The 144,179-nt window shown below is 38.7% G+C and overlaps 2 protein-coding genes, 1 non-coding gene and 1 pseudogene across 6 annotated transcripts; 2 read left to right on the forward strand and 2 right to left on the reverse strand.

Moving 5' to 3' along the window:
- Positions 1–9,432: 9,432 nt before the first annotated feature.
- MAGED1 (MAGE family member D1) lies at positions 9,433–109,934 on the forward strand. Of its 4 annotated transcripts, none has more exons than XM_054471233.2 (13): positions 9,434–9,498; positions 101,889–101,969; positions 102,674–103,381; positions 104,033–104,701; positions 104,833–104,896; positions 105,120–105,199; positions 105,368–105,459; positions 105,680–105,759; positions 105,851–105,893; positions 106,147–106,209; positions 107,762–107,876; positions 109,133–109,518; positions 109,726–109,934. In XM_054471233.2, the coding sequence occupies exons 2-12, from the start codon at positions 101,925–101,927 to the stop codon at positions 109,508–109,510; spliced, it is 2,337 nt and encodes a 778-aa protein (XP_054327208.1). In that variant the 5' UTR covers positions 9,434–9,498; positions 101,889–101,924; the 3' UTR covers positions 109,511–109,518; positions 109,726–109,934. The 4 variants fall into 4 exon arrangements, with proteins under 4 accessions (XP_063516076.1, XP_054327208.1, XP_054327209.1 ...); XM_054471234.2 differs by lacking the exon at positions 9,434–9,498 and adding an exon at positions 101,219–101,373; XM_063660006.1 differs by having other exon boundaries at positions 9,433–9,498; positions 109,133–109,934.
- Positions 77,659–77,760, reverse strand: LOC129025526 (U6 spliceosomal RNA). The gene has a single exon (XR_008497276.1). It is a non-coding gene; the product is annotated as a U6 spliceosomal RNA (small nuclear RNA).
- Positions 109,935–130,536: 20,602 nt separating the features above from the next.
- On the reverse strand, positions 130,537–131,132 carry LOC129024079 (importin-7-like; annotated as a pseudogene).
- Positions 131,133–131,431: 299 nt separating this feature from the next.
- On the forward strand, positions 131,432–132,511 carry LOC129024080 (cytochrome b-c1 complex subunit 9-like). Its single transcript, XM_054471051.2, has 2 exons — positions 131,432–131,435; positions 132,274–132,511. Exons 1-2 carry the CDS (start codon positions 131,432–131,434, stop codon positions 132,480–132,482), a joined length of 213 nt encoding a protein of 70 aa, XP_054327026.1. The 3' UTR covers positions 132,483–132,511.
- The last annotated feature ends 11,668 nt before the right edge of the window (positions 132,512–144,179 follow it).

A 144,179-nucleotide genomic window follows, 5' to 3' on the forward strand; every position in this document is an offset into this window, starting at 1 on the left:
TGTGATTATAATGTGCATTGGTGTAGCTTTCTTCATTTTTCCTGTTCTTGGGATTCATTTATCTTTTTAGTTCTGTAGATTTATAGTTTTCATCAAATTTGGAAATTTTCAGTTATTATTGCTTTAATTTTTTTCTATCTCCTCCCACTCTCTCTTTTAGAGACTACAACGACCCATCTATTAGTCAGCTGAAGTTGTCCCACTTTTCACTGATGGTCTTTTAATTTCTTAGAATTCATTTCGTCCCTGTGTTTTATTTTGGATAGTTTACATTGCTATGCCATCATGTACACTACAATGTTCTTCTGCATATCTAATCTGCCATTAATTTCCATCATCATGTTTTTCATCTTAAAAATTTTAGTTTTCACTTCCAGAATATCTATTTTGGTCTTTTTCATATCTTCCATGTCTCTACGTAACTTTTTGAACATATGGAACATAGTTATAATGTCTACTTAAATGTCCTTGTCTGCCAATTCTAACGTCTCTATTAGCCGTGGCTCAATTTCAATTGTTTGCTTTTTCTCCTCAATATAGCTCGTATTTCTATGTTTTTTTTTCATTGTTCATAATTTTTAATTGGATATTAGCTAGACATTGTAGAGTGTACCTTGTTTGGTGCTGTTTCTGTAGTTACATAAATATTCTTAACATCGTTCTGAAACATAGTTAAGGTATTTAGTTTGACCCTTTTGGTTCATACTTTTAAATTTTGTTACAGGACTGAAATGGTGTTCATTTTAGGCCTAATTATTCTCCACTACCGAAGCTATCCTTCTGTGCACTCTACCCAATGCTCCATGAATTTTGAGGTTATCTAGTGTAGCTGGTGAGAACACCATTATTTTTGCCCCTTCATTCACCGCAGACACTGTTAGGTCTAATCTTTTTGGGTGATTCTCTATCTGGTCTTGGGTACTTTCCTCACGTGCATGCTCTCATCAGTCCTCAGTTGAATTTTGGAGGAAAATCTCTGTAGATATCTAGCTATCTACAGCTATCTCCTCTCTGATCTTTTCTCCTGCAAAGTCTATTCACCTCAGTCTTCCTGGATGCTCAGCTCCATCTTCCTGATGTACCATACCCCAGAAAATATTTCAAGGCAAAAATTGGGACGATCTTTGAGCTCACCTCATTTCCCCCACCCCCATCATTCAGGGCTCACTATCCTTCATTTCTGGATTTCTGGATCTCCAATGTCTTGGAAACTGTTTCCTATAGCTGAAACATATTTTGGTTATTTCAGTTATAAGGGTAAATCTGATACTTCTTATTCCATGTTGTCCATAACAGAACAATAAATAATTTTTTAATTGAGGTATTTTATATGCAATAATATGTACTACTCATGTGTGTATAGCTCAATTATTTCTGTATCCGTGCAATCACCATCTGGATCAAGATATTAACATTTTCAAGCACCCCTAGCAGGCTACCTCACTACTCTGTCTTATTGAAAGCTATCTTATTCTTTTGTTTTGATCTTGAGGAAACTTATGCTAGAATCAGGACAAATCTGAGTAATTTTACTGCTGCCACCCCTACTGTCAATCTCCATCTTCCAGAAGTAGTCCCGTTTCAGAGATTCATTTTTTTTCCCAACAGATGGTCATTACAGAGTGAGTATTTTTGTCCAAGAATATTGGGCCTAAGTATTTAGATGTTCCCAGTTTAACATTGAAACCCACCCTGATCTCACTGTTACCAGTTTATTATTCACATAGAATACCAATAGATGCTACAGAAAGTAAGTGATGCTAATGGAATTATGATTATGACTCAGATCATGAAAAGCAGCATGGTGCTGTGGAAAAACTAATGGCTTACTTCCTCTTTTCCCTCTTTCCTGCCTAGACAAGAAATCAAAAACTTTATTTTAAAATCAGCGCCATTTCTTCCTGAATTTCTGATAGAATTGTTACTCCTATATAGCTCTGTTCCCCCTTCCAGATTTTTGTAGTATTATTTGTATACATATCATATCCATATATATTACAAACCCAATAATACTTTATTATGATTATTACTGTACATACTCTCGGGCCTTGTAAAGAAGCTGAGAGATGAAAGGCCAGCAACTATATATTTATGGTGTTTGTCACATTAACCTTTTAATTTATCATTTCTGATTCCTATTTGTTAATGTGAATTTGAATTGCCACCTGTGTCTTTACTCCAATAAGCTTTGCTCCCACCCACCTCCCATGTGATGTTATTGAAAATTATATTGTATTTACGAATGTTATAGTCCCAACAATAAAATTGTATGCATTTTTATATAATTGTTGTTAAATGAGTTAAGAGAACAGAGAAAAAATATAGATTTACATAGCCATTTTTATTATTATATAGTTTCCTTTACCAGTATTTACTTTGTGTGTGTGGATTCTGTGTGCTCTGTGCTTTTAGGCTGAAGAAGTTTCTTTATTACATTTATTGTTAGATTTATCTACCAGCAATAAGTGTTTACAATTTTTAAATCTGTGAATGTATTTATTTTGCCTTCATGTAAGTTTTTTATTTTTAATCATTATTTTTTTGAGACAGGGTCTCACTCTGTCACCCAGGCCATAGTGCAGTGGTACAATCACAGCTCACTGCAGCCTTCACCTCCCAGGCTCAAACAATCCTCCTGCCTCAGCATTCTGAGTAACTGGGACCACAGGCATGTGCCACTGAATTAGCCACTGGCTAATTTTTAAGTTTTTCATAGACATGGGGTCTCCCTATGTTGCCCAGGCTGGTCTCAAACTCCTGGGCTTAAGCGGTCCTCCTGCTTTGGCCTCCCAAAATGTTAGGATTACAGTCATGAACCACCGTGGACAGCTGTCTTCGTTTTAAAAGCTAGTTTTGCTGAATGTAAGATTCTATGCTGACATTCTTTTTCTTTCAGCACTTTGAATACGTCATCCCACTATCTTGTGGCCTCCATTATTTCTAAAGAGAAGTCAGTTGGTAATATTAGTGGGGCTCCGTTGCAGGTGATGAGTTGTTTTTCTCTTCTTCCTTTCAATATTATCTCTGTCTTTGGCTTTCAGTGTTTTTCTGTGTATGGTTCTTGCGTTTATCATACTTGAAGTTTACTGAACTTATTGGATATACAGATTAATTTTTAAAATCACATTTTGTAATTTTATCAGTCATTATTTCTTTGAATACTTTTTTCCTGCTCCCTTTTCTCTCCTCTCTCCTTATTGTACATCTGTTATGTGTATATTTGTGGGCTTAATGGTGTGCTGCCTTTTTCTGGGGCTCTGTTCATTTTTCTTCATTTCTTCTTCTCTCTGTGCCTCAGACTGGTGAATCTTAATTGATTTATCTTCAAGTTTGTTGATTCTTCCTTCTGCCTGCTCAGGTCTGTTATTGAGCTCCTCCCATGAATTTTTCACTTACACTTTTCAACTCCAAAATTTTAATTTTTCTGTTTTATAATTTCTATATCTTTACTAATATTCTGTATTTGTCAACATACCTCCTTTCCTTCTTTAATTGTGGTTTCCCATGGTTCTTTGTATGTATGCATAAAGGCTGATTAAACATTTTTTCTGTTATATCTGACATCTAGGCCATCTCACTGGCAATTTCTGTTGCCTCCTTCTAATTCCTGTGCATGGGTCAGACACTTGTGTTTGTTTGCCTGTCTCATCATTTTTTTGTATAACATATTGTCTTTTTTCATGATCTGTTACGCTGTCTGCCTCTGTTAGTATCATTCCCTGCTATTAGGCTCCCCTAATTGCTGGCTGATTTGCTCTATTGTTTTGGATAACACCCTTGGGCATAAATTACTCAACAGTCTGATCCATTAAATTTGACCCTTTTGCAGGAATAGTTTTTGAAGCCAAACTGAAGTTCCTTCTGACTCTAGGAGGACTCTTGTTAGCTGTCTCTTTCTCTGATCTTCCCTGGAAAACTAGCTGGCTTGTGGTTTATTTTGCTTCTCTCATGGATCTACCAGACTGTTCTCAATGCTTACCACTAAAAACTTCATTGTTTTTGAGATTGTGCTTGTGCTTGAACTTACCACACTCTGTTCCAAATAAATTCAGTTTTATTGCAGAGAGCTTTGAAGCTCTCTTCTTATGGCCAGTCTCCCTCCTGGGCAAAATCACTGCACCACTGCTCTGGGGCTTGGAGTGGAAATAGTGGACTGCTTCTCTCAGAGTGAAAGCTCTACTTTATGAGTTGAGCACTGGGTAGAGGCAGCACCCTCTGATCTTCTTGGCTTGTCTCTGCCACTGTGGGACCTGCACTCTATGAACAAACTTGAACGAGGGATATTAAAACCCCAGTATTTTTGGCCTGCCATTCCTGACATAGAGTTTCCACCCTATAAATGGTGGCTAGGTAGAGGAAGGGCACCCTGGGCCTCTCAGCTGCACTCACTTTGAATTTAGACTCTGCAACATAAAGCTGGAGGGGATGAAAAACACTAATACTGGTGGCCTGCTCACCCCAGGGAGAAATAATAGCCCTTGACCAGGAGACTGGGGAAGAGGAGGCTATATTTTCTTGGCCATACCCACCCAAATGGTAGCTTTAATCACGCTGATTTTGATGCGGGAGGGATTGAGTAGGTCATGGCTCAAGTGCCACAGACTTTCACTGTTCTTACTGACATTTATATTTTTTGAATAAATGTTTCTTCATTTGTTCTATGCCTTTAGAGAAATTTTCTGAGACTTTATATGGTTGTTTTAAAAATAATTTTTAGCAGTTATGGTTGTTTCCCTGTGCGGATGGTCTGTAGAACACCTGATACTTCCTTTCTGGAAGTCTGTGTTTTTATTCATACAAAAGCTGAGATTAATGGATATCTTCAAATTAAGGAGAGTGAAACTCAGTAAGAAATCAGTAAAAGGGAAGGCAAAACAAAAAGATGCAGAACAAATAAATTTAGGTTATTTGCATTAGCTGCTCATATCAGTAGGGAAAAAATAGATTCAGTCAAAATATGTTTTTGGAAAAAGAAAGTAAACCACCCGGAAGAAAAAAATATAAAATGAGATTTTCCCTCATACCTCATCTAGAATAAATTCCTAATGGATCAAATATTTAAATTCAAACATTGATACACTAGAAGTAACAGGAGAGCTGTTAATAATCTTGGAGGAGAAAAAGGTTTTCTAACTATGCTGACAAGAAATTCACATCAGTAGCCTAAAAGTAAAAAGATAGAAAGGTATATCATGAAAGCACTAATCAAAAGAAAGATAGAGGGCCAGGTGCAGTGGCTCATGTCTGCAATCCCAGCACTTTAGGAGGCTGAGGAGGGCCAATAGCTTGAGCCCAGGAGTTTGAGACCAGCCTGGCAACATGCCAAACCCCTGTCTCTACAAAAAATACACAAATTAGCTGGGCATCGTGGCACACACCTGTGGTCCCAGCTACTCAGGAAACTGAGGCTGGAGGATCACTTGAGCCTGAGTTTGAGGCTGCAGTGAGCTGTGATTGCAACACTGCACTCCAGTCTGGGCAACAAGGTAAGACCCTGTCTTCAGAAAAAAAAAGAAAAGAAAAGAAAGCTGGAGTGGTTATCATTAATATCAGGCAAATTATACTCCAGAGCAAAGGTAATTCCCAGGAATAAAGAAGGGCATTATATAATAATAAAAAGGTTCCATTCACCAAGAAGACATAACCTTCCTACATGTGCATACACTAACAAAAGAGTTTCAAAATACGAGGAGACTTCAAAAAGTTTGTGGGAAAATATAATTAAAAGATAAAAATAAAAACTATAAACTTTATTTCTCAACATTAGCTCCATCAAGTTCAAAACACTTTTGTAAGCAATGATTCCAGCCATTTAGTCCATATCTAAAGAACTGAAGGGCCTGGAAATTTAACCACGTTAATGCAGGTTTTTTTGTTTTTTTTTTACATTATTAATTGAAGAAAAACAAGCACCTTTTAAAGATTTTTTAAGATTAGGAAACAAAAAGAAGACTGAAAGAGCCAAATCGGGACTGCATGGTGGATGCCTAATGATTTCCCATCGAAACTCTCTCAAAATTGCTTTTGTTTGATTAGAGGACTGAACAGGAGAACTGTTTAGGTGAAGCTTTTCTGGGTGTTTTTCTGCTTAAGCTTTGGCTAACCTCCTCAAAACACTCTCATAATAAACAGATGTTATTTTTCTTTAGCCCTCCAGAAAGTCAACAAGCAAAATGCCTCAAGCATACCAAAAAACTGTTTCCTTGACCTTTGCTCTTGACCAGTCTACTTTTCCTTTGACTAGACCACTGCCACCTCTTTGTAGCCATTACTGTGATTGTGCTTTGTTTTCAGGATCTTACTGGTAAAGCCACGTTTCATTTTCTGTTATAATTCTTCAAAGAAAGGCTTCAGGATCTTGATCCCTCTTGTTTAAAATTTCCATTGAAAGCTCTCCTCTTTATCTGCTGCTGATCTGGGCGCAATGGTTTTGGCACCCATTGAGTGGATAGTTAGCTCAACTTTATTTTTTCAGTCAGAATTCAGTAAACTGAACCAGTTGAGATGTGTATGGTGTTGGCTATTGTTTCTGCTGTTAATCATCAGTTCTATTCAATTAGGGCACAAACAAGTTGAATCTCTTCCTCACAAATTTACGTGGATAGTCTGCTGCTGTGAGCTTCATCTTCAACATTGTCTCATTCCTTCTTTTTTTTTTTTTTTTTTTTGAGACAGGGTCTCACTCTGTCACCTGACACCCTGGCACTGCACAGGGTGGAGTGCAGTTTTCGTGATTATGTCTCACTGCAGCCTCGATCTCCCTGGCTCAAGTGATCCTCCCACCTCAGCCTCCTGTGTAGCTGGGATTAGAGGTGCACACCAACACACCTGGCTAGTTTTAAAATGTTTGTAGAGATGGCATCTCGCTATGTTGCCTAGGCTAGTCTCAAACTTCTAGGCTCAAGCAATCTTCCCTCCTTGGCCTATCAAAGTGCTGGGATTATAGATGTGAGCCACCACACCCGACCTTCATCCCTTCTTAAAACAGGTTATCCATTTGTAAACTGCTGATTTCTTTTTTTAAATTTTCTTTTCTTTTTTCTTTCTTTCTTTCTTTTTTTTTGTTGAGAGTCTTTCTCTGTTGCTCAGGCTGGAGTGCAGTGGCACAATCTTGGCTCACTGCACCCTCTGCCTCCTGGGTTCAAGTGATTCTTGTGCCTCAGCCTCCTGAGTAGCTGAGATTACATGTGTGCACCTGTAATCCCAGCACTTTGGGAGGCCAAGTCAGGAAGATCACTTGAGGCTTGGAGTTTGAGAACAGCCTGGCCAATACGGTAAAACCCCATCTCTACTAAAACTACAAAAAAATATATAAACGGCTGATTTCTTTGGGCATTGTCTCTATAAACTTTTCATAAAACATCAATGATTTCACCATGCATCCACCCAGCTTCACCATAAATATGATGTTTTTCTTGTTTCAATTGTAGCGGAGTTCATGTTGCTCTCACAGGTGCTCTGTTCAAACTGATGTCCTATCCTTCTTAGCGCTTCAAGCTAGATCCTGTTCAGACATGTTAGCATTTATTTTGGTGCAAAAGATTGTTGAAATCCAGGCATAGTTTTTGTTATAATATGTATTTCCATGAACAGTTTGAAGACCCCTCATATATAAAGCAAAATCTCAGAGGCTGAAAGAAGAAATAGATAAATTCACAAATATAATTAGGGACATCAACACTCCTCTCTCAATAATTAATATAATATTTTACATAGCAAATAACCAAGGATACAGAATAACTGAATATTATCAATTATCTCTAGCTGATATTTATAGAGCATTTCACTCAACAACAGGAGAATACATATTCACATTCTTTTCAAGTGTACATGGAACATTCACCAAATTGACCATATCTTCAGTCATAAGACAAAATTTAACAAATGTAAAAGAACTTAAATCATACATTGTAAGTTTGCTGATCATAATGGAATTAAAAAAACAATAGTGGAAAATAACAGGAAAATCTCCAAATACTTGGAAATTAAACATGCATTTCTAAAGAACCCATGGGTCAAAGAGGAAGTACACGCTGGAGACAGTGGCTCATGCCTGTAATCCCGGCACTTTGGGAGGCTGAGGCAGGAGAACTGCTTGAGCCCAAGAGTTCAAGACCAGCCTAGGTAACAAAGCAAGACCCCGTCTCTACAAAAAATAAAAAAAGATTAGCTGGACATGGTGGTGTGCTTCTGTAGTCTAGCTACTCAGGAGACTGAAGCAGGAGAATCACTTGAGCTTAGGAGTTTGAGGTTATAGTGAACTATTATCACGCCACTGCACTCCAGCCTGGACAACAGAGTGAAACCCTGTCTCAAAAAAAAAAAAAAAAAAAAAAAAGAGGAACTACAAAGGTAAATTAGAGACCATTTTGCACTAAATTAGAATCAATATACAAAAATATCAAAATACAAAATATAAAGATTGGTGGGACGCAGCTAAAGCAGTGCTTAGTGGGAAACGTGAGTCAAATTGTTGAAATAAATTGTAAAAGTACCAGCAAAACTACGGACCTTATTGCTAGTTTCCTTCTTTGCTCTGACCACGTTTTGATCATTTATTCATTTAACAAACATTGATCAACACATATTTTATGCTAGGCTCTTAAGTGTTTAAATGTCATCTTTAGCTCTAAGCTGTGGGATCCTAGTGTAGTGTCTCTGGGTGTAGCATAGTATTTGGGACATGGTAGGTGTTCAGTATATACTTGTGGACTGACTAAAAATAACCACAAGAGTTCCTCCCCTGTGGTGAGAATTGTGGCACAGATTTGGGGGCCAGAAGAACTTTCTGGAGGTAGTGGCAATAAATAATTCAGTTCTAAACTTGTTCTGAAAGTATTTAACCAGAGTACGGATTTTTATTATTGAAACGTTCTTTTCAGTTTTCATTTTCTTCCTTTTCTTGGGGAGTATGTGAAATAATGCAAGAATGCTTTCTAAATGAGTCCACCTTTATTCTTTGGACATTTGAATACGATATGTAACTGGATACGATTTCAAAGCAAAAATGATTTAGATTTAAGATTTTTTTTAAAAGCTTGAAATTGAAGTGTACCGCTAATACAAATGAACTTTTTAAAAGTGGTGTGCCAGAAAACAGTAAATCAGTTTGGTAAATACGTAACTGTAGACATCCAAGGCAGAGAAAATGAGGCCTGAGTTAAGGGACTAAGATGAAGGGAGATATTTCTAAGGGGAATCAACAAGGAGAGGTGGCGAATTGTACATGAGGGATTTGGCAGAGATACTGCAGCTCCTGGCACGACTAGAATTAGGATTTGTAAAAAGTGATTCTCTCTCTCTGCCAGTTTACATCACAATGTAGGTGTTGATCTAGGGAGGGAGTCAATGAGATAGAGCATTGCAGAGCTTGCTAGAGAGGCACAGGAAGTTGCCTGAAGTGAAGGAGGGGGTGGCGGCTGCAGAAGCTAAAGCTTCCGCCAAACAAAAGAGGACAGCACTTCCGGTCACGCCATCGTTGCTGCCTTCTTCATCAAGGTGAGTGTAAAGAAGGGGACTTGGTAATTCTCACAAATCCCCATACACTCCAGGGAAACCTCCTTTTGTGCCTCAACGTGGGGTGGAAAGGAGAATTCATCCCTGCGTACGTTGTATGAAGGATGCTTCCGGCGCCTGATCGCCTCACTATCTCCTCCCTTCTCCTCCGGAGATGGGGGGCCCGCTCCTGCCTCACCTCCTGACTCTGGTGGTCCCTTTAACCGCTTGACTCCCGGTCATGCTTCACCTCTCCTCTTTATCCCGGATCCTCTTCTCTGGTCTGAGCCAGGGTCATTCCCTCTACCACAGGTCACTCCTACCTCTTACCTCTCACCTCCGCCTTCTGCCCCCATCCTTTTAACCTGCGACTCTTTGCGAGCCCCTTCCTACACTCTGTTTTACTCCACCTGCTGGCGTTTGGTCTTTCCTGTTCCTCTCCCGCGGAGACCAGTAAATTACGTACTTTGCAACAGTAGGTGTGACTTCAAGGTCAAGGCCTTTTTTTTTTTTTTTGGTTCTTTTAAAGTATAAGCAAAGAAGCAGAAACCTTAGAGCCCTAAGAGACATAGGCACTTGTCCAGATGACGTTCTTTTATTTTTTTAACTCTAAACAAAATTACACATTGTTTAGATACTATTGCACAGGTTTCAGTCTTCTACACATTGCATTTATTTTTTTATGTTGCCATAGAATTGAATCTTCAAATTTTGGGGGGCAAACATAGTGGATTATACCTATAACCTGGTTTCAGCTTCAGCGTAAGCTTTCCCATCCCCTGTAAAATTTCTCTTAGCGGTGAAATGGTTGATAGGAATGGCATCAAATCACAAATTTATTACTTTATATGAGTTGAGTTTATTACGCAATTTCTTTTCTGGTCTCTGATAGCAACATTAAACAGCAAGCTGACATTTTTCAGACAAAGACTTTTTCTCAGAGCTTTGCAAGTATTACATAATCTATTTGTTGCAATGTGAAATGTACTTTTCTATTACATTTGTTACCATGTCAAATTTATCTTGTGAGAACATTAGTTATTAAATAATAATCACAATACCGAAATGATCATTAAATTTATGCTGAGAATCAGAGTTTTCCAGGCTCTATCAGGATCTAACGAGGAATTTAACCAAAGTTCTCTTTGAACAAGCAGTGGACTCCTTCCTGTGTGCTATGCTTGCCAAAATAAGGGGTGATTATCTTTTCTAGGCCATGTATCGTTTTTATTTAAGAATAAACAATGAGGCAGAGCTTTTGTGACACCAGAACACTTAGGAAAGAGTATTGCTGATGTCTCTTTATACTCTATTCAAATCATTATTACACAACATTTAAATATTATCACACTTGTTTCAACCCACTGTGCATCCATCCATTCATTCAATAATTTTTTATTGAATAATTTTTATTTGCCAGACAGTGTTCTCAGCACTGGAGATACAACAGTGGATAACAAAAACAAAGCCTTTTAAACTATAGCTGGGAGACAGACAATAACTTAATATATAAACAATATATATTGGCAAGTGGCACTGGTGTTAAAATAAATGAACAAAACAAAAAAAAATGAAGAAATAAAAAAGAAAAAACAAAAAAATAAATATGTAATAGGTTGTAATGTGGAGGGGCTCTACTATTTTAGATAGGATGGGCAGGAAGGCTTCACTGGCAAGGTGATATTTGAGCAGGAACCTGAAGGAAGTGAGGGCACACACTATGCAGATATTAATGGGAAAACAGGATTTATGTCATAGTCTTTGCATTCGTTCGCTGTTTCCTAACTCGCCCCCACCTTCCCATTCCCCTAGTGGTCACTTTTCTGCATAGCATTAATTCAGCGCTCTGCATACTCAAATAACCTGATCCATTCACATTAATTTCTCATATTCTCTTCCTCCTGGCTGGCTTCTTGCTACCATTTAGGTGACTTGTCAGCCTCTTTAGGAAGACATATCACTATCTCCATACCCACCTCATCCTCAGTTTGTTGATTGCTGGTGCATTGTGTGCTATCCTACAGGATATTTGATTATCTCTCTCGCTGCTCTTACCACTGTGTGTTCATAATATGTTGTCCATAAATATTTGGTATGGTAAAGTGAAATGAATTCTGTGCTTGTTTATAAAAGATAAAACTTTTAAATATGGTTTCCCCCTAATGTTCAAAACTATTCTCTAAGGTCAGTATTATCATTGTCATTTTACTAATGCTAAAACCAAGACTAGGAGGTTTGTAGTAACTTGCTAAACTGTGGTACAGTTTATGGAGTTAAGGTTTTTCAGACACTCAGTCCTGGTCTGGTTCTCTCTATCTCTGTTTCTTAATGAGAAATAAAAAATATACAGAATATTTTATTATTTTATAAGACAATCTGGGTATAGAAATTTTATTTTTTGTGCTTCTTTCACAACTTAGATCATATCAGGTGCTTGAATTCCTCCCTAATTATAAATATTAAGCTCTGAGAGGCATGAATAATGCCTCTTTTTACCAGAATATTTTTAAATAAAAAATTAAACAAGCAGAAGTTGAAAGAAGAGTACAACGAAAACTTTTATATTCTGGACCTAGATTCAACAACTGTTAACCTTTGCCATATTAGCTCACTCTCTCTATTACTCACTCTCTTTCTCTATGCATCCATCCATCCATCCATCCATCTGTCCGTCCATCCATTTATCCATCCATCCATCTATTTTTTGATCTATTTTGGCTGAACCATTTGACGCTTGCAGGCATTATTTTAAGTAAATGTAAATACATGCAGAAAAGTGCACATTATCCTAAGTGTACAGCTCAAAGCATTTTCTTTTCTTTTTTTTGATGGAGTCTTGCTCTGTCCCCCAGGCTGGAGTGCAGTGGTGAAATCTTGGCTCACTGCAACCTCTGCCTCCTGGGTTCCAACGATTTTCCTGCCTCAGGCTCTCGAGTAGCTGGGATTACAGGCACATGCCACCACGCCCAGCTAACTTTTTTACTTTTGGTAGAGACGGGGTTTCACCATGTTGGCCAAGCTGATCTCGAACTCCTGACTTCGTGATCCACCCGCCTGGGCCTCCCAAAGTGCTGGGATTACAGGCGTGAGCCACCGCGCCCTGCCAGCTCAAAGCATTTTCACAAAGTGAACTCAGCTGTGTAACCAGCATCAAGATCGGGAAATTTTTAAAGACCCTAAATGTATCCCTTATTTGTTACTATTCCAAATTAACCACAATCCTGGCCTCTGTCATTGTATAATAATAATTTTGTCTGTTTTTAAACTTTAAAAAGTAACACAGTTTGTGTTAATTTTTTGGCTTGAGGATTTGTTTTTGAGATTTTTTCATTGCTATTCCATTGTGTGAATGTACCACAATGTAGTTACCCTTTTATTGTAGATGACATCTTTGTTGTTTCCATTTTCAGCTTGCAAATAGTATTGTGAGCATTCTAGTACATGTCTTTTGGTGAAATATTCACACATTTCTGTTGGACATATACCTAAGAGTAGAATTGCTGAATCACAGGTTATGTATATGATTAATTTTAGTAAATACTGCCAGCCAGCTTTCCAAGGTGATTGTATGAGAACACTCCTAACATAATTTTTTTTTTTTTTTTTTTTGAGACAAAGTCTTGCTCTATCACCCAGGTTGGAGTGCAGTGGCGTGATCTCAGCTCACTGCAACCTTCGCCTCCTGGGTTCAAGTGATTCTCCTGCCTCAGCCTCCCGAGTAGCTGGGATTACAGGTGACCGCCACTACGCCCAGCTAATTTTTTGTATTTTTAGTAGAGATGGGGTTTCACCATGTTGGCCAGGCTGGTCTCAAACTCCTGACCTTGTGATTCTCCAGCCTCCGCCTCCCAAAGTGCTGGGATTACAGGCCTGAGCCACTGCACCTGGCCAGAAATTTTTCAGAGTGGAAGTTGCTCTAGAATATTGCCAACACTTGCCTTTGTCTTGGTAGCTATTCTAATGGTTATGAATGGTATCTCACTGTGGTTTTATTTCACATTTCTCTGTTGATGGACCTTTCCATAAGTTTGTTAGTCTTTTGGATATTTTTTATGAGGTGCCTGTTCAAATCCTTTGAGTACTTTTTCTCCTGGGCTAACTTTTTTTATTGATTTATAGGAGCTCTTTCTATATTAAGGATGTGAATGCTTTGTCAGTATTACAAATCTCAGTGGCTTGTATCTTCAGTCTGTTCATGGTGTCTTTTGATGAACTGAATATCTGAATTCTAATATCATTCCGTTCATTATTTTTTTTCATTTAGGGTTAGTGCTCCTTTGTACTGATTAGGAAACTTTTATATTTCCCAAGGTCATGAAGATAGTTTCCTAGGCTGTGTTATTGTTTAACCTTTCATATTTATATTTATAATCTGTAATTGATTTTTGTGTATATTGTCAGTATGGGTATGTGTAAAGGCCCTTTTTTTGTTGTTGAAGTGGACATTCAGTCAACCCCAAACCACTTATTGAAAAGATCATTCTTTCCCTTTTGTAGTGCCATCCTTTTCATTAACTCAAATATATAAATCAATAATTTGATTTAGTTCTGAATTCTGTTCAGTTTGGTTTGTCTATCCTTGTATGAATACCACTGTCTTAATTAATGTAACTTTACAACATATCTTATGTATGGTTATGTGAGTCTTACACTTTTGTTCTTTTTCTTCGATAATGCCTTCGTTATTCCTGGTCTTTTTCCATATACGTTTTAGAGCTAGTCAATTTCCACAAACATTCTTCTTGGCATTCTGATTGAGATACCATCTAACAGATCAGTTTAGGGAGCAGATATCATGGCACATCACCCTTAAATATCTCAGCATTCATCTCCTAATATTAGCATTACTTTGTAGTAACTAATTACCATTATCTCACTAAGGAAAATTAATGATTCCCTAATATCAACAAATACCTAATCTTTTCAAATTTATTTTCCTCAGTAAGCCTTTGTAAGCTGGTATTTAAAACTATCATCCAACCTAGATTAATGTATTGTTAAGTTTTTGGGGATTTTATTGGTGTTATTTTCTCTCCTTTGTCGAACTTGTGAATATTTATATATTTAGTACTTTTCAATCCATTGCAGTCGTTATTTCTTCTGTTGTTCCAACTGTCCAATCATGGCAAGTGGGAGCCCATTCACATTCACATTGGCTTCTGTGTCTTTTCTCTTTTGTTACATACATTTTCAAATATATTCAAAGTAGAAAATAGTAAAATAGGCTGTGCATGGTGACTCACCCCTGTAATCCCAGCACTTTGGGAGGCCGAGGTGGGAGGACCACTTGAGCCCAGGAGTTTTAGACCAGCCTGGGCAACAAAGTGAGACCCCATCTCCACAAAAAATTTAAAAATTAGCTGGACATGGTGGCACGTGCCTGTAGTCCCAGCTACTTGGGAGGCTGAAGGGGGAGGATCGCTTGAGCTGGGGAGTTTGAGGCTGAAGACAGCTGTGATTGCACAGTGCACTCCAGCCTGGGCGACAGAGTGAGACCCTGCCTTAGAAAAAAAAGTAGTAAAATAAACATGCATGTATCCATTCCCCAGCTTCAATAATTAACAACATTTTGCCAAAACTGGCAAGTTTTGTTTTATCTATTCTTCTCACCCATTTTTTTCCACATCCCAGATATGTCATTACACAGGTAAATAACTCAGTATATATCTCTAATTCATAGGTGCATTAAGTAACCACCACGTCATTATTATACTTAGTAAGATAAATAATAATTTCTTTCTTTTTTCTTTTTTTTGAGACGGAGTCTTGCTCTGTGCCTGGTGAATTTTCTTAAAGTTATAGTTATACAGTAGCTTTATTAAGTCAGTATCCAAACAAGAACCATTTATTGCCAATGGATGTTTTTCTCTTAAGTCTTATAAAGCCCTTGCATAGTCCCCTTTTTATTTTATTTTATTTTATTTTATTTTATTTTATTTTATTTTATTTTTTTTGAGACGGAGTCTCGCTCTGTCGCCCAGGCTAGAGTGCAGTGGCGCGATCTCTGCTCACTGCAAGCTCCGCCTGCCGGGTTCACGCCATTCTCCTGCCTCTGACTCCCAAGTAGCTGGGACTACAGGCGCCTGCCACCACACCCGGCTAATTTTTTGTATTTTTAGTAGAGACGAGGTTTCACTGTGTTAGCCAGGATGGTCTCAACCTCCTGACCTTGTGATCCGCCCGCCTCGGCCTCCCAAAGTGCTGGGATTAATTACAGGTGTGAGCCACCGCGCCCGGCCCCTTAGTGTCCTTTTTGAAAGATCGTTGATTAATTCAAGAAACTATGTCATTAGTTCTATAGACTGTCATATCTGGATTTAGATGATTGCTTCCTTGAGGTGGCATTTATTTTGTTTTCTCATCCTCGTGTTTCCTATTTACTGACATTTAGAGCTAGAGGCTTGATTAGATTCAATTTTGATTATTTTTTAAGAGAAAGACTCATTTTAGGCAGTGCTGTTTACTTTCTATTGTATTTTATCATGTCTAATTTTATCTTTTTTTTAATTGATGCTGGGATTGATTTGTCATTTCAGGGTGTCGTCAGGCTGATCTCTCCATTGTAGCTTTTCCCACAAACCTTTCTTCTGTTGGTTTTAGCAGCCATTGATGATAATTGCCTAGATTCATTATTTCTGTAGAGGTTGAAAAATGGTGATATTTAATTCTTTCAATCTTTCTGCATTATTAACTGGAATTATTTTATAAAGAAGACTTTTTCCTTATCAGCTATTTTTTGTCCTGAAGTATATTTCATACTAATCAAGATAAATGATGCTGCCGCTGCTGCTTTTTTTCATTTATCAGTGTTCATAGTAACGAGTTGGTTTCTTAGCAACCGCCACTGTTTTCTTTAATATCATTAGGAATTCATGGATTTTTATGTATTTTAAGTGTATCAACCCACTGTGATCATTTTTTAATGCTTAAACAGTGTCATCTTATAAATTAGGAGCCCCTTCTGTTTAATTTCTATGTTTTTTTTCACATTATCTCATTAGTCCTTGTTGGCATCCTTGCTTTTTGGCGTAAGCTATTTTAGGCTCATCATGTACACTCCCTGCCCCACCCTTGGAATTAGCCATTTTATGAGGAGCTATGTAATTTTTCAGTGAACCCTGGTATTTAGAAACTAAGATGGGAATACTCAAGGGATTATTATTTTAAAAGTCATGCTACCTGATCTTTTGTTGTGCTCTTTTCCCTGCTATTGTGAATACATTGGAATGACTCTTGCAGCATTTTATTGAAAATTCACTAAACATGGCTTTCATTTGTTTATGTAGTCATTCATCCAGCAAAAATTTATAGAATGCTTACTATCATGTATCTGGTCTTATGCTGGGCACAGGGAGTATGAGGGTAAACCTGACTGGTCTCCTGTCCTTGGAGAAGACTCATTCTAGTGTGGATATGAGCAAATAGGCAGTGTCTAAAGAGCAGTGAACAGTACTGTGTTCATACTCTTTAGACATTGAGCATACTATGGGCATAGGCAAATGGGGTGACAGGCTGTAGGAGCACAGAGAGGTCATCCCAAAATGCTTTGGAAAGGGAAGATAATGCTTGATACTGGATGAGTAAATGAGGTATGAAGGTAGAAGAGTAATGAAGAGTGTTCCAGTCAGCAAAATGGAAGAAGTAGGGGGGAATCTTGATATAGTCAAGGAAAGGCATATATGTAGTTGGTTATGATGGGAACATACTTGTGTAAGTTTTTCAGTTTTCAGAAGATTGACAAAATAGTCTATTTACTACAGACATGAAGATGTAAAATGTTGTATGTATGTGTTGTTGATTTTTATTTTAAATCTGATAATGAAATAATCCAAATTCTAATTAAAATTAGTATTTAATGTACTTCTTGGACCTGACCATATTTTTTAGTTATTTCATTAATATTAAAGCATAGTTACAGTTAGGAGATGTCTATTTCATGTTTTAGTTCACTGCTTCTTTATTTTTTACTATTATTTTGCTTTATACGTGTTAAGAATCTGAATTTTCAAGATATGACATTAAAAATAGTGGCATGTTTATTGGGGCTGTTCATCTTCCTTCATCCTTTGGCTGCTATTTGTGTCAACCTGTTTAATACCATAATTACAGCCCCTTACATACTCACAAGGCAAAGTTGTTCCAGAAAACATGTCATCTCTATTACCAGTTGGACATTATACTATACCTGTTACATTTTACAGCATGTTGCACCTGAGGCTATCCATCTGACAGATACTGCATGAATAGTATGTTAAACACAGGTTTGTGGTTTACCGGAGTGCTATGGTTTACCAGTTGGGAATTTTGGGACCGTGAGTGTGGGAGAATCACTAGGCTTAGGAGGGAACCACATCTCATATGTGGCCAGGAGGTGAAGGGGTGTTCTATAAATCATTGAAGAATGTGGGGAAGCTTATTTTTTAAGAAGGGGGATTCTAGAGGTCACAAAGAAAAGATTCCAGGTGGGAAGGAGAGCAGTGAAACAGTAGATTAAAGGGGAAGTGGGAGTAGATTACTACTTTTCATTCTCTTTATTTGTCTTCTTTATTATAAGAATAATATGTTCCCAGAGTCCTGAAAGGCAAGAAGTATGAGTGAACAAGCGGGGAGTCAGAGAAGGTGAGAAAGGAAAACATACACTGTCTGAGAACGTCAGATGTGAAACAGTAGATTAAAGGGGAAGTGGGAGTAGATTACTACTTTTCATTCTCTTTATTTATCTTCTTTATTATAAGAATAATATGTTCCCAGAGTCCTGAAAGGCAAGAAGTATGAGTGAACAAGCAGGGAGTCAGAGAAGGTGAGAAAGGAAAACATACACTGTCTGAGAACGTCAGATGTGATAGGAGAGCAGTAGGGGGAAGACAGATTGCAAGACTTAGGATGGATTGATAAGTCTTAGAAAAGACAGATCATTAATTAATTAATCAGTCAGTTAACTAAAAACATACTGATGACTAGCTGGATAATGAGAACATGTAATTGACTTAAACATGTTTTCAACTGAGTGAGGTAGACATAGACATTGCAACAGCGGTGCTATGCTAGAGGAGAGACCAAGGTGTGGTGCTGGCAGTAGAGACATAGAGGAAGGACCTCTAACCTATCTTAAGGGCTCAGAGAAGGCTTCCTAGAAGAGACCATGTTAAGAACTGAATTTTGGCCAAAAAAAAGCTGTGAGTGGGACCAGAGAGCAAGTGGTCATTGGTAATTTAGATGATGTAAAGTAGCTGACTGGGTATGCCATTTAGCCTTGAGCTTGAAAGTACCTAAAGTAATGGGCAATTTAGAGGTTACTCTGTGGTCTAGTAAAGCTAAGGAAAAGGGGCAAATGGAAAGGAATAGTTTTATAAATGGTGTCCCCATTCTCCCAGCCCATGGCAGCCACTAATATACCCTCTGTCTCTCTGAGTTTCCCTATTCTGGACATTTCATGTAATTAGAGTCTTGTAATATGTGGCCTTTTGTATCTCACTTCTTCCACTTAGCATAGCGTTTTCAAAGTTTGTCCATATTATAGCATGTCTCAGTATTTCCATTCCTTTTTTATGGCTGAAAGATATTCCATTGTATGAATATACCACCTTTTATGTATTCATTCATCAGATTGTAGATGGACAGATGAGTTGTTTCTACTTTTCGGCTATTATGAATAATGCTGCTGTGAACTTTTGGTATACGTTTTTGTGCAAACATATGTTCTAATTTCTCTGGGGTATATGCCTAGGAGTGAAATTGATAGTAACTCTATATTTAACTCTTTGAAGAACTGCCAAACTCTTTTCCAAAATGGGTCTGCCACTTAAATTCCCACCAGGAATGTATAAGGTTCCAATTTCTCCACATCCTTGCTAACACTTGTTGTTTTCCTTTTTTTTTTTTAAATTACAACCATCTTAGTGAGTATATATAACAAAGAATCTCACTTAATTTTTAAAATATAATATTTAACTGCTGACATCTTTTTTTTTTTTTTTTTTTTTGAGACAGACTTTCACTCTTGTTGCCCAGGCTGGAGTGCAATGGTGCCATCTCGGCTCACCACAGCCTCCACCTCCTGGGTTCAACCGATTCTCCTGCCTTAGCCTCCTGAGTAGCTGGGATTACAGGCATGTGCTACCATGCCTGGCTAATTTTGTATTTTTAATAGAGACGGGGTTTCTCCATGTTGGTCAGGCTGGTCTCGAACTCCCAACCTCAGGTGATCCACCCGCCTCTGCCTCCCAAAGTGCTGGGATTACAGGTGTGAGCCACCATGTTCTGCTAACTGCTGACATCTTTTAAGCCTCACCTCTCCCTCTTCATTTTCTGCTCCACAACTGTGCAAGTTGATTAGAAAGCATGAGTGCTTCCTCCTTTGGAGCTAGCAAGAGATTCAAATCACGCAAGTGTCTTCCTGAATTTAAGAACCCTCACTCCTGCCTCATCCTTTAACCACAGTAAAAACTCAATTTAGTTTCCTTTCCTTGCTTTTTCTAACCTGCTTAGGAGACTTGCCTTGCTGTCCCCAGAAGTGCATCATTTATGTAAGTAAGTAGTAAACATTTTCATACCCTCTTTGTGTGTGAGGTGTTATCAGTCTGAACATTGGAATCAAAATTTGGGTAGGGTCCCTCCTTCTTCTGCAGGATGGCAAGAACAACTGGCACAGTGAGCTTGGTGCTCAGATAATGACAGCCATCATGGGGGGAAGGGAGTATCTTTCCTTAATTGCTTTGGCTCACTAATTGGTTCTGATGGCAAGCATAAACATTGAGCCTGCAAGGGTAGCTAGTTTTTTAGTTGTGCTGTGCTGTGTTGTATTCTTGACTCCTGTAGAACCTCTCTTATAGATTTAGCTAACTTGGAAGTTTAGGTAATTTCATGGACATTTAGGAACAGTAGTATGGGATCCTTAAAGTAGCCCTGGATCATGTGTCTCAGCCCAGACCTATTTGTGTGTCTTAACGTAAAGCTGTGACTGATGCTAGGCTCAGGAGGAAAACCATGTCTATGACTAGCTGGTTTTGTGTCTCAATTAGGCTCTGACCTTGACAGCTGACTGCCCATTGGGTGGTCGCTTTTGAGAGCAGTCATCAGGGAGTGAAAAAAAGAGAGAGAAAAGAGAAAAGAAACAGCTATTATGTGGCTTGCTGGGGTCTGGACTCCGAAGCACGAATGACTCACTAGGACCTTTAAATACCTCCGTTGTTATTGCTGTTGCTGCTGCTGCTGCCGCTGCCACTGCTGCTACTGCCGCCGCTGCCGCCGCCGCTGCCGCCGCCGCTGCCGCTGCCGCCACCACCACCTGTGCTTCTGTTGCAACAAAGATCCTCATCTTCAGGATTATAGGGAAAAACATTAGTGGCACCCCTGTAGCATGGAGAAAGGGGTAATTCAAACCCATAAAGCTCCTAGTCCTTTAATCTTATATGACCACCATTGCCTTTGGGGAGGCCCCTTACAATGACAGTGCTGATTTGAGACTTTCTGCAGGAAGACATTTATAAATATGAGCAGGGTAGGGACCCCCCATAAATATATCCAGAAACAACAGCAACAAAAAAAGGAAGTACAGTCATGTACAGCATTATGATGTTTTGGTCAATGACAGATCACATATGAGGACGGTGGTCTCCTAAGACTATAATGGAGCCGAAAAATTCCTGTCATCTAGTGATGTCATAGCTGTTGTAACATTGTAGTGCAACGCATTACTCATGTATTTATGGTGATGTTGGTGTAAAGAAGCCTGTAGTACCAGTCATATAAAACTAGAACAAGTACCATTATATATGGTACATAATACTTGATAAAAAAATAGCTAGGCGTGGTGGCTTATGCCTGTAATCCCAGCACTTTGGGAGGCCGAGGCAGGCAGATCACTTGAGGTCAGGAGTTTGAGACCAGTCTGGCCAACAGGGTGAAAACTTCTCTCTTAAAAAAAAAAAAAAAAAATTAGCTGGGCGTGATGATGCACGCCTGTAGTCCCAGGTACTCTGGAGGCTGAGGCATGAGAATCGCTTGAACCTGGGGGGCAGAGCTTGCAGTGAGCCAAGATTGTGCCACTGCGCTCCAGCCTGGGTGACAGAGTGAGACCCTGTCAAAAAAAAAAAAAAGATGAAAAACAACCACGTTTATGTATTTACTATACCATAATTTTTATCAGTGTTTTAGAATGTAGTCTACCTATTAAAAAAAAAAGTTAACTATAAAAGAGCCACAGGCAGGTCCTTCAGGAGGTATTCCAGAAGAAGGCATTGTTATAGGAGATGACAGCTCCATGTGTGTTATTGCCCCTGAAGAACTTCCGATGGGACAAGATGTGGAGGTGGAAGACAGTGTTATTGGTGATCCTGACTGTGTAGGGTTAGGCTAATTTGTGTGTATCTTAGTTTTTAAGAAATAAAAAATTTTAAACAAATAAGCTTATAGAATAATAATATAAAGAAAGAAAGTATTTCTGTATAGCTGTATATATATATATTTTTTTTTTAGATGGAGTTTTGCTTTTGTTGCCCAGGTTGGAGTGCAATGGTGCAATCTCGGCTCACTGTAACCTCCGCCTCCCGAGTTCAAGCGATTCTCCTGCCTCAGCCTCCGGAGTTCTGGGATTATAGGCGTGTGCCACCATGCCCGGCTAATTTTGTATTTTTAGTAGAGACGGGGTTTCTCCATGTTGGTCAGGCTGGTGTCGAATTCCTGACCTCAGGTGATCTGCGCATCTCGGCCTCCCAAAGTGCTGGGATTACAGATGTGAGCCACTGTGCCCGGCCATGTGTTTGTGTTTTAAAAGCTAAGCATCATTACAAAGGAGTCAAAAAGCTTTACAAAATTTAAAAAAGTTTATAAGTAAAAAGTTATAGAAAGCTAAGCTTAATTTATTATTGAAAGAAATGTTTAAAAAATGATTTTAGTGTAGCCTAAGTGTACTAAAGTGCACATTAGTGTACAGTAATGTCCTAGGCGTTCACATTCACTCACCACTCATTCACTGACCCACTCAGAACAACTTCCAGTCCTGCAAGCTTTATTCATGGTAAGTGCCCAATAGAAGTGTACCATATTTTGTCTTTTTTTTTTTTTGAGATGGAGTTTGACTCTTGTAGCCCAGGCTGGAATGCAATGGTGCGATCTCTGCTCACTGCAACCTCCTCCTCCCGGGTTCAAGTGATTTCTCCTGCCTCGCCCTCCCGAGTAGCTGGGATTACAGATGCCTGCTACCATGCCCGGCTAATTTTTGTATTTTTATTATTTTATTTATTTATTTATTTATTTATTTATTTTTAGACGGAGTCTCGCACTCTCGGCACTCTCGCCCAGGCTGGAGTGCAGTGGGGCAATCTCGGCTCACTGCAAGCTCCGCCTCCCGGGTTCATGCCATTCTCCTGCCTCAGCCTCCCCAGTAGCTGGGATTACAGGCACCCGCCACCACGTCTGGCTAATTTTTTGTATTTTTAGTAGAGATGGGGTTTCACTGTGTTAGCCAGGATGGTCTCGATCTCCTGACCTTGTGATCCGCCCGCCTCGGCCTTCCAAAGTGCTGGGATTACAGGCGTGAGCCACCGCGCCCAGCAATTTTTGTATTTTTAATAGAGGTGGGGTTTCACCATGTTGGCCAGGCTGGTCTCGAACTCTTGGCCTCAAGTGATCTGCCTGCCTGGGCCTCCCAAAGTGCTGGGATTACAAGCGTGAGCCACCGCGCCTGGCCATATTTTTGTCTTTTTTTTTTTTTTTTTACTGTACCTTTTCTATGTTTAGATAGGTTTAGATACACAGATACAAAAATACACAGATACACAAATTGTGTTAAAATTGCCTACAGTATTCAGTACAGTAACCTGCTATACTGGTGTGTAGTCTAGGAGCAATAGTCCATACCATATAACACAGGTGTGTAGTAGTGTATACCATCTAGGTTTGTGTAAGTACAGTCTGTGATATTCGCACAACAGTGATGAAATCACCTAATGACACATGGCATTTCTCAGAATGTATCTCCATTGCTAAGTGACATGATTGTAAAAGAAAGAAAAAAAACAGATATGAGCGGCCGAGGAAACAAACAGAAACGGAGATCCACAATTTGACCCAATTAGAATCCAGAATTTATGGAAAAATTTTACTAAAAGAGCAAAAAGATAAAAGGGTGCTGATTGGTGTTGAAATGCAGTGGGTGGCAAAACTTCATGACCTTAATTAATACTGGGGCTCAAATTGGTTATTATGTCAGGATCCCACTATATTTAATCAAGGTGCCTCCTGTAATCTAAGGGGAGTTCCTGAACAGGAAAGAGATAAACAAGTATACCTCACATTAACTATCAGAACTATTGCCTTGCCTGAATTCCTCACATTTGTACCATTCATTGCCTTAAAATATCCCATAGTGGGTATGAGCACTCTGATCCAATGAGTGATAAAATTAAGTATTTGGCACATGTGAATCCGTTTGACAACGTGAGATCCCAAGGACTATACCCCCAGTTAAAATAGGTTAATACAGCCTGCTGTAAATTAGAATAAGTCTACAAATATGGAAACCCATGATATAAGGCCTATTTGGTGAAAGGGTGATTATCCCCATGTCTTCTCCATTAACAACCCACTTTGGCATGTTCTTAAACTTCAAATGAATGGCACCTAATGGTGGATTAGGTTGCAGTGAGCAGAGATCGCACTTAATGTGTGGTCCCACACATTAAGGTCCCCATACCCAATATTGTTGACATTACTGACTCCATCCAGTCTGTGACTGGTAAATATTTTGCTATTATAGATTTGGCTAATATGTTCTATTCACTGCCTATTTCAACAGGCTTTCAGCCTCAGTTTGCCTTCACCTCTGAAGGGACACAATAAACATGTACCTGGCTACTCATGGGATACCTCCACAGCTTTGCCATTGTACGCTATCTTTGCTGGCAAGATCTTAACTGTACCGAGCTTTTTCTAGATGTACAGGTGTGACGTTACATTGATGACATCCTTCCCTGAGGAGATTTATTTGACACACTCATTCAGGAAATACAGATACTCACAAAATTGCTCATAAAATGGGATGGCCGTTGTGCCACACGTAGTGCAAGGCCCTACCACTTTTCAATACCTACACATTATTTGCTAAACTGAAGACCATTCTGTCTCTGACACTGTCAGAAAAGCAGCTATTGACCCTGTCAGCACCCACAACTTCTTTTAGGCTCATTTGTGTTCTGGAGACAAAACATTCCTCTTTTACAAATTTTATTGAAGCCCATTTACACTATTTCTTACAAATCAGTTCATCTTGAATGGGGATCCCCTCCAACAAGAGGCTCTAGAATCTGTCAAAATTGCAGTATGACACTAACGACAATTAGTCACTAATGACAATTCATTAGTGACCCCAGATGTGCTTCACCATAGAGGTTTTAGCAACTTCCTCATTTCTCCCTCTGGACCATCCATCATTGCCATAAGTTGCCAAGGGTTTCTGATGCAAGAAACTGTCATCCTTGGACCTGTTTTATACACCATTGGAGTGACAATTGGTAGCTGCATAGTGGACTGTCTTAGAAATAGAGGCTATCACAATCCCTCAGCCTGTGACCCTCCATATCCAGCTGCCTATTGTGCCTTGGGTCATGGAAGCCATGGCACTACAAGCTGGGCATGGCTACTGAGGCCTCTTTGCTACAAGATGGAGAAAAACCTGGGTCTTCTGTCATATACCACTTGGAGGAAGGGGTAGCCTCCCGTCTTTAGTTCCTTGCTAAATACCATGGTGTTGGGGGACCCATCACCCCTCTCCCAGACCCTGTGGCTACCTGCAGAGCTCCTTGAGATCAAATGGAGTGAAAAACAATGGTTTGTACAATTTATGGATGACACCACAAGCATTGTATACAATGGAGTTTGCTGGAGAGCTTATGCTTTTCATCCTTTAACTGCGATGCTTCTGATAAGGACAGGAACACAGGTTTCAGTACAGTTGGCCAAACTGCAGGCATTCACCTTAGCACTGTATGCCCTAGCCAACAATTGGCCCCATCTGCACATTTTTACAGACTCTTGAGCCACTGCCTAAGGTTGCCCCTTTTGGGGAAAGAACTCTGAGAATCTCTAACCTCACAGATACCCAAAATGTAAATCAAGTTAACACATTTATCTTCACATAGTGAAAGTCAAACATAAGGTCTCACCAAGAGACTCCTTATTTTCCTTCAGAATTTGAGGCATCATTGATAGTGACGAAGGCACTCATTTCATTTCTTAGAATATACAGTGCTGGGCTTAATGAAGGAATTCAACAAAACATTTACTTTCCTTACAGACTTCATTCTGCAGGACTTACAGAGCACCATACTGGCTTCATTAAACAAATGTATATTTGATTAAATGAACATGGCACATTTCAGTCATTAGACAAACATCAGGGGTGAATTGTAAGATTCTGACTCTATTTTTTCAAGTTTGCTGACATTTTTTTAAGCTTCACCTTCTTCCCCTCTGCCCCACATCGGGGCAAATTGATAAGAAGCTCTGGTTGCTCCCTCCTTGGGGGTCAGGAAAAGATTCAAACCATGGAAGCTCTGTCATGTGCATAGGAAGCCTTACACTTGGCCCTAACCACAACGAAAACCCAAGCTTGTCTCCTTTCCTTGTTCTGTCAAGCTGTTTCTTACCTGCTTGGGAAGCCTGACCTTCTCCACCAAGAAAATCTTCATTTAGGTAAGTATTAAACTTTCTTGTACCCTCTTGGTGTGTGTAACCAGTCTCAACGTCTAACCTAAGTTTGGGATGGGGGTCCCTTCTTCCTCTTCACAGTGTCAAGTAGTACCTGATTGAGGTTCTTATTTGCATTTCCCTAATGACTAATGATGTTGAACGTATTTCCATGTCCTTATTGGCCATTTGTATATCTTCTTTAGAGAAATATCTATTCAAGCCCCTTCTTTTTAAATTACATTATTTATATTTTTAATTGTTTAGTTATATGACTTTTTATGTATTGTGGGTATTAGGTCCCTAACAGATATATGATTTTCAATTGTTGTCTTCCATTTTATGGGTTGTCTTTTCACTTTCTTGATAGTGTCTTTTGAGTACAAAAGTTTTTCATTTTAATGAAGTCCAAGCTGTCTAGTTTTTCTTTTATAGCTTGTGCTTTTGTGTCTTATATAAAAATTGTTACCTAATCAAGTTCACAGTGATTTACACCTATGCTTTCTTCTGTGAGTTTTATAATTTTAGCTTCTACATGTAAGTCTTTGATCTCTTTTGAGTTTATTTTTGTATGTAGTGTGAGATAGGGGTCCAGTTTCATTTGCATATAGATATCCAGTTGTCCTGGCACCATTGTTTAAGAGACTATACTTGGCACTCTTGTCAAAAGTCAATTGACCATAAATATAAGGGTTTATATCTACACTCTCAATTCTGTTCATCAGTCTATATGTCTACAATTATTCTAGTACCATAGAATCTTAGTAACTGAAGCCCTGTAGTAAGTTTTGATATTGGGAAATATGGCTCCTCCAACTTTGTTCCACGTTTTCAAAATTGTTTTGACCATTTTGAGTTACTTCCGTTTTAGTATTAATTTTAGGGTCAGCTTGTCTGTTTCTGCACAGAAGGTATTTAGAGTTTTAATAGGAATTTCACTGAATCTATAGATCAGTTTGGAGAGTATTGCCATCTTAACAATATTAAATCTTACAATTAATGAAACCAAGTGTTTTCCCATTTTTAAAGGTCTTAAATTTCTTTCAGCAATGTTTTGTAGTTTTCAGTGTACAAGTTGTGGTCCCACACATTAAGGTCCCCATACCCAATATTGTTGACAAGTCTTTCACCTCCTTGGCTAAATTTATTCCTAAGTGTTGAATTTTTCTTTTATGCTACTGTAAATGGACTTTTCTTTTTTAAGTTTTATTTTATGTTTAATTGACACACAATAATTCTATTTATTTATGGGGTACAGTGTGATGTTTCAATAGATGTATACATTGTGCAGTGATCAAATCAGGGTATTTAGCATATTATCACCTCAAACATTTATCATTTCCTTGTGGTAAGAACACTCAAAATCCTTCAACTAGTTATTTTGAAATGTATAACACAATATTGTTAATTATAGTTATAGTCATTCTACTGTTCAATAGAACAACAGAACTTATTGCTCCTATTTAACTGTAATTTTGTACCCTTTAACTAGTCTTTCTGCCTCTCTTCCACCCCACTTTTTCCCCTTTACTCTCCTCAGCCTCTGGTAACCACTATTCTAATCTGTACTTCTATGAGATCAGCTTTTTTAAGATTCCACGAATGAGTGAGATCATGTGCTATTTGTCTTTTTGTGCCTGGCTTATTTCACTTAGACTTGTTTTCTTAATTTTATTTTTGGATTTTTCATTGCAAGGTAGAACTACAATTGATTTTTGTTTATGATATTGTAACCTGCAGCTGTGCTGAACTCATTTATAAGTTCTAGTAGTTTTTAGTGGATTCCTTAGAATTTTTACATTCAAGATCATGCCATCCACAAACAGAGATAGTTGTACTTCTTCCTTTATAACTTCAGTGCCTTTCACTGCGTTTTCTTTTAAAATTGCCCTTGTTAGAATCTTCAGTACATTGTTGAAGTGGAGAGAGTAGACATCCTTGTCTTTTTCCTGATTTTAGAGAGAAAACTTTTGATCATCAATTATTTATTGATATCATTATTATTATTAGAGATAGGGTCTCCCTCTGTCACCCAGGCTGGAGTACAGTGGTGCAATCTCTGCTCACTGCAGCCTCGACCTCCCGGGTTCAAGTGATCCTCCTGCCTCAGCCCTCCAAGTAGCTGAGACTACAGGTACATGCCACCTTGCCAGATAGTTTTTGTATTTTTTGTAGAGACTGGGTTTCGCCATGTTGCCCAGGCTGGTCTCGAACACCTGGACTCAAGCAGCCCGCCCGCCTTGGCCTCCCAAAGTGCTAGCATTACAGGCATGAGCCACTGTGCCTGGGCCTGATCTTTAATTATTAAGTATGGTGTTTCTGTGAATTTTTCCTAGATGCCATTATCAGGTTGAAGAAATTTCCTTCTGTTCCTAGTTTAAGGGTTTTTTTATGAAAAGTTATTGGGCTTAATCAAAGGCTTTTTCTATATCCATTGAGACGGTCATGTGGTTTTCATTTTTTATGCTGTTAGTATAGTGTATTACAGTGCTTTTCATATATTTATCCAGCTTTTTATTTCTGGAATAGATCTCAGTCATGGTGTGGAGTTCTTTTTATATGTGTCAGAATTTGGTTTGCTAGTATTTTGTTGAGGATTATTGTGTTTATATTCATAAGGGATATTGGTCTGTAGGTTTCTTTTCTTGTAATACCTCTGTCTGGTTTTGCTGTCAGAACAATACTGGCCTCACAGAATAAGTTAGGAAGTGTTCCCTTGTCTTCCCTCCTTTCAAGGAGTTTGTGTAGAATTTAGCAGTGAAGCCGTCTTGGCCTTGGCTTTTACTTGTGGGTAGTGTTTTGATTACTAATTCAATCTCTTCACTTGTTATAGGTCTCTTTATCTTATCTATTTCTTCCTAAGTCAGATTCAGTAGTTTTTGTTCTTCTAGGAGTTTGTTTTATTTAAGTTAATCTGATTTTTTGCCATACACTTATTTATAGCATTTTTTTGTAAGATTGGAAGTGATATTCCCTCTTTCATTTCTTATTCTAGTAATTTGAGTCTTCTATCCTTTTTCTTGGTCATTCTGGTGAAGGGTTTGTCAATTTTGTTGATCTTTTGGAAGTACCAACTTTTATTTTCATTGATGGCTCTCTATTATTTTTCGATTCTCTATGTCATTTATTTACTCCTTAGTCTTTGTATTGTTTCCTTCCTTCCTTCTGTTTGCTTTGAGTTTAGTTTTCTTTTTATAGTTAATTAAGATGAAAAGCTAGGGTCATTGTTTTAGATCTTTTTTGTTTTTCATATATTTATCCAGCTTTTTATTTCTAGAATAGATCTCAGTCATGGTGTGGAGTTCTTTTTATACGTGTCTGAATTTGGTTTGCTAGTATTTTGTTGAGGATTATTGTGTTTATATTCATAAGGGATATTGTAATATAGTTATTACAACTATAAATTTTCATCAATAAAGAATACTGCTTTCACTGCATCTCATATGTTTTGGTAGGTTGTGTTTAAGTTTTCATTAATTTCAAAGAACTCTCTCATTTCCTATGTAGTTTCTTATTTGACCTTTGGCTTATTTAGAGGTGTGTTGTTTAATTTCTATTTTTGAATTACTTTACAAAATATCTTTCTGTTACTGATTTCTAATTTAATTCCATTGTGGTTGGTGAAGATACTTCTTATTATTTCAGTCCGTTTTATGGAGACTTGTTTTATGATCTAACATGGTCTATCTTCCATGAGAATATTTAATATGCACTTGAGAGGAATGTGTATTCGTCTGTTACTGGGTTAAGTGTTCTATAGTGTCTATTAGGTGCAGTCTTCTTTTTCCTTGTTGATCTCCTGTCTGATTGTTTTTATCTATTATTGAAAGTGGGATATTGAGGCAGCCAGAATATGTTGTTGAATTGTTCATTTCTCTCTTCAGTTCTGTCAGTTTTTGGAATCTGTTGGTAGATGAATGTAAGTTTATCATAGTTATATTTTTGTGATGGATTGGCAGCTTAAAGATTGCAAAATGTTATTCTTTGTCTGTTTTACTAATATTTGTTTTAAAGTCTATTTTGTCTGCTATTAGTATAACCAACTCCTACTCTTTTTTGGGTAATGTTTATATGGTATCTCTTTTTCCATTCTTTTACTTTAAACTTATTTGTGCCTTTGAATCTAAAATCATTCTCTTGAAGATAATGTATAGTTGGGCCATACCTTTTTTTGTCGATTTAACTAGTCTCTGTCTTTATTGGAGAGTCCAATCCATTCACATTTAGTGCAGTTACACTTCAGGTAGAATTTACATGTGTGTTTTGTTATCTGTCCTCCCTATGTCTTATGTCACTTTTGTTTTTCTGTTCTTACATCACTGCTTTCATTTGTCTTAAATATTTTCCACTGTGCCATTTCAATTCCCTTATTGTTTCTTTTGCTATATATTTTGGTATTTTTTTTTTGGTTCATTCTTTAGAGATTACCATTATATCTTAATTGATGAGAATCTAGTTCAGATTTATATGAACTTACTGTCATAGAATACAAAAGCTTTGCTTCTTTGATAGCACTGTAACCTTCTTTATGTTGTTAGTGTCACAAATTATGTCTTTTTGCACTGTGTGTCCATCAACGTAGATTTATAATTATTGTGGTAGTCATGTTTTAAGTCAGACTGGAAAACACAGGAATTGCAAATTTTAAAAAAACAACAACTATATTTATACTGTTTTTAATATTTACCTATGTAGTTACCTTTACCAGTGTACTTTATTTCATCTTATGATTTCACATTACTATCTAGTGTCCTTTCCTTTCAGACTGAAGGACTTCCTTTAGTATTGCTCATAGGGCATCTGCCAGCTACTTGATATCTCTTTCAGTTTTGTTTATCTGATAATGTCCCATTTTCTCCTTCACTTTTGAAGGATAGTTTTACTTCCTTTATTAGATATAGAATTCTTGATTGCAGTTTTTTTTCTTTCTGTAACTTGAGTATGTCTTCCCACTGCTTTTTGGCCATGGCTTCTGAGGAGAAGTTAACTGTTAAACTTCTGTTTTCTTGTTTGTGAAGAGTTGTTTTTCTCTTGTTGCTCTTTGGGATTTTCTCCTTGTTTTTGGCTTTCAGTATTTTTATTATGATGTGCCTATGTGTATATACTTCTCATTTTTCCTACTTGGTGTTTGCTTTTTAGAATGTGTATGTAAACATTTTTTCATCAAATTTGTGATGCTTTCAGCTGTAATTTGTTCAAATATCTTCTTCCTCTTTTCTATTTTCTTCTCTGATTCCCATTATATGTATTTTGGTTGCTAGATGATTTCTTACAAGTTTCTGAGGTTGTGTTTATATTGTCTCCGTGTGTGTGTGTGTGTCTGTATATATATATATATACACGTATATACACATATATACACACGTATATACACGTATATACACACGTATATACACGTATATACACACGTTTATACACACGTATATACACACGTATATACACACGTATATATACACACAGACACACACAGTCTCAGAAACCTCTGTGTGTGTGTGTGTGTGTGTGTGTGTGTAAAATTTCTGTTCCTCAGACTGGATAATCTGAATTGGACTATCTTCAACCTTGCTGATTATTTTTTTCTATCAGTGTAAATCTGCTCTTGAGCCCCTCTAATGAATTTTTCATATCTGTTACTTTATATTTGTAGGAGGCTTGAGGGATTTAGGGGCTTATCAGAGAAAGACATATGACTATGAGGTGGCAGTATCACACACAAGCTTTATTGGGAGATGTGTTGACAGGCTTGCATGTTGGGGAAGTCTCTCACAGTAGGAGCCTGTCCAGAGGCCATGGCTTGGGAGTTACTACTCTGAAGGGGAAGAGGCCATGGAATTTCCAGAGACGGAGATTGTAGAGGGGATTTGACTTACATGTTTAGGTGATGGCTACTCAGCAGCACGGTGGGGAGTCTCTGGGTCAGAGAGAGCTCTAAAGGGCAACAATGTGTCAAAAGACAAAATTACAACAAATTTAGTTTAAAGATCTCACTTGGCCGTATTTGTGATTCTAGAATCAGGCAACACTATTCCACAAAATAGAATACTTGTTCAAATGAGCTGAGAGCAGAAGAGGTTGACTTCGTAGAGGAGAAGGGCTGAAGAAGCAAAGAACAAAGTGTATTTATTCTATGCGTAACCACTAAAGTATCTACTCAGTAGCTTAGCCATCATCGGATAAAGATTTCCTTAAATGCCTGGGACCAATAAATTGCATCATCTTTAACAAAGGGATCTGTATACATCTTGCGGCATGCAACACTTAGCCAGGCAGTTTACAACCATACATTAGCCTTCACTTCCTGATTGCAAAGAGCCGAAAAGTCAGTTAGAAGTGAGAGTTTATGGCCTTCTCAGGTGTTTCCTGAGCATGCACACAGCCCTATACATGCAGATGGTCTTCTATATTCCCTAGAAAATATCAGAACTCTTCAAATCCCCTATTGATAGCTTATTCCTCAGTTTTTCCTTTCATTCTTTTTATTTAGTTTATTGTTTGCTCCAATTTGTGGAGGGGCTTTTAGTATGGGTTTTGCACTGAATCAAACATAAACCTTTTAAGTAGCGTCTTCTGGGGAACCAACAGACAGGACAAATAATGACAGTTCTTTAGAACTGAAGCTTTGGGAGTTGATGCCACTGCTAAACAGCTGAGCCAGCTAATGTAGTTCTTTGACAGCACAGAAATGTAGGGAGAAATGAGCAGCCCCTGGCTGAAATGCCACAGACTCTCCTTGTTCTTACTTAGTTCTGTAGATTTTGTTGCCGTTGATCAATCCCCAGAGACTTTAGGTGATTGGCTTTGCTTGTTTTGACCAGTTTTATTAGATGTCTCTTTGGGGAGGAGATTTCACTGAGTTCCTCACATAGCCATTCCAGAATTCCCATAAGTTTGGTGTTGTATCTAAAACCTCATTGCTAAAGCCTAAGGTCATGCAAGTTTTCTGTTTTCTTCTAGAAGTTTTATAATTTTCTGTTTTGTATTTAGATTTGTGATCCATTTTGAATTAATTTTCATGTGAAGTGTGAGGTTTGTGTCATAATTTTATTTTGCACATGGATTCCAGTTGTTTCAGCACCATTTATTTTGGCAAAGATTGTCCTTCGCCATTGAATTACCTTTATGCTTATGTAAAAAAAATCAGTTGACTAAATGAAGTAACCTGATTAAAAAATAAGCAAAAGACCTGAACAAAGACACCTCACCAAAGAAAATATACAGATGATATATAAGCATGTGCAAAGATGCTCAACAGCATATGTTATTAGGAAATTGTAAGTTAAAAAAGATACCACTACACATTTATTAGAATGTTCCAAATCCAAAACACTAACAACATCAAATAATGGTGGAAAGATGAAGCAACAGGAGCTCTCGTTCTTTCTTGGTGGGAATACAAAATGGTATAGCCACTTTGGAAAACAGTTTGAGTTTCTTGCAAAACTAAATGTGGTCTTACCATATGATCCAGCAATTGCGTTCCTTGGTATTTACTCAAATGGGTTGAAAACTTATGTCTACACAAACCTCTGCACATAAATGTTTATAGTAGCTTTATTCCTAATTGCCAAAATTTAGAAACAATCAAGATGTCCTTTAGTAGGTGAATGGATAAATTGTAGTGCATCCAGACGATGGAGTTTAGTGCCAAAAAAGGGCTATGAAAAGCCTTTTCAAGCCATGAAAAGATATGGTGGAATCATACGTGCATATTACTGAGTTTTAAAATAAGCCAATCTGAAAAGGCTGCATATCCCAGCTACTCGGAGGCTGAGGTGGGAGGATAGCTTTAGCCTGGGAGGCAGAGGTTGCAGTAAGCTGAGATTGCACAGCACCCCAGCCTGGACAACAGAGCGAGTCCCTGTCTCAAAAAAACAAAGCAAAAAAAAAAAAAAAAAAAAGAAAGAAAAGGCTACATACTGTATGATTCCAAGTATTTGACATTCTGGAAAAGGCAAAACTATGGAGACAGGAAAAAGATCAGTGGCTTCCAGGGTTTGGGGGTTGGGAATGGATGAATAGACGGAGCACATGGGATTTTTAGGGCAGTGAATCTACTCTGTATGGTACTATAATAGTGGATACATGTTTATACATTTGTGAAAACCTACAGAATGTACAACACCAAGGGTAAACCCCAATGTAAACTATGAACTTTAGGTGAGAATGATATGTCAATATAGGTTCATCAACTATAACAAATATACATACCCTTCTGGTGGGAGATTTTCATAGTGAGGGTGGTTGTGCATCTATGAGAGCAGAGAGTATGTGAGGAATCTCTACCTTGGACTCAGTTTTTATGTGAACCTAAAGCTTATCTAAAAACTAAAGTCAATTTTTTAAAAGTCAACTGAAAAAAAAAATGCTTCTGTCTCCCACACCTTGCCCCAATCCTCAGGCAATAATAAATGGTTTTGCAGTATCAAAAAAAATCTGTGATTGTATTTGTGTGGATCTATTTATGGCCTCCCTATACTGTTCTGTTGATCTGTGTGTCATTTCTTTTGCTAATACTATGGCACCTTGATTATTATAGACTTATGCTGCGTCTTGAAATCAGATAACATGAGTCCTCTAACTTGGTTTTCCTTTTTCAGAGTTGTGATAGCTGTTAGGTCATTTGCCTTTGCATGTATATTTTTTAGATTCAGTTTGGCTATGTCTACAAAATGCTTGCTAAAATTTTGATTGTAATTGTGTTTATATGGCTTTAATTGAGCATTTTATCTCCTCTCTTTGCATATCATTTATACTTGTTTTTCTTAACTTTTTAGTAGTTACCCTAGTTTGCACAGTACACATTTTTAATCTAAATCTTTCAAATACTATTGTATTGCTTCCTGTGTAGTGTAGGTACCTTATAAGAGTTATCCCCCGTTTCTCCCTTGCTTTCTTTTTGACATTGCTGTCACCCCTTTCACTTACTTATATGCTACAGGCATTTCATACATTGTAATGTTTTTACTTTATACACAGTTACCTCCTAGATTGATTAAGAAAAATAAAAAGTTTTATATAACTTATATTTATTTTTCTCTGACTTTCTTTATGAAGATTCAAGTTTCTAACATTTTATTTATTTATTTATTTATTTTTTGTGCCTGGAGAACTTCTTTTGACATTTCTTGCAGGACATGTCAACTTATGGTATCCAGCAGTTTCTCTACCATGTAAACAAATCATAAGTGCTAGATCTTCCTGTCTCTCCAAATGTTCAAGTGGTGATTTCCCATGTGGCCTCAGTTCTCTGATGATTTTTAAAAAGTTATTGATTTTCATTTTGTCTAGCTTTTCTGTCTTGTAAGGGCAGGAGTGACATCTTCCCAGTTCTTTACAATTTGGAGCTACAATTAGAGGTGCTCACGTATGTATTTTTAAATTTTTCTTGTGGATATGTTACCAAAACAGTAAAAAGAAAACAGGTGAAATTAATTTTAATAAAGTATTTTATTAAACCCAAACATGTTTAATAAACCCAAACCCAAACATGTTTAATAAACCCAAACATGTAAAAAATAACATTTTAACATGTAATCTGTATAAAAATACTTAAGAGCTATTCTACATTAAAAAAAATACTCTTCTAAATATCATATGGATTTTTTCTACTTGTATCACATCTCACTTTGAACTATTGTATTTCACGTTATCAGTAACCCAATGTGGTTTGTGGCTATTGCATTGGGCAGCACAGGTCCAAAGAGAATATGTAGAAAGAGAAGGAAGGAGAGTTGAGGATGAACTTTTGGGGATACAAACAGTTAGGTATTAAGCAGAGGAAGAGAGGCCTAAAGACAGAGAAAGAAAAGTCAGAGAAAAATTGAAGACAGCAAAAGTATAACTGAAACAAAGGGAAGAATATGTTTGAAGGAAAAGTAAGTATTCAAATAGTGTCAAATGTGGCGAGGAGCTCAGGGTAGATATGGACTAGATATGGGAATTGACAAATGGAAAAGAATAGAGAATACAGAAATAGACCTGTGTGTGTGTGTGTGTGTGTGTGTGTGTGTGTGTGTATGTGAAATTAGTAAATGAAAGAGGTATCAACATAAATTAATAGAGCAGAATATATCATTCAATACATGGTGATGGGACAATTGATTATCCATATAGAAAAAAATAAAATACCAACACCAAAAACAAAACATTAATTTTTTATAGATTATAAACCCAATTATGAAAAGCAAAACTTTAATTTTTTTAATAAAAAATTAGGGGACTATTTTTATTATCTCAGGGAAGGGAAGGGTTGTTGAAACAGAATGTATAAAGAATGCCTATAAATCAATGATAAGCCATCCAATCTGAAAAATGAGCAAAGTTATGAACAGGTAATTTATAAAAAAGGAAATACAGAAGTCCAATAAATACATTAAAATGTGGTGAATTGCACTAATAACAAGGGACTGAAAATCAAAATAATGAAATGTCACTTTTAACATATCAGGTAAAAATTTTATTGTTTGACAATGCCTGGTATTGGCATGGTTGTAGGGAAACAGTAGTCTTCATATATGTTTGATGTGGGTGGAAAGAAATACAATCACTTTCAAATGAAATTAATTGTCAAGGATCTAGTAAAATTGTAGATGGGCATTTCTCTCTGTCGCAACATTTCCAATTCCAGGAGACATGGAAGAAAACATTGCAGTATTACGTGATATTGTGAAAAACTGGAAATAAACTAAATTCCCCAACTGTTCCAAATTAGTAGGGGAATGATCAGTAACTCATCAGTCATCATCTATTCATACAGTGCAATTTAATATGGCAGTGAAAATGAAGAAATCACCAGTATGTATCAGTGTCATCTTAAAAACATAATGCTGATTGAGAAAAGTGAGTTACAGAAAAATCACATAATATGATACCATTTATATAAATTTAAAACATACAAAAATACTATATATTGTTCATAGATACAAGTGTGTTTGAAAATGTATGTATAAAGAAGGAATTGAAATGATGCACACCATATCAAATTTGGTTGCCTCTGGGGAGAGGAAAGGATAATGGCTGGGGGTGGGTTTAAAGAGTACTTCATCTTTATCTAGAATGTTTAGTTTATTTCATAAAATAGATGAAGCAAGTGTGACTACATTTTTTAAAATGTTAGCAATTGTTAATTCTGGGTGGATATTCTATATTATTCTATATTTTTGAGATATTTCCAAAATAACACCAATACCAATTAAAGTTTATAGGAGATGAGGAAAGAGGGGGAAAAAAAAAGGTAGTACCTGGAGAAAGATGCAGAAATCTGGAGGATAAATTACTTTCAAGGTGGTAAAAACTCAAATAGATTTAACTACTGGTGGGAAGGAGCCTAAGGAGTGGGAGTGGTTCAAAGTACAGGTTTAAGGAGAGATGATTAAAGTACCAGGACCCAGCTTGTGAGGAGTGAAGCACAGCCATTTTCCCCAACTGATCTATCATGTATTTGTCACCTAAGGCAAAAAATGTATTTCTTAACTGATGCAGCTATTTGTAAATAATGTTTCATATGCTGTCTCCTTTGTGTTTTATTTATTTATTTATTTATTTATTTATTTATTTATTTATTTACTGAGACAGTCTCACTCTGTCACCAGGCTGGAGTGCAGTGGCACGATCTCGGCTCACTACAACCTCTGCTTCCCTGGTTCAAGCAATTCTCCTGCCTCAGCTTCCCGCGTAGCTGGGACTCTCACAGGCGCGTGCCACCACACCCAGCTAATTTTTGTATTTTTAGTAGAGACGGGGTTTCACCATGTTGGCCAGGGTCTTGATCTCTTGACCTCATGATCCACCTGCCTTGGCCTCCCAAAGTGCTGGGATTACAGGCGTGAGCCACTGCGCCTGGCCTTCTTTGTGTTTTATATATGATAGCTACATATCAAGCAACTGTTATTCCCAATCTTGACTTGAAAAAGTAACAAAATATTCCTAACAAAGTTACACTGAGATGCAAGTACAGTGTTTTCTGATATAGCTCTTGCAAAAAATATTGGCAATAAATGTATTTAAAAATAATTTTAGGCTGGAGGCAGTGGCTTAAGCCTATAATCCCAGCACTTGGGGAGGCCAAGGCGGGTGGATTACCTGAGCCCAGGAGTTCAAGACCAGCCTGGGCAACACAGGGAGCCCCCATCTCTACAAAAAAATAAAAGAATTAGCCAGGCATGGTGGTGTGCACCTGTGGTCCTAGCTAGTAAGGAGGCTGAGGTGGGAGGATCGCTTGAGCCCAGGAAGTCAAGGCTGCAGTGAGCTGTGATCTCACCACTGGACTCCAGCCTGGGCGACAGAGTTGCTGCTTCAAAAATTAAATTAAATTATAAATAAATAAATAAATAATAATTTTAATGATTAAGAAAATTTCAGGAATTAGTAAGTTCCCAATGTTGTTTGGGCATTGGAAGCAATGTACTATGAGTCTTTAAATTTTCCAAATACAGAGTTTCCAAAAGATAAATGGACATCCTCACTGGGCTCTATGGGTAACTTCCTTTTCATCTTCTTCCACTTTGCAGGCTAAACAGGCACTCTGCACTTCTTTCCTTTTTAAAGAAATTATTTTTATTTCTAATTATTATGGCTATATAATAGTTGTGTATATTTATGGCACACATGGGATGTTTTGATACAAGCATATAATATGTAATGATGAAGTTAGTGTTTATCATTTGTGTTAGGAACATTCCAATTCCACTCTGTTAATTATTTTATTTTTATTTTTTTATTATTATTTTTTTGAAAGAAGATCTCACTCTGTCACCCAGGCTGGAGTGCAGTGGTGTGCAGGCGGTTCACTGCAGCTCCGCCTTCCGGGCTCAGGTTCCTCCCACCTCAGCCTCCTGAGTAGCTGGGACTATAGGCGTGCATCACCACACCTGGCTAATTTTTGTATTTTTAGTAGGGATGGGGTTTCACCATGTTGCCCAGGCTGGTCTCGAACTCCTATGCTCAAGGGATCCGCCCACCTTGGCCTCCCAAAGTCCTGGGATTACAGGCGTGAGCCACTGCGCTCGATCTCCTTTAGTTATTTTTAAATATGCGATAAATTATTGTTAACTATAGTCACCCTATTGTGCTACTGAATACTAGATCTTATTCATTCTATCTAACTGTATTTTTGTACCCATTAACCACTCCCACTTTATCTCTCCCTCTCTGCTACTCTTAGCCTCTGGTAGCCATCATTCTACTCTCTCCATGAGTTCAGTTTTTTTTTTTAGCTTCCACATATGAGTGAAAACATGTGATATTTGTCTTTTTGACTCCACTTCTTTTTTCCCATCCAGGCTCCATGGAGGGGAAAGAGAAGGGAAAAGGTAGACAAGAAAGATTGGAAACTTGGTCTTGACCCTGCTACTCACGAGCCTTAATGTGTCTTCTTACCTCTGCTTTTCCTCACCTGCCAAAACTTCTGCAGCCCTACTTCTGAATGCCTCCCCACCTTCACTCTTCAGGAATTACTAGGAAGTTCTACTCATACTGGGAGCCAAATGGGATATCAAGGAGATAGGTAGGAGAATCAGCAGTACTACCAGGGATATAGCACTGGAAGATAGGTTCTTAGCATCTCAGTGTTAGCCCCCTTTTATTAATTCCTCATAAAAGCACATTGTTTTACTAGTGGTCTTTATCTATAATAGTATTGGAAAATTTCAGCACCAACATAGGTCAAGCAATCTTATGTAGTCCAACGTAAGTACCTAACTACCATTTATGGCATTTTCTTTTTTTAAATGGAAAACAGTTTTGTAATGCAATTTTCTTGTAAATGGCAGTTTGGGGCTACATTTAATTCGTGAAAGTTAGTAAGAAAGTAGAAGAAGAATAAAAGTTTGAGTTGACAAATCCCATATGTGAATCCTTTGAAATGTTTATTAAACTAAAGCATTATATTGTGGTTAGATTTCAGGAGGTAAAAAGTGGTAGAAATTACTTTATTTAGTTTTTTTTTTTTCTACAGGAATAAGATAGTGGAATTGCTCTCTGATACCCTAAGTCAACCAGTCTCTCCCACCCCACACACATACATTTAGTTTTTTTCTATATTTCTCAAATGTGAGGTACCTTTAATTTCTTAAAAAATCTTAGTAAGTGTGCTGTTACTGAATCAATTTTTTTAATATTAAATACTACAGGGTTTCATCTGTCATTACTTTTTGTGCTAACCATTTTGTAACTTTTATCTGAATATTTCAATATTTGTAACTAAATTATGTTTGAAGATTCTTAATCTATATAGGAGAAAACTTGTTTTATTACATTTCATTTATTAGTGTTACTCCAATTAGTAAAGTGTCTACTTTTTCTCTGTGGTTGTCAGAAGCTGGAGAACACCAAGTAATTTAAGATTTATTTGATTTGAGACTTTACCATCATCAAGATATTTAAAGATATTTAACTAAGGACACTATATGTGTTAAAAGCTGACTTCCACTTTATAAAATTACAAAATATTAAAATATGCAGAAAAGTGTAAATAATAAAACAATGAACACTTTTGCATTTATTGCCTAACTCAATACATTTAGAAAATCGCAATGCAATTGAAGCCCCCTGTATGAACCCCCAATCACATCCTACTCCTTTCCCTCTACATGTTGCCATTGTCTTCAATTCAGTATTTATCATTCCTCTGCATTTCTTTTGATTTTCCTACTTATATAAATATCACTTGAAATATATGAAATTATTTTGCTTTTTTGAACATTATTTATATGGTAGAAATGTATGCATTCTTCTACAAACTTGCTTTTTTATTGTTCATCATGGTATTTGTAAGACTCACTGATGAATGCAAAACTCATGCATCTATTTATAATCCTGTATAAAATCATAATTAAAAGTCTCACTCCATTTTTTAATGTTTGACTGCTGACAGCTTTGAAGTCTTATCTCTCCCTCTTCTCCCTCTGTCCCACATCTGGGCAAGATAAGAAAGCCATGATGCTGCGTTCTTTACCACCAGTGTAAAGTTCAAACCACAGGTGAGAATCCTAACCCCAGCCCCACCCCCAACCACCATAAAAACCCAAGCCAATCTTCTGTCCTTGCTCTATGAAGCCATTTTTGGATGTGTCTGAGAGCCACCCCTGCTCTCTGCAGAAAGCCTCATTATGTGAGTAATCAGCTTTTTTATGAATATTGGTGTGTGTTTGTTTGGTATCATTGGTGTTGACATTCAAACCAAATTTTGAACTGGAGTCCATCCTGTCCTTGTGGAGTATTCAAAAAATTATTTCAGTGTTCTTTTGTTAATGGATATTAGGTTGTTTCCTTTTTTTATAGTTGAAAACAATGTTTCTATGGATACTTTTTGTTTTTTCTTATTGATTTGTAGAAGTTACATTTATATTCTGGATATGGATTCCTTGTTAGTGTTGCAAATATCTGCTCTCAGTCCGTAGTTAGTCTTTTTACCTTAATGGTTTCTTTTGTAGTACAGAGGTGATGAATTTTGATATAAATTTTGATCAAATATACCAGTCTTTTTATTTATGATTGATCTTTGTATCTTTAAGAAATATTTCTCTGATTTGGAGACTATAAAAATGCTCTTCTAAATGTTCTAAAACCTTTAAAGTTGATTTTTCCCATTTAGGACTTTGATCTATTTATTTTTTGTTGTATAAATTATTTCTTTTCTTGTAATGTCTGTCTGGTTTTCGTATCAGGATCATGCTGGCCTCATGGAATGAGTTAGGAAGTATTTGCTATTCTTGAATTTCTGGAAAAGTTTGTGTAGAACTGGTATTATTTCTTTTTTAAATGTTGGTAGAATTTGCTAGCGAAGTCATCTGACTCTTTAAAATTTCCTTGTGGGAAGGTTATACAGATGCTCCTTGATTTACAATGGGGTTAAATCCTGATAAAGCTGTTTAAGTTGAAAATACTGTAAGTTGAAAGTGCATTTAATACACTTATCCTAGCAAACATTGTAGCTTAGCTTAGCCTACCTTAAACATGCTTAGAACACTTAATATTAGCCTACAGTTCGGCAAAATCATCTAACACGGAGCTTCTTTTATAATAAAGTGTTGAATATCTCATGTAATTTATTGAATACTGTGCTGAAAGTGAAAAGCAGAATGGTTGTATTGGTACTCAAAGTATATTTTTTATGGAATGTATATTGCTTTTGTGCCATCGTAAAGTTGAAAGATCGTAAGTTGAACCATCATAAGTTGGGAATTGTCTGTACTACTAATTTAGTTTCTTTGTTCCTTTGTTATTAATGTGTCTTTTTGTTTTTCCTGGATTGTTTCCAGAGTTTTAAAAAAAATCTCTTAATCACATTGATTGTGATGAGCCTTGTAGTTTCCTTCATGTTTCTTTTGCACCAAATTTGTTGATATTTTTTGATTTGGAGGTTAAAATTATCGCTAAAATAATGGCAAAACCCACAATTAATAGTAATATTTGAAGAAACAGTGGCTAAGAATTTTAGCTGCCTTCCTCTCCCGGGACTCTGAGCTTCATCTCCTTACCTCAGGGGATCCAGGGGATCTGCCAGGTGAAAAGTATTAATACTTCTCTCATCTTCTTTGGGGACTTTAATTACCTGTGTGTTAAGTTGCTTGCCGTTGTTCAACAGTCCACTGATATTCTTCATACTTCAAAAAAATTCTTTTCTGTTTCATTTTGGATGATTTTTATTTCCATTTTTTCAAATTCTTTAATCTTTCCTTTTCCATAGTTTAATATGTCATTTATCCAATTTGGCGTATTTTTAAGCTCAGATATTATTATTTACATCTCTAAAATTTTAATTTGGGTGTCTTTGTTACAGTTTTCCATGCCTCTACTTAACTTTGTAAATGGATAGATTATGTCATAACTTTTTTAATGTCCTTGTCTGGTAACTCTAACATCTGCATCAATTCTTGGTTGGTTTCAATTTATTGATTTTTTTTTTATTTGTAATCTCAAGCTTCTTTGCATTGCTGGTGGTTTGTTTACATTCAAGCCTTGTGGATTTTACGTTGTTGGATGCTAGATATTTTTATATAACTAAAAATTTCTTGAGCTTTATTCTGGAATGTGATAAAACTACATGGAAACAGTTTGATCCTTTTATGTCTTGCTTTTAAGATTGATTAGGTGGAACCAGGGTGGTGCTCAGTCTACAGAAAATTATTCCTTGCTGGCTGTTGGTAACAGGTGCTGTTCCTGTCTCAGTGTAAGTGATGAAAACTGTTCTTTCTAGTGATTTCAAATGGTTCTTTCCCCTGCCTTGGGTAGTTGCCTCTATATACACTAACGTATACTCTTTTTTTTTTGAGACGAAGTCTTGCTCTGTCTCCCAGGCTGGAGTGCAGTGGCGCGATCTCGGCTCACTGCAACCTCTGCCTCCCGGGTTTTACGCCATTCTCCTGCCTCAGCCTCCCGAGTAGCTGGGACTACAGTCATGCGCCACCTACGCCCGGCTAATTTTTTTTGTATTTTTAGTACAGATGGGGTTTCACCGTGTTAGCCAGGATGGTCTCGAACTCCTGACCTTGTGATCCGCCCGTCTCAGCCTCCCAAAGTGCTGGGATTACAGGCGTGAGCCACCGCGCCTGGCAATGTATACTCTGTTGAATACTCAGTGGAGCCTTTGCAGATCTCAGGAGTTATTTTTCTGCACTGTTTCCCCATGCTGCTAACTATTACCTGCAGATTTTAGCTGCTTTCTTCTCACTGGACTCTGAGCTTTGTCTCCTTACCTCAGGGGATCTGCCAGGTTCTGTCTCAGTTATTACCCTTGCCTGTGGCATGATCTGAAAATTCTCTCAGGGAAGTATGCTGGGGCATTTATAGGGTCACCTTGTTTCTTTACCATTTCTCAAGGATTATTGGCCCTCACTACCTGATATCTATTGTTCTGAAAATAATTTACTTTTTAATTTTTCAACAAGTTGGGTAAATGGTCCCTGTTATTCCATCTTGCCCAGAAGTGCAAGTTCAGCTGAGAGTTTAAAAAATGTTAAGATTCTCATAAGTTTTTTATGTAGGGAATCTTATCAACTCTAAATATTAACAATTTCCTTTATTCATTTCTAATCCTTACTCTCTTCTGCTTTCTCCTTTTCCTCCTTCCTGTTACTTCCTCTCACACCTCTGGATAGGGCCTTCAGTATAATGAATTAAAGGGATGATAGCAGTGATTCCTGACTCCCATTATTAAAGGGGGAACACACTTCTAATGTCATTATTTGTTTTTTACAATGAAGCCTTTGTGCTCTTCTTTCACATCAGTTTACAAGTGCTGTTTGACAAGAATTTCCTGTAAGCCCTTAAGTTATTGAGTAACAGTTTAGTGCTTAAGTTAACTGTCAAACAACATTTATTGTATGCCATCTTTCAAAGTACTTACCTATATTAATGCATGAGAGGCCCAAAACAAACATAAGAGGTAGGTACTGTTATTATCCTCACTTTACATATGAGAGACGGTGAGGTTAAATACATTTCCTAAGGTTGCACATAATAAATGGTGAAGCTGAGATTCGAGTCTAAGAAACCTGGCACTAGAGCCCAGGCTTCTTCTGCACTGTACTTCTCTGCTCTTAACTAATATGAGAGTATTAAATGCAATTGTCAGTTGGTTCATTTAAATGACCACAAAGACATTTCTAGCACTTAGTGTTCACATTTCAATTATTTATGCCAGCCAAGTAACCACTATCAACAAAAGTTACAAACAGTAGGTATTTCACTATAGGAAAAGATGGGAGTAAAATTGTAGCCCTCTTAGCAGGTTGGTTTTGAGGAATTTAACTTACTAGATTCAAGTTACGTGATTCCTGCTATCCCATGAGTTTTGTTGGCTGCAGGCCAGGGATTGGCTGTTTACTACTTTCTGCTGTCTCAGTGCTGTAATACCCTGGCCTAATGGCTCTAATTAACTCCATATATTTGTTCCAGAAAGATGCAGAGGTTCTGTATAGTTAAGAATCAATAAAATACGAATTGTTGCCTAGGAAACCTCATGTACTCTTAGTGTCAGTAATTAACTTTTTTTCTGGAGAAGTTTAAGAAACAGGCCCAAGCCATTCAATAGCCATTTGTGAAGCTGATATTTAAAGAAATGTAGATGCTGCATTAGAATCTTTAGGCATCTACACCAAGAATGCAGTGATTCCATCACAAAAATTTCTTTTCTTTCCTATTGGCAGATTATAGGAATAAAGTATTTCTGATTTAACTAACTCAGGTACCAGGGAATATTTGGGCAAATTAGTACATCTCTTGTTTTGTTTTTTAAAATTTTTTCATAAAATCCAGATCCTGCACAATAATAAATCTCTTAATTTATTAGTAGCTGCTTTCTAAAAAGGATTTATGAACATAACTTTCTGCTTTACTAATAAAGAGCTGAAGCAGACTTAGGACCGATGAGAAGAATGTAAACTAAAAATCACGTCTTTATGAAAATAGGAATTTCTTCCTAAGATCTGGGTGAGGTTTCTCAGTGGCATACATTGACCTCAGTGGTCAGGATACAAAACTCACACAGACGATAAAGCTGACGAAGTGGAGGAAATTGGCTTGCAAACACTTGGAGAAATCACTTCAAAGTAAAACCACTTTCAAATTGCTTTTTTTTTCTGACTATGGAATAGTGATTAACATGTTTCAGCAAAAGTCTGCACAACAATACACTAGATATAAATTTTAAAAGACAAATAGTATCACAGAGCGACACTTAGGGAGAGATCTATTTCTGTAGAGTATAAGTGGCTTAAGAACCTAAACGTGGATATTTTAAAATTAAAAAAATCAAACCTCTTCCACTTTGGAGATTGTTTATGTGAAGGTTTCTTATGGCCATTCCTCTGCCAGAGCTCTCTAGGAGAGCAGAGTGTTTCTTAATTTTATTCCAGTCAGATTCACTACTATTCGAACATTTATCCCAAATATTTATACTCTCAATACTTAAATTTATCTCAATCTATCAAGTCTCACTGCTTCTCCTTTTCTTTTTATTCTCCACATATTTAAAGTTACTAGTGTGTCCACATTAGCAGAATTCCTTGTATCCAGGAAGATGTGTCTTCTGTGTACTAAAAAGCAAAATCCTCCTGTCCTATGTGTACAGAAATGGATCCAGGCAGAAACCTTTGAGTAGTCAACTGCATGAGCAGCTTCAGATCCATGACAAGTCCTTCCCTTCCTGTTCCATACCTGCTCTTTTGTTCTAAGAGAAAACTGTTTTATAAGAAAATATGTATGCTTCTGTCTCTATTGTTATATAAAATTCAGCCTTCCTCCATTTCTGCCAGAAAAAAATATGTTCTTTAAGCTTGCATTTTTTTCTATAATCTTACTTAATAAAATTTTAGAACTTAGCCTTAAAAATTCAGGGCTCATAATTGACAAAATGAGTCTTCATGCCTTTAGCTGCAAAGGGATACATGCTATCTTGTATTATAAAACCAATTCAACGAATCTTATTTGATATAGAAAGCAATATGTCTGCAAATATTTTTATCTGGTTTTCTTTTGCTGCATGGAGATTTGTGTGAATATACAGAACTGTTACCAATCTGTGGTCTTATTGGTTAATAGAAATCTGTCCTTCAGATTTTTCATGTCAACAAATGGAGTCCTGTAAGACAATGGTTCCCAAAATGTGGTCCAGGGAGCCCTGGGTGTCCATGTGACCCTTTCAAGGCCTTCTCAAGACTGAAACTATTTTCAGTAATGCTAAGATATTTGCTTTCTAAATTTCATTATCTTGCAGTGATACAGTGGATTTTAAAAAGAGACTGTATGTTGCGAGATGTCATAACAGATTGGGTGAGGAATCAGATATGAGAATTTAGTTGTCAGCTATTAAGTCAAACATTAAAGAGATTTGCAGAAATGTAAATCAGTGCCACTCTTCCCACTATTTGTTTTATTTGGAAAATACAGTTATTCTTCATAAGATAGGTAATTTATATTAACATGTAATGAGTTTTGTTATTATTTAAAAACAAGTGAATAAATATTTAAATTTCTAATACACCAAATATGGATAGATAGAACCCACATAAACCAAAGCCTTTTGGGGTCCTCAAAAAAATTTTTTTGGAGTATAAAAGGCTCTGGAAAACAAGAAGTTTGAGAACCGCTGCTCAAGATTCCAAAGACTTTTTTTTAAATTTTATTATTATTATATTTTAAGTTTTAGGCTACATGTGCACAACGTGCAGGTTTGTTACATATGTATACATGTGCCATGTTGGTGTGCTGCACCCATTAACTCATCATTTAGCATTAGGTATATCTCCTAATGCTATCCCTCCCCCCTCCTCCCACCCCACAACGGTCCCCGGTGTGTGATGTTCCCCTTCCTGTGTCCATGTGTTCTCATTGTTCAATTCCCACCTATGAGTGAGAACATACGGTGTTTGGTTTTTTGTCCTTGTGATAGTTTGCTGAGAATAATGGTTTCCAGTTTCATCCATGTCCCTACAAAGGACATGAACTCATCATTTTTTATGGCTGCATAGTATTCCATGGTGTGTATGTGCCACATTCTCTTAATCCAATTTATTGTTGTTGGACATTTGGGTTGGTTCCAAGTCTTTGCTATTGTGAATAGTGCCGCAATAAACATAGATGTGCGTGTGTCTTTATAGCAGCATGATTTATAATCCTTTGAGTATATACCCAGTAATGGGATGGCTGGGTCAAATGGTATTTCTAGTTCTAGATCCCTGAGGAATCACCACACTGACATCCACAATGGTTGAACTAGTTTCCAGTCCCACCAACAGTGTAAAAGTGTTCCTATTTCTCCACATCCTCTCCAGCACCTGTTGTTTCCTGACTTTTTAATGATCGACATTCTAACTGCTGTGAGATGGTATCTCATTGTGGTTTTGATTTGCATTTCTCTGATGGCCAGTGATGATGAGCATTTTTTCATGTGTTTCTTGGCTGCATAAATGTCTTCTTTTGAGAAGTGTCTGTTCATATCCTTCGCCCACTTGTTGATGGGGTTGTTTGTTTTTTTCTTGTAAATTTGTTTGAGTTCATTGTAGATTCTGGATATTAGCCCTTTGTCAGATGAGTAGATTGCAAAAATTTTCTCCCATTCTGTAGGTTGCCTGTTCACTCTGATGGTAGTTTCTTTTGCTGTGCAGAAGCTCTTGAGTTTAATTAGACCCCATTTGTCAATTTTGGCTTTTGTTGCCATTGCTTTTGGTGTTTTAGACATGAAGTCCTTGCCCATGCCTGTGTCCTGAGTGGTATTGCCTAAGTTTTCTTCTAGGGTTTTTATGATTTTAGGTCTAACATGTAAGTCTTTAATCCATCTTAAATTAATTTTTGTATAAGGTGTAAGGAAGGGATCCAGTTTCAGCTTTCTACATATGGCTAGCCAGTTTTCCCAGCACCATTTATTAAATAGGGAATCCTTTCCCCATTTCTTGTTTTTCTCAGGTTTGTCAAAGATCAGATAGTTGTAGATATGTGGCATTATTTCTTAGGGCTCTGTTCTGTTCCATTGATTTATATCTCTGTTTTGGTACCAGTACCATGCTGTTTTGTTTACTGTAGCCTTGTAGTATAGTTTGAAGTCAGGTAGCATGATGCCTCCAGCTTTGTTCTTTTGGCTTAGGATCGACTTGGCAATGCGGGCTCTTTTTTGGTTCCATATGAACTTTAAAGTAGTTTTTTCCAATTCTGTGAAGAAAGTCAAGATTCCAAAGACTTTAGAAACTGTTGCCATGTCCTCTGAAAAAAACTTCAGAAGAAAAACCTATAGTTCTCATTGGTTGTCTTAATTGATGATTTGTTACCCTAGTAATAATGTTGTAATGAACTTACATGTATTCTCAAACAGTGCAGATACTTTTGGTGTTTTCTTCTCTACCTCATTCATGGAGGAGCAAATAAAAACTTACAAGCTTGTTAGTTTTGTAATATATTTGAAGAGCCTTTGTTTATTTAGTTTACCACTGTACTATGTGACACATTAATAGAAGAGTTTCTGGTTTGTTGGTGAGATAGTCGGTTTTTAGTAGTAGGAAAAGCTTTATTTTCAACATTGTGATTTGGGGACTTTGTTGTTTGAATGCTTTGGTTTGCTCCACTTTCTCATGTCTTCTTTCTCACCTTCTATATGTAGTATACTTGCTATAGCTTTAAGTTCCAATTGCATATCTTCTTTATGTAAAGTGATATAATCTTGAGTCCTGCTAAGTTAGGTGGGCCAAGGGAGAAAAGGCAATGAGCAGAGGCCCCAAAATGTTAATGGTGTTCCTATGAGATGAGGTCAGGCTATCAGAAGCTCATACAGCTGTAGGCACTTTAAAGACATCACTTCTCTTTATTCTTAGTGGATTTTATATTTTGAGTATGATTTGACATTCTTTTAATGTGCCAACAATATTAGATACCACTTTATTAATTAATTATTTATATGATGGGGTATCACTCTGACACCCAGGCTGGAGTGCAGTGGAGTGGTCTTGGCTCACTGCATCCTCCACCTCTGAGGCTCAAGTGATCCTCCCACCTCAACTCCCTGAGTAGCTGGGACCACAGGTGCGTACCACCATGGCTGGCTAATTTTTTTTTTTTTATATTTGGTAAAAATGAGGTTTCACCATGTTGCCCAGGCTGGTCTCTAACTCCTGAGTTCAAGTGATCCACTCGCCTCAGCCTCCCAGAGTGCTGGGATTATAGGCACGAGCCACTACACCCAGCTAGGTGTCACGTTATTAAACTGCTTGAAGTAATAACTTCTGGCCTTATAAAGAGTTTTTATAAGTCTCCTTTTGAGGGCTTTATTTTCTTGGAGAAGGCTTTGTTGACAATGTTTGTTGTCAGTTGAACACATTAACTGTTGCTTCTCCTCTCTTAGACATGAGCCAGGGTGTGACTTCTCATTCTGCCCCTTTCCAGGTTCCCAGATTGTTTCTGTGGTAAGCTCAATAATGGTCCCCTAAAGATGTTCACATTCTGAACCCCAGAACTTGTCAGTATGTTAATTTACATGTTACAAGGGACTTGCAGATATGATTAAGACTTTGAAATGAGAGGATTATCCTGGATTATTAGGATGGGCCCAATGTGATACAAGGGTCCTTATAAGATGGAGACAGGGGAATTAGAGTTATAGAGAGAAGATGTGAGACTGACAAGTAGTCAGAGAGGAGAGAAGATGCTATCTTGATGGCTTTGAAGATGGAGGAAGGGACCGTGATCCCAGGAATGTAAACAGCCTCTAGAAAATGGAAAGGACCAGTAAATAGCATCTCACCTAGAGCCTCCAGAAGAAATGAACCTCACTAACAGCTTAATTTTAAACCAGGGAAGTAAATTTTTAGACTTTTTACCTCCAGAATTATAAGATAATAAGTTCATATTGTTTTAGCTACTAAGTTTGTGGTAATTTTTTTATAGCAGCAGTAAGAAACCAATACAGATTTTGGTACCTGGAAGTAGAGTGCTGCTGTACCAAGCACCTAAAAATGTGGAAGTGGCTTTGGAATTGGGTAATGGTTGAGAATTGAAAAATTTTGAGAATACGTGGAAGAATTTTGAGAATGATTGAGGATGGAGAATTTTGAGAAGTGTGATAGAAAAAGCCACATTTCTTTGAATTCTTTGAATTGTTAGTAGAAACATAGATGTTAAACATTCTAATAGTGAGGGCCCAGAAGGAAGTGAGGCACATATCAGAGAAAACCTGTATTATCCTAAAGAAAATCTATATTAGCTTGTTAAAAATACAGATATTAATAAAGCTTCATGTGAAGGCAGATATGTAGACTTTAAAGGTATTGCTGGTGACAGCACAGAAGGAAATGAGGAACATTTTATTGCTCCTCTCTTAGATGTGAGCCAGCACGTGACTTCTCTCTCTGCGGCTTTCCAGGTTCCCAAATTGTTTCTGTGGTAAGTTGAATAATGGCCCCCTAAAGATGTTCACATTCTAATCCCCAGAACTGGAGAAAAGAAGATCCTTACTATATAGTGGCAGAAAGCTTAGCTGAATGTGACTTACAGGTTTGTAGTAAGCAGACATTGTAAGCAATAAGCTTGGATATTTAGCTGAGATTTCCAAGCAAAGTGTTAAAAGTATGGCTAGTTTCTTCTTGATGCTCATTAAAATGTGACAAGAATGAGAGAAATTGAAGGAAGAACTGTTAAGCAAAAATGAACTAGGACTTGATAGTTTGGGAAATTCTCAGCCTATCCAGACTGCAAATGACGTTAAAATTTGGAGATTCACAGTCAGGAAAGCTTACTATGGAGAGAAAGCCAAAGCAGGCAGTGCGGCATCTCTGCAGCATCTTCTCTTCTCTCTGATCTCAGCCACACACAAAGGTGTGACTGGACAGCCTTTTGCTACTGCCTTGGAAGAGGGCTTTGTGAAGCGATTAGGTATGCATCTCATAAATCCTCTAAGCCAGGAATAGAGATGGAATTATCCAGGATAGATATCTGGAGGAAGTCCTTGTCTAATGGAGTGAATACTGAGACATACACAAGAGACCCACAAGGCATTTTAGAACGTTGTAACAGCAGAAACACTACCAGCTTGGACTAAAAGGGACAGAGAGAGAATGGAATGAAAGAAGGCTGTTGGACTTCTAAAATTCTACAGTCAGAAGACAGGCTGATAAAAATATTTAGCAGTAGGCTGGGCGTGGTGGCACATGCCTGTAATCCCAGCGCTTTGGGAGGTTGAGGCGGGAGGATCACGAGGTCAAGAGATCGAGACCATCCTGGCCAACACAGTGAAACCCCATCTCTACCAAAAATACAAAAATTAGTTGGGCATGGTGGCGCATGCCTGTAGTCCCAGCTACTCAGGAGGCTGAGGCAGGAGAATCGCTTGAATGCAGGAGAATCGCTTGAACCCAGGAGGCGGAGGTTGCAGTGAGCCAAGATCGAGCCACTGCACTCCAGCCTGGCGACAGAGTGAGACTCTGTCTCAAAAACAAACAACAAAACAAAACAAAACAAACAAAAAATTTAGCTGTAAATACATGCTACCTTTTATGAAAAAGAATGACTCTGAAGGTGGAATGAGCCTAGGTCCAGAGGGTAGACCCTTGAGCCACAGAGGATATTTTTAGGCCTTTAGCCTAATGGAGTATGACTGGTTAGATTTTAAAATTGCTTGGGACTGGTAGCTCTTTTTTTCTCTTTCATTTTTCTCCCCATTTTGGATGGGAATGCCTGTAACTATCAAACTATGCCTGTTTCACCTTTGTATTTTGGGAGCAGATAATTCGTTTTGCAGTTTAACAGTTCCATCCATGGAGGTGAATTTTGCCCCAGGATCCTTTATATCTAGAGCCTCACCCATACCTAAATGAGATGACTTATATGATGAGATTTGAGACTTTTGAGCTGATGAGACTTACACGAGATTTTGGACTTGATCCCGTAATGGGTTGAGACTTTTCATATCTTGGTATGAAATGAATGTATTTTCTATGTGGATCTGATGTGAATGTTTTGTTTTGTTTTGTTTTGGAGACAGGGTCTCACTCTGTCACCCAGGCTGGAGTGCAGTGGTGTGACCATGGCTCACTGCAGCCTCTATCTCCCAAGTTCAGGTGATCTTCCCATCTCAGCCTCCCAAGTAGCTGGGACTACAGGTGCATACCACCACGCCCGGGTAATTTTTGTACTTTTTGTAGAGATGGGTTTTTGTCATGTTGCCCAGGCTGGTCTTGAATTCCTGAGCTCAAGTGATCCACACACCTCGGCCTCCCAAAGCGCTGGGATTACAGGCATGGGCCACCGTGCCCGGCCCGATGTGAATCTTTGGGGGCCAGAGAGTGGACTATCATAGGCTGAATAATGGCCTCCAAAGATGTCCATATTCTAATCCCTGAAACTTGTGAATATATGACCTTACACGATGAAAAGAGACTTTGCAGATATGATTAAGTTAAGGATAGATATTAAGGTGGGGAGATTATCCTGTATTACCCAATGTAGTCGCAAAGTTCCTTATAAGGGAGGCAGGAGATTTGGAGTCAGAAAGGGAAGATACAAGGTTGGAAGCAGAGATCAGAGAGAAGAGAAGATGCTGCAGTGCCTGCTTTGAAGATGGAAGATGGAGCCATGAGCCAAGGAATGTAGGTAGACTGTGGAAGCTAGAAACTGCAGGGAACTGGATTTTCCCCAAAAGCCTCCAAAAGTAATGATCCATATTGACACCTTAATTTTAGCCCAGTGAAACAGATTTTGCATTTCTGACTATATTAGTTCATTCTCGCACTGGTATAGAGAAATGCCTGAGACTGGGTAATTTACAAAGAAAAGAGGTTTGATTGGCTCACAGTTCTGCAGGCTGTACAGGAAACATAGCAGCTTCTGCTTCTGGGGAGGCCTCAGAAAACTTACAATCATGGCAGAAGGCATGTCTTACATGGCCGGAGCAGGTGGAATAGAGAGAGGGGGAAGGTACTATACACTTTTAAAACAACCAGATCTTGTGATAACTCATTCACTCATTATCACAAGAACAGCACCAAGTGAATGGTGCTAAACCATTCATGAGAACTCCACTCTATGATCCAACCACCTCCCATCAGGCCCCACCTCCAACATTGGGGATTATAATTGAATATGAGATTTAGGTGGGAACAGAGATCCAAACCTTATCAGTGACTTTCACAACTATAAGGAAATACATTTGTATTCTTTTAAGCAACTAAGTTTGTCATAATTTGTTATAGCAGCAACAGGAGGATTACAACTTCTTAAAACAAACAAATAGGTATCTGTTTAAAATGTTCATTATCAAATACATCAAACCTATAGAAAAGAATCAGAAAATAACAGTCAGGGATTCACTATCCAGATTAAAATAAAGTTAACATTTTACCACACCTTATTTCAATGTCTTGTTAAAAAGAAATAAAGTGTACAAATACACCTTCAGCTCACTCTCATCCCATTTCCCTTGTTTCCTCTGTAAAAGTAACCATTATTCTGAGATTGGTATGTATCCTTTTGGGTCACGTTTTTGGACATATACCCCTAAAATACATATAGTATTGTTTTCTATGTTCTAAAATATTGTATAAATGCTATCATACTGTACCTATTATTTAACTCCTTATTCATCAACATGTTTTTAGATTTATTGAGTTCATTTTTAACTGCTATATAGTATTGTTGCAGAATTTTGCTCCTTAGTTCAGCTAGAACTGGGTTCTTATCACAAGACCAGGAAGGATTAGGAACATGGATACATTGAAGGGTGAGGGGAATGGAATTTGTTGGGTGAAAAGGAAAAAAAAAAAATCAGCAAGGGGATCCTGCCAGCAGCAGGCTGCCCATCTCACAGACTGAATGCCAGGCCACTACACAGGAACCGAAGATGAAGAGGCCAGGCTCCTCCCCACTGCAAAGAGTGAACTTCCCATGGCTCCACCCCATTCTCCCAGTGGGCAAACTAGTCGGAGATTCTCAGGGGGACCCTCCGCCTATCTCTTTCTCCTGCATTTATCAGTATTACATTTTGTGGTGTTTATCTTTCCATTCCTGATATGTCATATACCAAATATGGACATTTACTTGTTGCCAGTTTTTTCAATATTACAATGCTGAAATGAGCATTCTTGTACAAATTTCCTGTGTACATGTGCAAGATTTTCTCTAGAATAGATATCTAGAAGAAGAATTACTGTATGTAAGTTATGTACATCTTCAGTTAGCTAGATGTTGAAAAATTGTGGCTGTGACACTTTAATTTCAATTTGTCTCCCTATATTTTCAGCACTTTGTATTGTTGGACTTTTAAATTTTTGTCAGTATTATGGGTGTGAAATGGTATCTAACTTTAATGTCTTAGATAAACTAGGGGGATTTGACATCTTTTCATATATTGACTGGCCATTCTTTTTTCCTCTTCTATGATTTGCCACTTTACATCCTCTTCCTATTGTTGTGTTGGGTCTTTTTTATATACCTGCAAGGGTATATAAACTGCATATTGTTGTTATATATTTATATACAATGGATATTTATGTTGATTTTACAGTTTATAATATCTTCTAGTCTGCGGCCTGTCTTTTCCATCTGCTTATTGTGTATTTTAACCAAGACCATCCTCAGGCTTGATGATTTCCTAGAAGGATTCACAGAACTTACAAAAGCTGTTATACTCACGGTTACAATTTATTAGGATGTGTGATGGTGCATGTGAAGTGTTGTCAGCCAGGGAAGCATACCTGAACCTTGGTGTCCCGGGCTTTTAAAATTGGGAATCAGTCACATAAGAATGCAGCACTTGCATGACTAGCCTTAGTTACTGAGACTACAGCCTCCCCCTCACCCATAAAGCACAAAAACAGGCACTTACTACAAATCACAGCATTTGCACAAACTATCTGATCATAATGGTACTGTATGGCCCAAGGCCTCAGGCATATGAAAACAACGTGAAGCAGAATATGCCAGTGGCTGAGAACTCATCTCCCAAGAATTGGGCAAGGGCCAGCCACTCCTGGAGACAGGACTTCCCTGAGAATTTGCAGGGTTTGGGGGTTTTTGAGTTAACCCTTTCCTGCACATGAAGCATATATTTTAATAGTCACATTTATCTTCCTTTTCCTTCATGTTGTACTTTTTCTGTTTTTTATTTCTTTTTTTTCTCTTTTTTTTTCTTGCTTCCAGTGGGATTAAGATCTTTCCTGTTTTTTTTTCATCTCGTTTAAGGAATTCTTCCTTACCTTGATGTCATAAAGATATTCTACTATAAATTCTCATGTAAAATTTTATAGTTTCCTTTTCACAATTTAGCTCTGTGGTCCACTTGGAATTTCTTTTTGTAGAAAAGAAATTCTATTAGAAGAATGTAGGGATGTAAGCATCTTGCTTAATTTTTTTCTGAATGATTAATGAGTGGTTCCAGGACTATTAATTATTCTGTTCTTTCTCCACAGATTTATAATGTTATCTCAGTCACATACCAATTTCCTATATATATGTGTGTCTGCTTCTAGGCTTACTATTCCGTTCCATTGGTTCATTTGTCTATTTCCGTAGCTTTATGATGCATCTTAATATTTGGTAGGGAAAGGCCTCTTTCTCATTCCTCTCCCTCAAAAATATGTTCTTTTCATATGAGTTTAAGGTCAACTTACTTTAGATCTTAAGGTCTGTAAGAAACATTGAGATTTGATTAGAGCTGCATTTTATTTATAGATTAGAGACAGAACTGGCATCTTTACAAAAGTGAAGGTGGTTCATCTCTCCCTTTATATAGGTATTTTTCATTATTTTGAGAAAGTTTTATAAGTTTTTTTATAAGTGTCTAATTCATAGTTTGCTAGATATATTTTTGTGTGCCTATTGCTCTCATGATATATTTTTGTGTGCCTATTGCTCTCATGAATATTTCTAAATTACATTTTGTTATTGGGTGTGCCAGGTGTATAGGAATGCTTGATTCTGGTATATTGTTGTTAAATCCATCCACCTTGCTGACCTCTCTCTCTAAGTCCAATTATTTGTTTATATATTTTGCTAGGGTTTTATATAAATATTATATAAAACATACTTAAAATTACATGAACCATAACTATAGAGCTAAATGAAATGTCACAAAGTGTTTTTGGTTTATTTATGTAATTTGTGAATAATTTTTTTCCCTTTTCCTTATACCTCCAGAATTTGATGTCTTTCTATGTAAAATAAAATAGAATTTCTTCTCTGAAATAATCTCTTTTTTTTTTTTTTTTTTTTTTTTAGACAGAGTCTTGCTCTGTCGCCCAGGCTGGAGTGCAGTGGCACAATCTCGGCTCACTGCAACCTCTGCCTCCCAGGTTCAAGCAATTCCCCTGCCTAGCTGGGACTACAGGCGCGCGACACCACGCCTATTTAATTTTTTGTATTTTTAGTAGAGATGGGGTTTTGCCATGTTGGCCAGGCTGGTCTCAAACTCCTGACCTCAAGTGATCCGCCCACCTCGACCTCCCAAAGTGCTGGGATTACAGACGTGGGGCACTGCGCCTGGCCTGAAACAATTTTATTTAAGCACCTGAGGAGGCTCACACTCTAGTGAGCTGTGTTGGATGTGTCAATGCTTTTCAACTTATCAAAGAAAGGAAATTACCACTATTTGGAAATTCCAACAGAACTTAACAAAAGGGCCTACAGAGTGGTGATTTCAGTTAGTTGACCACAGTCCAGGATTTGGTTCTGAGCATTTGTGAAATGTTGAAACAAGACTTGGTGGTAAACAAATACAAATTAATTTACTGAGACTAACATAGATACAGGTACAGAGAGAAAAACACACACATCATACTAATGTATTATTTCCACTGGTCAACACACTCAGGCCTTGTATACAGGGCATGTCAGTTTCAGTATTGAGGTACATGGGAAGTCAAACTAAGAAAACAAAATGCTGGCTGGGCGCAGTGGTTCACACCTTTAATACCAGCACTTTGGGAGGCCAAGGCAGGCGCATCACCTGAGGTCAGGAGTTTGAGACCAGCCTGGCCAACATGGTGAAACCCTGTCTCTACTAAAAATACAAAAAATTAGCCAGGCATGGTGGCAGGGGCCTGTAATCCCAGCTACTCGGGAGGCTGAGGTAGGAGAATTGCTTGAACCTGGGAGGTGGAGGTTGCAGTGAGCTGAGATGGTGCCATTGCACTCCAGCCTGGGCGACAAGAGTGAAACTCCGTCTCAAAAACAAACAAACAAAAAAAAGAGAAAGCAAAATTCTGTTTACTGTGACCTAGCACTAAAGCGAAGGAAAGTAAGGAATCCTGTAAACGTGGAATCCTTTGTATTAAGGAATATATTCAGTTACTCTGCCTTCTCTTTATCACACCCCAAGCAGTTTGAGAGGCAGCAAGATGCAGTGGAAAAGTACTGGGTTCAATAACTGATTGACAGGGATTTAAATCCTAGCTCTTTGTGGATGAACCTTAGGCAAGTTACTGCACTTAACTTCTCAGAGTTTCCATTTTCTCACTGGTGAAATAGAAATCATGACATTGTTAATTTAAAAGAAATACAGCATCTCAAAGTAATTATTATAGAGTAAATCCAGCAGAATCACAGGCTTGCATTTGCTTATCCAGGCCTGTGAGTAAAGAAGAAAGTGCCAGTCAATGATTATGCCTAATTTGCCGGAATAAATCATAGTACCCGTCTGTTTCCAAGTACAAGTAGTCCCCGCTTATCCTCCAGGGATACATTCCAAGACCTTCAGTGGATGCCTGAAACTGTTGACAGTACTGAACCCTATACACATACTGTTTTTTTCCTATACATAATGTACCTGTAAATTAGGTACAGTGAACAACAATAACTAATAATGAAATAGAAAGATTATAACAATAGACTGTAATAACAGTTATGGTAATGTGGTCTCTTTCTCTCTTTTCTCTCAAAATATCTTATTGCACCATACTCACCTTCTTGTGATGATGAGAGATGATAACCTAGCCAGCTACTAGATGACTCATAGGCAGGGAGCATCTGTAGCACAGATACGCTAGACAAAGGGAGGATTCATGGCCCAGGTGGTACAGCCAGAGATTTCATCATGCTATTCAGGACAGTGTGCAATTTAAAATGTATGAATTGTTTATTTCTGGAATTTTCCATTTAATATTTTTGGGCTGTAGTTTACTGCAGGTAACCGAAACTGCAGAAAGTGAAACCACGGATAAAGGAGTACTGCTGTATAGAGATGACAACTACAACTTTCCACCAGATGTATTAGTTTCCTATTACTGCTGTAGTAAATTATGACAAACAGTAGTTTAAACCACACACTTTTAATGTTACAATTCTGGAGGTTAGTGGTCCTAAAATCAGGGTGTTGGCAGGGCTACCCTTCCCTTAGGGACCCTTAGAAAAGAATCTGTCTTCTTGCTTTTTCCAGTTTCTAAAGGCCACCCACCTTCCTTGGCTCCTGCTCCCTTTCTCCATCTTCAGATATAACAGCAAAGCATCTTCAGCTCTCTGACTCTGACCTGCTCCCGTTGCCATCTCTTCTCTGACTCTGATCCTCCTGCCTCCTTATAAGGATCCCAGTAATTACATTGGGCTCACCAAGATAATCCAGGATAATCTCTTCATCTCAGAATCTTAGTCACGTCTGCAAAGCCCATTTGCCATGTAAGGTAACATCTTCACAAGGGTTGGGATTTGAACATCTTGGGAGGACCATTATTCTGCCTACCACACCAGGTTAATGAATTACCAAGTAAAATACCTAATTAGAATTACACATCTCTCTTGTAGGTTATTTTCCCTGAAACAGGCATTAATTTCTAAAGTTGTAGGAGTCTTATAAAATGGCTTTATTTAGACAATACTTCCAAGGAAAGATTTGTATTAACAGAGAATAGAACTAGTTGGTAACAGCTACAAATATTCTCAAATCACCATATTGCCAAGGGGAACAAGATTTACATGATTGTTACAGTTCTCAATTTAACTCCTTTTTAAATTCAGATTATTTGAAATTATTGTGCAGCAAAATGGTTTCCACGCCTCCACAGCAGCAGGGGAGCGGGCACAGAGCCTTCATATCTTTCCGAGTTTCCTTTTGTTAATTCTGAAGATTTGCATTTGTAAAGCTAGGCTCTGGAATTTCTTAGCTAGTTTTAAATAAAAAACATGTCTGGGGCCTAGTTATGCTGGCAGAAATGGAGAAAAAGCTGAAAGGATTTTATTACCAATGAAATTCTATATTTTGTGCCTTGTAAAGTAGTTGTGAAGATTTAATGTGACCACTAACAAGCCCTAAGTACTGCTTGATGAACGAGAGCAGTTTGAGTCTCTTACCTTCTTTTTTGTACTTTTCACCCTTTTGTATCTTCCTGCTGAGCTCAGATAATTTCGTCTTACCTGTCTTTAAATTTAAATTCTCTACTTAATCTGCTGATTAAAGCTATCCCTTGAGTTTTTAATTTTGAGTATTGTATTTTTTTTCTAAATGTTTGATTAGGTTCAATTATGGTCTGCCATTTGTTATGGCTTCCTGTTGCTTGGTAAGATCTTCAAGTTTATTATTTATCTCTTTATGCATAGTAAACATAATTGTCTTATAGTTTGTGTTTGATAATCCTATTGTTTAAAGTCTTTTTGTGAACATTTCTGTTGTCAGCTGATCCTGCTGATTTGCTTCTTTATCTAATTCAAGGCTCAAGGTTCCCAGGGCAAGTTATGTGATCCAAATCTGAGCTGCAAAACTGGCCTACTTCCATTCACCCTCCCCTTTAGGGGGTAGCCCTTTGAAGTCCCAGCTTATTGTTGCGAATGTCTCCTCTTAGTTTTCCTACTTAATGTAGCTCTGGGTTTTAATCTCTTATCTCTTTTGCCTTTCAAGGCAGCCAAAATGAAAGCTGAAATTTTTGGAATAGACAAATGCCCAGGACAGAAGTTGCTTCACTGCTGTATTTATCTCGAGGTTCCCCATTTCCCAGGAATGTTGCCCTAGTGTTTCCATACTGCCATTTTATTGTTTTTAAGTAGGTGTTACTACTTTTCTTTCATCAAGATTTTTAAAATTTGTTTTCAACCTGAGGATTGGTCCAAATAATGTGGCGGGCAATCATCAGAACTAGAAACATTTCTTATAACTCCTTGCTACATTTTCTTTAAGATTAGATTTAGGCTCAGAACTTCATTATCTTTTGGATGTTGTTTCTTCTGTTTTATAGAGGACACATCTGACGCTCAGAAAAGTGCAAATACTTGCTCAAGGTCACATAGCAAGTAAGTGGTAATATTGGGCTTTGAACCCCGCTCTGTCCAACTCTGAAACGTACACTGTGTCAATTTTTGTTCCTGGGTTCTGGGACTTCTTTCTTTTAGGAAGCAGGTAAATGACTCGTGATTTTCTTCCTTGAGTTTTCTCTCTCAAGGTCAAGACCCATCTATCTCCCTGTCTCTTGGAAGCACACACAGTTCTATGCTTTTTTCACAAGATCCTTGTCCTGTTTCTAAGACGTCCTGATAAATAAGTATCCCTTTCTACCACCCACCCTGTACCTTTCAGAACTGAATTCAGGGACATTCAGTATCCAACTGTAACCATAAAGTTTGATGTCGTTTTCAACTGCAGTATTTTCCTGAAAAGACCTAGATGAATTCCCTGCTGAATTTGGAAAGAGCTAAGGACAAAGGGACCCAGGAAGCAATCCTTTTAGATGAAAGGAGGAAGGAGAATGATACAAGTAGGGGTTAGAGAACTTACAGTTTAGTTGTATAGTGGTGGCATAGTTGAAGATTTTGGATTGGTGAATGCCCACAAGGCACCTTGTCATGGTGACAAATACAGGAGCTTTGGAGCCAGACCCACTTCAGCTGAATATCAATTCACCTACATATTAACTCTAAAATGTTGAGCAAGTCAGCTTCCCTCTCTTGACCATCAGTTTCTTCATCTACAAACTTGGAATAATAGTGGCAAACTTTAGAGGTTTCCATGTGAAATACCAATGATGTATTTCAGTGAAGTGTTTGTGTTTGGTGCATGCTTACTAAATGGTTGTGGTAGTTATTATTATTGTTGTCCCCTCTCAAACTTTTCATCTGGTGGGTGCCCTAAGACCAGGCAGGAGAGTTCGTTTTTCATTTGTGTGTATGCCCAGTTACTCCTCTCTCCTCTATTGCATCACCTTCTTCAGTCTCCTGAAGATCTCTTACCCTCTACATTCTTCCCCATCCTTGCTTTCCTCTCCTAGTTCTACACAGTCAACACCTCCTTTGTTCAGATAATCTTCCCATTTCCCTACTCAATTTAATCTCTTTTCATTGCCTCTGCATTGCCCTCCAGATAAACCAGTCATGCTCATATCACTTTGTTTCTTCATGTCCCTCTCTCCCTGATTTGGGAGGCCACCCCAAAGTGAGACATATCACTGGGTCTCAGCAGGCCTTAATTTCTCAACTGATTCTCTGTCAGCTTCTTTTCATCAAGTAAAAATTATGTTTTTCTGTGTATTATTTTTTAAGCTGTTTGCTTATGGATATCTTCCTTTTTTACATATTTTACATTATAAAAGTAGAGACATGCTCATTTTGAAGATTTTAGAGAACAACAAAACTTTATTAGGAAGGAAATAAAAGTGACCCACAGTTTTATTAACTAGAGATAAATACTGTTCAGTAATTGATATATTTCTTTTCAGTATATACAGTTTTGTATCATTTGCTAGGACTGTGTACCACAGTCTGGGTGGCTTAAACAATAGAAATTTATTTTTTCCCAATTCTGGAGGCTACATGTCTGAGATCAAGGTGCTGGCAGGGTTGGTTTCTTCTCAGGCCTCTCTCCTTGGCATGTAGGTGGCCGTCTTCTCCTTCCTGTGTCCTCACATGGTTTTCCTTCTCTGTGTGTCTCTGTCTTTATCTCCTCTTCTTTTTATTTTATTTTTGCAATTCTCCTGCCTCAGTCTCCTGAGTAGCTGGGATTACAGGTGCCCACCACTGTGCCTGGCTAATTTTTGTGTTTTTAGTAGAGACAGGTTTTCACCATGTTAGCCAGGCTGGTCTCGAACTCCTGACCTCAAATGATCTGCCCACCTCGGCCTCCCAAAGTGCTGGGATTACAGGCATGAGCCACTGCACCGGGCTTATCTCCTTTTCTTATAAGGACACCAGGCATGTTTGATTAGAACTCTAATGATGTCATTTTAATTTAACTACCTAACTAGACACTAATGATGTCATTTTTAATTTAACTACCTTTTTAAAGATCTCGTCTCCAATATAGTCACGTTCTGAGGTACTAGGGGTTGGGACTTCACCGTATGAATTTTGAGGGGACACAATTCAGCCCATAACACCTGCTTTCTTCTCTAAAAGTTATCTTTTAAGAATTCCCACTTGTCGATAACAATTCTTTGACAATAGTTCTGATGACTACATAATATCCCATCATTAAAATATACCACAATTTACTTAATCAATTTCATATTCTTGGACCTTTTGGGTGTTTTCATTTTTTCACTAATATAAATGCTTCCATAAGTAGTTTTGTACATGGATGTTTGGATATCTGACTATTTTCTTGGAATAGATTGCTTGAAGAGTGATTATTGGGTCAAAAGGTATGACTATTCTCTGGTTTTTAATTACATACTGCAAAATTGTTTTCCAGAAAGTTGTACTAATTTACATTCACACCAGGAAGGAGAATAGTCAGTCAGGCATTCATACAAGCTGCTGGTGGGAATGAGAAAGGAAAAATAAACTCTCATGGTTGTTTTACTTTACATTAATTGATGACTAACAAAATGGAATATTTCATGTATTTATTAATCTGTTTGCATTTCCTTTTTTGTGAACTGTTACTCATGTTCTTTGCCCATTTATGTATGTGAGTCTGTCATTTTAGATGACAAGATTATGATTTAGAGTGAGTTCTACTCTAAAGAGGGAAATTTCAGAAAAAGCCAAATTCCAAAGAATGTTATGGATCCAGAATCCAAGGACTATTGGTCTGAGTCTCTTCTTTGGAGAAGACTTGGCATGTGATGACATATAGGTAAAGGGATGGCTGCAGGAAAGCTTGGCAGGGAAGAGTTGAACGTATTCCTTATGCAGGAAAATTTGTTACAGGCACAGTACTGCCACTTATACGACTGAAGAGAAAGGCTGTGAGTGAATTAACTGAGGAAAGGCAAGCTAGATGTGTATTATATATGGGAATCTTCTAGGAAAAAAAGCACAGAGATATGATTCACATGACCATAACTCTTGCAAAGGTTTTAGAATTTGTGAGACACTGGGGAGGTTCTGATGGGGAAAAGTCTTATGTATGTGATTAACGTCAAAAAGTCCTTTGTCAGTGTTCAAGGGTACCTCAGAGTACTCATGGTAAAGAGAAACCCTATGAATGCTGTGAATGTAGTGAATATAAAGAAATTTTTAATCATGATGCCAGTCTTACTTGCCATCTGAGGACTCACACCTGAGAATTCATTGATTTGTTATGGCCATAAGAATGTGGAAAGGTCTTGAGGCAGGACGTGATTCTCTTTCAACACCAGAAATTTCATAGGGTAGAAAAACTTTCCCAGTGCTGGACAAATTGCAGTGGGTGATGAAGCTTTTTGAATCATGCAAAAGTTTATACTGGACAGAAACCCTATGAGTGTACTGACTGTGGGAAAGGCTTCAGGACAAACTCAGGCTTTTTTTTTTTTTTAACATGAGAGAATTCATAGTGGAGAACAACCCTATGCTCATAATGCATGTGGAAAGGCTTTCAGATCCAGCTCAGACTTTATTAAACATGAGAGAATTCATAGTGGAAAGTAACCTTATGCAATGATGAATGTGGGAAAGGGTATCTGGAGATAACAGACCTTCAAAAACATTAGAAAATTTATAGCGGAGATGGAAAGAGATCCTTTCAGTGTAATGAATATGGAAATGTTTTTAATCTAGAGCTCAAATTTTATTTGTCATCAAAGAAAATCTTTTACAATGAATATACAAAAACCTCCAAACAGAAATCACTCCTTGTTCGTCATCTGCAGATTCATAGTGGACAGACGCTCTGTACCTGTAATGAATAAGCCTTCAATTAGAGGCTAAGTCTTATTCATCATCAGAATATTCATAAAGGCATCACCTTCTATGTATGTAAAAAATTATGGGTATGCTTTCAGCAGGATATCAGCCTTATTTGATATCAGCAAGTCCATAGTGAGTTTGCTTAAATGCAGTGAATGTGGAAAGGCCTTCAATCTGAAGTTTAATCTTACTCAGCGTCAGAAAATACAGAGTGGCAGGAATCTTATTAATGTAATGCGTGTGGGAAAGTCTTTATGAGAAAATCAGGTCTTGGTAAAAATGAAAAAAGATTCTTTGTAAAAGTTAGTTAAAATAGTTACTACATTATTACACGCCTGCCAGTGTGCCAAGGACTACAAGAACTTTACATAGCTTCTTTAATCATTTTTTTACAATAATCATACAATGTGGAAATCCTCATTGTTGTTTTACACACACATGAAGAAACCAAAGAAATGAGGTGGAAAAACTTCCCCAAGATCACATACTTGTCACTGGAAGAGCCAGGGTTTGAGTCCTAGAGAGTTTAATTGTTCTGGGTTTATAGCGGCAATATGTAAATCTTCAAGGATGTGTTAGTCTTTATTCATCATTAAGAAATTCCTTCAGAAATCAGGATTCACTCTTCAGTGAGTATTGGGAGCCTTCAGTCAGTTTTGGAATTAGAGACTGTACATTGGGTTCTATCAAATTTAGTAAGGACTATAAAGGCTTTATCATATTTATATTATCCCTTTGAATAGGGATTACTTCCAATCTTGAAAGATTTCATTAATAACAAAATTCTGTTCTCAAATGCTCACCCTAACCACTTTCTGTGGTGTAGACAACATGGAGTGGGATGGAAAGCACAGGCTCTGGGACTGGCCAGGATAGCTTCACCATCGGGAACAAGGTAGTTACCCAGTTCTTAAAAAGATTGAGTAGGAATGGAGAGGACAGATGTGGTGAGAGCTTCAGGAAGAGAGCCAGGTCGTTCTAGGAATTATAACCAAACAAGCCAAAATAAAGTAGAATTCAGCCTATAAAGAAGTGGAGAAGCTAGGGTATGTGGCATGATTTTCTCCCCAGATGGATTTAGCTATAGATTGCTTGTGTATCACCCAGTATTCAGAGGAACTTGAATTTGAAATTGCTTCAGAAATATGCAGTACTCTAGCACTGAGTCAAAAATAAGCGTGACTTTCAGAAACTCAAGGTGTAAGAAATATTAATAAATTGATTTTCTACCTTCTCACTTCAAGGAGGCAGTGTGCTACACCAGAAAGTATTCAGGATCTACCTTCAGGTATAACTGGGTTTATTTGCCAGCTTAACCACCTTCTAGCTGTGTGACTTTAGTTATATTAATAAATCTCTTTGAGTCTCACCTTGCTAATTTTTTTTTTTAGGTCAGGATATAATACTGTACCAAGTTGTAAGGATTCTAGATAAAGGGTATAAAGTATCTAGTACGGCGCCTGGCATGTAGTACATACCTAACAAATATGTTATTAAAATATATTATTGTTGGTTCTGCAAGGATCTTAACACTCTATAATAGACCTCTCCTACCCCAGTTGGGGAATGAATGTGTTACACTTGTGTTGTGATAGTATTAATCACTTTAGATTATGGGGCTTCTGCTGGCTCATATGGTACCTTTGTGTGAATTGTAAAATAATACCTCTTCCTCAAAAGACTTTCTTACCACTTGCTAGAAAATTGTCATAATAAACACAGATATCTTTGATGGTCATAATGTGAATGGTATTCTGCAGAATCATGCGGTCCACAATTTGCAAAACCTGCAGTTGGTAGGCTGAATAATGGCCCCCCAAAACTGTCTGCATTTTAATCTCCAGAATCTGTGAATATATGTTACCTGAAATGGTAAAAGGGACTTCTGCAGATGTGATCAAATTAAGGATTTTGAGATGCAGGGATAATACTGGATTATTAGGGTGGGCCCAATGTAATCACAAGGATCCTTATAAGAGAGAGGCAGGAGGGCCAGACTTATAGAGAGAGAATGTGAGGACTAAAGGAGAGGTCAGAGAGGAAAGAAGATGCTATGCTGCTGACTTTGAATTTGGAGAAAGGAGCCATGAACAAAGAAGTGCCTGGGAGGCAGAGGTTGCAGTGAGCTGAGATCATGCCACTGCACTCCAACCTGGGCAACAGAGTGAGATTCTGTCTCAAAAAAGAAAGAAAGAAGGAAAGATCCTGTGGGTAGGAGTGTGATGGATAGCCGGGTGCATTGGCTCACGTCTGTAATCCCAGCACTTTGGAAGGCCGAGGCGGGCAGATCATTTGAGGTCAGGAGTTCCAGACCATCCTGGCCAACACTGTGAAACCCTGTCTCTACTACAAATACAAAAATTAGCCAGGCATGGTGGTGCACATCTGTAGTCCCAGCTACTTGGGAGGCTGAGGCAGGAGAATCGCTTGAACCTGGGAGGAGGAGGTTGCAGTGAGCTGAGATCACACCACTGCACTCCAGCCTGAGCGACAGAGTGAGACTCCGTCTCAAGAAGAAAAGAAAAAAAGGAGTGTGACGGATAGATTGGAAAAGAGAACTGCGTGCAGGGAGACCAGTTAGGAGGCTATTTATAAAGTAGATACTGAAATCTGGGTTAAGGCAGTGGGAATGAAATGAGAATACCATATATGCAAGAAATTTGGAACTTGGTCACTGACTAGATATAGGGGAACTGATGGAGAAGAAGGAATCAAGGATGATGCCCAGTTTTCTTTCTGCCTTGGATGGTTAACAAGATGTAAAAACCATTCATGGAGAACTCAGAATAAGGAGCAGGTTTTTGGGGAAAGAATGACCTTTGCAGTGTCCAAGAGGAATTATTCAGTAGGTAGTCCGGAATTCATTCTGCTGCTGTGAAGCAAGTAGGGTTACAGATAGAAATCAGATAGAAATTTGGTAGTCATCAAATATAGAAGTGGTGGTTTTAATTGAAGTATCAATGAGATTGCCCCGGCAGAGGGTGGTGTGGAGTGAGAAAAAAAAAAAAAAAAAAAAAAGACCCAAGGCAGAATCTCAGAAACCTAGGCATTTTAAGGGAAGACAAAGCTGAGAATCAGCAGAAGAAAGGTAGGAGGGGGACCAGAGGAGATACAGCATTCTTGTTCTGCCCTCTTGTGGCAAGCTGAGCATGTCCCAGCATAAATTTTCCCTCTCGTCTTCAGTCTTCCAGGTCTCTGACTCATAATTCCATTCCCACCCTACCTGGGAGAATGGAGCTGCCAGGTCTTCTCATGGTCATTTCTCAAATGTAAAGCTCCTCTTCGATTATGTCCACAATTCAAGAGCAATTTGGACCCCACCCCCATGTTGCAAAAGAATAAAAAGCAAACAGTGGGGCGGGGCTTCAGTTTCCACATTTATATGCTCCACCATCTTTTGATCTATTCTATTGGCCTCATTAATTTTAGTACATCTCAGCTCTCATCATATCCCTTCGCTCCCTTTATAATTAAAAGACATTTTATTTTGAATTTTTTTATTATAGTAAATATACTGTATATTATAGCAAGACCTATGTATGGCTTAAAAAAGAAATAACAAAAAATAGCAGTATTAGCTTCACTTTTTTTCACCACCAGACTTGAACGCTTGAAGGCTAGAATGCAAATTAGCCAACTTTGAAATCTACTTCTTTTGGTTTTTATCTAAATACCATTATTTCATGAGTTACCTATTTCGGATATTAGCTGTTGACTTCCCATTATGGTAGATGAAGATTTAATTCACTTTTTCTCCCTCAATTCCCTTCTCCATTCTTTTAGTATAGCTATAGCATACTTTTTGGTTAATGATGTTTATACATTGTGATTGTGCAAACATTGTTCACTAAAGAGACAGGTAGTGAATTGTGTCTACATTTCTGTTTTGAACACATTTGTATCATTTCTAGAGTTATAATTCCCTTTTATCTGTGTATTTTTACATATATATATATTTGAGGCAGAGTCTTGCCCTGTTGCCCAGGCTATAGTGCAATAGCGCGATCTTGGCTCACTGCAACCTCTGCCTCCCGGGTTCAAGCAATTCTCCTGCCTCAGCCTCCAGGTAGCTGGGATTACAGGCGCCCACCATATCCGGCTAATTTTTTTGTATTTTTAGTAGAGATGGGGGTTCACCATGTTGGCCAGGCTGGTTTCGAACTCCTGACCTCAGGTGATCTGCTCGCCTTGGCCTCCCAAAATATCCTTATTTTTTCCGTTAGCTCTATCATATGTCTATTTTTGTGTAACTGCTAAAAAACGTCAGAATATTCAGAATATTTATTTTCTAGAAATCCCCTTTGTAGAGCCTTCTCTCTTGATCCAGTCTGGGCTGTTTTCAATCCTGAAAGCTTTTGGGATTTCCACTTTATCCCTGATATTCTAAAATTTCATGATGATGTGTGGATATTTGTATATCTGTTGTCCTAGATACCTGGTAGGTAAACTCTTTCAGTTTGTATGTTTTTGTACTTGGACTCTGGAAAGTTTTATTATTTCTTGGGTACTTTGTGAGCTCCATAAGGACACATTTTTATCTATTTTATTTATTTCTGTTTTTCCAGTGCCTAGAATAGTGCCTGATACATGATAGACATTTATTTGTTGAATGAATTAATATTTACATTTAAAATAATAAAAATGAAATAATGCCTCCAGACCCACCGACCAGGACAAGAAATAGAACATAATCAGTACTTTAGTGCCCTTTCCAATCACACCTTCCTGTCCACCTCCACCTAGAGATAATACTACCCTGATTTTTGTATTAACAATTTCTTTGGTTTTCGTATATTTTTATCACTTGTATATATGTTTTTAAACAACATATTGTTTAGTTTTGAAAAAATGGAAAAGCGAACACAAACCTAGTTGTGTGAGAAAAGGGTACTGTTGCCCCTGTTAGATAGTCTCCCAGGAAAACAGAGGTTCTGAGTCAAAAACTGACTTTAGCTTCTCTGAGAACTGTAAAGCCATTTCTGGGATAATTAGTGAATGAGGTCATGAAATTTACTGTTACTGATGAAAGTCCTGTCTGTCTAATTTAATTTTTCTATTGCAGGTGACATTTTCTCTCTTTTCAGCTCTCTTAGAGTTATAGTTGACAAAAATTATACATATTCAAGGTGTATACATATTCAAAGTGATATTTTGATATAAATATACATTGGGAAATGATTTCTACAGTCAAGCTAATTAACATATCCATCAACTCACAGTTACCTTTTTTGTGGGAATACTTAAGATCTACTCTCTTAATGAATTTCAAGTATGTAATACATTATTACTAACTATATTCACCATGCTGTACATTAGATCTCCAGAACTTATTCATCTTACAACCACAAGTTTGTATCCTTTGACCATCTCTCCACTTCCCCCACACACTGGCTGACCTTGGGTAACCACCCATCCACTCTCTGTTTCTATGAGTTCAACTTTTTAAAGATTCAGCATATAAGTGAGATCATGCAGTATTTGTCTTTCTGTGTTTGGCTTATATCACTTAGCATAGTGTCCTCCAGGTTCATCTGTGTTGTTGCAAATGGCAGGATTTCCTTTATCAAGGGTGAACAATATTCCATTGTGTGTGTGTATGTGTGTGTGCGTATACACACAATTTCTTAATGCATCTGTTGCAGACACTTAGATTGTTTTCATATTGTAACTATTGCTAAAAATGCAGCAATGAACAGGGGAGTTCAGATGCTTCTTTAAGATAGTGATTTTATCTCCTTTGGATATACACCCAGAAGTCAAATTGCTGGATCATATGGTAGTTCAATTCTTAATTTTGGGGGGAACCTCCATACTGTTTCTGCTAGCGACTGTACCTCTTTACACTCTCACCAACAATGTATAAAGGTTCGCTTTTTGCCACTTTTTGCCACTACTTGTTATCATTTGACTTTTTGATAATAACTATCATAACAAGTGTGAGATGATATCTCATTGTGGTTTTAATTTGCATTTCCTTGAAGATTAGAAATGTTTAACACTTTCCATATACCTGTTGGGCATTTGTATGTCTTCCTTGGAAAAAAATGTCTATTCAGGTCCTTTGCCCATTTTTAAATTGGGTTATTTGTGTGTGTGTTTTTTTTAACTACTGAGTTAACTATATGAGTTCCTTATATATTTTGTATATTAACCCCTTATCAGATATATGGTTTGTGTATATTTTCTCCTAATCTGTGGGTTGCCTTTTCATTTTGTTGATTGTTTCCCTTGCTGTGCAGAAACTTTGTAGTTTGATGTAGTCCCACTTGTTTATGTTTGCTTTTGTCACCTGCCTTTTCGGTGTAATAACAAAAAAATCATTGTCATGTTCAATGTGAAGAACCTTTTCCGATGTTTTCTTCTAGAAGTTGTATGTTTTAGGACTTACATTTAAATCTCTAATCCAATTTCCAATTTGAGCTGAGGGGTGTGAGAGTGTGTGTGTGTGTGTGTGTGTGGTGTGTGTGTGTAAGATAATGATCCAATTTCATTTTTTTCTGCAATGGACATTCAGTTTTTCTAACACCATTTGTTGAAGAAACTATCCTTTACCCATTATGTATTCTTGATACCTTTGTCAAAGATTAGTTGACTGTATATGCATGGATTTGTTTCTGGGCTATTTTATTTATTTGTCTATGTGTCTGTTTTTATGCCAGTACCATGTTGTTTTGATTACTATAGCTTTGTAACATAATTTGAAATCAGGAAGTATGATGCCTCTGACTTTGTTCTTCTTATTCAAGATTGCTTTTAGTTATTAATAGGGGTTTTATTGAATCTGCAGATTGCTTTAGTTAGTACGGACATTTTGACAATATTGATTCTTCCAATCCATGAACACAGAATACTTTTCAATTTATTTGTGTCTTTTTCAATTCCTTCCATTATTGTTTTGTAGTTTTCAGTGTACAGATCTTTTACCTCCTTGGTTAAATTTATTCCTAAGTATTTTATTGGTTTTGATGTTATTATAAGTGGGATTATTTTCTTAATTTCCCTTTTGGATTATTTATTGTTAGTACATAAAAATACTATTGATTTTTCTATGCTGATAGTATATTATGTAACTTAATTCATTTATTAGTTCTAATAGTTTGTTTTATGGAGTCCTTAGGTTTTTCTGTATATACGATTATGTCATCTGCAAACAGATATAATTTCACTTCTTCCTTTCCAATTTGGATGCATTTTATTTCCTTTTCTTGACTAATTGCTCTGGTTAGGGCCTCCAGTACTATGATGAATAGAAATGGTGAGAGTGGGCATCCTTGTCTTGTTCATGATCTTAGAGGAAAAGCTTACAGCTTTTCAACATTGAGTATGTTGTTAGCCATGGGTTTGTGATATACGGCCTTTACTGCTTTTGGGTACATTCCTCTTATACCTAATTTGTTGAGAGTTTTTATCATTGAAGATTTCTGAATTTTGTTTCTCTTTCTCTTTAAGATTGTAATTTTTTTTCTTGTTTCCTTGAATTCAAGAATTTAATCAGGGTATCCTGAGTATATCTTAGAATGTAAGCTCCACAAAGACAGGGATTTTTGTCTGTTTTGTTCACTGATATATCCCAAGTGCCTAGAACAGTGCTGGCTGTGTAATAAGTCCTCATTAGATGAGTTGATTAAGTTAATGTATGAATGCATAAATTAATGAATGGATGGATGAACAGGTACTCAATCTTGTCTGGAATTCAGGTAGCCCTTTCTTTAGCTCAGGGAAATTTTCTTCTATCATTTAGTTAAGTATTGCCTTTCTTCCTTCTATTTCTTTTCTCCTTTAACTCCCCATCCATCTCCCATATTCACATTTTAGGTTCATTGACACTATCCTCTAGATATCTTGTCTTGTATCTCATTATATCTATTGCTTTATGGGTTTTTTTGCTCAGTGCCTTGATATAAATCTTGCACTTAATTTTCTAGTCAAGTAATTCAGGGCTCATCATTGACATCATTTTTCATTTTATTGTTTAATTGGAATTTGATACGGTTTGGATTTGTGTCCCCATCCAAATCTCATGTTGAATTGTGATCCCTAATTTGGAAGAGAGGCCTGGTGGGAGGTAATTGGATCAAGAGGGCAGATTTCCCCCTTGCTGTTCTCATGATAGTGAGTTCTCACGAGATCTGGTTGTTTAAAAGTGTGTAGCCCCTCCACCCTTCTCTCTCTTCCTCCTGCTCTGGCCATGTAAGATGTGCCTGCTTCACTTTCACCTTCTGCCATGATTGTGAGTTTCCTGAGGCCTCCCCAGCCAAGCTTCCTATACAGCCTGTGGAACCATGAACTAATTAAACCTCTTTTCTTTATAAATTATGCAGTCTCGGGAATTTCTTTATAGCAGTGTGAGAACAGACTAATATAGAATTTGTTTTTAAAGCTTTGAGCTCTAGAAAGTTTTTGTGTGTATATGCTGCATTTTCCTCAGATGTTCTTATTACTTTTTAGTCGGTTTTTACGTATCTTGTCTAATAGCTTTGTTTTATTTCTCTCTGACTGCTGAAACTTTTTAATGTTTGTTTTTATTAATGATCACATTGTGGGCCTTGATGTAGATTGGAATGTATTTGAGTCAGTACTGCTAGAATATCAACTATGTGCAGATATGAATGGTGTTACTATGGAAACGAGGTGACATGTGAATTCTGATCTTCACACTGCCTTATCTCCAGCGAAAAGTTGCCATTTCTTTAGAACACTGATTGTCCCCAGATAAAACTGTGAAAATTCCAATATTTAGGCCTAGTCACCTTGGACACAAATTGCACTCTGAAATATTGTTCTTTCACTGAGAGCAGACAAGCACAGTATTTAAGTTTATATGCAAGGGCTCAAAAGGTAACACAAAGCTAGCTAGCAAAAAGAAAAAAGAAAGAGCTAAAATGACTGTTAAATGTAATTCTAAATAACCTGTTTTTAACAAGAGCATTCTATAAGACTAAATTCTAAATTTTTTCATCAAAGGGTGTTTTTCTACTCCTGATTAATTTTCACCTACTGTACCACGGTAACTCTACCCATTCAGAATTTGAATTCCTAGTTCAGGGAAACGAGGAATCTGGGGTAGTGGCAATGCAATATCCTTGTTTAGACTTGATGTTAATTTGTATCAGTGTTTGCTGGTAATGCTAATCAAAAACAAACTCCACCTAGAAACCTGTTTGTAGTAAAACATGGATAACACCAGTAAAGAGAATTTATATGATTTCATTGATCCATTGTGTGGAGCTGTGAGGGATCAATAAATAACACTCATCTTTCCTGACTAGGTTCAGAACCAATTGAAATTGAAAGATGTAGGAATCAGATAAATGGAACTCAAAACATCATCTTTATTACTGATAACACTTCAGAGAATATGGCTTTAATGTGGACTTCCTAATATTGGACTCCAGAATTAAGCAGATTTACCTAGACCACCATAAGCAATGATGAGCAATGATGAAAAACCACAAGACTCTGGGCCAAAAGTGGGCCACTTGATGCATGATATGTTTTCTGTAAGCATGTAGATGAAGGGCAGAGAGCAAGAGCCTAAGCCAAGCTGTATTAGTCAGGGTTCTCTAGAGGGACAGAACTATATATACACATAAAAATAAAGGGGAGCTTATTAAGTATTAACTTACACGATCACAAGGTCTCACAATAGGCTATCTGCAAGCTGAGGAGCAAGAAGAGCCAATCCGAGTCCCAAAACTGAAGGACTTGGAGTCCAATGTTCAAGGGCAGGAAGCATCCAGCACGAGAGAAAGATGTAGGCTGGGAGGCTAGGCCAGTCTCTCCTTCTCACGTTTTTCTGCCTGCTTTATATTCGATGGCAGCTGATTAGATTGTGCCCACCAGATGAAGGGTATATCTGCCTTCCTTCCCCAGTCCACTGACTCAAATGTTAATCTCTTTTGGCAACACCCTCACAGATACACCCAGGATCAATACTTTGTATCCTTCAATTCAATCAAGTTGATGCTCGGTATTAGCCATCACACAAGCATACTCAGATGTTTCTTCCAAACATACTAGTCATATAACTCATTCCTTCTTCTGTGGACAGAAAAGCAGGAGTGTTAGTCTATTTGAAGTTCTTCCACTTAGAAACATGAGAAGTAAAGATTAAGTGTTCCCTCTAACATAGCTCAGTGATATATTCAGTATTGCCATGTGCTTGAACTTGTCTATCTCTTCAGGACCAAAAATATCATAATTTTGCTGTGACACGAAAGGTATTAGGATATTTTAGGAAGACTGTAGTACAAATAGCTCAATTACGGAATATCATATTAATGACATATCAATAGAATATTTAAAACCCCATCTAAATGCTATAACAAAACATGAAGAAATGCTTCTTAAAGGCAGATGTACCAAAAGGAATCCATTCACCACTCTCTACCAATGGGAACATCAAACGTATCTTTAGAGCATGATATGTTTCTCCACTTAACACCTACTAGAACTCTGCAATGAGGCTTCAAGTGAGAAACTTCTCTGTTATATCTGGGTTGATGTAAGATCCACATATCAGGAAAGTAAGTGTGTGTGTGTGTTTGTGTGTGTGTGTGTGTACAAGAGAATAAGATAGGAGTCGGGGACAAGAAAGGAGAGGAGAGAAAAGAAAAGAGAGAAGGAAAATGAGTATCAGGAAATGGGCACCACAAGTGTAAAATCCTAAGTGATGTGGGCCATGTGTTTGATGGAGAGATAGGGAGAGTATTGTGTGGTAGTGGGGTAGTGGAGATATGTGGCCAAGGTATGTGTGATAATGGTGTCAATGGGGACAGTGTAAGGATGGTATGAAATCACTGTGATCATGAAGACAGAGGCAATGTGAGTGACAGTAACAGGAAGAGATCAGAATGTATGTGACAGTTGTAGTTATGGTCACAGTATATGTGAAAGACAAGAATTGTGCATGTGTGTGAATATGGTTGTGCGAGAAAGTGGGGAGGGAGAGGACAGGATAATGGGACACTGGGATCATTGTGTGTGTGAAAATGTGGATGGGACATGTTGATGTAGAAGGAGGATGGAATGGGGCAAGTTTAATGTCATTATGGAAGATAGGTACATGGTGGAGGTGAGAAGGTTGGTGTATGTCTGTGTGTCTATGTGTGCTGGGGAAAATGAGAAGTGTGTCTCTTTGTGAGGACAGATGGATACAGTGAGCATGGGTAATCACAGTCAATGAAAATGTGATAATTTGGAGTGGGAAAATCATGAGTTTCTGAATAGGGTTGTTGAATAAAGTACATGATGGGAAAATGCAAAGAGTTTCTGAGTGCCAGTGAGGAATGGGGAATATATGTGTGTGAGAGCAGAGTTGATGTGGTTATTGGTTGTGAGTATGTATGAAATGGAGGTGGTATGAGAATGTGTGGAAGGAGATTTGGAGGATGATACAAGTTTGATAATGGAGACATGGACTGTGTGTATGATAGTGGGTGTGGCTAGACACGGCATAATGGTGTAGTGTAGGGATTGAGTAATTGGGGTGTGACTATGTGAATGATGGGGATGGTGTGTATGATAATGGGGATTGATTTAAGTTAGTTGTATTTGGCAGTGGGTGTCGTGGGTACCATATCTGTTCTGGTCTAAAGACATTTTATTTATGATAGTACAGGATAGGACAGAGTATGTGTGGAAATGGGAGTGATAGAGACAGTGTGCATGTTAGTGGGCATATTAATCCATTTTCACACTGCTATAAAGAGATACCTGAGACTGGACAATTTATTAAAAAGAAAGAAGGTTTAGGGTACTGGTATTGCAGGCGTGAGCCACTGTGCTTGGCCTGGAAGATCTCCATTTTTATGATTTTTTTCATTTTTAATTTTTTTTTAAGAGACAGGGTATCCGCCGGGCGCAGTGGCTTATGCCTGTGATTCCAGCAGTTTGGGAGGCCGAGGCGGGCGGATTGCTTGAGCTCAGGATTGAGATCAGCCTGGGCAACATGGTGAAACCCTGTCTCTACAAAAATAATGCAAAGATCAGACCGGTGTGGTGGCGGGTATCTGTGGTCCCAGTGCTTGGGAGGCTGAGGCGGGAGAATTGCTTGAACCCAGGAGGCGGAGATTGCAGTGAGCCGAGATCGTGCCACTGAACTCCAGCCTGGGTGACAGAGTGAGACCCTGTCTCAAAACAAAACAAAACAAAAAGACGGAGTCTTGCTCTGGCGCCCAGGCTGGGGTGCAGTGGCGCTATCATAGCTCACTGCAGCCTAAACTCCTGGGGTCAGGGGATCCTCCTGCCTCAGCCTCCTGAGTAGCTGAGACTAGGAGGGTGAGCCACCGTGCTGGGCTAAGATCTCCATTTTTAGACACTTTATCTCAGTGTATTCAAAATATGGTTCTTGGACAAGTGTGGGTTGGTGATCTGGTCTGCCATGAACTAAATACACAACTGAGCCTAAGTGTTTGGGAACTTTTACTGCAATTTTAGAGTGATTTTATTTATGCTGAATCAATAATTTAAAAAGTGAGGCTTGTGTTTTGTATTCTATAATTTACTGTAATATCATTTTTTCTAGAAACAGACTGTTATTTCACAAAAGTATTGGTTGAAACGAATTAAAGCGAACAAAAAACCAACTGGTTTTGCACAAGTAGATTGAGATATATTGCTCTTACTCAGAATTGATGTGTATGTGATTTCTTTTTCTATAATGTGAAGTTTTTTTTGTTGTTCTTTGGGGATCTTGTGCTCTACTCCTAAAATATTAATGTCATGCGGGATTCCAGAATTGTTTTGTTTTGTTCCAGATATTTGCCTTGCATATGTAGAGATGTGGTCATTCTTTGCATGCTCTTTCCCCAGAGACACATGTAAATGGAGTTGTAATTTCCTGTTGGTAAACAGCAAGTATTTAAATTTAGAATCAGGTGGTAAGGTTGATATGTAGAAGGGTAATACGTTGGATTGCCTTCAAAGTGATAACTTTTCCAGTTAACTGTTAACTCACTAGTTTACTGCTTTTCTTTTCTTTCTTTTTCATGCTTCATGAATTTGTGTGTCATCTTTGTACAGGGGCCATGTGCAAATCTCTGCACGGTTCCAATTTTAGTGTTTGTGCTGCCAAAGCAAGCATGGCTTTTCTTAATCGTATCAAATATTACATGGTATGTGAAAACAGTATAGATCTGGCTTAAGGTATTTCATGGATGACAAATGGACCTCATGTTATAGAGGAATGAAAGATATAAATTAATAAAACATGATCATGATAAGAATAAAACCAAACTAAATCTCCTCTCCAGTGCTTGGCAGCACACTCCCGGAGAGGGTTCAGGCTGTGTTTGTCCCCCAGCAGGTGCTCAGAGATGGCTTAATGGCCTCGGTGACAACAGGAGCCCAGACTGCATAAGATTCTGCCTCTGCAGATGCAGAACAGTAGGGGCCTCTGATGTGCTTGAACATCTGTTTTGGATCTCCATTTCTCCTCAAGAAGAGACTCCTTTTTAAAAATTATTTTTTTGAAGCTGCATTACTTACTGATTTCCAGAGTCCTCTTACACCTGCCACTTCTCAAGGGAATATTGTGGGCATAATCTTTTTTTTTTTTTAATTATACTTTAAGTTGTAGGGTACATGTGCACAACGTGCAGGTTTGTTACATATGTATACATGCGCCATGTTGGTGTGCTGCACCCATTAACTCATCATTTACATTAGGTATATCTCCTAATGCTATCCCTCCCCCCTTCCCCCACCCCACAACAGGCCCGGGTGTGTGTGATGTTCCCCTTCCTGTGTCCAAGTGTTCTCATTGTTCAATTCCCACCTGTGAGTGAGAACGTGTGGTGTTTGGTTTTTTGTCCTTGCAATAGTTTGCTGAGAATGATGGTTTCCAGCTTCATCCATGTCCATACAAAGGACATGAACTCATCATTTTTTATGGCTGCATAGTATTCCATGGTGTATATGTGCCACATTTTCTTAATCCAGTCTATCATTGATGGACATTTGGGTTGGTTCCAAGTCTTTGCTATTGTGAATAGTGCCACAATAAACATACGTGTGCATGTGTCTTTATAGCAGCATGATTTATAATCCTTTGAGTATATACCCAGTAATGGGATGGCTGGGTCAAATGGTATTTCTAGTTTTAGATCCCTGAGGAATCGCCACACCAACTTCTACAATGGTTGAACTAGTTTCCAGTCCCACCAACAGTGTAAAAGTGTTCCTATTTCTCCACATCCTCTCCAGCACCTGTTGTTTCCTGACTTTTTAATGATCGCCATTCTAACTGGTGTGAGATGGTATCTCACTGTGGTTTTGATTTGCATTTCTCTGATGGCCAGTGATGATGAGCATTTTTCATGTGTTTTTTAGCTGCATAGATGTCTTCTTTTGAGAAGTGTCTATTCATATCCTTTGCCCACTTTTTGATGGGGTTGTTTTTTTCTTGTAAATTTGTTTGAGTTCATTGTAGATTCTGGATATTAGCCCTTTGTCAGATAAGTAGATTGCAAAAATTTTCTCCCATTCTGTAGGTTGCCTGTTCACTCTGATGGTAGTTTGTTTTGCTGTGCAGAAGCTCTTTAGTTTAATTAGATCCCATTTGTCAATTCTGGCTTTTGTTGCCATTGCTTTTGGTGTTTTAGACATGAAGTCCTTGTTGGGCATAATCTTTTAATCTTTCTGGAAAGCTAACAAAACTCTACCTGTGCCAGGCTTTCCACCAGGAGCACCCTATTCTTTCCATCATAGTGCTTTTTAAAGGACTTTATCATTTGTTCTCTGGGTTCATTTAACTCTTAACTTACACCGATTTAGCATCTTTGCTATATTTCCTTTCTTATTTCATTCTTTATATGTTATGTTACATTTCTGTTTGAGTCTTTACAGTATCTTCTTTCTTACCAACTTGTCTTTCTAGAATATTCTCACAATTAATGTTTTGGTTTGCTTTGAGGTAGGCGATCAGCAGGACTTGTTTTCTGAGCACTGGTCAAGACCCTGTCTACCTAAATGGTATGTAGCAAAGAAACTGGCCAAAGCCAGGTAGGACCAGCAATTATAATGCACTTGCATAAGACACTTCTACCACTACTATGACAGTTTACAAATGCCATGGCAATGACCTGGAAGTTACCTTATATAATTCTGGGAACTCTCTTCCCTTTTTCCATAAAGTTTCTGAATAACCCACCCCTTATTTAGCAAATAATTAAGAATGGGTATAAATATAGGTAGCCAGCAATCCACAAGTGCTACTCTGGACCAATCTGCCTTTAGGGTGGCCCTGCTCTGTCTATGGAGCAGTCACTTGGCTGTATACTGTTGCTCAAATAAACTTGCTTTCTTTCATTGTCAAAAAAAATAATAAAATAAAAAAATAAAAAGAAAGAGGGTTTAATTGACTCACGGTTCTGCATGGCTTGGGAGGGCTCAAGAAACTTACAGTCATGGTGGAAGGGGAAGAGGCACATCTTGCATGGCGGCAGGTGAAAGAGAGTGAGCAAGAGTAGGGAAAACTGCCTTATAAAACCATCAGATCTCATGAGCACTCACTCACTATCACGAGAACAGGATAAGGGAAAATGACTCCATGATCCAGTCACCTCCCACTGGGTCCCTCCCTTGACATGTGGGGATTATGAGGATTACAATTTGAGATGGAATTTGGGTGGGGACACGGAGCCAAACCATATCAGCAGGATTGAAGGGTAAAGTGTGAATATGATAGTTTGGAGAACTGGGACAATATGTGGAGATCATACTTTATAAGTCATAGTCATGATCATGAGTCAGAGAGAGTCGTGTGAATGAGACAGTGTGTTAGACTCTGTGTATGTGTGTGTGTGTGTGTGTGTGAGAGAGAGAGAGAGAGAGAAGTTGGGGTAGGGGCATGTCATGTTTTAGGATGGGTATTTGGAATATCATTTGGATATGAGTAACAAAGACCTAAAAATGAGTTGCTTAAAATAATTAGGGGATATCTTTTCCTTACCTGAAACAAGCCCAGGACCTCCACAATTTTATCAATGTCTCAGTCCCCTTATATATTTTTTTTGTTCCATGGTCCTTGGTATATAGCTCTCATCTTCCAGGTGCCTTCTGGTTGAAGGATGCCTGCTGCAACTCTGGCCATCATTTCTATGTTTCAGGTAGAAAGAATGAGGCAGAGGAGAGGGCAAAAATACCTTGTCAGTGGAATTAGTCTCCTTATACAGAGCTTTCCCAAAAATCCTATCCAATGACTGCCAAATACATCCCATGGGAAAGAACTGTGACACATAGCCACCGCTATCTGTAGCTGAGAGAACATGGTAAGAAAAAACAGTTTCTTAGTAAGGAAAAGGGGATGTTGGTAGGATATCACCAGTAGAGAAGGAGAGGTTGAAGATTTGGGAGAGGGAGTATAATTAATAGATGAAAATCACAAAGGTGCTAGATACAGATGGGATATGACTGGCAGAGTTTGAGATGCTGGAGGATATCATGGTAAGCAAAAATAGACATATTGTCTCTGCCCTCATGAAGCTACTGTCTTGTGAAGAAGACAGTAATCGCAGACTCAAATATTTGTGAAGTTGTCACTGGTAAGTGCTATGGAGGGGAAGTACATGGTTCTGTGAATAGGTTAAAAGAGGGCTTTACCTAATCAGGGAAGTAAAAGCAGGGAGGAAGTAATGATGGAGATGAAATCGGAAGACAGATTCAGAATTGATTGGTTGAAGGATCTGTGGATGGGATGGGGTAAAAGTGTTTCCAGAAGAGGAAACAGCATGAACAAAGAGACTTACGCTCTGTTGTCTTTTAAAATGTATTTTATTTCATTTAGAATCTTTTCTATTATGTCTTCATAATAGAAGATTAGTGAACTTCTATTCACTAAAGATTAGTGAACTTAATCACTAATCTTTAGTAATTAATATCATCTAGCATTTTTTTCTTCTCAAATATTATAGTTTTTATATCTAGATGTATGACTTGGACCTTATTAAATAGATCTCATGTTTTTACTTAACATGACCATTCTTCCCTCTAAGTTTTTGGACACATGGAAATAGTTATAATGGCTTTTAATGTGCTTATCTGCTAATTATAACATCTATTAAATATGTAAGTTCTGGGTAAGTTTGGATTGATTGATTTTTCTCCTCAAGATGGGTCCTATTTTTCTGCTTCTTGGTATGCCTGTTTTTTTTTAATTCGATGCCAGGCAATGTGAATTTTACCTTTCGGTAAAATTTTGGTGAAATTTTTTCTTTTGGTGCTAGATATTTTTATATTCCTACAAAGCTACCTTTGCTTTGTTCTGAAATGCACTTCTTTGGAAACAGTTAGATCTTTTTGAGTCTTGCTTTTATGATTTGTTAGGCAGGACCACAGCAGTTTTTTGCATAAAGCTAATTATCCCTGACTGATGAGGCAAGACCCATCTGAGTATCCCATGCCTCAAGAATTAGGAAGTTTTCCACTTTAGCTGGTGAGAACAGCATGGTCCCCAGACCTGTTGGAGCTTCTGGCACTTGTTCCCTTTAATCCTTTCAGGTGACTCTTTCCCCAGCCTCAGGCAATTTCCTTTTATGAATTCACTGATCAGTACTCTGCTGAATACTTAATGGCAATCCTTCAAAGATCTCCAGTGTTCTCCCTGTGTAACTCTCTCTTTTTGGGTACTCTGCTCTGTGAACTCTAGCTACCTTGGTCTTTCTGGTCTCTCATCTCTGTCATTCCAATTCAGGGAATCCCCTGGATTCTGACTACATTCTCCCTTGTTGCTCCACAAACTGGAACCTCTCAAGCAGTAAGTGCTCACTTCTTTTTTCCTCATCTCTCAGGGATTACTCTTCTTCATTGCCTAATGTTCAGTGTCTTGAAAAACCATTATTTCATATTTTCTGTCCATTTTTAAGTGTTTTTTGTCAGGTTGGAGGGCAAAATCCTGTCTCCAGCTTGCCTCTTAGGAAGTTATATGGTGGAGACCTGTTAGATAATTATTTTCTTTTCTTTTACAGTTGTTTGACCTTCTCACTACTTCCAAGTATCACAAATGAGTGACAGTTATAATTTTTTTATCAAATGAGAAAAGCCTGAGAATAAGAAATGTATTCAAAATCAGGGATTTGAGGAACAATTTGGGTCACAGGGGAATGTGGCCATATATTACAAGGATAACTCCTCATGACTCTAACCACAAGGAACTTCTGAGCATAAAGACAAGTTAGAAAAGGAGATTAACCTTCTTTCAAAGGATAGATGTTTAAGGCTTGGGGTAGATATTCACAGGATTGGTTCCCAGCCAGGGGGCTTCCAAGACTATAGTAAGTGTTAGAGTAATTGTGCTCTAATTTCAGACATCCTACGGGAGGATGAAACCATACATAGGACAAGCCCACACCCACACCCATAGTGTGGGTCACATGACCATAGCTTCAGACCAATTTCAGAGACTATAAATCAGCAAGAAAAGGCCATGATGGTGAGAAAACGCATGAAGAGCATTGAAGAGCCTTTGGCCAAGCTTCAGATCTTATTAACATCAGATAATTCATTAGCAGAGATAAACTCTATGAATGTAGTGATCATGGATGGTCTTTCTTTCTTTTTTTTTTTTCTTTTCACATTCACTTGACTTTGTGGATGGTCTTTCAACCAGAGTTCAAATGTCATTCATTATTGTTAAACACATACTGAAGCCATAGAAATGCAGTCAGTGGAAAAAAGCCTTCAGGAACAAATCAAACCCGAGTAATCATGAGAAATTTCAACCTGGAGAGAAACTGTTGAATATACAAAATGTGATACTCCACTCTGTTCTTATCCCATGCAGACTCCCCCAATCTGTGTAAGTGATTCCTTTGGATCCCTCCTCACATGGCTTTGGTGAGGGAGTTGCATGCCCCTCTCCTTCCTCAAGAAAAAGGAAAACACTCTTCCTCAAGCCAAGGACTCACAACACTATAAATTCTTATCTAGTTCTTTCTAGCTTTCTGAGTATATATGGGCTGAAAAGGAATGGAATGAATACCAGTAGCATGACTAGTATGCTCTCCCCACGTAAGGCCCGTAGGATTGTGTTCAGATCTCCTGGGATGTTCTTTTTAGAATGTGGAGGCACTGGGTACCTTTTTCTTTTCTTTTTCTTTTTCTTTTTTTTTTTTTTTAAAAGGCTATATGGCTTTAACCAAAATTCTGAGGAAAATGTGAAAGTTCCATTCAATAACCTGCTAAATTTATATTATCTTTTCTCATTTAATGTTACAATAGAAGCATGCTTCTGCCATTAAAAACATCTAAATCGGATTTTTTATCACTCCCAGTTTAGAGCATAGTCTTCAAAGGTAAATTACTAAGAAAGTATAGATATTTTTTAGGCTCTAAATATACGTTTCTGAATTGTTTTCTAGTAAAAGGAATATTTGTTTGGCTTTTCAATAGCAAAGGACATCCTCAGCATTTTTTTTTAATGGAGAAAATGATAGTGGAAAAGAAAGTCGTAGATTGCATTTTTTCCTAGATCAGGAATTCGTAAATAAGACTAAGACGCGAGACACCAACCAAAAAAAGCATTTGCACCAAGTGTGACAGATACAAGGTTAATAACCTTAATGTACAAAGAACTCTCACAGCAAAATACAAATGATTAAGAAACACCGAGAGTATCTTCCCATCATTAATAATAATAATAAATACAGTTTGAATCAATTAAATGTCATTTTGTCTATCAAAATGGCAAAGATATTTTTAAAGCAAATGTTCAGCACTATTAAGGGTATGTGAGAAGTCTTCTGCATTGCTAGTGTTGACAAAAACCTTTCTGGAAAGCATTTTGGTATTATTGAATAACGGCCTTAAAATAGTTCATGCCCCTTTGAACTAGTAATTCCATTTCTAATAATATACCATAAGGAAATAATTGGAGGTATGCACAGAGGTTTGTTACGGGAAAATCACCACAATGATAATCTAGTGAACAAAAATAAATGGAAACAAGATTTTTGTTATTTGGTCAAGTAGGTAAGTTCATATGATGGGATATTACACGTTATCATAAAGAATTTTGCAAAGACTTTTTAATGTCATAGAAAATGTTATGCCAAGATAATTGTGATAAAACATTATATACAAAAAGAATCTCAGATGTAGTATATTAATTACAACCGTGCATGTATGTGTGTGATGTTAGACTTGGTATGGACCATTTTCCCAATGTTTTTCAGATGATTTTTTTTTCTTTTTCTTTATTATTATTATTATTATTATTATTATCATTATTATACTTTAGGCTCTATGGTACATGTGTGCAACGTGCAGGTAAGTTACATATGTATACATGTGCCATGCTGGTGCGCTGCACCCACCAACTCGTCATCTAGCATTAGGTATATCTCCCAATGCTATCCCTCCCCCCTCCCCCCACCCCACAACAGTCCCCGAAGTGTGATGTTCCCCTTCCTGTGTCCATGTGTTCTCATTGTTCAATTCCCACCTATGAGTGAGAATATGCGGTGTTTGGTTTTTTGTTCTTGCGATAGTTTACTGAGAATGATGATTTCCAATTTCATCCATGTCCCTACAAAGGACATGAACTCATCATTTTTTATGGCTGCATAGTATTCCATGGTGTATATGTGCCACATTTTCTTAATCCAGTCTATCATTGTTGGACATTTGGGTTGGTTCCAAGTCTTTGCTATTGTGAATAATGCTGCAATAAACATACGTGTGCATGTGTCTTTATAGCAGCATGATTTATTCAGATGATTTTTCTTTTATAAAATGAAGTCAGGAAATGTCATACTATGTAGCTGAACTCATATGACTTTTCTGAGTCCAGCTACATATCTGTTGTAATTGTTGTTAATGTTCCATGATTCCCAAATTAAGTGGTTTATGAGGTTTATATTGATGCTGAACATTGAGGACACATATGGCACTAAATCATATCCCAGGTGTCTGAGAGCATTCAGATATGTCTTGAAATTTTCCAGTGCAAATCAAAGAGGGACTCTATGTCACAAGATACCAGAAGCTCACATGGTAAGGTCATATGAGGCAGTATCAAACAAACATCCCCAAACTGTGCATTGAGGTTCTACTTGCAGGCTTCCTCCCCTTGTCTCTTCTGATAACCTTCTGCTTATTAATGGAATGTAAGTTGCTGTGGTGATGGGGGTGAGGAATTAACTGGAAGGGAATTGTGCAATATGAAGGAAGGTGTAATCTATTTAAGTCTGTAAGAGATTACAAGTCACCAAGAAAGCCTGCGATGGTGAGAAAACGTGTGAAGAGCATTGAAGAGCCTTTAGCCAAGCTTCAGATCTTATTAACATCAAAATTCATTAACAGTGATGAACTCTATGAATGTAGTAATCATGGATGGTCATTCAAGCAGAGTTTGGATGTCATTCATTATTGTTAAATACATACTGAAGCCATAGGAATGCATTAGATATAATCCTAAGATGTCAGTTTGTCTGCTCTTATGATGCAAATTGGCACCAGAAATCCAGCCAACTTTATAAAATTGTGGAAATCTGACTGGACTCAGATCGGTTAATCCTTGAAAGCAGGTAATACATGTATTTTTGCCATCATTATTTCTCCAGCACTTATCACAATGTGTAGCACTTTACTAGGTATACTTTTACAATGTTTTAAAATTCTTATACATATATAAATAAAGAAGATAAAATCAAGTTGACTCAAGTCTAGAAAACTTGGATGAAGGATTTAAGAATTCTAAAGTGTTTATTCTGAGGCACCATATTGCTTTATGTTTGGGCCTCAGTGTATATTATCAATGTAGAGGCTTCAAGAAGGACCCATTATTTCATATGGTTATTCTATCCTTTACTTAGGGGTGTTATAATCTCATGCTATGATTTTGGTTTTATTATATTTTGCTTTAAAGTACTATGTCTGATATGAATACATCATCTTTTTATTATTTGCATGTCATAATTTATTCCATCCTTTTATTTTCATCTTTGCTGTATCTTTATGTTTAAGATATTTCTCTTGTTAATTGTATGTAGCTGCCTTTATAATGGAAAGATACATAAATTTCCTTTAATTACAGCATCCTCAAATATTCTGTAATTGGAGATTTGATTTCCTCTTTGAAGGAAAGCTTCATTTATTCCTTCTCCAGTGCTCTCCCTTTCTTTATGTACTTCCAAGTTTCTGCCCTATATCATTTTCTTTCTGCCTGAAGAAAATCTTCTAATATTTCTTGCAGGGCAGGTCTGTTGGTGATCAATTCATTCTATTTTTGTTCATCTGAGAATGTCTTTATTTCTCCTTTACTTTTTTTTTTTCTTCTCCTTTACTTTTGAAAGATCTTTTTCTATATGTAGAAATCTAGGGTGGTAGTCATTTTTCTTTTAACACTGTAAATATTTCACTTTACTCTTGTTGCTTGCATGGTTTCTGATGAAAGCTGCTGTAATTATTATTCTTGTTCTATTATAAGTAAGATATTTGGTGTTCTCTGAGCTTCCTGGATCTGTAATTTGGTGTCTGTCATTAATTTTGGAAAATTCTTAGCTATTATTACCTGATATTTCTTCTGCTCTATTCTCTTTCTCTTCTCCATCTGATGTTCCAATTATGCATATGTGGCTCCAGATTTGCCTATCCATCAAGATTTTAGGGTGATGATTTGCCCTGAAATTTCATTTCTCTGACAGGTCCAAAAAAGTGATTGATTTTTAGTTTGTCCAGGTTTTTTTTCTGGTTGTTGGTGCCTCCAGCCTCACATTGATTCTGTGGTGGAAGAAAGGCATGGGGAAGCAAAGCGTCAGTAGATATTGTGGGTTCCTTAAAAAGGAGGAACCATAAGCCCCATATTCTAGGGATGGGAAGAAATGCCAGGTAGGTTTGTAAGATCCTTAAGCAATGTGTTCTTGTGTCTCACCTTCTGGCTAAGGCCAGAGAGGACAAGACTACAAAATAGAATTGTCTGTGTGGTGTCTATAATTATTTAGAGCCTCTTCGTGTGGTTTCCCTCAGCTCAGGGTATTTACGGGAGTATATGTGAGACAAAGACAGCCTCACAGAGATTAATAGACCTCAGCATATCATAGGAACAGCAGAATGTTTTCCATGTGTATGAGTGATATATGATACCCAAAGAGAGAGTTGGACCCAAAGCAGCTTTACAGTAAAGAAGGAAGCTCACTCAACAACTTCCTGCTTGGACAGACATTGGTGAACAAATATGACATGTATGCCAGCATGGATACATGATACCCAACATACATTACCCATCCTGATGTTTTGACACTATTTAACATCCCTAGAACTTAAATACAACCCCAAAGCAGAGAGTGAGAGGGGGACTCCATATTGCTGGAGATTAAGTTTCCACCACTCGGTAGAATGGGAACTTGACATAGAATTTATGTTGAGTTGCAGAGAAAATAACTTACATTTCCTGCATACCGGAGTTTGTCAGATGATACCCATACCAGCAGAACAATCATTAACAAAAAGTGGGTGATAAACACTGAGTATCTCAAACAAATTTATCTACTCAAAACATGGGGTATGTGGCTCTTATAGCAGAAAACCACGGTGGTCTTACCTGAAGGCCAGAATGAGATATGAGAAATGACCTCTGGCATTTTGGTGGGTACCAACATAAAGGGAACTGGGAATCTGAGGAGAGCAAAGGACAACTTCTCTGCAGAATGAAATCACTGTCATTGGTGAGGTGTGATTCTACTTCATTTCTTCATCTTCCTGTCCCTGTCCCTCTTACTTCAAATACTTCTCTTTTCTCCCTAGTTATTTCCTCTACTCCCTCCTTCCTCTTTTTTACCCCTCTCCTTGTTTATTTTTCATCCCTCCTTATCTACTCCTTAACCTCTTGTCTTAGTCAGTTCGGGCTGCTGTAACTGACTACCATAGACTGGGTGGCTTAAACAATAGAAATATACTTCTCACCATTCTGGAGGCTGGGAAGTCCAAGACAAAGGCACTGGTAGATCTGCTGTCTGTTGAGGGCCCTCTTTTTCCTGGTTTGCAGATAGCCATCTTCTCCTTGTATCCTCACAAGGTGGAGAGCAGACCGAGGAAGCAAACTTTCTCCCTTCTCTTCTTATAAGGTCATTAATCTCATTATGAGGGCTCTACCCATATGACCTAATTACCTCCCAAAGTCCCAATCTCCAATACAGTCACACTGAGGATTTAGGTTTCAACATCTGAATTTGGTGGGGCCGCAAACATTTTGTCCATACCACCCCTCTATCTACTCCTGCCTCCCTCTCACGCTCTTCTACCTTACATCCTCTTCTCTTTCCTCTTGCTTTTTCTTTTTCTTTTCTTTTCTTTTTTTTTGTTTTTTGAAACGGAGTTTCGCTCTCGTTGCCCAGGCTGGAGTGCAATGGTGAGATCTTGGCTCACTGCAACCTCCGCCTCCTGGGTAGAAGCGATTTTCCTGCCTCAGCCTCCTGAGTAGCTGGGATTACAGGCACTTGCCACCACGCCCAGCTAATTTTTTGTATTTTCAGTAGAGACGGGGTTTCACGATGTTGGTCAGGCTGGTCTCGAACTCCTGACCTCAGGTGATCTACCTGCCTCAGCCTCCCAAAGTGCTGGGATTACAGGCATGAACCACTGCACCTGGCCTCTTCTTGCTTTTTCTACTTCAACTTAGTATCCGTTCTTTCTCCATTATCTTATTTTTCCTTATCTTTCTAATTCCATTTACTTCCAGCTGCTATTTTCATTCATCTTTTCTTATTCCTGTTATATTCTTTCTTCTTTTCTTCTTTCCTCTCTTCCTCCTCAATTCCTTTCTTTCCTACTTGATCTTCTTTCTAATTTCTCCCACTCTTCATGCTTCCATCTAACAAGATGGTGGAAAAGAGAGAAAAAGGTAATAGAATGCAATAAAAATGTACTTAAAATGGTAACAGGAATAGGTGATGGGTTTAACTGGGGAATAAGGCAGAGGGAGGCATTATGAATAACCCAAAGTAAAATAGGGAGAGAAAGAAGCTGTTAAATATGATTTTTAAAAACTACTTATCAAAAAGCCATAATTATTCTGATAGGCAAAATGGTAAAGTCACTTCAGGAAAAAGAAAGGGATGTTATTTATTTAGATTATTACTCAATATTGCTCTTGATGTTTTAGCAACTCATATAAGAGAAGACCACCAAATAAGTGCTATTCATATTGTAAAAGAAGTGATCAAATTATTTCTTTTTCTTATAGTGTGATTGTACATTAAGAAATCACAATAGATTATTTAAAAAATAAAATACTAGAATTGAGGACTTCTACTTCCAGAAAGAAGTAGTAAACAGGGTATATATAAAAATATATACACAAAACATAAGAAGACCCAGAAAGTTGAAAAGAAGATGATATATTCTCTAGGGAACTTGGAACCAAGGAATCAACATGGAGGTAAGTTCCCTGTGTTTTCTTTTTGCTGCATACATCCTAGACCAGATGCTAGAGAAACTGGCAAACTGGAAACACCAAAGGGCACAGACAAAAAAAAAAACAGCTTCAATGTAAATCCACTCTTTCTTCATCTAAAGAACAGACAGCTTAGTAAGGCAGTTATTTTTTATTATTATTTTTTTTTTGAGACAGAGTCTCACTCTTGTTGTCCAAGCTGGAGTGCAGTGGTGCGATCTTGGCTCACTGCAACCTCCGCCTCCTGGGTTCAAGCGATTCTCCTGCCTCAGCCTCCTGAGTAGCTGGAATTACAGGCACGCGCCATCACGCCTGGCTAATTTTTGTATTTTTAGTAGAGATGGGGTTTTGCCATGTTGTCCAGGCTGGTCTCGAACTCGTGACCTCAGGTGATCCGCCCGCCTCAGCCTCCCAAAGTGCTGGAATTACAGGCGTGAGCCACTGCGCCTGGCTGACCAAATTTTTTAAACAATGACTGCTCTACTGTAGCTAAATACCAGAGGAGACTATACCTCTACCCCTACTAGCAAAGGCCAACTAGAGAGACTTCCACCCTTGCCAGCCTGTAATAAGACCTCTAGTTCCCTGATAGAGTGGTAAGATGAACGGGGAGTGGGAACATCCTAGTCCCCTCAGTTAGTAGAGACCATGTGGGGAGCCTAGATTTCCACCCCTAATGAGTGATAATGAGGTGCCTCTCCCCTAACAAATGGTGTAGTATCAAGAGGAAGCCTAATGAAGAGTCAGGTTTTTATCACCACCCAACAGTAACAATGATACCTATCAGTGGTCTCAGTGGAGGCCATTTGGAGAGAAGTAACTGGGCACCCAGTCTCTCCCAAGCAGAGTGGTACTGGTAAAAGCTGGAACTGTCACTTAGCCCATGGTGACAGGAAGCTCCTCAACCCCAGGTATCAGTGGAATCTGAGTGTGGAACCTGGACTTCCACCTACATGTGGTAAAATAGAAGATTTAAATAAGACCCAGATCTTCATAACATAATATGCAAAAATATCCAGGATTCAACTGAAAATCACTTGTCATAGTGAGAACTGTAATAATCACAACTTGAGTGACAAAAGACGGTCAACACACATCAACATCAAGATGGCACAGTTATTAGAATCATCTGACAAAGATTTTTAAACAGCCATCCTAAAAATGTTTCAGTGAGCAATTGTGAACATGCTTAGAACAAATGAAAAAAAGGATGTCTTAGCAAAGAAATTGGAAATCTCTAAAAGAAATCAGAGATATAAAGAAAAATTAATAGGAAATTTTAAAACTGAAAATTTTAATACATGGACTTTAAAAAACAAACCTCAGTAGATGAACTCAACAGCAAAATAAAAATAACAGAAGAATTAATCAGGGAACTTGAAGATAGAACAATAGAAATTATTCAGTCTGAATGACAGAGAAAAATATACTGAAAAACAAAACAACAACAACTAAAAACAGAGCCTTAGGCACTTGTTGGACTATTACAAAAGATTTAAATATGTGTCATTGTAATCACAGAAGAGAGAGAGAAGAGGGACCGAAAAAGTGTTGAAGATACAATGGCTGAAAATGTCCCAAATTTGGGGGTGGGGGAGACAATCCCACAGATTCAGTGATTCAAGAAGCTGAGCAACCCCCTAAGAAGATACAGTCAAACCATTTTTAAACTTCTGAAAGCTTAAGACAGAACAAAAAGTTTTGAAACCCACCAGAGCAAAATGACACCTTACCTATAGAGAATACCAAAGCAATGACAGACAGAAGCTCTCTCATTAGATACCATAGAGGCCACAATATTTTTCAAGTGCTGCAAGAAAAGGCTCATCAACCTGGAATTAAATACTCAATGAAAATAAAATACCCTTTAGTAATGAAGAGTAAATCAAGGCATTTCCAGAAGGAAAACAAAGAGTTTGTTTCTAGCCTACCTATCCTAAAATAATGGCCAAAGGAAGTTCTTATAAAAGAAATTAAGAATTCTGACAATTGTTCAAAGAAGGATGAACAGCATTTTTACACAATCTCATCCAGAAAATAAGAGGAAACAACTTCCATTAATTCTATGAAGTCAGTCTTACCCTCATCCCGAAACCAAAGTACATGAAAGAAACTTACACATTAATATGTCTCACGAACATAGACGCAAAAGTCTTCAACAGAATATTAGTAAGTCAAATCCAGTGTTGTAGAAAACGTTATACACCATGACCAAGTGGAATTTATTCCATGTATGGTTCAGCATCCATAAATCCAGCAATGTAATCCACTATATCAACAGGCTAAAGAATAAAAGCCATATCATATTGATTGACAAAGAAAAAGCATTTTAGAAAATCCAACGATTCATTTTTGCTAAAAACTGTCAGCAACCCACTAATAGAGAGTAACTTCCTCAATTTGATTTTTTAAGATATGCACTAAACCTTCACCTGGCATCAGACTTAATGGTGAGAGACTGAATTTCTCCTTGCCATCAGGAACAAGGTAAGTATATCTGCACTCACCACTGCTATCAAAATAGCATTGGGTTGCTGGATCATGACAGTTCTGTTTTCAGTTTTTTGAGGAACCTTTATACTGTTTCTAAAGTGGCTGTATTAATTTACATTCCCAAAAAAATGTATGAGTGTTCCTCTTTCTCCACATCCTTGCCAACATCCATTATTTTTTGTCTTTTTGGTAATAGCCATTATTAACTGGAGTGAGATTATATCTTTTTGTGGTTTTGATTTGTATTTCTCTAATGACTAGTGATGGTGAGCATTTTAAAAATATATTCCCTTGGTCATTTGTATGCCTTTTGAGAATTATCTATTCAGGTCATTTGCTCATTTTTAAATTGGAGTATTTGTGGTGTGTGTGTGTGTGTGTGTGTGTGTGTGTGTGTTTCTATTGAGTTATTGGAGTTCCTTATATATTCTGGTTATTAAATTCCTTGTCAGTTGAATAGTTTGCAAATATTTTCTCCCATCCTGTAGGTTTTCTTTTCACTTTATTGTTTCCTTTGCTGTGCAGAAGCTTTTTAGCTTGATGTGATCCCATTTGTTCATTTTTTCTTTGTTTGCGGTGCTTTTGAGGTCTTACTAAAAACATCTTTGCCCAAACCAATCCTGGGGCACTTCCCTAATGTTTTCTTCCAGTACTTTAATAGTTATAGGTATTATATTTAAGTCTTTAACCCATTCTGATTTGATTTTTGTATATGGTGAGAGATAGGTCCAAAAGAAAGAAAAATCAATATATCAAAGAGATAGCTGGATTCTTGTGTTTATTGTAGCACTATTCACAATGCCGAGATAGGGAATCAACCTAAGTGTCCATCAGTGGATGAATGGATAAAGAAAATATGGTATATATGCACAATGAAATATTATTCAGCCATAAAAATAAGGAGATCCTGTCATTTGCAGCAACATGGATGGAACTGGAGGACATTATATTAAGTGAAATAAGCTAGACACAGAAATAATATTTCATGCACAATGAAATATTATTCAGCCATAAAAATACGGAGATCCTGTCATTTGCAGCAACATGGATGGAACTGGAGGACATTATATTAAGTGAAATAAGCTAGACACAGAAAGACAAATATTACGTATTCTCACTTATATGCAGGAGCTAAGGAAAATTTGATTTCATGGAAGTAGAGAGTAGAGTGATGATTACCAGAGGCTGAGAAGGGTGGGGGGTGGGGAGCCTAAAGAGGGGTTGTTTAAGGGGTACAAAAATACAGTTAGATAGTAGGAATAAGACCTAGTAGTCAGTAGCACAATACAGCAACTATAGCTAACAATCATTTATTGTATATTTCAAAATAACTAGGGGAGTGGATTTGGAACGTTCCCAATACAAAGAAATGATAAATGTTTGAGGTGATGGATATCTCAGTTACCCTGATGAGATCATTATACAAGTTCATACCCTGATGAGGTAATTATACATCATATACATGTATTGAAGTATCACATGTAACCCATGAATATATACAACAAATATGTATCCATAAAAATTAAAAATTAAAGGTAAATCTAAGCATACTTCTTAAAAAACAAAGCACAACAAAAAGCAAAATAATAATGGAAATTCTAGCCAGCTCAGTAAAGAAAGAAAAGCAATACCGATCAGAAAGGAAGAAATAAAACTCACTATTTCCAGATGTCATGATAGTATATGTAGAAATTCCCAAAAATCTACAAAAAAATAAAATCTCCTAGAACTAATAAGTGAGTTTAGCAGGTCACAGGGTACAAGATCAACTTACCAATATCAATTTTATTTCTATATCCTAGCAATGAGCATGTGGAAATTAAAAATAGAATACTGGGCTGGGCACAGTGGCTCACACTTGTAATCCCAGCACTTTGGGAGGCTGAGGCGGGAGCAATCACTTCAGCTCAGGAGTTCGAAACCAGCCTAGGCAACATAGGGAGACCACATCTCTACAAAAATTCAAATAATTAACTGGGCATGGTGTCACGCACCTGTGGTCCCAGCTACTTGGGAGGCTGAAGTGGGAGGATCGCTTGAGCCGAAGAGTTGAAGGCTGCAGTAAGCCATGATCGCACCAATGCACTCCAGCCTCGGCAACAGAACAAGGTCCTGTCTCAAAACAAAGAAGAAAAAAAAGAGAATACAATGACCCCCCCAAAAAAAGGTGAAATACGTGTAAATTAACAAAACATATACAATATTTCTATACTAAAAACTACAACATGTTAGTGAAGAAATTAAAGAAGAGCAAAGTAAATAGAGAAGGACATATCATCACATTCATGGATTGTAAGAATCAACGTAAAAAATGATATTAATTTTCCCTAAGTTGATACACAGTTTAAGTGCAGTTCCTATCAAAATCCCTGCAAGATGTTTTGTAGATATAAATAAGATTATCCCAAAATATATGGAAAGACAAAAGAACTAGAATAATACATAAAATAATTTTGAAAAAGAAAGATAAAGTGGGAGAAATCATTCTATTCAAATTTAACACTACTGACTATTATAATCAAGACTGTAAGATTTGATAGATGAACAGACACAGAACAATAGAATAGAACAGAGAACTCAGAAATTGCCTCACAAATATGCCAGCTGATTTTCGACAAAGGTGCAAAAACAATTCAAAGGAAGAAGGATCACCCTTTAATCACCCTGTACTGGCCTGACTGGATATCCATAGCTCTGACACCCGCCCCCCCGCCCCCCCCCCGCTGCCAAATGAACTTCAGCCTAAACCTCACACCTCATTAAAACTTAAATGGATGACAGACATCAATGTAAAAATTAAAACCATAAAACTTTTAGAAGATATTGTAGGAAAAAATTGTGAGGTACTAGGGCTTGTTGAAGATTTCTTAGAAATGACATAAAACCCACAATCCATAAAAGGAAAAAAAAACCCAATAAATTGAATTTCTTCAAAATTTCCCCTGCATAAGTCTCTGCAAACTGGGAGAAAGTATTTGCAAACCATATATCTGACAAAAGACTGGTACATGAAATAGACGAACTCTCAATATTCAACAGTAAAAGAGAAAAGAAAGAAAACAATGCAATTAAGGGTAATGGGGGACGGGGAAGGAGGTGGGGATGGTTAATGGGTACAAAAAATACTTAGAAAGAATGGATAAGACCTACTACTTGATAGCACAATAGGGTGACTATAGTTAATTGTACATTTTAAAGTAACAGTGTAATTGGGTTGTTTGTAACTCAAAGGATAAATGCTTGAGGGGATGGATTCTCAATGATGTGCTTATTTTACATTACATTCCTGTATCAAAACGTCTCATGTACCCCATGAATATATATACCTACTATGTACCCATAAAATTTTTTAAATTAAAAAATAGGTAAAACGCATGAAGAGGCATTTAATCAAAGAGGATATATGGATGGCAAATAAGCACATGTAAAGATGTTCAACATCATTAGCCATTAGGGAAATGCAAATTAAAACCACAGTAAGATATTACTACACACCTATGGCCAAAATATACTGACACCAGCAGATGCCAGCAAGGATTTGGAGAAACTGTATCCTTCACACATTGCTGGTGGGAATGTCAAATGGTATGATCACTCTAGGAAAGTTTGGTAATTTCTTGTAAAACTAACATGCACTTACTATATACCCCAGCAATTGCACTCTTGGGTACTTATCCCAGAGAAATGGGAACTTAGGTTCACACAGATACTTGTACACAAATGTGTATAGCAGCTTCATTCACAGTAGCCCAAAACTGGAAATGACCCAGATGTCTTTCAGTGGGTGAATGGTTAAACCAACGGTTGTAGCACCTCTATACAATGTAATAGTACTTAACAGTAAAACAAGAAACTCTGATACACAAGACAACTGGGATGCATCTCACAGGCATTATGCTGAGTGTGAAAAAAGCCAATCTCAAAATGTGACATATTGTATGATTACATTTTCATGACCTCTTGAAATGATAAAATTATAGAGATGGAGAACACATTAGTGGCTGCCAGGGGTTACAGATGGGGGCGGTGGAGGAGGGTTGGTTGTGACTATAATGGGGTAGTAAGAGGGAAATCTTTGTGGTGATGAAATAGTTCTGTGTCTTGATTGCTGTGGTGTTTGTAGAGACTTCTACATGTGATAAGGTGATATAGAACTATATACACATATTGTACCAATGTCAGTGTCTTGGTTTTGATTTTGTACTGCAGTTACACAGATGTAACCATTGGGGAAACAGATAAAGGGTACATAGAACCTCACTGTACTATCCTCACAGTTCCCTGTGTATCTGTAATTATTTCAAAATAAAAAGTTTAAAAAGTTTTTTAAAAGCAGAATTAATAAAATATTACCTAAAAGCAGTAGGGCATCAGTTATATTTCAAAAATCATGCCATAGGGCTGGGCATGGTGGCTCATGCCTGTAATCCTAACACTTTGGGAGGCCAAGGTGGGTGGATCACCTGAGGTCAGGAGTTCTACACCAGCTTGGCCAACATGGTGAAACCCCATCTCTACTAAAAACAGAAAAATTATCCGGGCGTGGTGGTGGGTGCCTGTAATCCCAGTTACTCGGGAGGCTCTAGCAGGAGAATCACTTGAACCTGGGAGGTGGAGGTTGTAGTGAGCTGAGATCATGCCATTGCACTCCAGCCTGAATGAAAGAGTGAGACTCTGTCTCAAAAAAAAAAAAAAAAAAAAAGTCATGCCATATGTATTAGCTGGTTGGATACCATTGCTGCCGCTACTGAACAATGGACACTGGATATTAGCCCTGCCGCTAATGCTGCCCCTAGAAACTGGATTTTCTTGTGGCTGCTGCTCCCACCACCACAACTATGGCGATGAATTCCATCACTGCATATTTGAATCACTCCTTTGAGACAAAGTGTTAGGTCTAAGTTGTAACTGCAGTGAAAGGGTTGTACTCATCAGGTCTGCAATGTTCAAACCCTGTGCTTTCCAAAAAAAGGTCTTTTGCAAAGAATGCTTTGGCTCTTGACCAGCTCTTGGGAGATAATCTGTAAGCCCTTGGAGTATCCTGCCTGATTAGAGTGTCTTTGTTTACTGTGGCCTTGGCCCACACTGGATAGTTTATGCTAACAGTGTGATTTATGGTGTGAGCCTTGGGCTGAGAGATACTAGTTTAACCTCTGCATGGGCTAGAGACTGAATAACTAAGGTCAACCACACAGGTGCTCCGTGCCTATCTGACTGAACCCCCAAAACAACTCTGGGCACCAGGGCTTGGGTGAACTTCCCTGGTTGACAGTATTTCATACATGTTTTCATACAACATTTTTGGGGGAATTAAGCACTGGCCATACAATTCCATTAGGAGAGTACAACTGAAAAGTCGTGCCTGGTCTCTCCTGAATTTTTCCCTATGCACTTTTTACTTTTGTTGATTTTAATCTGTATCTTGTCACTGTAATAAACAATAGCCATAACACTTTTTCTGAGTTCTCCGAGTCCTTCTAGCAAATCATTGAATCTGAGGATGGTCTTCAGGAGCTTGCCACACTGGTAAATCCTAGATCACATTCTCTTAGCTGCCAAGGGCATGTGAAGAAGTAAATATCTGGCCTTTGTGGCTTTTGCAGTTGGAACTGTTAAGTAAGAATATATATGACCTTACTAAAATGTTAAAAATCGAAATACATCTGGCCCCAAGGGTTTTCAGTAAGGATCTATAACGCTATATAAAGAACTCCTAAAAGTCAGTAAGACAGACAACCCAAATGAAAAACAGGTAAAATATACAAGCATATTACAAAATAAATCTAATATGTTCATTAATGTATAAAAATGTGTTCTACCACATTGCTTATCAGAAATATAAATTAAAACCATAAGCAGATACCAATAAATACACATAAGATTGGCAAAAAAAAAATGGAAAAGTCTTGTAGAGTATGTCAGTCTTACTCCTGGGCTTCTGTTGTCACGGAAATAAAGACAAACATTAATTATTAAAGTATAAGAATATATGTACAAGTATTTTTATTGCAGTGTTGTTGTATGTGCCATTCTCCCCACAAAAATCCTGAAACTAAAATGGATTCCATCCATGGGGGAATAGTTAAATACATTGTGGTACATTCTTACCATGGAATATTATGCAGTCATTTAAAAGAACGAATCAGAGGTAGACTGTTGTCAAATAAGATAATTCAGACACATAAAAGTTCATGTAATCTTAAATTTGTAAAAATAAAAAACAACTTTTGAGTATGGAAGGATATCAAATGGTGTTAAAAACAAGTGTTTGGCAGGTGAAGGTAGAATTGAAAGAAAGTGGGAAGCAGTAAGGAAAAGAATGCGATTTAAGGTCTGGCAGATATAACACATCATTTATGTAACAACATATATGTGCGTAAAGTATGAAAAGGTAGCACCAAATCTAAGCAACTGTCCAAGGTGATGAGATTTAGAGTGATGTTTATTTAATTTCTAAAATATTTAGGCAGCGTTTGAATGTATAGTGATGAGTGTGCATTATTTGTATAATGAGGAAAAACAAGTGAATTGATCACAGGAAAAATTGCCTCTCAGGTTTCTTGCTTTAGCAATGGGATGGAGAGTGCAATTCATTCATTTAACAAATATTTATTGAGGATATAAAAATGTGCCAGGCATGGTTCTAGGCGCTGGGGAAACAACAATGAATAAAACAAAAATCTGTCTCCCTAAGAGGTTTACACTCTAAATGGGGGAGAAAGGCATAACTAGAGGAGAAACACTGTTGGTGGGAAGGAGGAGGCGTATGAAGGAATCGGTTTGGGACCTGTTAATTTAGAGAATACTGAGAGATATCCATTTGGAGAAGTGAGGTAGGTAGTTACTATGAATCTAGAATTCATAGGCCAAGTCATGACCGAAGATACAGATATGGAAACAGATAGCATAGAAAATGGTGTTTCTGACCTCCTTTCCTGAGTCTGATCACGTCTCACTGCAGACACTTTACAGAGGAAGTGCTGAGGAAAAACAGGCAGCTGACAGAGGAGGTTGCTATGCAACAGATGAGGAAAGTCATCCAGCCAGGCAGAACTGATGTTGGCCCTTGGGGACCAAATGCTGCAGTCCTTCCTAGCATTAGCTTCCTTTCATGTGCAGGCTTCTGGCATGAGTTGATGCCAGAACAAATGTGAACTGCACAAAGATCTGTCTTGAATTTTGGAAATGTACCAGTTTAATTTGAGTCACCTCACATCTGTATTTAATTTTCTGCCTTTTTGAGTTTCTCCAGTTATCCTGGAAGCATAGCAGCGTGTGTGTCCTTGGGTAGGACCCACTTGCTGTGCATTCCACTTTGCACATTGATAAACCAGGCCCAGAGAATTGAGTGACCTGTGCGGGCTCACACAGCTCGAGACAGACAGGCTGAGCACTCCATCCCTAGAATTCTGAAGCCCAGCCCAGTTTCTCTCCATAAAACCACAGCTGCCCCAGGCCCCAGGCCTGAAAGGAACCAGGGATTGCCATGGCTCAGACACACAGGTCTGATTGTCCTGGCTGCTCCAGTGGGCACCAGGAAGGCCTCAGGGACAGTATGATTGTATCCCTGATAAGGAAGAGGCCTGACGTTCTGAGCACAGAGTGGACCCCAAGGAACAATTCCCACACCTGGATGGACCCACACAGGGCAGGGAGAGGGTGGGGGCCTCTGCTTGGGTCCTCCTGCATGCAGAGCATGAGCTTGGGCCTCCTAGAACACAAACTTTGCTTGTTTGGTACAAATGGGGTGCCGTGGTCTGTTGCTCAAATGGAGGAGGGAGGGGTACCCTTAGTCCCCAGGACAGCATGAGCAGAACGTGGGCTTTGGAGTCAGGAAGACCCAGACCCAAATTTTGCATTTTGTTTCCTGGCTCTGTGGCCTTGTCTAGTTCATGCAATGTATCTGTGCCTCAGCTTCCTGATCTGCAAAATGGGGGTGCTGACATCCACCTCCCAGGGCTGCTGTGACAGGAAGACAAGCCCCAGCACAAATCCTACTGTGATGTACAAGCTGTGCCCTTCCCTCCTTTCCTCCCCCAACACACACAAAATGAGTCCATCACCGGAGCTGCAGAAAGAACAGGGAAGAAACTAACGTTCTTTCTGCGTCTGGGAGCTTGTGGGGGCGGGCAGGGGGTGGGGGAGAAATCATGGAGTCACGTGGCAGCCACAGACTTACTACTACTACTTTGTTAGCTCCAATAGTGTATCCTCTCAGGCCATTCGGTTTCCTCAGCAGAGGTCTAACACTTGTTGCAATTAGAGACCCCACACAGAGACCTAAGCATGCTGGGCAAGGGGGTGGAGATGCAAGCCGACCTGACAGTAGGGGCCTTGAATAGGGGAGGGACGGAATAGAGACGCATTGCGGAAAAGGTAGGGGGCCGGTGTGTGGGGCAAGGGGTGGAACCAACCAAGAGGCACAGCGCATCTGTCGGGGGAGGGGGCGTAGAGGAAGGGGAGGTGCTGTTGTATAGTGTCGACCTGGTTGGTGGTGGGGTGGTGTGTTGGCAAAGGGGGCGGGACCGCTTTCCAGCGCACATGCGCATCATGGTCTCCAGGACGAAGCTTTTGTTGGGAAAGCAGGCGGGACTGACTTTGGCTGTTCAGTGTTTGCGCATGCGCATAACGTCCTGAGGCGGTGGGTGGTATATTAGGCGAAGAGGCGGGGTCGCCCAAGCTGCCGCGCTGGCATTTTCTCCTGGACGAGGAGAGAGTGCGGCTGCTGAGAGCCGAGCCCAGCAATCCCGATCCTCTGAGTCGTGAAGAAGGGAGGCAGCGAGGGGGTTGGGGTTGGGGCCTGAGGCAAGGTGAGAATTAGCCCCCAGACTGGGCATCTGCCCCCTGGTGCGGGCCCCCATTTTTTTTTATCCCGATCCCTTCACCCTGGATTCTGAATCCCCTTCCACCCCCCAAACCCAAATTCACATGCCCCTCCCGATCCTTCCTGATTCAAAACCCCTGTCCGATCCCTCCCATCGTTCGAAATCCTCAGATTCCTTGACCTCGATCTGTACTGTTAGATGATTCCTCCTGACTCAAAGCCTCCATGCAACTTCCCAAATGCGAATCCCAACCCAACCGCACCCCCCCTCCGAATTCAGAACTCATCTGCTTCCCGATCCCCATTTGAAGCTTCTCCCTGTCAGTAGCTTCTCGGGGTTCAGAACCTCCATCTGGACGCCCATTCACTTTTCCCGCTCCGATCCGTTCCTCTTCACATTCACCTTATCCACCCGCACAGTCAGACCACAGTCACCCCCCCTCCCAATTCGGTCCTTCGTATTTGCCCTCTGTAGTATAACGCCCTGCCCCTCTCCCACAGCCCCCAGGCTCCGCTCTTGCCAGAGGGACAGGAGCCATGGCTCAGAAAATGGACTGTGGTGCGGGCCTCCTCGGCTTCCAGGTGAGATCTCCACTCCCCACCCCACCATTTCCCCAGCCGACAGTCACCCCTCCCTGCGGGCCTCTTTGGTCTCCCAAACGCCGGGATCCGGTTTGACCCTATTTAGTGACTAGACTCCGTGGGCTTTTCGAATTCCCATCGTTTATCGAAGGGGGGGAGGGGCGTCTCTTTTCAGCCATCAGTCCCTGCTCAGAGAGAGGGGAGACCCTGTTAGTAGTCAGGGCAATCTGCCCAGAGACTGCGGGGTGGGTAAGGAACCATTTTTTTTTTTTTTTCCAGAGTCCTGACGCTTGTAGAGCAGTCTGTCACCCCCTCCCCCAGCCTCCTGCCTCCACCCTCCCTCTTTCTGCATTCCCCACTCCGTGCGACCCCCCTTATTCTCAACTCCGCCATCCGCCTGCCGTCCTTAGCTGCTACTGCACGCCTGTTGGAGCGTCCCCGGCTCCTGTTCGTGCCCACTTTCCGCATACCGCCCCACCCCTCATTTTGCCCCTGCCCTACTTCACCCCTGCCACATGTTTAGTACCCGCCTCGCCCCCCATCGCCCCTCGCGGGCCCCCTAGATCTCTGCCTCAGCCCCCCTGTTTTTGCACCCACCGCCCGCCTGCAGCTCCCCTGCTGCGCTGCCACCCGGGGTCCCTATTCCCACCCCACCTCCTGCCTCAGAGGCCTAGAGATTTAATTTTTTCCCCCTGTGTTTGCAGGCTGAGGCCTCCGTAGAAGACAGCGCGTTGCTTATGCAGACCTTGATGGAGGCCATCCAGATCTCAGAGGCTCCACCTACTAACCAGGCCACCGCAGCTGCTAGTCCCCAGAGTTCACAGCCCCCAACTGCCAATGAGATGGCTGACATTGAGGTTTCAGCAGCTGCCGCTAGGCCTAAGTCAGCCTTTAAAGTCCAGAATGCCACCACAAAAGGCCCAAATGGTGTCTATGATTTCTCTCAGGCTCATAATGCCAAGGATGTGCCCAACACGCAGCCCAAGGCAGCCTTTAAGTCCCAAAATGCTACCCCAAAGGGTCCAAATGCTGCTTATGATTTTTCCCAGGCAGCAACCACTGGTGAGTTAGCTGCTAACAAGTCTGAGATGGCCTTCAAGGCCCAGAATGCCACTACCAAAGTGGGCCCAAATGCCACCTACAATTTCTCTCAGTCTCTCAATGCCAATGACCTGGCCAACAGCAGGCCTAAGACCCCCTTCAAGGCTTGGAATGATACCACTAAGGCCCCAACAGCTGATACCCAGACCCAGAATGTAAATCAGGCCAAAATGGCCACTTCCCAGGCTGACATAGAGACCGACCCAGGTATCTCTGAACCTGACGGTGCAACTGCACAGACATCAGCCGATGGTTCCCAGGCTCAGAATCTGGAGTCCCGGACAATAATTCGGGGCAAGAGGACCCGCAAGGTGAGATCCCTGCTAACTTCATTTTGCTTTGGGGCTCTCTCCTTTCTTCTCTGAGGGTGTTCATTTGTTCTAAACAAAACAATGTATGTAACTGTATTCAGCTAGGCTATAGGGCATTTGAAGAGAATGTTTATTCCTGTCTTCCGGATGTTCACAAACTGATGGGGAGATAATACATGGACACAAATAATATATACAACCTGTATGTAATTCAGTTTACATTTTGTTATGTTAGTAACCACCATGTGTTAAGCCTTGAGCTAGGCACATTCACGCAGGTTGTCTCATTAAATCTTAAAGGCACCTCCTACCAGGTAGGGATCATAGTCCCAATTTTACAGAGAAGGAAATTAAGTGCCAGAGAGGTGAAGTGACTCGAGTGATTTGTTCAGGGTGGTACAGGCAGAACCAGTGGTGGACATAGGAAGAGGAGAAGCCTCAGGCCCCATCTTTGGGTTGCTGCTGGCCTGGCTCGGAGATGAAACTCCTGCCTGAAAGACAGTGAAAGACAAACCCAGGACTCAGGGTGACCAATGGCTAGTGGGGCAGGCTGCCACTACAGGTGAGGGTTTAGAGGGCATTCCTGGGATAGATAAGGTGAGGACAGAACCCACTGGCGATTCTGAACTTTTCTTCTCTCTGGTGATGCAGATTAATAACTTGAATGTTGAAGAGAACAGCAGTGGGGATCAGAGGCGGGCCCCATTGGCTGCAGGGACCTGGAGGTCTGCACCAGTTCCAGTGACCACTCAGAACCCACCTGGCGCACCCCCCAATGTGCTCTGGCAGACGCCATTGGCTTGGCAGAACCCCTCAGGCTGGCAAAACCAGACAGCCAGGCAGACCCCACCAGCACGTCAGAGCCCTCCAGCTAGGCAGACCCCACCAGCCTGGCAGAACCCAGTCGCTTGGCAGAACCCAGTGATTTGGCCAAACCCAGTAATCTGGCAGAACCCAGTGATCTGGCCAAACCCCATTGTCTGGCCTGGCCCTGTTGTCTGGCCGAATCCACTGGCCTGGCAGAATCCACCTGGATGGCAGACCCCACCTGGATGGCAGACCCCACCGGGCTGGCAGGGTCCTCCAGACTGGCAAGGTCCTCCTGACTGGCCGCTACCACCCGACTGGCCACTGCCACCTGATTGGCCACTTCCCACTGACTGGCCACTACCACCTGACTGGATCCCCGCTGATTGGCCAATTCCACCTGACTGGCAGAACCTGCGCCCCTCGCCTAACCTGCGCCCTTCCCCCAACTCGCGTGCCTCACAGAACCTGGGTGCTGCACAGCCCCGAGATGTGGCCCTTCTTCAGGAAAGAGTAAGAGCTATAACTCCCCAGTCACTTTTCCCCTCTCTTGCTCTTTTCTTTGTCACCCTCTCATCTATAATTCAACCAAGTTTTTTTTGTAAATATCTTATAAATTTAATGATTTCCTTTTTCCCTCCCAGGCAAATAAGTTGGTCAAGTACTTGATGCTTAAGGACTACACAAAGGTGCCCATCAAGCGCTCAGGTAGGCATCCAGTGTCCCCTCCCCAAGCTCTGCCTTTCCCTTCACTCCATGCTCTGTCGGCATTCTTCTGCTTGTATGACCGTTCCCCTTCTATCCCCTCCTTTCCATGGTTGGCTCTTTCCACCCTTGAGGACCTTGACTGTGCTACCCCCAGCAGGGCTGGCAAAGGGACTGCTGCTCTGTGGCCCCCGCTTGGCTCAGAGCTCCCTCCTCTCTCCTACAGAAATGCTGAGAGATATCATCCGTGAATACACTGATGTTTATCCAGAAATCATTGAACGTGCATGCTTTGTCCTAGAGAAGGTGAGAAGGCAGCCCTGGGGTACAGGAATAATGGGGAAAGTCTTGATTTCAAAGATTCATGGGGTTCCTACTGGGAGTTCAGGGCAAGTCTCAGGGAGATGAGTGTCTGCCTATGGGTAGCTTATGCTAGATATTGTAATTTCATAGTCTGTTTTCTTGCCCCTGTAGAAATTTGGGATTCAGCTGAAAGAAATTGACAAAGAAGAACACCTGTATATTCTCATCAGTACCCCCGAGTCCCTGGCTGGCATACTGGGAACGTAAGATGGGAAAGAAGGTGGAACATGGCCTTTCTCAGTGGTGCTTTTTTTCTAGGAGTTTCGCGTAGATCAGGGTTCAGGGTCACATAGCAGGTCATGGGGAGAGCTGGGGTATAATTCTCCCCTAGCTGAGGAATACTGGGGAGGCTAGATGGGCAAGCTGGTTGGGGTCTCTCACGCAAATGGCTGCTGAAAATATATTCTTTCTATATTCCCTTAGGACCAAAGACACACCCAAGCTCGGTCTCCTCTTGGTGATTCTGGGTGTCATCTTCATGAATGGCAACCGTGCCAGTGAGGGTGAGTGGCTGGACCTGCAGCTGGGGGTTGGCCACAGCCTGATTTCCATGCTTATTTTCCGTCCCTTGTCTCCCCTTGCCTCCCATTGCAGCTGTCCTCTGGGAGGCACTACGCAAGATGGGACTGCGTCCTGGGTATGATTGGGCTCTCTCATCTCTTGCCTGTTTGTACCATCCTTTGGCAACAGTGGATGGTCCCAGGATTGCATTAACCTGGGGGTCTGGAGGGTTTGGTTTGGGGATGTTCAGAGCCCAAAGATGTGACCTGGGTGGATGGGGAAACAGTTCTGAACTCTCTGCCTCTTTTCTCATCTCTGACCTCTGTTCTGGGAAGCTCTTTGGGCATGGTAACAGCCTCTGATTGTGGGTTTCCTTTTTTCACCTTCAGGGTGAGACATCCCCTCCTTGGAGATCTAAGGAAACTTCTCACCTATGAATTTGTAAAGCAAAAGTAAGTGATGCCTAAGGGGCTTTTCCTGCTTCTTATGATTCTGCCTGTGTGCTGGTCAGCTTTAGAAAGCCCTTCCTGGCCGGATACAATGGCTCACGCCTGTAATCCCAGCACTTTGGGAGGCTCAGGTGGGCAGATCGCTTGAGCCCAGGAGTTCAAGACCAGCCTGGGCAACATAACGAAACCCCATCTCTACAAAAAATACAAAAATTAGCCAGGCGTGGTGACATGCACCTGTAGTCCCAGCTACTTGGGAGGCTGAGGTAGGGGAGAATCACCTGAGCCCAGGAAGTTGAGGCTGCAGTGAGCTGTGATCATGCCACTGCACTCCAACCTGGGCAACAGAGTGAGACCCTGTCTCAAAAAAAATAAAAGAAAGCCCTTCTCTAGCTCGTTTCTTATACTACACCTGTGCATATGTGTTTCTGTGCATACAGAAACACTTATGTCCTCAGGAGTATTTATTGCATATACTCCTCATGGTTAAATTCTTTATTTTTTATTTATTTTTTATGTTTTTATTTTTTGAGATGGAGTTTCGCTCTTGTTGCCCAGGCTGGAGTGCAATGGCGTGATCTCAGCTCACCGCAACCTCTGCCTCCTGGGTTCAAGCGATTCTCCTGCCTCAGCCTCTTGAGTAGCTGGGATTACAAGCATGTGCCACCACGCCCAGCTAATTTTGACTTCTTAGTAGAGATGATGTGTCTCCATGTTAGGCTGGTCTCAAACTCCCGACTTCAGGTGATCCGCCTGCCTCGGCCTCCAGAAGTGCTGGGATTACAGGCGTGAGCTACCGTACCGGGCGAATTCTTCTGTTTGTTTTTTTCGACACTGAGTCTCACTCTATTGCCCATGCTGGAGTGCAGTGGCGCAATCTTGGCTCGCTTGAACTTCCACCTCCCAGGTTCAAGCAATTCTCGTGCCTCAGCCTCCCGAGTAACTGGGACTTCAGGTGCGTGCCACCATGCGCGGCTGTTTTGGTATTTTTATTAGAGATGGGGCTTCATCACGTTGGCCAGGCTGGTCTCAAACTCCTGACCTCAAGCAATCCACCCACCTCTGCCTCCCAAAGTGCTGGGATTACAGGTGTGAGCCACCACACCCGGCCAGAATTTTTCTAATTTTTCTACTTTTCTAAGTAGTTGTCTTGCAAGTGAAGCCCATCCACCATCCCCACAGTAGACATTCCCAAGGCTGGGCCAGGCTGACACTTTTGCACTGCATTGTACTCATTTCAATGGACCTCTGTGGCTCACTGACAAGATTACAAGAATCTGGAGCTGGAGCTGAGGCAGAAGGAGTGAAAGGAAATGTTGTCCTTTCTATGACCCTATACAAGCCTCGTCTGCATCTCTAAGTGAGTGCTTAGTGTTCTAGTGCAGGAATTCAAGGCTTGATGATTAAGGGGTAAATACCCTGATGGTGTTCAGGAATGAGCCCGAGGGGGAGTTGCTGTCTGAAATCTGTTGTTAAAAAATGTAAGATTATTTTTGATTAGCGGACTACCATTCTGCCTGGGTAGGTAGACACAAAGACTGTTTTGGTCTTTCAGATACTTGGACTACAGACGAGTGCCCAACAGCAACCCCCCGGAGTATGAGTTCCTCTGGGGCCTCCGTTCCTACCATGAGACTAGCAAGATGAAAGTGCTGAGATTCATTGCAGAGGTAATGGAGGAACTGTTCCAGCATTGATAGGTCAAGGGATGAAGTATCGCTGGCTGGGAAAGGCCCAGGGTAGGAATGAGATCCCAGGTGTGGCACGTGGTAGGTGCCGCATTGCTGGTGGTATTTGTTGTTGCTGTTAGGTAAACTTAACATGTATTAGGTGCTAACATATGTTAATATATTAGCTAATACAATTATGAGTTTGTTTTGGGTGTTTTTTTTAGGTTTTTATAGTATTTTTATTTTTTCCCAACTTTACTAAATTGTAATTGACAAAAATTGTATATATTTATGGTGTACAATGTAATTTTTAAGTATTTTGTTTTATTTATTTATTTATTTATTTTCTCCTGAGATGGAGTTTTGCTGTGTTGCCCAGGCTAGAGTGCAGTGGTGCAATCTTGGCTCACTGCAACCTCTGCCTCCCGGGTTCAAGCGATTCTTGTGCCTCAGCCTCCCAAGTATCTGGGATTGCAGGCACGTGCCACCACCATGCCTGGCTAAATTTTTATTTTTCTATTAGAGACAGGGTTTCGCCATGTTAGCCAGGCTGGTGTCGAACTCCTGACCTCAAGTGATCTGCCTGCCTCAGCCTCCCGAAGTGTTGGGATTACAGGCGTGAGCCACCGTACCCGGCCCATTCATTTATTTTTAACTGACTAATAAAAAGTATATATATTTATGGGGTACAGTATGATGTTTTGATAATACATGTACATTGCAGAATGATTACATCAAGCTAGTTAACTCTCCATAGCCTCATATACTTGACATTTTTTTTGTGATGAGAACATTTAAAATGTACTCTTTTAGCAATTTTAAATAAACAACACATTATTATTAACTGTAGTCGTCATGCTATACGGTCGATCTCCAGAACATATTCTTCCTATCTAAATGAAACTTTGTACCTTTTAACCAATATCTCCCCATCCCTCCTGACCCCAGGCCCTGGAAACTACCATTCTACTCTCTGCTTCTATGAGTTAGACGTTTTTAGATTCCATGTATAAGTGAGGTCATGCAGTATTTGTCTTTCTTTGTCTGGCTTATTTCACTTAGCATAATGTCATCCAGCATCATCCATGTTGTTGCAAATGGCAGAATTTCCTTCTTTTTAAAGGCTGAATAGTATTCCATTGTGTGTGTGTGTATCACATTTTCCTTATCCATTCATCCATTGATGGACACGTAGGTTGATTCCATATCTTGGCTGTTGTAAATGGATTTTGTTTTTTTCCTATTCCTCATCTCAGGTTCAGAAAAGAGACCCTCGTGACTGGACTGCACAGTTCATGGAGGCTGCAGATGAGGCCTTGGATGCTCTGGATGCTGCTGCAGCTGAGGCCGAAGCCCGGGCTGAAGCAAGAACCCGCATGGGAATTGGAGATGAGGCTGTGTCTGGGCCCTGGAGCTGGGATGACATTGAGTTTGAGCTGCTGACCTGGGATGAGGAAGGAGATTTTGGAGATCCCTGGTCCAGAATTCCATTTACCTTCTGGGCCAGATACCACCAGAATGCCCGCTCCAGATTCCCTCAGACCTTTGCCGGTCCCATTATTGGTCCTGGTGGTACAGCCAGTGCCAACTTCGCTGCCAACTTTGGTGCCATTGGTTTCTTCTGGGTTGAGTGAGATGTTGGGTAGGTATATCACTTTGGATTGGGCAGTTAGGATCTCTGGGGGATATAGGGTCCATGGGGTTGTATTTATGTGCATGAGCTAGGAGTATTAGGAAACTCATTGTAGGGAGATGAGGAAAGTATGGGGCAGCACTCTTTGGTATGTATATTCCTTATTATTTGATATATATCATTGATTTTTTTACTTCTTCTTTCTTATATTCACAGATATTGCTATCAATCGCAGTAGTCTTTCCCCTGTGTGAGGCTGAAGCCTCAGATTCCTTCTAAACACAGCTATCTAGAGAGCCACATCCTGTTGACTGAAAGTGGCATGCAAGATAAATTTATTTGCTGTTCCTTGTCTACTGCTTTTTTTCCCCTTGTGTGCTGTCAAGTTTTGGTATCAGAAATAAACATTGAAATTGCAAAGTGAATTAGATGTGCTCTCTGCTTCTTTTTTTCCCTGTATTTGGGGAGTGAGCAACATGTTTATGTGGGAGAGACAGGACCTCAGCTCTAGTTTGAAGGGTAGATCAGCTTTCAGCAGGTGGAAATGTGGGAAGATCCAGCTACTGGATTGGGATACAAAGGCAGGATCAATGAACACGAGACCCAAGAACTGGTATAGTTTATTCAATAAATATCACTTAAGTGACTCTCATGTGATAGATATGCTGCTAGGTGTCCTGGAGTGACATTGCGAGAAGTCGCATAGTGAGAGAGGGTATTGGTTCTCAGACAGTTGCACTTAAGAATACAGAGGAGGTGGAGCTCCAGGTGATGATAAGGTCCAGAGAGTAGGTAGTTGAAGGGGACAGAAGGTGACTATTCTGGAGATAAGGGGTCCATGGCCTGTGATTCTAGGGTGTTGGTTATACAACCCATGGGGAAAGTGAAATAACTCCAAGAGGGCAGCAGGAGTAGGAGTAGAGAACACTATGAGTTAGATGCCAGAGTCTCCTCTGTGAGAAGGAATATATACCCCTAGTCACATTGCTCATAAAGGGATGGGCTCACAGGCACTCCTCCCCATCTCTGGAAATGCTGCCCAGGATCCTGTCCCTCTACGAGGCCTTCACAATCTTCCCACTTGCACAGGACTGGGGCTGCCTCATCGAGACAGGATCTTATGTACAGTGAAGGAGGCCTCACAACGGCCTCTTCTCTCCTGCAGGGAGAAAGAGAAGACTTTGTTACCTCAAGAACAAGAATTACAAAGTAAGACAAAGCTCCATGCACAGGCTTTGACTGTGACTGTGAGCAGGAACTTGGCTTGAGCTGCCGAGTTCTACGCTGGAAGCAAGGCTCTCCCACTGAGGACAAAATTAGGCCTAGGCCATAACTTCCTTGGGTGCTTGGTAGTATCTGGACATGTGGACAAGGGCAGAGATGGGAGCTCCTGGGGCAGAAAAAAGAGCAAAGGCAATTTGGCCTCCTGGGAAGGGTTTGGTAGTGGGTAGGGATGGTGTCCACTGCTTCTTCAGGTTCCTGAGTGATGTCCACATTCTGAGGAGACAGGCCAGGATTAATAGGAAGGAGACAGCAGCGCAGGGCCCCAACGCCTCCCCTGCCTGTTGTCCTCATTGCCAAGCTCCCCTCTTTCAACCAGGCCTGGATCCTGACCCTCAGGTAGGCCTGGGGGAAATCTCAGCCTGAGGCCTTTTTGGCAGGGATTGCACCAGCCCTGCATCTCCATGATGCCTCAGGTCTGGGCTGTAGTTCCTGCATTTCTGGGTGCTGTTTTTTCCATATTTTGGTGCAAAACACCCAGGCTCGGTGGGGTTGGGGCAGCCTTTCTGTGGAGAAGGTGCTTCCACCATGTGCTGTGTCCACAGCCAGCTTGGGCAACAGAGTCCCCTACCTACCTCAGGCTTCTCCCGGTGTGTGTTCATGGCCTCCACATTCAGGTGGATGGACTCCACCTTGCAGCCTTGGAAAAGAACAATCCATCTTTCCATAAGTCCCCAAGGTAGGCACAGGTCTTCCATGGGGTATCACCTCCCGCCCATCACCACCCACACTCCCAGCTTCATACTGTGTACAGATCATGACTTGCCTGGGGAATTTAGACAGCAGTGTGATGTGTGGGGAAGACACCAGGCCTAAGAGGCAGCCAACAGGGCATCCTGTCACCTCTGCCCCTAACAGTCTTAGTTCTGTGAGCTTCAGTTGCTCATTTGTAAATGGGGATGGAGGTGAGAGATGAACTCTACGGCTGCCCACAGCTCTTGAGGTCCACAGGACATCAGTCTCATCTATGTAATATTGATGTAGCTCTGCGGATCCTCCAAGCCACGTTAGGTGGTGAAGAGGTGGAAGAGTCCTGGGGCCACTGCCTTGGGTGATCAGTGCCAGGCCAAGTTTATCAGGAGGACAATGTGGTTGTGGCAACACCAGGAGTGTGGAAGATCACGTGGGAGTTTTAGGGAACTTGAAGAAGGAGGAGGGTGCATCTTTGGGGTTTGGGGCTGCATCTTTGGGGTTTGGGGCTGACAGAGGAGGCCTAATGCCTGTGGAAGCTCTGTGGACTGCACCTTACTCCAGGCTTCAGTAGGCCATTCTGCTCTGTCCACGCCCCAGAATAGGTTTGATTCTGTCCCTTCCCTGCTCATGAAATTCTTACATAATTTGCACAATTGGCAAAATCAGAACAAAGTCTTTAGATTTAGATTAGACAACAATATTATATTAATGTTAGTGGCCTTATTTTGATTATATTATTTTTTCTGTAAAAGAGTGTCTTTGTAATTTAGTCTCCAAACATTTATGGAAGTGTGTGTGTGTGTGCACATACATAGAGAAGGAGAGACAAAAGACAGGGAGGATAAAACAAATGTGATAAAATGTTAACATTGAAGAATCTAGGTTAAGTGTAGACAGGAATTTTTTTTAACTAGTTTTGCAACATTTTTTGTAAGTCTTCAATTATATCAGAATAAAAATTTAAATTTAAAAAGTACTTTTATTTTTACAAATATTCACTGAAGTTCATCTGACTAGCATGTACTACATACACTTCTTTTTTTATCACCAAATGCTCACTTCCTTTTAATTATTATTATAATTTTTAATTAATTTCTATAGGAATTTTTTAAAATTATGCTTTAAGTTCTAGGGTACATGTGCACAATGTGCAGATTTCTTACGCAGGTATACATGTGCCATGTTGGTTTGCTGCACCCATCAACTCGTCATTTACATTAGGTATTTCTCCTTATGCTCTCCCTCAGCCCCCCACCCCCTGACAGGCCCCGGTGTGTGATGTTCCCCGCCCTGTGTCCATGTGTTCTTGTTGTTTAACTCCTGCCTATGAGTGAGAACATGCAGTGTTTGGTTTTCTGTCCGTGTGATAGTTTGCTGAGAATGATGGTTTCCAGCTTCATCCATGTCCCTGCAAAGGACATGAACTCATCCTTTTTTATGGCTGCATAGTATTCCATGGTACTACACACACTTCTTGACATTGCACCCTTTGAGAAAAGGTCACTGTGCAACATGATGCAGTTATTCTTCATACAAACAAAAGTGCATTCACTCCTTTCCAAAGCAAGAAAACCAAAAGTCTCATAAGCTGTTGCATGCAGATACAAATCCAGGGATAATTGTTCATCCTAATTTAGCAGGGATTTTGAATAAGGACATGTGGGAAAATATCCAAAAAAGAGGTCTAGGGAAGTGGTATGTGGACTTCTTGGGATTGATCCAAAGCATGAGACTTAGTGTTACATGTGAATTCTCACCAATAAGCTCTTAGTAATCAGGTGAGCAGTATTACCTACTCATTGGAGGTCAGGAAGACTCTTTTCTCAGCTATTCCTTTGCTTGCTCGATGGGCACCTATACAAAGTCATATGGTGGCATGAACAAGGCTATGTATGGCCTCAACAAAAGGCTCTCACAAAGGCTGATATGACTACCCCTACTGCTGAGTGTGCAAATTTCCAAAACTATCCTGAGTTTCTGATATGTACCAATCCAAAGAGCACCAGCCCAGTACATGGCAGTAAATTAATTACATTGGGCCCATTACATTATGGAGGGGTTTGTTGGCTTTGTGATTTGTCTGCAATAAGTGAATATTCTAGGTATGGATTTGCCTTCCCTACACACAATATTTCTGTCTTATCACCACCTGTGATCCTACAGAATGCCTCATTCACTGTTGTGAAATTTCAGTGTGGGATGACAAAAAAATATCTGTATATGTTAGCCAAATGAACTGGGGTGAATATTTATCTAGTTGGTATCCTGATTGCACCCATTTTCCTTTTAGGATAATACAGTTTCCAAATGTAGTAAATGGGATTTTAGGATGGCCCACAAGATCCCCACCCTCTGGTGTACATAGACTTTTTGGCAGTTATTCAGTAAAACACTAATCTAGGTGCTGTTGTGAAAGGATTTTGTGCATGTAATTAACATCCAAAATCAGTTGACCTTAAAATCAGGTGGGCCTGACCTACTCAAGTAAGACTTTAGAGGATACTGCACTCATCTTGGGAAGAGAGATTTGAAGATCAAGAGGGATTTATGCATGGAAATTCTCCATTCCTAGATTTGAAGATGGAGATGCTACGTGGCAAAGAATATGAGTGGCCTCTATGGGCTTAATGAGGCCTCCAGCTGATAGCCAGTAAAGAAATGAGGACCTCAGAACTATAGCTGCAAGTACAAGAGTTCTGCCAATAATCTGAATGAGACTGGAAGGCATCAGAAAGAAAGGCAGCCCTGCTGACACCTTGATTTCCATCTTGCTTGAACAGAGAACCTGGCCAAGGCATGCCACATCTTCTGTCCTATAATAACTTGGAGATAATAAATAGATGTTGTTTTAGCCACTCAGTCTGTGGCTGTTTGCTGTGCATTAAAAGAAAACCAATATGTAGTCTTTGTGGAATGACATGTCTAGATGTTTTCCTCCCGCTATTGACAAGGAGTAAATCAGATTATTCCTCTCTGATTCCAATATTGCCAAGGTACAGTCATACAACCTATTCTTAGTCAATTACATGCCCTCTCCTTGGACTTTGAAACTTAAGTGATTGACACAAGAGTGAAAAAAAAGGCTTATGTGATTATTATCCCCAGAGCAGCATCCTTATCAGACCATTCCTGTGTTTCACGCTCCTATCCAGTTCTCAAGTTACTTTCTCCAGTCTCCCTCCAGTTCTGTGAGCCTCTGACATCTGTCTAACAAAATCCATTGTATTTACATTGACAAGAAAAAATTCTTATTGATTGTGACCAGTCATGTGGTGAAGCCAGTTTGTACCAGCTTGAGGCAGTGTATTGTATGTACCTCGTTCCACCTTTGCCTTCGGTGAAATTGGCCATGGTGGGATTATTAACTTTGTGAAAAATGGCAGACTACCAATTGCGAATTTTTAAAATCAGAGAACCAGTTATTAACCATTTGCCAGCACATCATTGCTTGCATACAAAATCTTAAGTAATGGAATATGTATGGATTACAAAGGGGCTGGACACTGAGCTCTAGGAGGGCAAAGGCAGCAGGGTATTGTGGAAAGAACTTGGATTTCACCATCAGAGAATCCTAGATTCTAATCCCACGTTTCTTCAGTGGTGTGACTTTGAGCAAGTATCTTCGCCTCTCTGAGTCTTAGTTTACTCATCTATGAAAGTAGGTGAGGAAATACACTATTTGGCAAAAACTGAATTTTCATGCACTCCCCTACATTTCCCAGCCAACTTTCTTGTTGTGTTGGGATCATATGACTATTTCTGGCCAGTGTACAGAAATGATATCTGCACTTCCAGGATAAGACACCTAAAAGCCCAAATATCTTCTTTTTTTTTTTTTCAGGTTGTTGGAAGAATTTATTTTCTTTTTTTTTTTCTTTCTTTTATTATTATTATTATTATTATTATACTTTAGGTTTTATGGTACATGTGCGCAATGTGCAGGTAAGTTACATATGTATACATGTGCCATGCTGGTGCGCTGCACCCACCAACTCGTCATCTAGCATTAGGTATATCTCCCAATGCTATCCCTCCCCCCTCCCCCCACCCCACAACAGTCCCCAGAGTGTGATGTTCCCCTTCCTGTGTCCATGTGTTCTCATTGTTCAATTCCCACCTATGAGTGAGAATATGCGGTGTTTGGTTTTTTGTTCTTGCGATAGTTTACTGAGAATGATGATTTCCAATTTCATCCATGTCCCTACAAAGGACGTGAACTCATCATTTTTTATGGCTGCATAGTATTCCATGGTGTATATGTGCCACATTTTCTTAATCCAGTCTATCATTGTTGGACATTTGGGTTGGTTCCAAGTCTTTGCTATTGTGAATAATGCCGCAATAAACATACGTGTGCATGTGTCTTTATAGCAGCATGATTTATAGTCCTTTGGGTATATACCCAGTAATGGGATGGCTGGGTCGAATGGAATTTCTAGTTCTAGATCCCTGAGGAATCGCCACACTGACTTCCACAAGGGTTGAACTAGTTTACAGTCCCACCAACAGTGTAAAAGTGTTCCTATTTCTCCACATCCTCTCCAGCACCTGTTGTTTCCTGACTTTTTAATGATTGCCATTCTAACTGGTGTGAGATGGTATCTCATAGTGGTTTTGATTTGCATTTCTCTGATGGCCAGTGATGGTGAGCATTTTTTCATGTGTTTTTTGGCTGCATAAATGTCTTCTTTTGAGAAGTGTCTGTTCATGTCCTTCGCCCACTTTTTGATGGGATTGTTTGTTTTTTTCTTGTAAATTTGTTGGAGTTCATTGTAGATTCTGGATATTAGCCCTTTGTCAGATGAGTAGGTTGCGAAAATTTTCTCCCATTTTGTAGGTTGCCTGTTCACTCTGATGGTAGTTTCTTTTGCTGTGCAGAAGCTCTTGAGTTTAATTAGATCCCATTTGCCAAATATCTTCAAAATAATGTGTGCACAGCAGAGTCCTGGGGTAGGTACCCTAAATGGTTGGTTGGATATCCTGGCGGAGGCCAGACTGGTGCAGTAGGATGATAGGGGAAGGACTGGGATGGCCTCTGAATCTGGAGCCTGGCATCAACCTTCCCTGTCTCTGACAGAGCAGTAAGCTGCAAAAGGGCTCACATGTGGGAGTTGATTTTAGTAAGTTTGATTTGGTGTGGAGAAGGGCAGGTGAATGATGCAGAAAGACTGGACTAGAGGGCCCAGAGGGGACCAAAATAACAAGTGTAGGCTGAGGCCAGATTGAAGAAAAGCCTTAAAGACAAGCTTGGGCAGGTTACACTTTCTCCTGGGGCATTAGACCCGTACATAATGTCAATTTTTTTCATCGACTGGTTTTAGTATCCATTAATTATTCTTCCCTTGTTTAATGATTACCATGTTTATTGTGCAAAAATAACTTTCTATTTCCATCATTCTTTCTTTTTCAGCTTTATTGAGGTACAGTTGACAAAAATTGTATATATATATATACAGAGTACAACATGATGTTTTGTTTTGTTTTTGAGATAGTGTTTCGCTCTGTCACCCAGGCAGGAGTACATTGGCGCGATCACAGCTCATTGCAGCCTCAACCTCCCAAGCTCAAGCGATATACCTCATATAAACAGAATTACATGATGTACCTCATAAACAGAATTATACAGCATTTGTCTTTCTGTAACTTGTTTATTTTACTTAGCATAATGTCTTCAAGGTTCATTCATGTTGTAGCATGTGGCTAATAAAAGTCCATTATTTTTCAAATCTGAACAATAAAACATTTTGCTTATCCATTCATCTGTCAATAGATATTTTGAATTCTCCCACCTGTTAGCTATTGTGAATAGTATTGCTATGAACATGGGTGTGCAAACATGTCTTTGAGACCCTGATTTCAATTCTTTTGGATATATACCCAGAAGTGGAAATACTGAAACATATGGTAGTTCTATTTTTAAGTTTTTGAGGAACAGCCATACTATTTTCCATAATAGTTGCACAATTTTACAATCCCGCCAGCAGTGCACAAGGGTTCCAATTTCTCCGCATCCCCAGTGACACTTATTTTCTCTCTTTTGATAGCAGCCATCCTAATCGGTATGAGGTAATATCTAATTGTGGTTTTGATTTGCATTTGTCTGATGATCAGTCATGTTTAGCATCTTTCAATATGCTTGCTGGCCATTTGCATATAATCTTTGGGGAAATGTCTGTCTTTTGTCCATTTTACAATTGGGTTACTTGTGTCTTTCTTTTAAGAAATAGGATCTTGCTCTGTCACCGAGGCTGGAGTGCAATCGTAGCTCACTGCAGCCTCAACCTCCTGGGCTCCAGTGATACTCCCACCTCAGCCTCCTGAACAGTGAGGTCTACAGGTGAACGCCACCATGTCTGGCTAATTGATTTTTTTTCTTTTTTTTTTTAGAAACAGGTTCTCACTATTTTGCCCAGGCTGGTCTTGAACTCCTCACCTCAAGCGATCCTCCCGCCTCTGCTGAGCTAGGATAACAGGCATGAACCACTGTGCCAAACCAGTTATTCAATTTTTTGTTGTGGAGCAGTATTTTTTTATATATTCTGCTTATTAATCCCTTATTAGGTATATACTTTGCAAATATCTTCTCCCATTCTGTATGTTGCCTTTTCACTGTGTTGACTTTGTCCTTTGATACACAAATGTATTTGTTTGATGTAGTCCCATTTGTCTATTTTTTGCTTTTGGTGTCATAACCAGAAATTATTTGCCAAATCCAGTGTTATGAAGATTTTCTCCTATCTTTACTTCTAGGAGTTTTTAAATTTTAGATCTTACATTTAAATCTCTAAACTATTTTATTAATTTTTATCTTGTAAAAGGTCTATTTTACTTTTTTGCAGATGGATGTCCAGTTTTCCCAGCACCATGTGTTGAAGATTGTCATTTCTCCGTTGAGGAATCTTGGCACCCTTGTCAAAGATCATTTAACTACATATATGAGGGTTCATTTCTTGACTCACTATTCTATTTCATTGGTCTATATGTCTATCTTTATGCCAGTACCATATATATAAAATAAATATTATAATATATAATATATAATATATTATTGATGAAAATAATATATTTGATGAAAATATATATTATATATAAAATATATAATATATTTAATATATATAATATATAATAATATAATATATTATATATAATATTATATATATATTATGGTTTTCAGTGTATAAGTCTTTTTGCTACCTTGGTTGGGTTTATTCCTAAGTATTGTATTCTTTTTCATTGTATTGAAAATGGAATTGTTTTCTTTTCTTTTTGAATTGTTCATTGTTACTGTATAAAATGCAATTTATTTTTGTGTGTTGATTTTAGTATCCTACAAGTTTCCTAGATTTGTTTATTAGTGCTAACAGTTTTTGTGTGTGGAATCTTTAGAGTTTTCAGCATATAAGAAAGATCATGTCATCTGTAAAGAGAGATAATTTTACTTCTTCATTTCCAGTGTGGATGCTTTTTGCTTTTTCTTTTTCTTTTCCTTTTCCTGATTGTTCTGGATAAGACTTTAATACTGTGTTGAATAGAAATGGCTGCAATGGTCATCCTTGTCTTATTCCTTAACTTAAAGGAAAATACTTGGCTCATTAAATTAGTTTGGGAGTGTTTTCTATTCTTATGTTATTTGTATCTTATATTGTGTGAAATCAATACTAATTGTTTAAATACTTGGTTATATTCTCATGTGAAGCCACCTGGACCTGTAGGTTTCTTTTTATGGAGCATTGAAATTACAAATTATTTTATTTAATAGTTATATACTTCTTTCATCTCAATTGAATTTTGGTATCTTGTAGTTTTTAAGGAATTGGTTCATTTCTTCTAAGTTGTAGCTTTTATAAGCATAGTTATTTGTCATGTTCCCTATTATCCTTTTAATGCTTGCAGGGTCTGTAGTAATAGTCTTATTTCATTCTTGATATTGGTCATTTATATCTTTTCTGTTTTTATTTTTGTCAGCTTTACTGAAGTTTGATCAATTTTATTGATATTTTCAAAGAACCAGCCTTTGTTACATTGATGTTTTGTATAATTTTCCTGTTTTCAATATTATTGTTTTCTATTCTCGTCTTTTTTATTTCTTTCCTTCTGCATGTTTTAGGTTCACTTTGCTCTTCTTTTTCTAGTTTCTTGGAATAGAAACTTAGATCACTGATTTTAGATCTTTCCTCTTTCTAATGTAAGCATATAGTACTCTAAATTTCCATTTCATCTTTGCTTTGTAGTATTCCACACGTTGATATTTTTTGTTTTTATTCTCATTCTGTTCTATGTATTTTTAAAATTTTCTTAGAAACTTCGATTCATGAATTATGTAGAAATATGTTGTTTAATTCACAAGCGTCTGTAGATTTTCTGTTGTTTTTCTGTTATTGATTACTAATTTCATTTCTTTATGGATAGAGAACATACTCCGTATGATGTCAATTGTTTTAATGTTGTTGAAGTTTTCCCCATAGTGTATCCTATTGAATGTTCCACTGGTGCTTGAAAAAATGTGTTTTCTGCTGTTGTTAGTTGGAGTGCTCTTTCTATATATATGTATCAATTATATCATATTGGTTGATTGCTTTGCTCATTTCTTTTATATCCTTCCAGATATACTGTTTAGTAGCTTTATCAATTGCTGAGAGTGCACTGTTGAAGTCCCTTAGTATAAATTTAAGTGTGTCTATTTCTTTTTTCTGCTCTATCAGCTTTTCCTTCATATATTTTGAGGCTCTTTTGTTTGATGCATACACATTTAGGATTGTAGTTTCTTGTAAATCATTGTAAATCTCGGTGATTGACCTTTTATCATTACGTAGTGTCTCTCTGTCTCCAGTAATTTCCTTTGCTCTCAATTCTACTTTATTTGATATTAATATCAATACTCCTGCTTTCATTTTTGTTTTGAGACGGAGTCTGATTCTGTCATCCATGCTGGAGTGCAGTGTCTCACTGCAACCTCCACCTCCCAGGTTCAAGCGATTCTCTGGCCTCAGCCTCCCAAGTAGCTGGGATTACCACGATGCCCGGCTAATTTTTTTTTTTTTAATTTTAGTAGAAAAAGGGTTTCTCCATGTTGGCCAGGCTGCTCTTGAGATCCTGATCTCAAGTGATCCATTCGCCTTGGCCTCCCAAAGTGCTGGGATTACAGGCGTGAGCCATTGCGCCCGGCCCCTGCTTTCATTTCATTAATGTTTGCATTATACATCACTTTCCATCCTTCACTTTCATCCTTTGTATTTTTATTTCTTTTAAAATTGATACATAATAGTTGTACATATTTTGGGTGTACATGTGGTATTTTGATACCTGTATACAATGTGTAATAATTAAATCAGGGTAATTGGGATATCTGTCACCAAACTTTATGTTGTCTTTATGTTGGAAGCATTGCGATTCTTCTAGCTATTTTGAAATACACAATAAATTATTGTTAACTACAGTTTCTCTACTGTACTATTGAATACTATAACTTATTCCTTCTATCTAACTGTATTTTTGTATCCCTAAAACAATTTCGCTTCATTGCCCCCCTACCTTTTTTGGCCTCTGGTAATTACGTTTCTACTCTCTGCTTCCACGAGATTCACTTTTTAAGCTCCCATTAAATGCACATGGGAACATGCAGTATTCACTCTTACATGAATGAGAACATGCAGCATTTGTCTTTCTGTTCCTGGCTTATTTCACTTGAGGTAATGACTTCCAGTTCCATCTATGTTGCTGCAAATGATAAGATTTAATACTTTTTTATGGCTGAATAATATTTCATTGTATACATGTACCACATTTTCTTTATCCATTTATCCGTTGATGGACACTGAAGTTGATTCCATGTCTTGGTTATTGTGAATTGTACCACGATAAACCTGGGAGTGCAGATATCTCTTAAGTATACTTATTTCCTTTCTCTTGGATATATACCGGGCAGTGGAATTTCTGAGAAATATGGAAGTTCTATTTTTAGTTTTTTGAGGAACTTTTCTATAGTGGCTGTACAAATTTACCTTCCCAGCAACACTGTACCAGTATTCCCCTTACTCTGCATTCTTACCAGCATTTGTTATTCTTGTCTTTTTTATAATAGCCATTTTAACTGGAGTGAGATGATATCTCATTGTGATTTTGATTTGCATTTTCCTAGTGATTGGGTATTTTCTCTATATCCATTGGTCATTTGTTTGTCTTCTTTTGAGAAATGTCTATTCAGATCTTTTACCCATTTTAAAATTGGATTTTTTTTTTTGCTATGAGTTGTTTGATTTACCCATTGTATTAGTTCATTTTCATGCTACTGATAAAGACATAACCGAAACTGGGAACAAAAAGAGGATTAATTGGATTTACAGTTCCACGTGGCTGGGGAAGCCTCAGAATCATGGTGGGAGGTGAAAGGCTCTTCTTATATGTTGGCAGCAAGAGAAAATGAGGAAGAAGCAACCTTTAATAAACCCATCAGATCTCATGAGACTTATTCACTATCACGAGAATAGCACTGGAGAGACCAGCTCCCATGATTCAATCACCTCTCCCTGGGTCCCTCCCATAATATGTGGGAATTCTGGGAGATGCAATTCAAGTTGAGATTTGGGTGGGGACACAGCCAAACCATATCACCTATATATTCTGGTTATTAATCCCTTGTCAGATGAACAGTTTCCAGATATTTTTTCCATTATTCAGATTGTATCTTCACTTTGTTGATGGTTTCCTTTGTTGTGCAAAAGGTTTTTATCTTGATGTAATCTTATTTGTCTATTTTTACTTTTGCTGCCTATGCTTTCGAGGTCTTAAAAAAATCTTTGACTAGACCAACAGTCTAAAATGTTCCCCCAATGTTTTCTTTTAGTAGTTTTATAGTTTTAGGTCTTAGATTTAAGTATTTAATCCATTTTGAGTTGGTTTGTGTATATGGTGAGAGATAGGGGTCTAGTTTTGTTCTTATACATAGACATATCAAGTTTTCCCAGCATCAATTATTGAAGTGCCTGTCCTTTCTGTAATGTGTATTTTGGTTCCTTTGTCATTTAGGTCTTTTTATCCATTTTGAGTTGAGTTTTGTGTATGGTGTAAGATAACAGTCCAATTTCATTTTTTTCCTTGTGGAAACCCAGTTTTCCCAGCACCGTTTGTTGAAGAGACTATCTTTTCCCCCATTGTGTTCTCTTGGTGCCCTTATCTACAATTAGTTGACCGTATATGTGTGGATTTATTTTGGGGCTCTCTATTTTGTTCCACTGTTTTCTATGTGTTTGTTTATGACACTACCATACTATTTTGATTACTGTAGCTTTGTAATATAAGTTTAAATAAGGAAGTGTGATCCCTCCAACTTTATTTTTCTTCCTCAGAATTCCTTTGGCTATTCAGTGTCTTTGTGATTCCATACAAATTTTAGGATTATTTTTCCTATTGCTGGGAGGAATACCATGGCAATTTTGATAGAGAGTGTATTGAATTTGTATATTGCTTTAGGTAGCATGGGCATTTTAACAATATTATCAAGTTAGTGCAAAACTATTTGTGGTTTTTACTGTAACCAAAAGAAATGGCAAAACCCACAATTACTTTTGCACCAACCTAATAGTTCTTCCATTTCATGAGAATGGACTATCATTCCATTTATTTGTATCTTCTTCAATTACTCTCCCCAATGTTTTATAGTTTTCCATGTGCAGGTCTTTCATCTCCTTGGTTAAATTTACTCTTAAATGTTTTTTAATGCTACCATAAATGGGATTGTTTTATACCCTGCAATTTTCCTGAATTGATTTATTAGTTCTAACAGTTTTTTTGTGTGGAATCTTTGAGGTTTTCTATATATAGGATTATGTCATCTGCAAATGGAGATAATTTTACTTTTCTTCTTTCCAACTTGAATACCTTTTATTTCTTTTTTAGCAGAAGTAAGTAATAATGATTAGAACAGAAGTAAATCAAATAGAGAATAGAAAAACAATAGGAAAAAATCAATAAAACTGAGTGTTTTTTTTTCAAAAAGAGCTAGACTAAGAAGAAAAGGCAGAAGAGTCAAATCAATAAAATCAGAAATGAAAGGGGTCATAAGGGGCTATTATGAACAATACACCAGCAGACTGGATAATTCAGATAAAACGGACAAATTCCTGAAAAAATACAACCTACCAAGGTTGAATCAGGAAGAAATAGAAAGTTTGAACAGAACAATAACAAATAGATTGAAGTGGTATAATAATTTAAAAGCTCCCAACAAAAAAAAAACCCAGGAACAGATGATTTTATCGCTGAATTCTGCAAAACATTCAAAGAAGAATTAATACAAATACTTCTTCAACTCTTCCAAAAACTAGAGCTAGAGGGACTATTTCCAAACTTATTTTATGAGGCCAGCATTACCATGATACCTAAGCCAGACAAAGACACCATAAAAAAAGAAAACTTCAGGCCAATATATCTGATAAACATTGATACAAAAATTTTCTATAAAATATTAGCAAACCCAAGTTCAACAACACATCAAAAAGATTATACATCATGACTGCTATGATTTGAATGTCTTCTCCAAAACTCATGTTGAAACTCAATCCCCAGTGTGACAATATTGAGAAGTAGAGCCTTTAAGAGGTGAATAGGTAATGAGGTCTCTGCCTTCATGAATGGATTAATCCATTTATAGATTAATGGATTAATGAGTTAATGGACTAGTGGGTTATCATGGGAAGGAACTGGTGGCTTTATAAGAAGAGAAAGAGACTCAAGCATGCTCTGCCACCTCACCATGTAATGCCCTGAGCCGCCTCAGGACTCTGCAGAGTCCCCAGCAGCAAGAGCGTTCTTACCATATGTAGTCCCTTGACCTTGGACTTCTCAGCATCCATAACTGTAAGAATAAATACCTTTTTAAAATAAAGTACCCTCTTTTGGATATTCTGTTATAAGCAACAGAAAAGACTAAGACGATGGCCAAGTGGAATTTATCCTTGGCATGCAAGCCTGTTTTAAAGTATGCATATGAGTCAATGTGATACACTAACAGAATGAAAGATAAAAAGCACACAAAAATCATCTCAATTTACACAGAAAAAGCATTTGACAAGGTTCAACATCCTTCCTTGATAAAAATGCTGAACAGTTTAAGTATAAAAGGAAAGTTTCTCAGCAAAATAAAGGTCATTTATGAAAAACCCACAATTAATATCATAATCAATGAGGAAAAATGAAAAACTTTTCCTCTAAGATCCAGTACAAGGTAAAGATTCCCACTCTCTCCACTTCTATTCAATATAGTACAGGAAGTACTATGATGTAAATTTCTTGTAGATAGTATACATTGGATTTTTTGAAAATTCATACTGCCAATCTGTTTTTTTGCCAAGTATTTAAAAAATTGTATTTATAATTGACACATACTAATTATACATGTTTATGGGGTACACTGTGATGTTTCAATACATGTATACATTGTATAATGGTAACATGTATTGAAACATGTATACATTGGGTATACATGTATACATGTTTGGGTAATTCACAGATCCATCACCTTAAACATCTATCATTTCTTGGTGGTCTAATCTCTTTTTAATTGGTATATTTACACCATTTATATTTACAATAACTGTCCCTATTTTAAGGCTTAAGTATGCCATTTTGTTCTCTGTGCATCTCTCTGTTTTTTGTTTCTCTCTGTCTCTGTCTCTCTCTCTCTCTCTCTCTGCTCCCTATAGGTTATATGAACATTTGTTAAGATTCCACTTAGAGTGAAGTGTAGAAACATTACTTTTGATGTGTTTTTGATCCTGTGTTAACACTGCTTAATTCTTGGTGTTTCAATTTGGTATAATAATATTGCTTTTGCCTTTATATTTTCCTATAGTGCTTGATTTTTATAAAGCAATGAATATATAATAAATTTGTGAAGTCACTATCCTTCTATTATATTTGTAAATGTAGCTATATATTGTCAATGAAAAAATGTGGCTGATTTACACTGTTATTAAAACTTGAAAATCCTCAGTATTTATAGTTTTTAGACTTGATGCACTTGAGATTTGAGCAGCAAAATCCTTTTTTACACATGACCTAATTTTTTCTATGATCATATCAGTTTCTACCCAAGCATTAGTGATTTAGGTCACTCGGATGGGGGCAGGTTTCTCTTATAACTCATCTCTAGCTCAAGAAAAGCCTCTTTCTCTCAAGCTTCTTCCTCACTACTCCCTTAGAGGAAGGAAGACCAATGTGATAGGTCAAATTCTGGAGCACTGTAAGGAGTACCACTGTGCATTGCTAGGTGACACCCATACATGTAAGACACATCTAAGCTCTTCTCTTTCTTATGATACTGAAGTGATGAGATAAGCTGGTGTTGACTGTGAAAGCTGGGCATTGACACACTGGCCTCTCTTTCTTCTCACTGGAGATTTTGGGCTCCGTCATTCCTGCCTACTAGGGGTCAGCTGATGATAAGATTTCTGTAGAATAAAAGAGGCAAAGAGACCCTGCTTCATTCTTGTGCCTAAACCTGTGCTTCAATTCAAGTTGACCTGAGGGCTCTGCACTGACGGGTCATGGGAACTGGCCCAATGAATGATATTTCAGGTCCTTGTGTGCGTGTCTTTTTCAAGGAAAGCCCTAAGGGGGGCAATAAAGCAGTGTAACATAGGAGTATGGTATTCTTGTAGCCTCTGAACAAATGCTAACCCCACACTGTCAGATTCTTACCAGTAATGCCACATAATTGGATATCTCTCGCTCTACTGCAGGTGGTGCAGATGGTGACCCAAATGTCATCATCCACATTGAAATGTCACACATACCCATTCAAATAGACATACCCATTTAAATAGACATACCCATTCAAATAGACATGCCCTCAGGTGTTGCCATGCCCCCGTCCAGATGTCAGCACTAGGTGTTTGCAGATATGATTGGTGGACTTCATGTATGAAAAGACAAGGGTAACTTTCTGTAGTTCTTAGTAGTTTCAATCATTTGCAGAGTCATTATTCCCTCCCTGTTCTCCTTTTTGTTTCTTCCCCATTTATTCTTTAGGGTGTTCTATGATACTTAGCCTTATTGGCACCTGCTTTCATTTCCTGAGTTCATGTCAAGATGTCACCCGTACCCTGTCTTCTTAGAATTCATGGTGATGCAATACAGGCAACTTGAATAAAAAGACTGATGGGAGGCCTCTTGAACTCTGTTAGTTTCCCTACTCTTTACTTTTCTTTTTATGTTTCATGCACCATCCTCAGGGGCTGTGAAACCAGTTCTTGGTTTTTAATCTAGTCTCACAGTAAGCAGGTTGTCCTCATTTAGCTACAATTTTACTTCTCAATAATTTAACTCTGACATTAAATTGTCCAAACTGACAAACACATCCCAGGTGAACTTGCTGTTTTTTGCCACTTCTCAGTTGTCTTAATTACAGTTAGAATTGGACAATTAAGTTCATCTTTAGTAACTGCACACACATATTTAACTAATTGTTAGCTTTCCTTGCACATAATTCTATTCTATGTACCTCATATTATTTGATTTCCTTGAAAGAGAGAGCACATATCACTCTTGTGTTTTCAAGAAGTAACTTTCAGCTCTCAGTAAGTTATGTATTTGAAATTTTGTCCTGCAGCATTGCTACTACTTTCCAATATAAATTTTCTCTTGCACACAAACCTCACACAGGCTCATGTCAAATATTTATATAAGCATAGTCAAAATAGGGTGAATAAATTTCTCTTTGGTGGTCAGTTTCCAATTACACCTTCACATGACAGGTAGAGCCTGCTTTAGAGTCTCTATAATCAATCCTAAACTGTCTGTTACACAACAGTTTCTCCACCATTGGAAAATCAATTCTCTGTTCCCATGGGCTTTGGTAGAGTTACATTCCTCTGCCATCTTGAAACAAATCCATTTGTGAGATCATACTCATATCACATGGTGCCATCACACAAGTTGAGCCCTAGCGCAATGGTAATAAAGTAAGTATTCCTAATATATGCTCACGAAAGGGGACTGGAATCATCCTATGACAAAGCTAGGATTGGTGCAGTAAAGTGGTCTCAGGATGGGAGGCACTTTTCCATTTCTGTTAATCTGAATACTGAAAGTCTTGACGAAAAGACTTTATCAGCTCGTATTAACAATACTAACTCATAAGGAATTAAAAAATTTAATACCAGGCCGGGCGCAGTGGCTCACGTCTGTAATCCCAGCACTTTGGGAGGCTGAGGGGGGATGGCTCACCTGAGGTCAAGAGTTCGAGACCAGCCTGGCCAACATGGTGAAACCCAGTCTCTACTAAAAATACAAAAAATTAGCTGAGCATGATGGCAGGTGCCTGTAATCCCAGCTACTTGGGAAGCTGAGGCAGGAGGATCGCTTGAACCTGGTAGGCAGAGGTTGCAGTGAACCAAGGTCACACCATTGCACTTCAGCCTGGGCAACAAGAGCGAAACTTCGTCTCAAAAAAAAAAAAAAATTAACGTGAGAAACCTGTAACACCATCTTGCAGCTTTGCACCAAGCTTACATTGTTTAATGGTCATAGTTGGTAATATTTATTTGTGTCAGGGGAATAACATTTTCATGGCTCCTGAATTTAAGTTTCCTATTTAGTAGGTTTATTTTTATCTAATGAATTTAAAATACCAGCATGAGTATTTTGCTAAGAGAGAGGATTAGATAACATCCTAGTGTTCCAGAAAAGGGTATGGATACTTCACCACAAAATATTCAAACTATTCCCAAGAGAAACTTTTTAGCAATGACAAATGCAGTAGTTTATGCTATTCACTACGTGAAAGAAGAGGCATCCACCACTCTTGTTCATTCCCTAAAGTGCTGGTAGTATTTGCTTTGTAACAACATACCCCTGTTAAAATTCTTTTAACTATCACCTATAGGATAAACATAGAACTCCGTGTCATGTGCCTTTAAGATTTTCTATGTTTTGACTAAACTTCCTTAGCAGGCCCATTTTTCTCCCTGTTCTCCCGAGAGTCACCACCCACTCTTATCCAGCACCTTCATTAACATAGAGCTCTCTGTCCTTTTCTTTTTCTTTTTTCTTTTTTCATACTGTGCATGGGAATAACTAAAACCTTTATTAGATATGATTTTCCATTAACAATAATGTGAAAATTACAATTATGAATTCAAAAGGCAGTGAAGTCTGAACATTTAAAAAGAAGACTGGGTGTTAGGGAACAAAAGGTAAAGGAAGATGAGAATGTTTCTTTTATACTATTCATTATCTCCCCTCTGTACACAGTGTTGCATATATACAACCACTTCATTTTTACTGACTTTATATAATAGTGAAATCCCCTCAAGCAACCTAGGGTATACAGTTGGGGTCCAACTTTCAGGGGGTGCGGGGGGGAGTAGAAACACACTTGATTAACAGTTTTCACCCACACATTTTAGACAATTTTTTTCTTTTTTTGCCAAGATTTTAGTAGTAAGTTCATAAATATAGGAAATACTTTCACTTCTTCAGTGTTAAAATAGAAAACCAAACAGTGCTGACAGTAGTGGCTTAATTATTGGTATACAAGAAAAACACAACACCAATGGGTTTTCTTAATTATGCATTTTAAATATCAGTATGTGCATTTGTTTTTACAGTTATAAATTTTCTCATCTGTTTTAGACAACAGCTTGTAATAGTTTTGAATCCATTAAGATGTTGCTTTCAATTTGAAATATTTTGTGTATACATGTATATAAAAAATAACCCAATGTATGACTCATCTGACAGATGTTTAAGATCAATAAAGGCTTATTTTTCAACATGCAGTTAGGAAGACAGGGAAGCAAGCCAACCTCTCTACACTGTCTTTTTGCTGGCTTGTTTTTGCAGTGGTATCAATAGTGGTTTTTGAAGGGAACCGTGTGCCATCAGCCTATCTAGTCAAGATTAGATACCACAATCAACAAGAGGAGTAGAAGAGATGGGGAAGAGGGAGTAGGTAAGTGTTAGATATCAACTTTTTTTAAGTGCGCATTTTGTACTCTTCTAGGTATGGGATTAAAAACAGGCCAGTGAGGAAAAAAATGTTTTAATTAGGAAAAAACTGCAATCAAATCAAGACATAATAGCCGAATTAAGTTCTTTTGATAGACTGCATATATAGATGTTTAGCCATACTCTTAGATGAACTTTTTAAGAGTAGAACTTCATATCCAATTTACATGCTCTAGATACCACCTTTCTTATTTTTTATAGTAAGGTCTGGTATTAAAATACCCACTTGTACATTGACAGCTTTAAGAAAAACAGGACACAGAGAGAGTCATTATTTTCAGCAGCAATGAAATACCACATACCAAATTCAAGTCACTATCAGAGGTGAGTGTCACACAAAGTCACCAGGTATAAAATTGCTAGTTCATTTTTAAATTAATAACTTGAAATTACCCATGCCTCCCCACCCCATTACATCTTTTTATAAACAGAAAATATTTTGCTATTTTATACATAGGCTAGCAGCCTTGTTTTAATATAAAAGTGCTAATTCATTTACAGATTTGTATAATCAGTTATGTAGTGCTACAGTAAGTGTCCAATAATCTACATAGGAACAATGATGAATGAAAATGATGAAGATTGAATAAGGCTATCAGGTTACCTTATCTTATTTACATATAAAGAATAGATACCCAATGGCGAGGAAGAGACAGAAATTGGACAAATACCCATGGGTGTAAACATTACATCTACTTTTGAGCTTTATACTGCAAATGAAACATTTTAAATGGTCCTGTAGCCCATGCCTATTTTTTCCTCAGAAAAAGAAAAGCTGCCTTCATGACATCCCCTCTTGTTTCAGATTTCCACAGTGTCACTTTGAAGCTTCAGAGTCAGGATCTTACTTTCTTCAAAAAATAAAGAAAATATGCCCCCTAAGGTACCTCCCCATCCCCTCACCCCCCAAACCCCGCTGGTTTCTTTTCCAGTGCCAGGTTGCATGATCAGGTCCCATCTCCTCGGGTTGTTGGTGTTTGTTTGTTTGTTTGATTTTTCAATCTATTGATCATTAGTTTAGAATAGATAACATAAACCACTTCTGGAACCACTACTAGGAGGAACACAAGCTCTTCACTGCAATCACACAGCAGGAAAGAAAGAGATAACTCAATTCATCCGTGGTGCTGGGCCTCCAAAATTCAAAGAACTTGGCACAACTGGAGCACTAAATTTGTATCCTCCATGCTTCTCAATCATTTTGGATTTATGGGCTGCTCTTCTTTGATCGGCCAGAGTTGCTATGTCTTGTAACTGTTTTCTTTGTTCTTCATTAAGACTGTGTGAGTCAGAGCCTGATACCACACAGGATTACGATTTTGAATAGTCTGAAAGATAGCTTTAAATATCTGATACTCATCAACAGGGTTATCTTCATCATCAATGATTGTGGAATAGCCTTCCAGAGCAGTCTCTTCAGCATCACCTTCTTCCCAATCTTCATCATCTCCATCTTCACCTGCCTGCTTAGCCAGAATCTCCAAATATTCTTTCTCATCTTCATCAATATAATCTTCATCACTCCCCAGTTCCTCGGTTTCATCATCATCTTCAGCTTCATCATCATCATCACTGTCATTCCCGTGTTCTGCATGGCAGGCATATGCTCTTTTAAATCCATTAAATCTACTGAACAAGAGCATAGAAGATCTTGAATATTCGTTTCTGGTTGAGGACAGACTGATCAGACTGGTCAGAAAGAAGCTGGATAAAATGATCCTTTAGAACTGGCAGAAAATGCTGCATTGCCTCCTAGTCTGGTCTGTCTGTTCTAATGTGAATTTCCCTTGGTCCTGCAGGGTTGACACAGTGTTTCCAATCTTTTGTATTTCCTTAGGGCTCCTCAACCCTCTGTGAAAGGTGTGGAGGTACAAAGAAATGTTAAGTCAAGTCGCCAGGCAGGTGATATCAGTTCCCTGCAGAACAATGTGTGTAATACCTGATGGGTGAGTCCCCTTCCCCATCCCTTTCCCTCTCTGCATCTGCCTCCTGGATAATCTAAGCTACTTTCTTATCTCCTAATTGGATGACAACAGGAGGGCCAGGGTTGCCTCAGGGATAATAGAGGCCCTTGGTTTTGGTGGCCTATTGTTGTGCATCTGGAAAGCACTAATGCTTAGGTTTTTAGTCCTAGTACCAAGTCAGAAAAACATGAAAGATGAGGAAGGAGGATTTAGATTTAGCAATCAAGAGCTAGAACAGAATTTTTACATTACTCCCAAAACAGTACTGCTGCCTTACTTTTCTTCAATATATGTAAAGTGCAAAACGAAAAAATTAACTGTTACACCAACATTTTATATCACGTATATATTATATATGTACTTGAAAAATCAATGTGAAATACAAATCTTTTGTGAGAAGTGAAGATTAAGAGAGGTTGTTACCAGCAGAATAGTACTACAAATAATGCTAAATGAAGTTCTTTAGGTTGAAGGAAAATGAGATTCAATGGAAATTTTGATCTACAATGAGGAATAAAGAGCAGCAGAAATGTTAAATATGTAGGTAAGCATAAAATATTATCTTTTATTTTCTCTTAATTATAAAAAGGAAAACTAAAGCAAAAAAATTCTATTGTGGAGTCTATAATGAATGTAGAAATAAAATATATGTCCACAACTACACAATTGAGAGACGTGAATGAATTTTTACTATTGTAAATGTATTATGTTTTATGTGAAGTTGTAAATATTAACGCTAATAGGCTATGATAAGTTAAATATGCATATGGTAACCCTTGAGCAACCCCTAAAATTAATACCAAAATTTATTGTTAAAAAGATAATAGAGGAAGAAACATAGTGATGCCGACGTTGACTGCGAAATTGTACTCCCTGCTGTTCCGCAGGACTTCCACCTTCGCCCTCACCATTGCTGTGGGCGTCCTGTTCTTCGAGCGAGTCTTCCATCAGGGCGTGGACGAGATCTACCAGCACATCAGCGAGAGGAAGCTATGGAAACACATCAAGCAAAAGTATGAGAAAAAGTAGTTCCTTGGAGGCCCCCATCCAGGCCAGAAGGACCAGGTCCACTCGCCAGCTGTTTGCCCAGAGTTGGGGCCTCAGCTTGAAGACGATGCTCAAGTTACTTTTCATGTACCACTGTTCGCTGTTGGCAAGAAACAGCTTTACCTACAAAACAAACTCTTTACCTTCTGCCGTGTTTGAAGTATGTTTAGTCAGCATCATCAAGAAATGTGAATTGCCCTTGAAAAAAAAAGACAATAGAGGTATTGAAATAAAATACTAAAAATGTTTGATTATCCCCAAATAAGCAAGGAATGTGAGACAGAGGAATAATAAACAAATGAGACAAAAAGAAAACAAATAGCAAATGACAGACTGAATCACATCTATAATTACATTAAATAGAAATAGACTAAACACTCCAACAGAAAAGCAGAGATTATTAGATAGGATAAGAAAGCAAGGCCCAAGTATTTGCTAACAAAAAGAGATGCACTTACATATAAAAACTTAAATAGATTGAAAATAAAATGAAGAAAAATCAAAAAGCAAACCTAAGAATACGGTTTTGGCTATATAAATATCAGACAAAGTAGACCAAGAAAAAGAATATCACATGAGATAGGGGTATAAAGATAGTGCGTTAATAAATAGTAATGCTAAATATGTATGTGTCTAAAATCAGAGCCTCAAAATTTATGAGACAAATGCAGACAGATCTGAAGGGAGAAAGAGACATATCTAAAATCATAATTGATGATTTTTATCACTCCTTTCTGGGTAATTAATGGAAGAACTAAAAAAAATCAGTAAAGATTTAAAATATTTCTATAATACTGTCATCCAAATTAATGTAATTGACATTTTATAGGACACTACTCCTAATTGCTGAAGAATTCCTATTATTTCCAAGGGCAAATGGAATGCTCATCAAAGTAAATTATATTCTGTACCGTAAAATATGTATCCATAAATATCAAAAGTTTGAAATCTTACAGAGTATGTTCTCTGACCACAATAAAATTTAATTAGAAATAAACATGAAGTATCTAGAAATATCTGTAAATGCCTCCAAATATTTATAAATGAAATAACATATTCGTAAATAAGATTTTAATCACGCAGCACTTTGGGAGGCAAAGGCAGGTGATGGTCAGGAGTTCCAGATCAGCCCGGCCAAGATGGCAAAACCCCCTCTCTACTAAAAATACAAAAATTAGCCAGGCATGGTGGTGTACACCTGTAATCCCAGCTACTAGGGAGGCTGAGACAGGAGAATCGCTTGAACCCGGGAGGAGGAGGTTGCAGTGAGCCGAGATCGTGCCATTGCACTCCAGCCTGGGTGACAGAGCAAGACTCCATATCCAAAATATATATATATGTATTTTATCAGAGATGAATATAAAATATATATTTTATCAGAGATAATTTGAAAAGATTAATAAAAATTATAAATTCCTAGAGAGAATGTCCAAGGAACAAAGAAAGAGAAAACTCTGGTAACAGGAATAAAAGAGTGTACATCACTACAGATTTTATGGATATTAGAAGATTGATAACAGTATATTCTCTGACCACAACAAAATTAAATTAGAAATCAATATTACTATAAAAATGAAGATTTCCTCTGAGAATGGCAGGCAAATTTTTTCCTCAGTTATATGTCTGATTAGCCTATGTATTTATTGATTTGATCCCATATTAGTTGAGTAGCAGAAAAGAGAATGGGGAAAGATGACATTGTGGGAATTGCCTGGTAAAGACGATTTATAGGACTGTCATAGCATTGATAACTGAAAGAAGATGCGATTGAGGGCCATAGTCTTTCTAGTACTGCCACAATATGTGGGTGGATAGCTAAGAGGCACACATAATAGAGCGATGCTATATGAAAGCCACCAGTTGGAGGTCAGTGGGGAGTGGTGACCAAATCTTGCAAGGTATTCAATGTTTAGGGAGGTTACATTGAGGTTAGTCCCTCATCAATAAGGCATTAGTGTAACTACAACCCATTCTCGTTAAGCCTCAACTGTGGTCTAAGGAAGAAGTTACATCAACAAGAGAGTGAGACTGGAAAATTCATCCAGTTGAGTAAAGAGTTGCGTGTCCCTTTTTTTGTTTTTCCATATCCCACAACACCACAGAGGGGAAAGTAAGTGTCTAGAAGGGAGGACAACAAAGGGAGGGAATGTACAGTCCTTGACGTCTTCATCTCCTTTACACGTTATGATGTTGAAGTCAGCCTGATCTAGCATGACCTGAGGTAGGCAAGGAGATCTGAGATTTACATCAAGTTCAAAAATCAAATTGTAAAATAAATGTGACTGACTTACATGGCACATATATTAACTTATATTTATAAGTAAGTAATTATATGAGATCATTCTAATAATATCACCACCAACTAACAGGATGTGGCCAACCCATGCAAGTGTAAAGAGCATGTTTTCAACTTTCCTAGATGGAGAACAGTCACTGGAAAAAATAACATCGTCTTTTATGTTTGCACTCTAATGAGTTGAGAATCCTTAATATATTCACTTACAGTTGAGGTTTGACTTTATCTCAACTATTATTTCTCTTTGCATCCCTGTCCTTTTGCTTGCTCTTCAGCTTGCCCATTTCTCTTTTCTCTGTATTTAGTCCTTCATCTCCTCTTCTCAATCTTTATTATCCTTCATACTCTCTCCTCTTCCTGCATCTTTCCACTCCTCCTACACTTAAAATTTTATTACATCCTCCTGTCATCCCTCTTACTCCTCTCTTCTGCCTTATTTCTATTGCTTCTCTGCATGTATTGGACCTCTACTTAGAGTTAATCATATAATTTATCGACCAAGTGGTGTCACTTTTGAAAGTAAATGAAGGTGCTATTTGTAATTTTGCTAAGGCAACAGGTACAAACCAGTACTGTCCTAGGAAAACTGGGATATATGGTCACACTAGCTGTAGTAAAGCCCCAATTTAGGGTCAAGATGTGTAGGGAAGGTCATTATGAGAAAATGATATTAAGTCAATTTCTGTAGGATGTGTAAGAGCCAGATGAAGAGTGGGGAGAAGCATATTACTGGCAAAACAAATGAGAGTACAGAGGTGCTGAGGTGAGAATGAAGGAAGTTCAAAGTAGCTGGAGAATGGAAAAAGATGGGAAGAGTGGCATAGGCTGAGGCTGCAGATGTGGATAATAATGAGGAGCCAGATCAGTACAGGAATTGAAAAATGGACATCCAGAATTCCTGTACGTGGGGGAAGGGAGCTTAGATGAGGCTTTCTAGTTGAAACGAGGGCAATAGATTATTTGTCAACAAAGTTGCATTTTTATAACAAGCATAGGAATTCTACATAGAATTGCATGTTACAGGTCAATAAAAATATCACTGTTTTAAAAAGATATTTATATTAACAAATTGCATGACCCAAGGAAGCAAGAATTCTTATTGAAGAATGTTATTAATATTTGAAATGAAGTGATGGTGAGGAATGGAGATGAAGAAAACAGAAGGGAGAGAAGGTTAAAGCCCTGCCAAAGCCATTGCTTGGCCAGGGTTAGGAGTTGACTTTTATTCTAATTGCAATGGGAAGGCAATAGGAGATATAAGCAGGGAAATGACATGATTTGATTTACATTTTTAAAAATTTTACTTTAAGTTCTGGGATACCTGTGCAGAAGGTGCAGATTTGTTACATAGGTATACTCATGCCATGGTGGTTTGCTGCACCCATCAACCTGTCATCTAGGTTTTAAGCCCCGCATGCATCAGGTATTTGTCCTAATGCTCTCTCTCTCCTTGCCCCCACCCTCCAACAGGCTTCAGTATGTGATGTTCCCCTCCCTGTGTCCATGTGTTCTCATTGTTCATCTCTCACTTATGAGTGTGAACATGTGGTGTTTGGTTTTCTGTTCCTGGGATAGTTTACTGAGGATGATGGTTTCCATCTTCATCCATGTCCCTGCAAAGGACATTAACTCATTCTTTTTGATGGCTGCATAGTATTCCATGGTGTATATGTGCCACATTTTCTTTATCCAGTCTATCAGTGATGGGCATTTGGGTTGGTTCCAAGTCTTTGCTATTGTAAATAGTGCTGCAATAAACATACGTGTGCATGTGTCATTATAGTAGAATGATTTATAATCTTTTGGGTATATACCCAGTAATGAGATTGCTGAGTTAAATAGTATTTCTGGTTCTAGATCCTTGAGGAATCACCACACTGTCTTTCACAGTGGTTGAACTAATTTACACTCCCACCAACAGTGTAAAAGTGTTTCTATTTCTCCACATCCTCTCCAGCATCTGTTTTTTCCTGACTTTTTAATGATCGCCATTCTGACTGGTGTGAGATGGTATCTCACTGTGGTTTTGATTTCCGTTTCTCTAATGACCAGTGATGATGAGCTTTTTTTAAATATGTTTGTTGGCCGCATTAATGTCTTCTTTTGAAAAGTATCTGTTCATATCCTTACGTTTGTTTTTTTCTTGTAAATTTGTTTAACTTCCTTATAGATTCTGGATATTAGACCTTTGTCAGATGGATAGATTGCAAAAATTTTCTGCCATTCTGTAGGTTGCCTGTTCACTTTGATGATAGTTTCTTTTGCTGTGCAGAAGCTCTTGAGTTTAATTAGATACCATTTGTTAATTTTGGCTTTTATTGCCATTGCTTTTGGTGTTTTAGTCATGAAGTCTTTGCCCATGCCTATGTCCTGAATGGTATTGCCTAGGTTTTCTTCTAGGGTTTTTATGGTTTTAGGTCTAACATTTAAGTCTTTAATCCATCTTGAATTAATTTTTGTATAAGGTGTAAGGAAGGGATCCAGTTTCAGCTTTCTGCATATGGCTAGCCAGTTTTCCCAGCACCATTTTTTAAACAGGGAATCCTTTCTCCATTGCTTGTTTTTGTCAGGTTTGTCAAAGATCAGATGGTTGTAGATGTGTGGTGTTATTTCTGAGGCCTCTGTTCTGTTCCATTGGTCTATATACCTGTTTTGGTACCAGTACCATGCTGTTTTAGTTACTGTAGCCTTGTAGTATAGTTTGAAGTCAGGTAGCATGATGCCTCCAGCTTTGTTCTTTTTGCTTAGGATTGTCTTGGCAATGCAGGCTCTTTTTTGGTTCCATATGAAATTTAAAGTAGTTTTTTCTAGCTCTATGAAGAAAGTAAATTGTAGCTTGATGAGAATAGCATTGAGTCTACAAATTACTTTGGGCAGTATGGCCATTTTCATGATATTGATTCTTCCTATCCATGAGCATGGAATGTTTTTCCATTTGTTTGTGTCTTCTCTTATTTCCTTGAGCAGTGGTTTGTAGTTCTCCCTGAAGAGGTCCTCCACGTCCCTTGTAAGTTGTATTCCTAGGTATTTTATTCTGTTTGTAGCAATTGTGAATGGGAGTTTGCTCATGATTTGGCTCTCTGCTTGTTTATTATTGGTGTATAGGAATTCTTGTGATTTTTGCACATTGATTTTATATCCTGAGACTTTGCTGAAGTTGCTTATCAGCTTAAGGAATTTTTGGGCTGACACGATGGGGTTTTCTAAATATACAATCACGTCATCTGCAAACAGAGACAATTTGACTTCCTCTCTTCCTATTCGAATACTCTTTATCTCTTTCTCTTGCCTGATTGCCCTGGCCAGAACTTCCAATACTGTGTTGAATAGGAGTGATGAGAGAGGGCATCCTTGTCTTGTGCCAGTTGTCAAAGCATGCCAGCTTTTGCTCATTCAGTATGATATTGGCTGTGGGTTTGTCATAAATAGCTCTTATTATTTTTAGATATGTTCTATCAATACCTAGTTTATTGAGAGTTTTTAGCATGAAGGGGTGTTGAATTTTATTGAAGGCCTTTTTTGTGTCTATTGAGATAATCATGTGGTTTTTGTCATTGGTTATGTTTATGTGATAGATTACGTTTACTGATTTGCATGTGTTGAATCAGCCTTGCATCCCAGGGATGAAGCCGACTTGATCGTGGTGGATAAGCTTTTTGATGTGCTGCTGGATTCAGCTTGCCAGTATTTTATTGAGGATTTTCACATCGAGGTTCATCAGGGATATTGGCCTGAAATTTTCTTTTTTTGTTGTGTCTCTGCCAGGTTTTGGTATCAGGATGATGCTGTCCTCATAAAACGAGTTTGGGAGGAGTCCCTCTTTTTCTATTGTTTGCAATAGTTTCAGAAGGAATGGTACCAGCTCCTCTTTGTACCTCTGGTAGAATTCGTCTGTGAATCTGCCTCGTCCTGGGCTTTTTTTTTGGTTGGTAGGCTATTAATTGCTGCCTTAATTTCAGAACTTGTTATTGGTCTATTCAGGGATTCGACTTCTTCCTGGTTTAGTCTTGGGAGGGTGTATGTGTCCAGGAATTTATCCATTTCTTCTAGATTTTCTAGTTTATTTGCATAGAGGTGTTTGTAGTGCTCTCTGACGGTAGTTTGTATTTCTGTGGGATCAGTGGTGATATCCTCTTTATCATTTTTATTGTGTCTATTTGATTCTTCTCTCTTTTCTTCTTTATTAGTCTGGCTAGCAGTCTATTTTGTTAATCTTTTCAAAAAAACAGCTCCTGGATTCATTGATTTTTTCGGAGGGTTTTTCGTGTCTCTATAACAAGATAGTTATTTCTTGTCTTCTGCTGGCTTTTGAATTTGTTTGCTCTTGCTTCTCTAGTTCTTTTAATTATGATGTTAGGGTGTCGATTTTAGGTCTTTCCTGCTTTCTCTTGTGGGCATTTAGTGCTATAAATTTCCTTCTTAACACTGTTTTAGCTGTGTCCCAGAGATTCTGGTACGTTGTCTCTTTGTTGTCATTGGTTTCAAAGAACTTATTTATTTCTGCCTTAGTTTCATTATTTACCCAGTAAGTCATTTGGGAGCAGGTTGTTCAGTTTCCATGTAGTTGTGCAGTTTTGATTGAGTTTCTTAATCCTGATTTCTAATTTGATTGCACTGTGGTCTGAGAGGCTGTTTGTTTTGATTTCCATTCTTTTGCATTTGCTGAGGAGTGTTTTAATTCCAATTATGTGGTCGATTTTAAAACAAATGCTATGTAGTCCTGAGAAGAATGTATATTCTGTTGATTTGGGGTGGAGAGTTCTGTAGATATCTATTAGGTCTGCTTGGTCCAGAGCTGAATTTAAGTCCTGAATATCCTTGTTAATTTTCTGTCTCGTTGATCTGTCTAATATTGGCAGTGGGGTGTTAAAGTCTCCCATTATTATTGCGTGAGAGTCTAGGTCTCTTTGTAGGTCTCTAAGAACTTGTTTTATGAATCTGGGTGCTCCTGTATTGGGGGCATATATATTTAGGATAGCTAGCTCTTCTTGTTGCATGGATCCCTTTACCATTATGTAATGCCCTTCTTTGTCTTTTTCGATCTTTGTTGGTTTAAAGTATGTTTTATCAGAGACTAGGATTGCAACTCTTGGTGTTTTTTTGCTTTCCATTTGCTTGGTATATATGATTTACACTTTAAAGCAATTGCTGTAGGTACTCTGTGGAGAACTGATTGTAGAAGGGGAAATATTTGAAGTAGGGAGGTCACTTAAGAGACTCTTATGCTAGTGGCCTCAACTAGGATGATATAGAGAGAAGCTGATATATATTTGAGGTAGAATATTAAGGATTTTGTGGTATTTTTAATATGGGATAGGAGATCAGGTAAAGCAAGCAGTGATGGAAGACTCATAAGTTTCTGGTTTGGGAATCTGAATATATGTTGGTGGTATTCACTGAGTTGAAAAAGTCAAGTGAAGGAATACATAATGTTTGTGAGAAGGATATATTATAAGATATCAATTTGAGACATGTTAATTTTGAATGTACTGAGAGATTTCCAATTGTAGAATGGAGATAGGCAGTTGGATTATGGGTCTAAAAATCGTAGGCCAAGTTAGTAGAGGAGATACAGATTTGGGAGCAGGAAACATAAAATGGTGTTTTAAACCTCCTTTCCCGAACCTGTTTACATTTCACTGTAGAGACATTACAGAGGAAGTGCTGAGGAAAAGCATGCACCTGAAAGGGAGGTTGCTATGCAACAGATGAGGAAAGTCATTCAGCCAGGCAGAATTGAAGTTGGCCTTTGGGAACCAAATGCTGCCGTCCTTCCTAGCATTAGTTGCCTTTCATATAAAGGCTTCTGGCATGAGTTGATGCCAGAACAAATGTGAACTGCACAAAGATCTGTCTTGAATTTTGGAAAAGTATCAGTTTAATTTGAGTCATCTCACATCTGTATTTAATTTTCTGTCTTTTTGAGTTTCTCCAGTTATCTTGGAAGCATAGCAGCACGTGCGTCCTTGGGTAGGACCCAATTACTGTGCATTCCACTTTGCACATTGAGAAACCAAGCTCAGAGAATTGAGTGGCCTGAGTGGGCTCACACATCTTGAGACAGACAGGCTGCGCACTCCATCCCTGGAATTCTGATGCCCAGCCCAGTTTCTCTCCATAAGACCACAGCTGCCCCAGGCCCCAGCCCTCAAAGGAACCAGGGCTTGCCATGGCTCAGACACAGAGGTCTGATTGTCCTGGCTCCTCCAGTGGGCACCAGGAAGGCCTCAGGGACATTGTGATTGTGTCCCTGATAAGGAAGAGGCCTGATGTTCTGAGTACAAAGTGGATACCAAGAGCAATTCTCATGCCTGGGTGGACCCACACAGGGCAGGGGGAGGGTGGGGGCCTCTGCTTGTGTCCTCCTGAATGCAGAGCATGAGCTTGGACCTCCTAGAACACAAACGTTGCTTATTTGGAGCAAATGTTGGGGTGGAGGAGGTCTGTCATTCAAATGGGAAGGGTGCCTCGGTCCCCAGGCCAGCATGAGCAGAATGTGAACTTTGGAGTTAGGACGACCCAGGCTCAAACTTCTTTTTATAATTTCAACTTTTATTTTCGATTCAGGAGGTAAATGTGCAAGTTTGTTACATGGGTATATTGCGTGATGCTGAGGTTTAGGGTATGAATGATCCCATCACTCAGGTAATGAGCATAGTACCCAATAGGTAATTTTTCAGCCCTTTCCCCACTTCATTTATCCATTCTCTAGTAGTCCACAGTGTGTATTGTTACCATCTTTATCTCCATGTGTATTCAATGCTTAGCTCTCCCTTATACGTGAGAACATGAGGTATTTGGTTTTCTGTTCCTGCGTTAATTCACGTAGGATAATGGCCTCCAATTGCATCCACGTTCCTGAAAAGGACATGATTTCATTATTTTTTTGTGGCTCTGTAGTATTCTATGGTGTATATGTACCACATTTTCTTTATCCATTACACCACTGATGGGCACCTGGGTTGGTTCCATGTCTTTGCTGTTGTAAATAGCATGGTAATGAACATATGAATGCATGTTTCTTTTAGGTATAGTAATCTATTTTCTTTTGGGTATATATCTAGTGATGGGATTGCTGGGTCAAATTGTAGCTCTGTTTTAAGTTCTTTGAGAAATGTCCAGCTCTAAGTCCTTTGAGAAATATCTAGACTACTTTCCACAGTGGCTAGACTAATTTACATTCCCACCAATAGCATACAAGCATTCCTTTTTCTCTGCAGCCTTGCCAGCATCTGTTGTTTTTTAACTTTTTAATAACAGCCATTCTGAGTGGTGTTAAATGGTATCTCATTATGATTTTGATTTGCATTTCTCTAATGATAGTGATGTTGAGCATTTTTTCGTATGTTTTTTGGCCACTTGTATGTCTTCTTTTGAGAAGTGTCAGCCAGGTGTGGTGACACATGCCTGTAATCCCAGCACTTTGGGAGGCTGAAGACGGCAGATTGCTTGAGTCCATCAGTTCAAGGCTAGCCTAGGCAACATGGAGAAACCCTGTCTCTACAAAAAACAAAAAAGTTAGCCGGGTGTGGTGATGCATACCTGTAGTTCCAGCTACTCAGGAAGCTGAGGTGGGAGGATCATTTGAGCCTAGGAGACTGAGGCTGCACTGAGCCATAATTTTGCCACTGCACTCCTTCCTGGGTGACAGAGTGAGACCCTGTCTCAAATAAACAACAACAACAACAAAACACACACACACACAGAGAAGTGTTCATGTCCTTTGCCCATCTTAAATTTTTTTTTTTTTTGCTTGTTGAATTATTTAAGTTCCTTGTAGATTCTTGATATTAGACATTTGTTGAATGCATAGCTTGAGAATACTTTCTCCTATTCTGTAGGCTGTTTACTCTGTTGATAATTTCTTTTGCGGTGCAGAAACTTTTTAGTTTAATTAGGTCCTACTTGTCAATTTTTGGTTTTGTTGCAATTTCTATTGAGGACTTTTAGCCAATAATTCTTTCCCAAGATCAACATCCAGAATGGTGTTTTTAAGGTTTTCTTCTAGGATTCTTATCGTTTAAGGTATTGTATTTAAATATTTAATCCATCTTGAGCTGATTTTTGTATATGGTGTAAGGAAGGGGTCCAGTTTCAAACTTCTGCTTATGGCTAGCCAGTTATCCCAACACCATTTATTGAATAGAGAGTTCTTTCCTCCTTGCTTATTTTTGTCAATTTTGTTGAAGATCAGATGGCTTCATTTCTGGGTTCTTTATTCTCTTCCATTGGTTTATGTTTCCGTTTTTGTACCAGTACCATACTGCTTTGGTTACTGTAGCCTTATAGCATGGTTTGAAGTTGGGGAATGTGCTGCCCAGGACCAAATTTTAAATTTTGTTTACTAGCTCTGTGGCTTTGTCTAGTTCATGCAATATGTATGTCTGTGCCTCAGCTTCTTGAGCTGTAAAACGAAGATGCTGACATCCACCTCCCAGAGCTGCTATGAGAGGAAGACAAGCCCCATAACAGATCCTGCTGTGATATCCAAGTCTGCCTTGCCCTTCTATCCTTCCCCAACACGCACAAAATAAGTTCATTGCTGGGCCTACACAACAGGCAGGGAAGATACAGGCAATTCATGAGTGAGGTGCTCATGTGGAGGCACTGGGCCCCCATTTATGCGTCTTCTCTCAGTCCTTGCTTTTCCTCAGCCCTAGAGCTGAGGAGTTTTTCAAGAGGTATTTGATATAGCACTTGTTTCCGTTGGAGGCCCTCATAAAGATCTCTTTTAGAGAAGCAGCTGATATCTTCTACTGGCCACCTTGCGGAAAGTCCTGTGGTTCACAGTATTTCAGGTTGTTGACACTCAGCAAAGATACTGCCTAAGGAGGCTGATCCATGGCAATTGGACTCACAGAAGTAATTATAGAACAGAAGCCAATTTATTAACATAAACTCATTTTGACTGCCTGGTGCTCACTCTCGTGCACCTCCTCTCCCAATAAAGGAAAACAGTCACAGGTAACTTGAGTGAGGGGAATTGATGGTCATGTCAGTGGCTGGAATTCTTGAGTTAAAATTCTCCATTCATAGAAGCTTTTACATGGAATGTCTGGTTACAAATTTTGGTGGTTTGCAGACAAGTTAGTTTGTCTATGTTCCAAGTTTGAAGCATGAAGAAACAGAAAAACCAAATAGACTAATAATAAGTAAAGACATTGGATCAATAAGAAAGCCTCCCAATAACAAAAGGCCGGGGACCAAATAGCTTCATTTTTGAATTCTACCAAACTTTAAAAGAAAAACTAATATCAATTTATCTCAAAATATTCCCAAAAATTGAAGATGAGGGAATTCTCCCTAACTCATCCTATAAGCCTAGCATTACCCTGGGCCCATACCAAAATCAAAATCAGACAAGGTCCCCCCACCCCAAAAAA

Source organism: Pongo pygmaeus, chromosome X, assembly GCF_028885625.2.
Source record: "Pongo pygmaeus isolate AG05252 chromosome X, NHGRI_mPonPyg2-v2.0_pri, whole genome shotgun sequence".
Taxonomy (NCBI): domain Eukaryota; kingdom Metazoa; phylum Chordata; class Mammalia; order Primates; family Hominidae; genus Pongo; species Pongo pygmaeus.

Bases quoted from the DNA above. Each gene is read 5' to 3' on its own strand.
- MAGED1 (XM_063660006.1), top strand. From the start codon at position 101,925: ATGGCTCAGAAAATGGACTGTGGTGCGGGCCTCCTCGGCTTCCAG. The intron at 104,897-105,119 runs GTAGGCATCCAG...TCTCTCCTACAG, and splicing joins GGTGCCCATCAAGCGCTCAG to AAATGCTGAGAGATATCATC. The intron at 105,460-105,679 runs GTAAGATGGGAA...ATATTCCCTTAG, and splicing joins CTGGCTGGCATACTGGGAAC to GACCAAAGACACACCCAAGC.